This window comes from Coturnix japonica, chromosome 5 (genome assembly GCF_001577835.2).
Source record: "Coturnix japonica isolate 7356 chromosome 5, Coturnix japonica 2.1, whole genome shotgun sequence".
NCBI classification, from domain to species: domain Eukaryota; kingdom Metazoa; phylum Chordata; class Aves; order Galliformes; family Phasianidae; genus Coturnix; species Coturnix japonica.
Window position 1 is genome coordinate 38589843 of NC_029520.1, and position 144179 is coordinate 38734021.

Below are 144179 nucleotides of genomic sequence, written 5' to 3' on the forward strand. Positions count from 1 at the left end.
TTAAACAGCTCCTTTTTTTTAATTATAGTGCAAATGCATTACAAGATTAGATCTGCTGTAACAAGCAGAATATACCCTTGAAGGCATTAGGAGAAGCTGCCCATGAAGGGAGAACAAGATCATAAGATTCTCAAGAATTAAGGTGAAATTATACTTAAGAGGAAAATGATTAAGTTTAGTAGAATGACATTCTATAAAATAGTTATCCTATATGCACCGACCTTCCCCTTTTATTATTCCCTTTACTTCTAGTTCTGAGTACCTTGAACTTGCCTATGAAAAAAGGATTTATGAGGAAAAAATATTTTACTGAACAGTAATTAGTTAACATGTCCATGTTCAGAAGTATTTGTCTTAATTTGTTTTTTTCCTCTGCAGGATAAGCAATAATTGTAAAAAATATTCTAAAAGATAAATCTTATTTATTAAAACAAATCATCCCAAATGATGATGAGACAAGGAGACAAATATTGACAATTCATATATCTTCTCATACGGTAAGAGAAATGAGAAGACAAAAGAAACTGCACTGACTAAGTTGGAAAATGCCACCAAAATGATTAGAAATTGCTAAGTTGTAGAACAATAGACTAGATAACTGTTTGTTTCCAGTTTGCTTCATAATTCATAAAAGGGAAAAGCTATCAGAGAGTCAAAACTGAAACTACATAAAGTAACACAGAGTTAAATTAAAATTTTCGAAGATGTTAAATACTGTAAAAGATCAAAGCTATTCTCACTCAAATAAAAACCTGAAAGAAAATTTCCTGAAATAAAACAATAGAGATACCATTTCTTTCACACCTTATCTGAACTTAAATTTTGGCAATTGTGATACAAACAAACATACAAAACATTTCAATTGTATGAATCATTGAATGAACCTCAGAAGTAAAAGAAGAAACATTTCATCAAGGAGTATATAAATTATGATTCGTATGCATGTTAAATTTAGGACCAGGTTTCTAAAGCAGAGAGGATTTGATACTAAACTCAGTATGATCCTAAATCTCTATTTAGTTAATGAAACTCTTACTTTCAATTCTTGCTAGAATCAAGAGGAAAATGTACAATTAAAATACTCCAGTCACCTTAGAAGCCTTCTGCTTTTGCAGACCAGTGAAACATTTAACAAGATTTGTTAAACTGTTCTCATTATCGAAAGAACTTTAGCACTGTACAATAATCAGTATTCAAAACGTTCATCATTTTAGTACCATTACTAAATTTTACACTGTACTGACAATCATTTGGGGGAAAAAAATACCAGTTAGTGACAGGAATTTGCAGAATGAACTAAAAAGAAATTATAACTTGATAAGATTTCAAATATTCGCCTAACTCAATTTCTGTTATATAGACCCCTGCTTTTCTAGCAACATTTGATCTCCTCATCAATTAGTACTAGAAAAGAACATAAAGAATGCATATTTGTTAAAAGGAGCCAAGAATGGCTATAAAAAGAATACAGTATATTTATTCAGATTTTTTTTCTGAAAAGTGACATGATATAAAATATAATATATATTGATATATATATATAAATACATTTGATTGATTCTAGATAATTGTATCTCAAATGTTCCAAGTTAATTTAACTCATTATCAAGATCAAGCTTGGTTTAACACACCGTGAGATTTCAAATTAAAAGAAAGATTCTGTAAGCTAGCTTACTAGTATTGTCAGTATCATCAGAAACACACATCATACTCTTATGAGGAGTTAGCATCCTTGGGCCCATTTTAGAGGAATGAGCACAAGGCAGGCACCCCAAAAGAGGAAAATTCAGTGACAAAACAATTGCCCAGAAAATTTTTAAAAAAGGCTTAATTCCTATCTCTTTCTGTAGCAATATGAATCTATACATTCCCCCTCTCACTGGCTACTAAATTATAAAATAAATTAAAAAAAAAAAATCTAATATGAAACGTAGGCATTACCCTACCATTGAATCATTTGTGGTAATTTTGTGAAATCTGTTTAAACACAAGTTATGTTAACTTTAAGAATCTTTCCCTTCTATTCTTCATTAGCATGTCTATCATTTGGGATATTGAAAGAGTGGATATGTGTGCTGAGAGTGTCTCTTAGAAAATAAGTATTTGAAGTTTCAAGAAGAATTGAGAAAGCAACTTCTTAAAGAATAAAAACAGGTTCTTAGATATCGTTTACAAGCTTAATGTGGCAGGCTGGCAATGACTTTAGGCATGCTTTTAAAGAACCACCTTTTTCTGAGATCAAAACATTCCCTCCTACAACACTTACATTTTGATTTGCAAGACTAGATTGCTAATGTATAACTTTTAAACCCGATCATTTGATGGACAGAAGTTGCAATAACAGACTGGGAAAAGAAAAGGAACTGCATTTTGGTTGATTTCTTCTTTCCTTTTCCTATTTTCAAGACAGTCAGTAAAAATTAACTTGGATAATTATATTACATTTTATAAACCACAGAAATCATTACTATGTTGATTTTATTTACGCATTTGTTTTTGGGTCTCTATGAATAAAAATTTCAAATCCTCTTGTTTTCTCAAAGGATGCCTTCAGAAAACTGCAGGGAAAAAATTATTTGTCAGTAACTGTCTGTTTTGTTATTTTGTAAATTACTTATTTTTCCTTATGCTAATTGTTCAGCACTATAAAAATTTAGAGTGTCATGGTGGAAAACTACATAACTCTCAACTACAAAACATAGTTTTTCAACATAAAGAGTCCTCACCATAAGCTATGTACTTTTGCCAGCAACTAGCAAGGGCCTGCGTGCTTTACTCAAAAATCTGCACAAGAGACAACCCCCCTCTTGCACAGCTACTATGACAGCATCATTGCTGGATCACAACACTCACAGACTCACTGCGTTAACATTCATTGTTTTATCTCTATAAACTGTCAAAAAGCTTCAGTGAATGTCAGTGGGTGCCATTTTTTCCTGCATGGAGAAATTAAGTTCCATACCTTTGCTCATATGTACTTCCATGTCAGACCACATTTTGTCAGACATTTGATGCTTGGCAACAAAATTTAATGGAACATTGCTGGGAAGGTTCAACCTCTACCATTATACATTCAAAATCTGCCTCTAATATTATAAACCAACAGAACAAAACAAGAGGTATTACTTTTAGAGCAGCCCTCATACATACTATGCAGATATAAAACCGCATATATCCTTGATCAAAAACAAGTGAAGAAATAGAACAGAGAACGGAACAGGCATCATTTATTTCTAAGCCACAAAGAAGAATGATTGCTATCTGCACTAATCTAAGGACAAAGTTTATTTTCCAATACAATATTATGTTTTTAACATGAAATTTCTAGGATTTGTATATTTCTGATCTTTCATATGAGGAAAATTCAATTCATGGAGAAAATACATCTGCTTTGCCAGCTGACATCACCACAGATAGGGAAGAACAGATACGTGGCAGAGCACTAACAGCTTGCTTTTAGACAAGGATTTTATGAAATGAAATATAGCATAAATGAGTTTAAACCAGATTTTTTATGGGTTGTACTGTATGCTCCGTCTAATATAGGCTACTGTAACTTTATTCATATTTAGAATTTCATTTTCAAGTGCAAGATTGTGTTCCAAATACAAGCATATACACAATAAGTGATTACCTCACTTTACAGTGCTTGTCACCTATGTTTGTCAGACTATTCTTTGCATATTTAGCTTTTAAATATTTAAATGCAGAATTCACCTCAAAGTAATGATGATATCCATTTCAGTTTATGTCATATAAAGTAAACCATATATATTCCTTATTCACTGTTTCAGCAGCACCTAAAAAAAGTGGATATCCTGCAATGTAGCATCACTGTTACATATTTATCTATATATATGTTCAAACAGGAGAAAATTAGCATATGATCAATAAGAACGAAGACAATACTGATCTACAATGGCACATCACATCTTAGTCTCTTAACATAATGCTTACAATGTTTGGAAGGCAGACAGTGTACTACTAAGGTCCAGATGGGTTTGTCTAGGCTCTGTGTGCTGGGATTTAGAAGAAGGTGCTATTCTTGATAATGCAAGCAAATCCTGAGGTCTTGCATGTAGCCTAGTAGTAAAAAGCAACTCTACCCAAAAACAGTTTTCAGGCAGATGTAGCATGTCTTACTTGACATCATTAAATCACATGCTGCTTTTTTTGTTAGTTCCAGTCAGCAAGAGCAAGGACATACTTTTGCAGCATAACACACATTTGCTCCATGGTTAATTTGTTCCGAGTTCAGCTATAAGAGCTTTTCTGTCCTCTGGGACCTACAAGAATTGATTATCTGGAATTTCACTGAGAAAGCAAGCTCCCTTAGTAGAGAAAAACACATGTTCTTTGTCAGCTCACAGGGCATTTGTTGGCATTGCATGAGTCTTTTGATGTTAGTAGAAAAGCTAGAAGCCTTCTGTAGTTCTCGGAGGCCTGGGAGGTTTGTCTGAAATAGAGCCAATAAGTTTGAACAACTCTGATTCCTTCCTATCCCTGATAAAGTGATTGCTTCCAGGTTCCAATAACAGCTGTAACAAGCACTTGCAGTTACTTTATACATGAAAGTTGTTTCATTTTGCCCTATATACCTCAGCCTTAGTAAAGATAAGGACCTGCTATATATAACACTGTAATCTCTCAATTAGGCCACTGAGGCAGTGCTTCCTTAGAGTCTCTGTTAGTATTTTTCTAGTTTTGTTTGTTTTTCTGTTCTTATGTTTGTGGGTTTTTTTTCCCCATATTGTTGCTCTCATCGCCATACACTGCAAATCCCAGCCATGCTATAGAGACTTTGTCTACCACTTTCATGAGAATTATCTCTCTTCTCCGTCTGACATTCGCTCCCTATTATAACATGAACCAAATTATATGGTAAGAGTTAGTCAAGATGAGAGATCATCATAAAGTGTTGTGGGTGTGCACTGTGTCTGAGTATATATGCATAAGTGGCCATCACGGTCTACACATTGGTTTTGGAAAGAGCAATTCCCAAATAAGATTAGACATAGTACATAAAAGATTTTCAGGACAAGAAGCTGAGCTTGTTATCCAGTCACTAATTTGTTAGCATCCTGAAATTTTATGAAACATTATATTGTAGCCACAGCACAAAACTCATACAACACTGACTGTAGAAGAATGCACTGGTCAATCTGAAAACTCATGACCAAATTAAATGAGGCTTTTAAAAAACATTTAGTCTTTCTATTTGAGGTCTAAATCTGCTAACACTTTGTTTTAGTGAATACGTAATACTATTTCTTAAAGTAGCTATTTTAAGAAATATTGCAGAGTTAAAGAGTTAAGATGTCTGCACACTGAGCAAGAGAAAACTCAGACTGAGAGCATATCAAATCATTACAGTGTGTGTTAGGTACTCTTCCAGAAATTCTAATGGGCTTTAGAGTGTGAATCAAGTGTTAATAAACCCTATAACAGAAATAGGGGGCTATTTAATTGCATCTGTATTTTTATGAAATATTACTAGCCTATTAATATATTTCATCAGCATCAGAAAAGCTGCCCATGTAAATGTCAAATTGTCATTTAAGCAACATATAATGAAATCCTTTGAGATGGGGCACCATTTGTAAATTTTTTTGTAATTTGGTTTGTTGTTTTTTTCTCCTCTCTAGCATTTTCCATAACACCTAACACAAGGTATTATTCTAAGCATAGTTGAATTATAGTTGATGAGCTTTTTTTTTTTTTTTTGAGACACAGGTTTTTTAAAAGAAGGTACAGTTGTGCTAGCTGATTTTTAAAACAAGAAATATCTCAAATAACAAAATATAATTACTCTGAAGCACTTACAAAAGGCACCATGGTTAATTTACTCAAGTATTTTCTGAATTCAGTTAAGTAGATGTATGTTAGAAGACCCCTCCCTTAAAGATTCACAGTTTTACTTTTTAGCCTATCAAATGCTGGATATAGCATTTCATCTAAATGTGCCCATTTTTTTCCAAGTTTTAGCAACTTCTTAACTTTATTATATTTCAAAAGTAAATTTCACTATTCAGATGCATAATCAGTACTGTATTCATCTTTTTGTTGTTGTTATTGTAATGTTTCAACTGACTTACTTTTTCCAGGTTCTTGAATTGAAAGAAAACCATTAAATAACATACTTACGTACTTTCACAGTTCACTGTATCCTCCAAGCACACCCTTTCATCTCTCACCATTCAGTTATCACACAATTAATGCTATTTACACTCATGGGACTTCTGAGAGAACTTATCAGTGTGTATGAAAAGGAAACATCTGAGGAATTCAAATCACTGGATGCTTCATACTGAAATTCTGAAATCCCATAGTATAGGTAACCCATTGCCACATGTAGCAGTAATATAACAGCTATGAAAATAAGAGTCTCAAAAAATATAATAAATCAACAAATTTGAAAACAGACTATGCAAACTGACCTCTCATCCTCTTCTATAATTCTGATTGTTTTGTAGAGGATTCTGCAATTAATTTTTGACAATCAGTAAAGAACTCTAACCCCACTATTTGAATTTAACAATATTGCTTAAAATTTTAAGCCTCAAATCCATGTAACATTAAATTTAAAACACATACATAGAATCCTATTGGATTAATTCAATAAATGATACGCATTCCTGTTGGGGTTGTATTTCCAAGAAACTAGCCACTTGCAAGATAGAAAACTTTTCTGCTACTCAAAAGTTTATTAGTATCTCACAGGCTCTTGTTCAGCTGTCAACTTAAAGCATAAGCAGTGATTTTTCATAATGTAAGAAAGAGCTGAAGCAACTGAAATTCAAGGTAAGTTCTCTTTATTCATTCTGTGTATTACCAGCTTTCATTGAAAAATCACTTTTTGCATTGGAATATCTTTGAGTTCTCTTCCTTTATTCTGCTAAAACTCTATTTCCTCCATGTAATCTTAGAGACAGGTGCACTCAGCTGTGTCAGGAGTAGATAAGGACTGTAAGTTAAGTTTATCAATTGGCAGAGTGTGAAAACTCAAAAGTAAATTATAAAATACCTAAACGTATATGTATTGGTAATTAATTCTTCACTAGTTGAGTGAAACTTGGAGACATAACACCAATACAAAAAGTTTCAGTTATGTTGAGACTTGCAAAAAATTTTGAAGATATTCGTTTCTCAAAAAACTCCTAATGTTGTCTCCATCTCAGTTTTATGACCACCAGGACTCTCAGGCCCTTTTCTGCAAGGCTACTATTCCAGATCATCAGCTCCCCTGCATCTCATGGGGCAAGGTCTTCATCCTTCCCAGGTGTGAAGCTTCACATTCCCCTTTATTGACCAATTTCTCAAATCTGTCCAGGTGTCTCTTGACAGCACATCTCTCTGGAATGACAGCAGTTCCTCATGGTTTTGTGTCATCAGAAAATCTACCCTCTCTATAAAGCATTTCCAAGAGAGAATTACTTCAGACAGAGATACCAGTATTGGACTGTTATTTGGAAATATCTTACATCTATTGATCATATTGAAAGCCAAATGATCAACTAACAGATGCTGACCAAAAACTCAGAATGATAATACATAAATTGCTTCACAAGTAGTGTCTCTTATTTCCATGGAAAGTACAATAGATGCAAAGAGCACAGGAACATTATCTGATAGAGCAAACTTTCTTCAACAGTCACCACCTTTATTAGCTATATATTTTTTGCCATCAATGAACAAGAACCTGCATAACACACAAAAATCTGCACCAACATGGGCAACTTACTTCTGCCACTACTGTTCCACCCATTGCCTCACTGTGCTTGCCTTCACTGGTCTCCATAAATGTTCAGAATCAATGAATTGATATCCATCAGTGCCATTTCTTCCCCACATGGAAGAACTCAGTTCCACAACTTTGTTTCATATGTACTTTCATTTCAGCTGCCATTTCATCAGACTGCCCTAATGCTGCTGTCTTTAACATTGGTGGGAAGGTTCAGTCTCTACCAACTTCCACCTGTGATATGGTGGCAAAATAATAAGGCAGCACTATTTTCAAAGTAACCCTTAGATGTAAGTTCAGTAATTAACTTTCACTGTGAAGAATTAAATTTTTTTCTTGTCATGAAATGAAACTTAAATATTTTTATGTCTTGTGTTCCTTATTCTATCAGCGTAGACATTTCATTGCTTTGAACCATTTGCTCAGTGCTATTATGACTGTCCCTAGTATTAAACTTTAAGCTGCTAAACTTTCTAAAATATATTTGATTAATATTCATATTTTTACAATATTTCACTTTGCTCCACATTTTCTTACTTTCTCTTTTTTATTATTATTGTTTTCAAGCTTTTAAGCATGTACCAAACCACTTTAAATAAATAAGCAGCTCTGAAGGAAAATTATAAGAGAGCATTATCTGCTGATTTCAGAAAGAGGTTTTAAGCCCTGAAATTTTACCCAGGATATTTGAATTTATGCTACCTGTATTATTATAATTTCTGCACATGGAAAAATGCTATCAGCTTTCTTCAAAAAAACGCTTCATACAAGCACTAACAGAAAGAGCAAGTAAGACCACAAAGGTTTGCTGTCTGGTTAAGTGCTGTGGTTTAACCTGATAGACAACAAAGCAACACATGACTATTTACTTGCTCTCCCCGAGGTGGGATGAGGGAAAGAACTGGAAATAAAACATAAAGTATGATGAAACAAACAAACCAAAAAAAAAATCAATAATATATCATATATTATCACAATTTGCTTACCTGCAACCTGACACCTGGATAACCACACAATTGCCAGCCAACTCACATCCCACTAGCAAAGGGTCCTGAGCATGCTCCCATCTCTCAACAGCAGCTGAAACAGTGTACTATTAACACCATCTCAGCTGCAACCAGCACAATAGACTACTTTTAGTTTCACAAATTTGTGACACAAACTATAAAAATGATTTCTAATTAACCTGTGTACTCTCCAGCTAAAGGTAAATGAAGGTAAATAGAACTGCAATGCCTCCCTTTTTGTTTACGTGATTGTTACTTCTAAGATAAACTTTGCTATACCCTTAAAATATGTTAATTTCTCCTCACAGGATGAGCTAGAGGTTAACAATCATATCAAGAAAAAAAATAAAAATCAACTTACTACTGAACTAGAAAGTATGAAATATCAAGTAATATTTTAGAAGCTGGGGAATTATGAGGAATTAATGGTAATGACTTCAACTTCCTAATAGTTTAATAATAGGCTGTTTTGCACTAATGCTGTTTAATTTAACATTCTCATTTTGATTAAGTCAAGTACTCCCAGGTTATGTACGTTCCAACACACTCCTTACAGTGGTGCTAAATCTTTTTGTACCCAAATATTATGCAAAGCCTGTTAGATGTAAACAGCAGATAAAAGCTACTATGCCCTTAATACCTCTCTACTTTGTGCACTTCTAAGGCTTATATCTGATTTTGCTTACAGTCTATCCCAAAGTTTATTCATCATCAGGTGGAAAAATATTTATAAATGGAATTGAATCAAATATTCTCACAAAACCCATAATCATTACAGCGGGAGGATTTTCTATTCTAGACTCCATTAGGCATCTTTGCAGTTATTTTTTTTACACAGACACAGTTCTCTAATTTATTTCCCCTTTTCCCTTCATCTTCTAACAGTGCAGGGTCATGCTGGGATATTCATTAGTTTTATGCTAGCAGTTCTTACAGGCAGCCTCAGAGGCATCAGCATCACCTCAGAAATCATTAAAGTAACTGGCGCTGCAATCTAAAACTGACAAGCATAGAATAATCATTTAGGAGCTGAAACATGGTCTTCTATAAATGAGTCTTTTGCAGGAAAAAAAAAAGTACACGTTCCAGTCATCCTCTGGAGACAAAATGAGATCTTAATAAATCAAATCCAAAGCCATTTATGTGTATACATCTTTGCCATGTCTGAGAAATAGCATCAAGTTTTTCAGACCTGTGTTTTTTTTTTTTCCTGACTAAGTCCAGAAGCACTGAATCACACATGACAGCAACAACGTTGGATCAGATTCATAATCTAACATTAGATTCACTGAACTAGAGTACTCTATTTGCATACTCATGATAACTTTTATTTAAGATGCCTGCTGCCTCCCTTACCACTATTAATGAGGAAAATTTTATTGAGAACAAGAATTGCCATACTCACGTGTATGAGGATAGTGTCATAAACAGTCATCTGTGGATCTGTGTATCATTTGGGTTAAGCTACTGACAGGCGAGTAAGAGTATCTGGGAACAGAAAGGAAATGTATTTTCAACTTTGTGAGTTGGTTCTTCAGGATCTTTATTCTCTCTCTGACCTACAGAAACATCTACCACTTTCCCTCAACCACTTGCTACAGGCACACATACCCTTTTGTAAGATCTGTTTCTTACTTCTTTTCCTCATAACTCCAACTCCTTAACACTGATTTAGAATCATACCCCATCATTTCAATTTGGCTGAAGGAAGTAAAAATGCAGCTGTCACTCATCCACACTACCTCTTTACTAAAACATGACTATATAACTATCAGCAATGATATAAACAAAAAGAAAGGCTTCTTTGAGACCATGGAAAGGCAACATTTGCTGATTAACTATGTTATGATTCAAAAGGTTAGTGTGGCAGAAAGGTGATACAAGAGGGAAATAGCAAAAGGGACAAACAGGAAAAGAATACTCACCCTTCCCCAATTACCTAAGCTCAAGAGGAAAAGCTCCAACAAGAAAGGGATCTCCAACAACAGAGGTCTAAGAGAGTGGCAGCCAGGCTTTATGTCTTCCTGTTACGCAGCTGAAATGCCTTCACCTGTGCTCCCAGGGCTGAATGGATCCTTTCCCCAGGTTATCAATCAGTGGTTCAGGCCGGGGCTCAACAGCTCCCATCAAACAGCCATGTTTTAAAATGCACTTGTTATACCAATTAGATATCAGTAACTTGATCAGTTAAATGCTTAGGGCTTAACTCAGTTGCGGACAGATTCATATATAGCTCTGCTTAAGAACACCTGAATTATACATGGTGTATTCATTCTTTCTAACCAGCCGAGTTACAGACCTGCAGAAGTGTTGTAACTCTTTAAAGCAGCAAATGAAGGTTAAAGTGGTCATTTCAAATGAGAGGCTCAGCACATCAACTAGTCCCAGAAACTGACAGACTGCAATAGGGAGAACAAACCTGTAGAGTTGAAGTGGGTATAAACCCGTTTAATGCAACCTGATCTCAATAACACAAATAAGATTGATGACAGATTTCAAACAGCTGTGTTGTTTGTCTGAACTCTAAACTTCCTGTCTTAAAAACTGCATGAAATTTTCTCTTTTCAAGTTTCAGATAGTCTCTCTCATTGCTTTTAATGGCACTACTTGCAGAGTAAGAAACTTCAAAGCATTAAATACTGCAGAATGTGGTCTAGTAAGAAAAGAGGCTCATTATGAAAGATGCTCTTTTGCTCAGGGTGGATGTCAAAGATTTATGAAAAGAGTGAGAACTCTACGCAAAAATCCAACTTCCTGGAAAAAAACAATCTCCTACTGTCCAGTTCCTCAGTTTCCTTCATATTGCTGCTGAATCACAAGCACTGTTGAGATAAATTTAAAAAATACATCTTGTATTTTGCAAGGAAAATCTTTTGTAACCCTGTAAAAATACTATCAGATAATTATTCTGTTTGGCTGCAGTTTGAGAAGATGGTCATTTTATCTGTGATACAGAAGAAAGCAGCTGGATAAATTCTATCAAGGCAGATAAAAGGAATGTTCTTAGAGAAAGAGTGAAAAAGATGACTTTCTGAAAAATTGATTTTAAACTCTAATTATGGCTCTTTGGAAATTATATCACTCACAAAGGATTAAAACGTGCTTCAGAATCACAGAATGACCCAGGTTGGAAGGGACCTCAAGGATCATGTAGTTCCAACCCCCCTGCCTAGCAGGGCCACCAAACATACACATTTACTAGATCAGGTTGCCCAGGGCCCCATCCAACCTGGCCTTGAACACCTCCAAGGACAGGGCATCCACAATCTCCCTGGGCAGCCTGTTCCAGGGCCTAACCACTCTCCTAGTGAAGAACTTCCCCCTAACAACCAACCTAAATCTTCCCTCTTTCAACTTAAAACCATTTCCCCTTGTCTTGCTATTGTCAGCCCTTTAGAAGAGTTTACTCCCCTCCTGGGTGTAGATTCCCTTCAGGTATTGAAAGGCTGCAATGAGGTCACCCCGCAACCTTCTCTTCTCCAGGCTGAACAAGCCCAACTCCCTCAACCTGTCCTCATAGGGGAAGTGCTCCAGCCCCCTGATCATCTTCATGGCCCTCCTCTGGACCCTTTCCAAAATCTCTATGTCTTTTTTGTACTGAGGGCTCCACACTTGGACACAGTACTCCAGATGGGGCCTCACAAGAGCCGAGTAGAGAGGGACAATCATCTCCCTATCCCTGCTGACCACCCCTCTCCTGATGGAGCCCAGGATACCATTTGCTTTCCGAGCTGCCAGAGCGCACTGCTGGCTCATGTTAAGTCTCTTGTCCATCAGGACCCCCAGGTCCTTCTCAGCTGAGCTGCTCTCAAGGACCACTCCTCCCAGCCTGTACAGGTGCCTGGGGTTCTTCCTGCCTAAGTACAAAACCTAGCACTTTGCTGTGTTGAACCTCATTAGGTTCACCCGAGCCCAGCTTTCCAGCCTGTCGAGGTCCCTCTGCCTCCTAATGCAGGAAGCTATTTGCCTTCTCATAGTGAAGTACCTCTGCCTCTTTGACAATGCTGGTACACACTAAAATTAACAAACATGATAAAATTTTCTGACCTGTACTGCAGCTTTTTCTTTCAAAATGCAGATGTAGTAATCGTGTATTAACACGCTGCAGTATTCTTTGAGTGATCTTTTGAAGAAAAGCTATATGCTTGCTAGGAAAAATAATAATAATAATAATTTTTAAAAAGTTATTGAATTATTAGCTTACGTTGTTGAAATTCTATGAAATGGAGAATTCCAGATAGTACATTCCTTTAGCACACTGGGAAAAAAAAAAAAAAAGAGCTTTACCTTCTTGTCTCTGAATCATTTTCTTGAGTGGTTTACACCAAACCATCTGCATAGCCTTCAACTCAGACAGAAAACAAGTGGAGGAGGCATTTGGATAATGGTGCCAAAGAGATAGTTCTCATTTACTTTTATATGCCACAGTGGATTTTAGAGTGTACCCACAAACACACCCACATTTTTATTTTCTCTGACAAATTCTTGTATCAGCACTATTAGTGGAAAGATGATTTAGTATATTAAAATGCAAATTGAATAAACTTTGGCAGAGGATTCCTGTGGTACACCTCTCATTACACTAACTATTAGCTTATGAACTTGGAGTTGCGGCTTACTAAAAATAAATAATATTCATATGAGGAACATTAATCTGCAGTGTCACATTCCACTTCAGCTGGAATAATTAAAATGTGACTTTAGTTGAACTTGAATGAAGTATCATGAGAGTCAAGGTGGTGATTTTATTTACAATAGCTGTGTTCTTTATGAAACACCAGTACGATAAAAGTAGAAAAATCTCTATAAAACAGTATATAATAGATAACAACCGTGTGGAAATTAGCAGTAGCCATAAGGAGTGCTAAAGTGCAACAATCTAATCCTAAATGGGATGCAGCATATGTCACTATAATTAATAACTAAAAGAAGTCTAAAATGGTTTAAGTTGTTTCATATGAGATTTTGAATTGTTGCAATATGGGTTTCATTTAGGAAGGAAGAAAACCAAACTTTTAAAGTCTATAAAGGTGGACTGGAAATATTATTAACTTTTCCTTCTACTTCTAGCTGAGTTCAACCACAGATACTGATGTGAAGACATCTGAGACATTGTGACACATTCACTAAGGTTTGCTTCTTATTTTCAGTGGACTAAGGCTTATCTGATGTAAGTTGACAGAAATACTTCTCATCCACAAGTGAGTAGTTCTTGATCAGAAGTGAATTGTCAAGACAAATTTCTGAAAAGCAAAATACTTTTTTCTCTTTGAATGAAAGAAAAGAGAAAATAATTGATTTTATTTTATTAAAAATGCATTTATTCCATGTAGATCTATAATATCTACAATTTCTAATTCCTTAGACATTGGCCAGGTAGATTGGGCAGTTTCTGATACAACAAAAATTATTTTTAACCATCCAATTAAATATCTGTGTAGTAATCTCTTTTTTAAGTACTATAGCTCTCTAGCTATGCTGTTTCTCTGTTGCTTGATCCTGAGTAAGGTGGCTGAAGGCAGACAGTAAAGTCTTCTTATTAATAAATCACATAGAATTGTAAGGGTTGGAAAGGACCTCTGGAGATCATCTGTCCCACCCTCTGCTAAAGCAGGCTCTCTAGAGAAGGTTGCAGAGGAAAGCATCCAGGTGGGTTTTGAACATTTTCAAAAGAGAATCTCGGCAGCTTGTTCCAGTACTCTGTCATCCTCACAGTAATTTTTTTTTTTTTCTCATGTTTGTATGGATTCTTTTATTTTCTAGTTTTTGCCCGTGGCCCCTTTTTCTTTTTCTGCATATCACTGGGGGAAAAAAAAAAAAAACACAAAAAAAACCAAAAAACAAGATATGTTTCTCTCTTGGTTTGCTCATCTCCAAGCTGAACTGTCCCGCATCTCTCAGCCTTTCCTGGCTTACTCCACCACTGGCTGCACTGATGTGAACACTGCCAGTCTTTCATTTTATCACATTGTCCTTTTGCTAAGAAAAAGCAAATGCTAATTTTGGAAATGAAGAAAATCCAAGTTATGATTTTCCCTGTAACATAAGGGCACAATTACTTAATAAGATTTAATTCCTCTCCAATCCCTGACACATGTACATAAGTGAAACTTAACACTTTCCTTCAATTTCAGTAAAGGAATATCTGAAGTTTACGCTAGAAAACATTGATATGTCTATTTGTATATCACTGAGAAGAAGCAAGCACAAATCCTAGACTTCACTGAAGTCTGTCTGAAGTGCACTCCTAGTGTCCAGACAGACTGTGCGGAGCATTTGGGAGTGAGGCCAAATCCCCTGGTTCAAAAATCACCTGCAAGAGCAGCTCTGCCAAGGAATGTCCAGAAACAAGGTTTGGTGATTTTGTTGTCCACGGGCTATAAATATGAGCAGCGTCTCTGGGCCAGATGAGAAGACCAGCAAAGATAAAGAAACAGCAGTTGAAAAAAGGAAATGTGCACACTTTTAAATCCATAGGGAAAGAAGGAGCAGGAAGGGCAGAGGGAAGAGCTTACAAGAAATCAACTTATTTGGCCAGCAACTTAGGGCTGGGTTGCCACACCTCATCATTAGCAGATGCTTTAAGTTTTCATTTTTGAGGAAGGCAAATACAGAAAATGTTTTGTGTGTTACCACTGACTGTACAACGGCATGTGCTTGAGTCAGTAGGATACAGTGCTAATAATTCATTTAAACAGTATAGTTTCTTCTGTGACACAACCCAGGCATTTAGGCCACAGTGCTGACTCCAGTTTTAAGATATTTAAAAGATCTGTGCTTAGTGAAGGAATGATGAACACAAGAAGTATCTGTGTAAAATCTGTATCCACAGCAAAGTACACATATTTGGAAAAGATCTGGTATGACAGAATTAAGTGTGTAAATAAACACAATGTAGGTATCAAAGCCTTCCCCATTACAAATTGCTTTATGCCTTTCTGAGCATGGCATGCAGATTCTGATAACTAATTTTTCCCTTCAATTCCTCCTTTCACATTCCAAACCTCTGAGCAACTTAAAGCTGAGATTTTCACTGAAAAAATTGACTTGACATAGAAATACTTCCCTCTTTTAGGAATCTGGAGAATAATGCAGTTATCTTGGGATTAGAATTTGCAGGGAGAGCTTCCAGATGTCCATGGGATCATTAGCAGAAAATTATAATTCTTTTAAACTGCAACTGATTTCAATTAAACTATCTCAGTATTTTTACAAAGACTTAAATGTAGTGGTTATTTCTTTATTGACACATACACATAATCACATTAACCGAACTGGGTGTCTCTTTTAGTGAGAGTATAGGCTCCAAACAAATGTTATTTCTGACTTAAGATCAGGCCACAAAATGTCCAAAAGCCCCCTTGTGGGCTTATCATGCAGTATTCATGTGCTCGGAAGAAATTCAAGGTGCTCACCCTTTTGCACACCACTTTTAATTTTTCATTTATTTTTGTTTCTCCCCTAGATGTTCTTTGTGAAAGCCCACCTCATAGCAGTGTGAGACCATGGTACGTGATTTAAATGAAGCATTTAAATGAAGAAATACTGGCATGAGAAACCTGTGTTTAGCCAAAGCACCTTGCTCTTAGCGAGGCAAAGATTCGTCTTTCATTACTGAGCTTTGAGTGTCCAGTATACAGTACTGAAGGGCTGATTCTTCCAGAGGAGGTAAAGTAAGATGGGGATAGAAGGAAAGAGGAGAGAAAGGTGTTCAATCATGCTGCCCTGGGGTCCAAACATTTCCAGAATATGACAGAGGGTGGGAGTTCTGGATTATTACCAGGAGGGAATGGAATTTGGTTCAGAAGAGAAAAACAACAAAAAACAACAACAACAAACAAAAACAAAAACAACAAAAAACCATATTTTGCTTCAGTTTGATGTTGTGTACCCCACACACAAAAGCAGCAGAAAGGGGTTTATCTCAGGGCTGAGGATCTGATCCCTAGGATCTGAAAAAAATAACATACTCAGACAAAGAGAAAACAATCCTTTAGCTGTTCTCCTGCAGTCATAAAACCATATTGTTTGTTCACTACTTTCTCAGAAAGGTTTCATCTGTTTTCACTTTAAAAAAAAATGGGACCAATGATGAAAACCAGAATAGTATGAAACATGAAATGCCCTAGTTTTCTGATTTACATGAAAAGTCTAATTTAACAATGATATGATTAATATGTCAACAGGAAGCAGAAAATAAAGAAGAAACTGGAAATATTTTGGAAAGGGTGAATACAAAAAACAAATAACGATAACCGTTGTAAGATATGTCTGATATAGATGTAGATAATTTTTTAATGTCAAGCTAATGGGATTACAATGTGTACTATGAATATATATACCACTGGACATATAACATATCTATGGCACATTGCCATAGATCCCATCTCGTATCAACAGAGGATGAAGGATTTTCACGACTAGAATTGTGTTTGAAATTTCACAGAAAAAATAAAATACATATATATATCTACATATATTAAATAAATGAAAATGAAGGAAAATATCTCTGACTTGGAGTTTTCAAACAGTGGGAAAAAAAAATATTAGAAGCATACTTACCCTACAAGAGGAAACATGAATATAACTCCAAGGTTTGGACTCTTTATTTTTGCCATGAGCTTCCAGTACTTACATTGCCTTTTCATTTCATCTGGTATTTATTTGAAAATCCCATCTGTTCAGATCCCCCCAAAATTGTAACACATATAAAATGTTAAAACTATTTAAATAATATGAACATAATTTTCTGGGGCTACTTTGCTGAAATGATGTTAAAAAATCTTTCCTTAATATTCAATGACTTTTCTTTATAATGCCTGCTAAAGTTAATAATTCTGTTGAGATTAGATGAAAAGCAGAACACTAATCAAAACAGTCAAGAAATAAGAAGGAATAATTCAATCTCTACATTCTCTATATTTATATATTGAAATCCTCTACAGTGTACATCAACAAATCATGAAAATCTTTAGATATCTCCATCATCTGAAGTACCTATCAAGCCCTATTTTGCAAATATACAAAATGTTGATAGAAAGAGGAAACTATTTTATCTGTTAAACAAGAAAATCAATGTCATTTTATTGTTTAGTGTAATTTTAGACATCAATACAAGTGAAAAATACAATGTTTAATTAACTGCAAATCAGTCATGCCATTACTTCCCAGAGAATGAGCATCCTGTAGAAGCTACAGGACCAGAGGTTATATGCAACCTAATTGCTACCACCTTCAAAAAAGCTCTAGTAACTGTACTCCCACAGAGTCCACCAAAATCACACATCCATTCCCAAACACTGTTTAAGAGTTAAAAAAAACATACCCAAAATAGTTGAGTAGAAGAGATGGAAATCTAAAGAAACAATAAACACAAGAAGAGATGGATAACAAATCAACAGAAGCTTAGGGAGTTTGTGTCCACCTTTCTTGTCACAATTTAGCTATACCATCTTGGTGGGACATATATTCAACGGCTTGTAGATTGGATCATCTTGAAACCTCTTGATTAATTAATTTATTAGGTGTCATAATGTGTTCCTGAGCCTGTCATGAAGAATATTTTTAATTTGCTATTTATATTCTGGTATGTAAAATTGCATGTTACTTTTTTAAGGCTCTGATGTGTTGACCAATGTTGTAATGAGTGTTTGAAGAACAAATGAAGTCTTTGATTCTTCTGGGGAGAGGGTTTAGCAGATAATAAATAATTTGACACAGTTTAGGGCATTTAAAATCTTTTCCTATTATCCCTGAATCAGCCATAGAATTATGTTTATTTGGCTCCACACATGGACCCTAGATTTAAAAATAACCATATTCCTTCCTGAGTGAGGCAGTCAGAAAGATAAAAGCCAGATGTACTGGCTGTCTCAGGGACTTAGTGTTCATTTTTTTCTTGACATGTTCGCACCAAGTAATGAAAGTGTGCTGTCTTCCTTGTGAAATCTGTGGTTAGAGCCTGGTTCTGGCCAGGAAGCTGAGAGATTTCTATTTCCGTATCCCACAAATGCGCAACAGCATGTTCTTTCACATACCTGGCAAGGACATGTACTGAACTGATTTTCATCTTGTGTTATCAAAAACTACTAGTCACAGAATCACTTGTACATAGGAACAGCTGCTGGCAAAGAAAGGTAATGATTTTGGGGTCACTGGATTTTGCTTATTCATCAGTTTAAGGGAGGTTCATATAGATAACTCATCTTCAATTAAGTTACTGAAATTTGGCCGATTATTTGCCATCTCACCTACATGGATTTTTGGCAGCTGGTCTAGCGGACTAATATCTCTCTGTAAATGAATCTTCTGAGTAGCTTAGCCCTGGTCTATTCAGTTATGGAGGAAATCCAAAATCTACAGCTTTTCATCCAGATCAATCTGAAACTGAAAGTAAGGATATAAACAAATGTTCCTCATAAATAAATTAATTTTTCTTGTCCCACTTTAAAAGTTTTCAAAAGTTTTGCCATGTTGTGTTCAGATATTGCCTTGTTACGTTCAAACACTATTTAATTCAATACAACATGAGTTCTTTTGGGAAAATCTCTTCTCCCTGAAATGCAAATTAATTATTTTTATAATCATGGTCATTAGTATTATTAGAATTAGCAATACTTACTATCATTTTTACTCCATTTCTACTTTCCTTAAAATCATCACAAATTTGACCTTATTTTGCAACTGCTTTGAGCTGTTCTGTTTGTAAATCTTGTAGGTTTATCTTAAAGAAGTGCATAGACAGCTATGTAAATTACTAAGAGATAAGTCAGCACAGTATTTGTGGGCAGTGACAGTTTCAAAATTGAAATGATCAAATCTTTTTTATCCACTCTTATATTTGGTTTTACAGTCCAAATTCATCATGAATATATGGTGATGTGATGTGATCCACACATTTTAGTGCAAATTTTTATATACATTCTCTTTCTTCATATACATATGCTATACCTCAAATAATTGATACAATACATAAACCATACAAGAGGGAAATAAAACACATAAATAAACACAGTAGCAGGTGTACTTCATAACACTGCAATAACTGCTGTACTGAAGAACACAGCAGTCCGGATTACAATAATATCAAAATGCTTCAATGCAGTGTAAAGTGTCAAGCAACATCTTTTTCCACTTTGCAGTTTCCATGGCTGAAATCTTGATCCCACTGAATTCAAGAGGGTAACTCCATACAGAGCTATGATACTGCCCAGTGATGAAGAATCTAGGTTCTAGTGCTGTGACATTTAGTTCAGCTAGTCATCATCTCAGTCCCATTCATGTGGTTCTTCACATGGTAACTGGAAGAGATTTAAAGAAGAAATCTTTAAACCAAGAGGGCTGAGGAAAATTCTCATTTACATATGCAGCAATAATCCCAGCAATGGTAACAGCAAGTTTATGTATATTATGTGAAATCATAAAACAGACCTGATGCTGTGAATTAGTTTATAGTAGACAAGAAAACAAGTAAGCCTGTAATAGCTTATAAAAATTTTTTTTTCATAGTTTTCCAACTTTGGTTTTTCAGTCACTATGCTTCTATGTTGAGTTCGGAGTAGAATTCATATATCTGATTCCTTTCCCAGCTCCCCTTCCCAAAAGAAACATTAACTGGAATTGAAACTCTTTGATCTGCTCTTAAAAATGGATCTGATTTTAACAGGAAGCAGCTATGCAAAAAGTAAGGGCTTAATCCAAATTTGACACTGCTTTGTGCATATATCATCAGTGCATGAAAAACTGCCAAGAGATTTTGAGATTATCATTTAAGATGCAGAGCACTAAGGTGTGAATTTTACAGATTTCTGCAAAGCTAGAAAGGAAAGGACCTTGTATGTTGTAAATATATAAGAAAGCTTAGAAATCATGTTCGATCTTAGATGGTATTTTGACTAACTTTCACCCAATTTAATCACATACTACACACCCCACATGCATTGCATTTCCAGTCATTTTGGAACATTCATCTTATTTTATTTAACATGTTAGTTGCGTAGTAACCTGAAACTTTGTGGTGCGTTGTTATATTTGAAGTGTACACTGAAATCTGTACAATTGAGAAGTCTAGCTTCTTGCTGCTGCTTGATTCTATGACAGACAAAATAGAAATTGTTTAAGTTATGAAGTAAGAAAACAATTCTCAAAATCTGCTTCTAATTGTTCAGAATTTACTCCTTGCTCCTCAGATATGCATAATCTGAATTATAGATACAATCCTTGCAGACATGTTTTTATTAAGTTTCCCAAGTAATGATCAACATGAATATCTTTTCCAACTACTTTCAATAAGAAATTTATTGTGAATTTTATCACATTGAGATTGTTGTCTCTTCATTGAAAAAACAGTCAAGAAATAATCCAAATGAGATTTGAGGAAATAAAATCTTAGAAAGACCATCAGCTTCACGAATTCTGAGCACACTTTTACATGGTACACTGTTTACCAAGCAGTATAGAAGGAATGTTTTATTTCTTCAGAGCCAACAAATACTTTTAAGTGCCATTTCTATTGCTTTTAAGATAGAGTAGCGAAGTCCGTAACTTTTACTTCTGCTGAACTGTGTAAGCTGTTGGCATTCTCCTGCAGTCAATTGTGGTCTGTTATTGGACACCATTCTGGTAAACCTGAAGACCCAAAGAAACCCCATAGTGATCCTGTGGTTTGGATATAAGAAACAAGTTGTTTCAGACATGCAATTACTTCAAATAGCTGTTGTCTGCACCCAAGAAGCATTCCTTATCTGTTTTAGCATGGCATGATAGATTGCACTATACTACTCAAGGACTGTTTCAACCACTGCAAAGATTCATGCGCTTACTGTTAAAAATCTGCTACTTGATCTCTTTATTAAATCTTGGTTACCAGAAACTGTTTCTTATTATAACTGTCATTTGACACTTTCTGAAGTATTTTTCCAGGCAGATCTTCAAACAATTCAGCTTGGTAGCAACTAAGAATTTATCACTCCAAATTCCCCAAGCAAGTACCCTTGCTCACTGAAGAGCAGACTCTTGATTGTAGGTCTGCAGCAACAGCTGTTATATAATTAATATAAGGTTCAGCTGATTTTATCATTAATAATTAGGGTCTTGTTCAGCAGTTAATTTAACAACCATTTAGCTTTGTACAAGGAATGATTTTTTTTATCACATCTTATTTTTTAATGTTTATTCTGTGAATAAATATAAAATCATTTATTTTCAACTCACCTTTTTGTTTACTTTCAGGGTAGTTTAGGGGTTAGGAATCATCAAATACATAGCTTTTAAAATAACTCATTCTTACATATCAGTTCTCTTCACATCCCTACTAATAAATAAAGGTCAGTTTGCTGTCATTTAAGATTATGAAACAGTTATTATACATGCAAACCTCATAAGCAAATTCAGTTTAATTCCTTTGAAGAGCTATGCTTATTTTGCTAACAATATATATATGATGGCTGATGTTTGTTTTCCCTATTCTTATAATTTTCACAATTATTGTGCCTTGTGTCACAAGGGCACAATTAATTTGCCCTTGTGACAGTTCATAGTGTCTCAATGTGCTTGCTATTGTCAAATGCATTGATACTCTTCATAATCATGAGCTTCCATTAAAGACCAGAAAGACAAGATGAAGATAATCTCTAGTAAAGTTAGTCATTAGAAAAGTGAAGCATTTGTTTAATGTACTTTTTTGTTGTTCCTAAATTAGAAGGTCTATTTTTTTTTTATTTTATTTTATTTATATATTTTTTCTTCAAAGAGAAATAAATAAAGCAGTATAGTCCCTGGAGACTCTCAAGGCAAGGCTGGATCAGGCCCTGAGCAACCTGATCCAACTGTATACGTCCCTGTTCATCATGGGGGTGTTGGAATAGATGACCTTTAAATGACCCTTCCACCTCTAAGAATTCTATGATTCTATGCTTATTAAATAATTAATAGGAAACAAACAGTAACAAGTATAAATTGTCACTGTTAAGAAACCTGATTGAAGTTAGATTTGCCATATAACATGTCTATCTGAAACTAAAGAAGGCTACTTCCTGGAATCTGAGGTCACATTGTTCCGATCTGTAAGAGTAGTCTTTTATCAACTATTTAAAGGCTTTCTTGCATATATTTGCCTAATCAAGAATATCTGCTTGGCCAAATTAACCCACATATCTCATCTCACCTTTAAACAGATGAGGTGGGGTGGGAAATTTGATCTACTTTACCTAAATTCTATGTGATTTGTGAGCTGTTGCTGAGGTGCCAAAATATCCCTCAAATGAGCAAATACTGAAAATCTCATCAAAATCTAAATTTCAAGGGGCTGTTGTATGTTAATAACAAATTTATTTGTGTCATTCAATTCACCCAGCTTCCTGAAATCAATAGAATAATCTCTGCTGGAGAGGTCTGGATAAGGTGCACACTTCCTACTGGTACATAAATGGATATGATATCATTAGTCACTCATACATGATGCTGTTTGTGGAGTCCGTGGTTTTCTTCATTCAGTTAATGGTACAGTCAGTCCCCTAGAGGAACATACTTTTTGTTTTCGTGGATAAAAATGTTCCTTAAAAAGCTTCTACAGAAAACTTTTATGGGGAAAGCTATTTTCTCACCCAATACTGGTGTCAAGAATTATGCTACATGAACTTACTTTTATATAAAGCAGAGCACGTGTAGCAGCAGTAAAAAATACTCACTTCAATGCAAATGACTGGATATTTATGTTATTATACATGTTTACATCAAAAAGCTTTTTAAAAATATATCAAAACATTTTTAAAATAAGACTCCCCAGTGTGCCAAAAAATAAAGATGTCCATCTGTACATTTTCTAGATTTTGTACTAAATCATTCTGTGTTTGCATTGTGAAAGCATTACAAGCCATGGATCCCATGTGATACCTAATTATAGTGTGGATGTGGGCTGAGAAATGTCCTGGCATTATGCAGATAGAATGGCTTTCTTGCAATTCCTTCTGAAATATTTGCTTCTTTTCTCACTCTGATTATTTAACACCATCTGCTTTGAATTCTTTCCTAACTTATTTGATAAAGGATAAGGATACGAGCAGTTTAGAAAGCCGGAAAACTTAAAAAACACAGAAGAGGGAGAGGGAGAGGGAGAGGGAGAGGGAGAGGGGAGAGGAGAGGGAGAGGAGAGGAGCAGGAGAGGGAGAGGGAGAGGGAGAGGGAGAGGGAGAGGGAGAGGGAGAGGGAGAGGAGAGAAACCCCACCTTCTGTTAAAAAAAGAAACAAAACCAGCACACTAAGAAAAGCTGATAACAATCAGGGCAAACAAACAATCACGTTAAGGTGATTAGATAGAGCAGTTTGTTTTTTTTTATTTTTCCTTTTATTTATTTATTCATTTATTTGTTTATTTTTCTTGAGTGGCTTGATAGTTTGTGTGAATAAAAGAATGTTTATAAGCAATGTTGTTTGTTGGGATTTTTTTCCAGAGCATTTGGAAGTTCTATACTGAGAGACTTCTGTTTGTGCCTACAATACATCTTTTTTTTTTTTCCACTATAGTTTTAAACTATACATTTGTATAAATGTTACAGTTTTATATGGAATGCATGCAACATATGTATTATAAGTAAGAAGAAAAGTATCTGTGCTTGAATACTTATACTTGAGTACTTATATCAATATGGCTAAGTGGTGTCAGGTGTAATCATTCAGAACCTTGAAAAAAATCTGGTCTCAATATTGTATATTGCCAAGAATCATAGAAGTTACTGTCTAAAATTTAAATTCCTAGAAAGTCAGTATCTTTGGTTTTGTACATTAACTCTTTATTAAAATCTTTGCATATATCTCAACTAATATCAATAATGCTATTCACATCATGGAAAAATGTTAGCACCTAGAATATAAAAAACAAAAACAAAAAAAACCAACACTGCACCCCCTGGCATTAGATCAAGAAATCTAGAAAAACAACAAGAGCCGTTAAAGATAGCATTAGCCTCAAAATGATTTTTTGTAGCATATACTTGTTCTTTCTGTGATTTCCTGAGAATGGCCATAAAACTTTGAATTTTAATTTTGAAATATAATACGACTACAGTGTTCAAACATGCTCCTGATCCAGTAATGGAATGGGGATAAGTAAAATATAGCTTGAACATGAGTGAAGAAGCATCTCTCCATCAGCCTCTATCAGTTCTACAAAGTTGGTTAAAGCTGGAAGATTCAGAAGTAGTCTCTTTTCAGACTGACGGGTAGAAAAAGTTAAGATTAAACAGTAAATTGGTGCTGATAAGCTAGTATAATGTTTGCTTGTTTGTTTATGTCATAGATGACTCTCTATATAAGCCCTCTCCCTCACTCCCCTATTTTTAAGGTATTTGAAATGGAGAGTCATGTTTAATTCACATATTGCAATCTAGTTATCTCAGATGTTTCATAAAGTAGAAAGAGATTTTTTACCACTCATCAGCTATTCCATTAGACTGCCTGTTCTTAGTGATTGCAACGTATGTCAGTCTGTCTTTTTCTTTTAATATTCTCCATAGATGCAGAACACATTTAATTGCCATGAATAAGGTAAATCCAAAATACATTTTGGACTATAAACATTTAGAAAAAACATTGGTCACCTAAAACTCAGGTTTGTCTTTTACCCAGCTGAATATGTCTGTATTTGTATGTTATACAGCCTCAGATTATTTAAAAGACCATTGTTTCCTGAGATAATACTACTGCTGAATACTGAATGCTGTGAGATACTGCAGCCTTTTCTAAGTAAATGAAAGGTCACAAAAATTTACTGCATTATATAAATGGAATGATCTCTCCATATGCAGCTTCTCTGCAGGAAAATAAAGAATGGTGCTATACAAATTTTCTCCATTTTAATCTTATTTACTCTACACTGAAAATCATTGCCAATGGCAAAAGAATATCTCAGTTTTTATTATATAAAAGAAAGAAAGAAAGAAAGAAAGAAAGAAAGAAAGAAAGAAAGAAAGAAAGAAAGAAAGAAAGAAAGAAAGAAGAAAGTAAAAAGAAAAATCTAAAAGAAAAAGAAAGTAGAACATTAATTTCTTTGTGTTATTGACAAAATGTTTAATGTTGACATTTCAATATCAGTGTCCAGTGTCCTCAGGTATTTTTATTGAGTGCATGGCCTTTGTAAATACCTTCTGTTTTAAAAGCATATTAAAAATAGCAAAAAAAGTAAAGTACCTATTTGTAATTGGACTGTAAAATAGATTTCCTTTGGAATGTAAAGTTAGTAAAAAGTTCTGCATTTTTTAGAAATAATATGTAACGTTATGGAATATGAAATGAGGTATTTGCCATACAGAAAAAGCACTTCAGGAGGAAAAATTAAAAAAAAGTTTTAAAGTTAAGTTGAGCTAATTTTGTTTTTTACTTAATATGTTTTCCTAGTGTGACACATAGCACTGTTGCAAACCATATTATGTGACAGAACACAGTCAGTAAAATTTTGCAGAATAGTTTGTAATATATGTTTGGATTTATGCAAAGCATACAGAACCTTAGCTAGTACAGATAAATCTCTTTGTTGGAAACTGAATTGCTTTCTGTTCTTTTTCTTCCTTAAGTGCCTCAGTTCATGTTTAGGTATGCATAACATTTGTATTGGGTACAGCATCCTCACAGGGGACTGGATTCAATTGTGGATCCCTTGTGGATCCCTTCCAACTCAGGATATTCCATTTCTTTCCATTCCATTTTGTTCTAATTAATATAGATTTTCAAAATTCCTATGTTTCTACTGTCATTTTTACTCATCTCCAAAGGAGTTTAACTTGGTAGAATACAAAGAGAAAGCCCAGCAGATCTCAGCCAGAAACAGTGATGCAGACTCAAATGTCCTTTGCAAGAATGGAGGCTGAACAGACAGGAAATCCTAATACCTGATAATTGCCTGCAGCAATTGTTTTTCAGCATGTTTCCTTCATGCTTCTATCTTTCCCTTTCTCAGTCAGTTTTATTTTTTAATCAAAACAGAAACAACATTTTCTGAGTGCTTGGCAATTAACTTCAGTGCAGACTTTCATTCTGCACAGTTCTGCCATGTTCAGATTAATTCACATTTCCCAGGATATGGCACTGCTGAGCTTGGGCATCTGTAGCAGCCTCCATGGCTTCATGTTTATCACTGCGCAGTGAGAAGGGCACAGGAACACGTAGTAATTCTGCCCTCTCCCACAAACTGGGTGTTATCCTGCTGACAATTTATTTGGAACCAATCCCTGTGTAAGATGACAGCATTCCTGTTGCTTAACCAGGAAGTCCTCAAGGTCAGCATGGGTCAAGGACAGACTGGCCATTTAAAAACAACATGACATAACAAATGGAAGTGTCCCATTTCAGCAAGTCGGCATGAGGTTTATTCCTGTCATTACTGTCACCAAATCAAATCTGCTTGTGAAAGTCAAAGCTATCAAAGTATTCCTTGCTTCCTTGCTGATAATTCAGGAATTATACAGCCATCTACTGGTGCTTTTTCTACCTATAGGTATGATACTAACATATTTGGAAGAAAAAAACTATAAGAGACTTTAACTCAAGTTAAAGTGGTAAATTTTGCCCTTGTGATTGAAATGTTGAAGAGAAAAGCAAGGGTGAGATGTGGCAACCACAGTTCTACTGTTACAATTCGTAAAAATAATGAGCAAACTAATAAAGAGCATGTTAGTGACTGAGAATGATGAAAGCATAGCTTAAATGGAGGCTGACATGAAAAATATATATATCAATTTGTGTGTGTGTATTTGACAACTAATTGCAGTTATTTTTAACAGTGTAAATAGCTGCTACCTTGAAACATAATAGAGATATACTCCCAGGCAACCAAATTGGTTTTTCCTTACCAGGTGAGCAAAAAAAGAAAAAAAGAAAAAGGTTGTATTTGTGGGATTTGTGGGAAATAAACACCTCTTTTAGGCACAAGCAAAGGTAAGGCAACAGTGGATATCTGTATACATAAATTAAAACTCCAGAAGCAACCATCTTCTATCCCATAAATAAGCATCCTTGCAGCCTGATTATTACATTTTCCGTTTCTCTCACAAAGTTGTTCTCTGTTAAGCTTAACAGTAACCATACATTAAAGTGGCAATGCCTGTTCAGGGACAGAACTACTCAAATTTTTCAAGTTTTAACAGTCAGGAGACTAGCTGAAGATACATTGTGTCCTGTCCTGAACACTATGAGCCACACTCAGTAAAGCTGATGCCTCCTCGGCACTTATTCATCTGGAGTATCCCTGGCATATGACTCACCCTAGGTGCACCTGAACACAGCATGTAGCTGGGGAAATCAGATGTGTTTGTAAAGACAGTTCTTGGTTCTCCTTACTATAAACATACATTAATATGTAAAGCAGGCTAAGAACCATTTCTTGTTTAAGACACACACTGGCTCACAGCCACAGGGCTCTTTCTAAACCAGTGTTATGTGGAGCTTGGCCCTGGGCCCTCTCAGAGCCCCAAACAAAACTGCTGAAGCCCAAAGGCATTGTAAAATGTAAATATATAGTAGGTCAGATCAAAATATCTGATGTAATGTATTGTCTGTATTGCAACCTATCTGATCAAGGGTGATATTTTTATAGCAAAATACTTGAGAGTGTGATGGGTACCTAGATCTGTGACATGAGAGAAAGTGGTGGTCTTTGAGAGGGTCAACAATTTATATATATACACCATTGAACAACAGTGAAGGATGAAAGAACCAGACTATCCTGGCATTGTTCTTTCTGCTCATTGAGAATATACTTTACATGTGCTTTGTCCTAAGCAGTGCCTGTGCACCACCAGGAAAAGTATCTCTGGGCATCATCCCAACTGTGCCTGCTTGGTGTTTATTAACCAGAGCTGTAGATCACAGATAAGTTTTATGCCATGCCATGGTCTTTTTGTTTTTTTACTATGAGCAGAGATTTGCTGGAGTAAACGTAGCATGGACATTTAGTAGCAAGCAAAGAAACTGAATACTGTGTAGAGAGTAATTTGGCATAGATTCAGATAAAATTTGCTGTGAAAGCTAAGGGAAATAAATAAATAGCTCTCAAATTCAAGACAGGAAAGGAAAGAATGAGTCAGGGGCTCAAGTGGATAGGAATGAGGAAGCAGACGAATGACATAAAATAAGACAAGAACAGACAGAGGTAACAGAAGACTAAATTAAGGGTTTCACTAAACTCAGCAGACAGAGGTCACCACCAGTCAAGTGTGCAGCCTGCTGGCATTTTCATAATCTACTCTAATTCTTAGTAGAACAGATATTTGTTTCATCTATTAGCAGAACTAAGTAGCCTTCTTCTACCTTTGGGATGCAGACTGAAATATTCTCAGAAGCAAATCACAGCACATTAGCTATGTAGAAAGTAATGGCTTTCTCTTGGCTTTCTGCAAAGTGCTCTTGTAGCAAAGCCCTTCATCATTCTAACCTAGGTAATCTATCTGAATTTGGCAAAATGTTTAAGCAGTCATTTAATATTCGATGCTGACTTAAAACTTCCATGAGTTAACGGATTTCAACCATGCTGATTTAAAGCCTGTACTTACATATTTTCTTTGAACTAAGCCTTTCAGTGTGTATTTTACCAACTATAACTTAGCCCCTGCACCTCTGAATCCACATTACATAACCACATTATATAACCACAAACTGTTTCACGAATCTGTCACAGCAGAACTTTGGCTAATTCTGGAATTTACAGCCTACTTCCAATCAGCTTCCACTAAAATGTGACGGGATTGTGCCATCACCTTTTCAGAAACCATCTGTATTCAGCCAGAGTTCTTAGCAAAATTGTGCTGCAAGAACTTGCAAGCAAGAGCTAAGGAGGAGGTGGGATTGCTCTGGAGATTTAACAGTCTCTTTTGGATAGTTTCTTTCAGCTACACTGCATACTGTAACTTTAGAAGACACATCTACAGAGATATAGAAGTGCTTCCCACTCAGCCTCCATGAGCACATTACCCACTGCCTGACCTTACCTAGGCAAAATATGTAAATAAAGCTTCCAGTTGAGTACAGTTGGTTTCAGAGGGTTCACCAATGATTTTATCTTGCCTATATATTTAGAAATGTACATAAAATAAAATCATTGAAACATATTTGAAATAATAATTGAATAATTGAAAAAAAAAAATGAAAATGATCTTCAGATTTTCACTTCTTATAGCTTACCAAATCTTGTCCATCACTTGGTGAATTTCAGCTGATATATCAATCCATAAAATTCAAGAGCCAGTCTGCCTGAGACCGACAGAGATCTGCTATTATGTGCTAGTTAAAAGAAATGAGACTCTGAGAAGGTTTATCTTCACTTTTTTAAACATGTAAATGTTCTGAGTATGAGCTGTTAAGTGTTATTGGATTTGCTAAATATACCCATACATTGCTATCTGCAGCACAGCTAAAACTTGCTCTTGTACTACATTGTTGCTGTCAGAGTATAATACATAATTAAAAGCTAAATAAAAGCCATAAATGGAATAAGGATTCATCTTAAAGTCCTTTCACAATAAAGCATTTAGGTTTTTGTAGATGCATTTAAATGGGGGATATTTACTTGTCCTGATAATCTAATTCAAGTCTACAAAACAATTGCCATAGGTGTGATTTCAGGAATCTCTTAATACAATAATAGTTCTTATTTAGTTGTGCTACAGTAGTACTGGGAAGTATCAAGTGGGAAAAGCTTTCTGAATGCACATTAAGAGAAAATTCCCCCACTCCAGAGTAAATCAGTAAGGCAGACATGCCACAGACTTAATATTTGTGTAGTGAAATAACCCATAATAATTTCATCCTAAATCAGCTGGGAGTAAATAACTATATATGCGAACAGTGAGGGTACATGGTTGATCTCACCTAGTTGGTGAGATGGAGAAAGCAATGATTGAAACCTCTTTGAAGAGGGAAACAGAGGCCAAAGTAGAGATCACTTTCTTCTCCAACTTCGCTCATTCATGTTTAGTTCCCGATACGAAAGGGAGAGATGAATTCATTTGCTCTTGACATTCATCATTCTGAGGTGGGACCAGGGCACATTGCAGTTTCATAGAGTCATAAAATGGTTTGGGTTGGAAGGGATCTTTATGATCATCCAGTTTCAATGCCCCTGCTAACAGCAGGGACACCTACCACTACTCTGTGTGTGAAAAAGTTATGGCTACATTAGACCTATCAAGAGGAAGATTTTTAGCTATGCAAGCATACTTCAAAAAAAAAAAAAAAAAAAAAAAAAGAAAGAAAGGGAAAGGAAAGGAGAAGGGGAAGGGGAAGGGGAAGGGGAAGGGAAAGGGAAAGGGAAGGGGAAGGGGAAGGGGAAAGGGAAGGGGAAGGGGGAAGGATGCTGACAGTTATTTTTCTTCATCTCTCATTGCACATAACAGTGTCACTCCTTTACTCCATGACAGAATGAAATCTCAAATGATTTTTTTTTAATCTTCTTCAGTGCATATATTGTGAGCAGCAATGCAGAAGAATACATTTTATCAGATCACAGATCCTCTAGAAACTGCTGTCACCACACTGAACTAAGTAACCTGATGTCTGTGTCCCATGTCTACACCCCACATCATCACATTTGTTTAGCAGGTTTCTACAAATCTTCACTGAGTTTCAAAGGTGCATTCCTTAGTGTTATCAGTCAGAGAATCACAGAAACGTAGGGGTTGGAAGGAACCTCCAGAGATCATCGAGTCCAACCCCCTAGCCCCCAGTCAAGCAAGCATTTAGCAAAACTTTGTTTTAATATTATTATCTCATCTCAAATTATGGATAGTTCATTATTCTCTTACCTTTAAAACATACCTCTATTTAATTACATAGACAGACTGGGGTGGACAGAATTTTTTTCTTAACAGCCACTAGAAGAGACTAAAATATATGACATCTGTATCTATTGGTAAACAGGTTAGATAGCTGTATGAAAGCTGAGATTTTAGATCTGATTTAGAATCCTCCTAGGTTTTCCTGCTATGTGCTTGCACTATTCTATTTTATAACATAAAGAATATACTTCTACAGGTTTAGTTAATGAAGTTAATTGTAAATGAAGTTATCTAAAGCTGTGTCATTTACTAATTTCATTTGTTTTGAACTTCCCAGTGTACACAGGAACTCATTCATATTAAAGATGAGTTTAGCCACTGAAACTGTTAATTTAATGTTGAATTTAATCTCTAGCATTTGAGTGCACAAATGCATGTGTGTTCACACGTATAATATTTTTATCAATTTAATTTAATAGGAATTTCCAAAATACCTTATGAAAACGGAAATAAAATGCCTCAGAACTTGGTTATGATTTAGAAATTATTTCTCTGTAATATAAGACTCTGGGAGAAAATAATTGAGAGTCCCTACAGACTACTAACAAAGGCCAGATGTGCTTAGCCACCCATGGAGATGCAAACATCTCCAAACCTCAAAAAAAAAGATGGTCCAGGCATTACATAGTTCCTATTTTGATATTTTCTGCCAAACATCCTACTTGGATCATGAGCTCTGTTCTGTTAGATGTTACTATAAAGAAATCTTTTCCTTATGCTGCGTATTAAAACTGAAGGAGTGAATGTGAGAATGATTACCTTACAATTGTATAATCTTCTCCTTCAAATATCTTGGTCCAAAAAACAAAAAAACAAAAAATAACAACAAAACTTAGCAAATCACACCAATATGCACTTTATATTAAATTAAAATTAAAAAAAAAAAAAAGGAAAAAGGAAGAAAACAAAACAATTATTTTTAAAAAAAAAAAAAAAAAAAAGGAAAAGAAAACACAAAGCAAAGCAGAGAGCTTTTCTCCTAATTTTCTTGGAAAGTAACACTTTTTCAAAAACTACTTTGCTCTTCCAAACAGAGGAAAGCATTGATTTTACAATGGCCTCCACAAGTGGCTAGCTAAATTTCTCAACTTTATCATGTATACTTCTCTAAGATTTTTGGAGCATAAAGTTTTTACAATTTCGTGGAATTCCATATCAATTTGCATCCAATAAGTTTTTTTAAAAAGACCTTTTTTAAGAATTGTTGCTCAATGTTTACTTTAATATTGATTTTTATATTAAATACTACATGTTTATTACTTTTAAATATTACATATTTATGTATTTTAATATGTTTAAAGCACAACTGCTTATAACAATTTGTTTAAAGCATTTTTTGAAGTTATTAGATATAAACAGTATCTGGTGGAATTAAGCATTCACTTGCAAATGAACAGAAGGTTGCAGTTAGTATTTTATACTTCCCTCATATTATAAGAGGCTAGGAACATAAAGACTTGCTTTAGTAAAGTTTTTTTAACCAGTGACAAATCTGCTGCTATAAAATATGGGTGTCTTCCAAAAATTTTAAGAGGAGACAATTTCATAATATATGTCTAGAAAACATGTGAGAGTATAACATATCAATTATTTCCCTAAAGGCTACACATTTGACTTCTTCATGTGTCATAAACTCACATATCCATACATTCCTTGAATTCCAGTGTGATAAAATGAATAACATCTGTCTCTTTATCTGCTGCTGCTGAATGAGCACTCTCATCCCTAACACCTAGCATTTTCTAATAATCTCAAGTTATTGAGCTATCTTCACATACAGCCCAACTACCAAATGTAAGATGGTTTCAGCATCAGAGTAGGTTTCAGGAGTTTGTTCAACTCATAAGCTTGGTGGCGTCCTTCTCTGTTAGGCACTCTGCCATCTACAGAGAAAAAGCCAGTGGATTTTTTTCACACAGTGAGGCAATAAAAACATAGTGGAGGATATACAATTAACAGTTCACAGATTCAACAGCACAAAGTGACCTGAAACATCATCTTAACCCTCTGCAAAATCACTGCACAAATAAATAATAATGAATGCACTTTGTATTCAGAGGAAGTAAATTAAAGATAAGGTCTACTAGTAAATTTCGAAGGAACTGAAAACTAAATCATTTGCCCATATTTTATTTGGAGTTCATATATATTGCTGTACAGCAGAGAGCCCAGTAATCGCTACACTGTTAACTTATAGGCAGTGCCTGCTAATTCTAAAGTACCAGCAATTCATGTGCTTCTGAACTGTGCAATTGCAGGCTAACTTGAAGAATGCCAACAATTCTGAAGGCAAAAAAGATCCCATCATGCTGACGGATATAAGTACATAAGTGATAATGTGAAAGCATTAAAATGGCATCACTTTTTATTTCCTTCTAGAACAGAAGTGCAGATACCATTATTTCAAGTTGAAATGAAACTAAATAATAATACATTACAAGCCTTTTTATTGGATGAAATGAGGCTTTCTTGTAGAGTGAAAGGATGGTCTAAATGTATTCTCTTTTTGTTATCAAACAAATGTTGTCTCATTGTCTCTCTAGATTAAAAATATTTAATCTGAAACATTTATTAACACTGATATTGCTAAATCTAGAAGCTATTATGTTTGACAACTCCTTCTTTGCAGTAACCCAAATCTAAATATGTCTTGTAGCATCTCATCAGGAAAAATTGCCTTCTGGTAATAGCAGTACTTCAAGGTACAGATAGGAGAAAAATGACCAATGTTCAGCACTTTTCAAACCTGATAGTTATAGAACGACCTTCTGAAAGTTAAATAAGCGTTCTTCAGGTTAATCTTCATTTTATCTACATAAAAGTGTAGTAGATGCCTCTGAGATCAGCTGAAGAAACTCATTGCCTAAATGTATTTAAAAATGTTTATTTTTCTAGATGGTTTTCTACTTTACATTGAAAATCCACTCTAAACAGGAGTGATTACAAAAATAAGATGTCATTCTCAGTAATTCCATATTTATCATTTTCACTTTCAGAGCACTGCTGTACTTCAGTAACTCTTTTTCACCGTATTTTCTGACAGCGTCTTTAGCTTACAATCCTGTGCCCTTGTATTAAAAAGAAAAAAGAAATCTTATACTGACTCTAGTTTTACTAATGCATTTGAAGTAAAATAACTTTCCGTCAAATCATGTGACCTTTTTCCTTACTCTTTTTTATTCTCTAAGTAGTTCTTCCAAAAAATATTATTTTTAGACAGACAGATTTTTAGATGAGTACATTCATTTAACACACCAAATAATGAAGAGATTTGCTATAAGCTGAAAGAATATTAAAAGCTTTTAATATATCCTGCAAGAAGCTTTAGACCCATTGGGTATACTATTATGATCACTGTTCACTCAACAGTCACTATGTCTTTAGCTCATGAATAAAATAATGCCTTGAAATATTCTCAAGAGCCTCATTGCATTTCTGGCCATGAATTCTACAGTACTTATCTTGATGCCTCCCATATCTCATCTTTTAAAGATCTTAATAAATGTCTTAGAGAATCAGGATGAGCTGGACTGCTTACTAAGGAAAGAAACATAAAAAGGGACAAAATGTAATAGCTGATATGATAGGTATTCATCTCTTTATATGTTAAATGTGTTTGCATCAATAGTTCAAGGAGCTGAAGGCACAAAGTATGAAAGGCAAGCATGATTGGCTTCAGATATCAAAGACTAGTAAAGAAACAGAAATATTTGTCTGGTTGTGAACTGACTGTCACAATGAATTATTTGACTCAGACTTCACCATAGGTATTTACTGAGAGAACAAAAATAAACAATCAAAAAAACCTCATCAAGAAAACACACACACACAAAAAATCACATCTGCTAGCATAATTAAATGCTTGAAAACTTATAGCAGGATTGAAGTTATTCATCCTCATGATAAAACATTGAACCTAAAGCAAATTTCTAAAAACCAAGGCTAATCTCCTGTAGTAGGAAGTAGTGTGTAATTTCAGAATTCATTATCATCTTCATCTTTACTAATGAAACAAGATTTGCAACTACTAAGGGCAGTTTAGTCCTCCTAGGATCTGAAACACAATATGGAAGTACATATTCGTCAACTAAACACAGAGGATTCATAGATGGACAGGAATGTCAGGTAAATGTTACATACAATATGTCTGGACCTTTAAATTCATATATATACCCGAAGAAATTTATGTCTGGATCTTATGTATAAACCCAAAAGACAGAAAATACCACAGTGTACCTCTTATATCCTTCTGTCCTTCAAGCTGAAAAAAGTAACCTGTGCTTTAGGGAAAGCTATTGCACTGGTACAGTACTTAGCAGCTGATAGAAGCAATGTACACTTTTCATGGATGAAGAGCTAAAAGGCAACCCAGATCTAGTTCCATAGAGGAAGAGGGATCAGCAAATGACATCCAATGATGAAGACTATTTTTCAGCTCACATTTTTCATTCTTTCAGGAGAAATATAAAAAATTTATTTATTAAAAAAAAAAATTACCCTACATATTTTAAAACCATGGAATTATTTAAGTTGGAAAAGACTCATAAGATCACTAAGTCCACAATATCAATTCCTGGGAAGTCCTTTACAATGCCTAGCTACTCTTCACGTAAATAAATTCGTCCTGACACCTACAATGACACCTGACCCAGGTAAAACTTGAGGCTGTTTCCTTACAGCATAGGCTTACTGAAAATCTAAATTCTTTGTCACATGTCACAAGCAGGGGATAGTGAAATCCTACTGTTATTACTCAACAGTCTATCAGTTGTAAGAGATTTTAACAGATATTTTCAAACAAAACTATAATTAATGGTGTAAAAAAAAAAAAAAAGAAACATTAGTATCTCAAGAACTACGGTTTGTTTTTTTTTTTAACTTTTTAAATGTTTATCTATAATTCTTGAGTCATTTTTATTTTCATTTATAGAATCATATCACGGAATAACTTAGGTTGGAAAGGACACCTCCTGCTTGTAAGCTCCCTTCAAGTACCGAAAGACTGTGATGAAGTCCCTCTGGAGCCTTGTGTTCTCCAAGATAAACAAGCCTAGCTCCCTGAACCTTTGTTTATCATCATGGTCTCCCTGTAGACCAACTCCAGCATACCCACATCATGTCTCAGAATCAAAAAAGCTTCCATCAGAGCAATAAATTCAAGAAAACATTTCATTCAGAGATCAAGAAATTATAATAAGAGATTTTTTTGATTAAATTATCTGTCCCAGTTAGCTTAATAGTCATATCATATTTATACTCAACTACAGCAAAAATTGTTCTATCCATACTTCTGCAAATTCATGAACACTTATGCTTCGAGAAATTTTCAGAAAATCAGATCACACTAATAGGGAAGGCACAGTTCCTTGGTTTTGCTGGTTATGGTCTAGTTTCCCTATCAAGTGTTCATAATAACTTAATTCCCCTCAGAAGAAAAAAGCACAGTTGTTTTATCTTCCTTAACGTATGTTTTTCTCTGAAGTATACTATGTTTGTCTTTCACACAAAACACATGCTTCCTAAATTACAGCAATTACTAAAAATATATCTCCCATCTTAAAATAATTGAATGCAGCAAGAGCTAAACTAGTGATATAGTATAAAAATTATAAAGCATTAATATACGCATCACTATTTTCAGCTTCAATCTATATGTAAATAACTCCATTGTTTACAATGGCTACATGAGAATTACAAACTCCTGTAATATATTTTGCTGCTATATTTGAAGCTTTATGAACAACCTTATGATCACTATGAAATTTTCTTTGGTAGATGAAAGTTTGCTTTTAAGTCTTGTTACAAATTAGTTTAAGTATTAGTCACTATATTTTAGGGTTTTTTTTTTTATTAAAGTGATGCTATCTAAATTTAAAAGAATATGTATAAGATTGTTATCTGAATTTCTCCAGAACACTCTAATTTTATAAACAACTCCAAATGAACTGGGATTGATTGAGTTTTCAGGAGAATGAGTTTACTTCAGCTAGTATAACACATGAAATATCATCAGTTAGCATATTTTATCACCTCATGTCTGTTTACACTGCAGCCTTAATAGCACTTTATGCTATTGTTTACAGACTTGTATTTGTCTACTTCTAGGCCACATTACACTATTTTCATGCTTTTCTATCAGTCAAGCCCAAAAGAGGATATACACCAAAACCAGCAGCAACACAGTTGTCAATAGTAGGATATTAGACAAGTGTTTATACACAGAAGAAAAGCAAGGAAAAACAAACAAACAAACAAAAACAACTACAACAAAAAACAGCTGTATTTATTTTGGATTCATCATTTTTTTCAGTAACTGTTGCAAGTGAAATAAAAATTCCAGTGAATCTTTAGACATGAGGCATACATATAATCAATGAGCACTTTTGAAAAGACATTCTGTTCCTATTCAACATAGTTTAAAGTAGTACACATTTTCTTGACTACTTCTGACTTTAATTACTGTTCTGTCAGGTGCTTTGGCACATATTTTTGTGTAGCTGAGCATATCCAAAGAACCTCTCAGTAGGCAATATGAGTCTAAGCAGATGGTAATGATATGTGGAAATGGCCAGTGGTAGTGAATACCTTGAATGTTTTCCATCCTTTCACTTCATCTCATAAAAAAAACGGGGTACTGGATGAAAATAATGGGATGCAAGTTCCAAAGAAAATGGTTCTACATTTAATAGGTTACTGAACTAATTAGCTTCTGGAAAAGGTGGTGGGCGCTAAATATTTATTTTGATATAAGTGAAGTCTAGACAAACTTGAAAATTCTTTTAAAACAGCCTCAAAGCTTGGCAAATTCAACAGGTTCATCATGGGTTTATAGACATAATAGTCATACGAGAGCTTAAAAATGCCCTGAATTGAAAATGGAGAATATTAAATGTACCATGTGGGACTGCTGTGTTTTTATACAGTTTTCCAGACATTTACTATTTTTATTCATGCTCATTGGAAAAATTGATGCTTTGTTTGCTTGTTTGTTTTTGTCTGGTCAAGACTAGACAGATATTGTCATGGTTGTTTTATGTTATCATTTCATTTTTTCCACAGTGTGGGTGAGGGCACTACCCAGTTGTGTTTGGGCCTTTCTCTCCTGTTCAAAGGCATGTAATTTAGTGCTAGTCCCATTCCCAGTTATCCATGACTCAATAACTCAATTTAGAGAGGTCTAAAATAATTTCCAAGGGAAAACAGAACACTGCACCTTCAATCAACACGTCTCTTGAAGAAGCATTCTGGACATCTTACAGAGATTCAGGAGTTAGAATTTCTCTTTTTATTAAAGGTGAAAACAAGTACTTAAGCACTTGTTTACAAGTACAACATTCAAGATATTTGTTTTAATGGTATAATTAATGATTTTGAGTGGATAATTCATATCCACTGTTTAAAAATTAGTCCACTAAAACAGGCCACTGTAGCTATATCAAGCAGTAGAAGGGTATTTCTTTAATGAAGTAAACCTGCAAATTGTTTTCCTCCATAAACTTAACATTTCTTGGCCTTGCTCCTTAGAAGTCAAGGCTCTGACTCAAGGCATACGTAACATAAATAGAAAATGGAGATTATTTCACTTGTTTGTCCAAATATTCATATTATTAAAAGGAGAATAAGCTAAGAAAAGTTTCATTAGAAAATGCATTTAAGGAAAGATCAGTGAGCAGTCTGCTGGTACAGCTGTACTGTACTTGTAAGAAATTCAGATCTTGTTCAGGATGTCTATCCTTCATAGTTCACCAATTATTACATACTGTGTAATGACAGGATTAAGCAGAAAAGATAAGGCAGTGGGCCTGCCTGTAATTCCAGTAGTCTTTGTTACTCATTTCAAGTATCAGAATTATTTAGATAATATTTTAGAAAAAGTTAAATATTTCAGTATTGGCTAGAATAAATTCTCAGTAAGACTAATTTCGATTTAACAACTTGGGGTGATTTGGAATTATTCCTAATTCTATACCCAGATAAATTTTTCCTATAGCATACTTTCAAAAATCTCAGAAAAGTTTTCAGGTGGGAATGCTACTGAAGATAACAAATTAGAATATTGACTATTTAGGACCAAGAAAAGCTGGCTTTATAAACTACTTAAGAGTTCATTGTTAGATAAAATATAGGTGAAATCTAATACGTGCGGTTTATATTTAATTTATGTCTCAAAAATAGTTTATTTTTTTAATAGGCTCAATGGATTATAAAACATATTGCTTTGCTTTTATCAACCTAATCCTGAATCTCTAAGGCAAGGCTTACTTTCAGTGATTTCTCTGGTTCTGTTCACACAATTTACTTCAACCCAGTCCCCAATTTTCTGCATTGCTTCAGATAAGAAGAATGTGCTCATAAAATTCCATTCATGCAACAGAAGTACATAGCTGGCCACGGGACTGAGTTATTTTCCTTTACTCTTTTGCTCTTTACATCATAGCTGTTGCAATTACTTTAACACACACTCTTTAAGAAAAGTGAGCATTTACAATTACACTGTATTCTGTCTTCACATGTTTATATTTCATCAGTGTGGTGTGAAATACAAAAAGAACTATATGTTCAACTGTGGAACCAAACTGAGACCAATACATGGTCAGCTGGTGGGAAATCCCTACTAGACGAGAGGCTGTGGTAGTTTAAAACTGGGCCTGTAATCCCCAAATCCCTTACACAAGCTGATCTTGAACTGCATTTGAAACGTAGCTCCTCACTTTTTCTGGAAGTTCTTTTTGCCCAGCATTTTGGAGAAACAGTTACAGGTAGCATGGAAAATTAGTGCCTTATTTCAGATAGTCATCTTTTTTCATGCTACCATTTTTAAGTTCCCTATGTTTTAATACTTTATCCTTCACCTCATGTAGAAACAATCCAAATCCTGGTGGAAGTCTAAAGAAAAACAATTTTTTGCATGACTAAATAAAGTTCTTATAGTTCTTCTTGACCCAAGATTCCAGCTTATCTCGCTACAGTTGTTCTTTTCTCCCAAATGGCACTGGAAATGGAGCAAAAGCATGACAGTCGAAGAAATAAGGAATCAGCCTTTCTTTTTATCCCCTGTAAATACTAAAAGTATCCTTATCTCTGGCTCTGGAAGTGTGCTTTGCTCTTTGGAGATGATTTACTAAAAAGCTGCCAAATTCACTAATGAAATGAGAAAACGTTGCCAAAGAATCTTTATCAAAACCAAAAGTGTTAGCAAAATATGTTTAAACTTTTAAAATATTTTACCTTATCTTCTACTTCTTATTTTGCTGTGGCAAAACTAGCTTTTCCAAAGCAAGATGACTTGTTTATGTACTATTGTGGATTTCACAGAAATAAGTTACTTTGAAATGTATTGGTGTTTAACTTGTTAAATCATCAACGTCTTTAAAGTACTTCTCCACTTTATTGTTATAAAAATAGACAAACTCTCTACAAAAAGAAAAAAAAATCTTTTTATGCAGATCACAAATAGAACAAATGGTAAATATATATCAAGCAAGACATTCATCTGACAAGACACCACTAACAAGCTATACTGCTATGCATTACCCTGGTCTTTGTCTAATTCTCATGTGTTTGCTTTTTTCCCCAGTAGCTTTTTCAGCTTTTTCTTTTCATATTTCTATTAACATCTAGTAGGAGAGTAGCAAAATGATCACCTGAGTCTATCAGATTTGGCAAGAAGCTGTTGGTTGCCTTGAGGATGACAGGTGTTATTTTTCAGCCTAATTGTAACACAGCAGTGAAAGAAAGCTGTATCTGCTTATGGACTGCTGAAGTCCTCTCTGTATTAGAAGAGGTACGCTAAGGCTTAAGCTGGATGTTGACTCAGTAAACAGCTGCAGAATTTGAAGACATTAAAATCTCCTGGTAATGCTGTTTCTCCTGTCTATTCCCCCTCAGAGATTCTTGTAAGAAAACTTCTGTGAGCTCAATCTGACAGACTTTGTTTAAACCACTGGTGGTCGATTTTAACTCATCATTGGAATTAACTATCTGAATTGGTGCTCACTTGGCACAAAGTGAGCAACTTCTGGAGGCACCTTCACCTGTTGTATCCATATCATCTATGAGCACAGCTCATCTATGTTTGCTGACATAATGCTATAGCTTTAACGAGATCGCTTCTGCTATATCCAGGGATTTCAGAACATCTTTTGGAGAAGATAATGAAAGTCTTTTCCAACCTGAGGAATGCTATGATTCTAAGACAACTGGGAATCTCATATGGTAGTTAAGACATTCTTTTAGAAGCAGGAAAAATAAGCTGAATTTTCTTAGTTTGTGTAGGAAATTGTACTAGATTTTCCATTTCTCTAACAGCTGCCTTGGCTCTCAGACATCAGAGAAGCATCCCTCTGCACCTCAGGTACTTCAGCACAGCAAAGAAAACACATACACCAGACTGGCAGCTAAATTCTGACTCATTAGTATTGCTGTACCTACCTTTTGATTCCTATATATATATATATATATATACTTTTTTTTTTTTTATTCTAGATTTCATGGATATTCTCATAGGATAATGAAATAAAGTATTAGGAAGAAAAGGATGCAATATTGCAGATGCAAACGAATGAAGACATAGCTTACTTAAATGAAGTTGTATCCTACTAGCTATAAAAGGCATTTTCTAGACTTAACTGATTACTCAAAACCATCTCAAACCATGACAGGCATTTATGCCTGTGCCATAAAGAGAGAGGTTGTTTTTAAATACTGAACTACTAAAACTCCCATAAGCTCCACTATCACCTTGACAACGAAGATTTATTCACTGATTTTCTCCAGGGACTCCAGTCACTAACCTCCTAGCCACTATTTGGACAAAGTACAAGTTATCACTGGACTCATTCTCCTGGACAAATCTTAATTCAATTTTTCTTCCATAACAGACATAAAATGAAATTATGTTCAATATCTAAGAAGCATCATCTCTGCAGACCACTATATTTTTTCAGTTTTTCAAAGGAAAAGTTTTTTGCATTGAAGTGTTTGAAAAGTGTCTATGTCCCGTTACTATAGTCCAAATGGCAAAAAAAAATCATAAAAATCTTGAAAATAATGGTACTGGAAAAAGATTTTTAATTTTTTATGGCAAGTTTGAGATATAATGATACATAAAGACAGATGAGAGTAAACAAGAGACCATGAAGGCTTGCTCAATTGTTTCAATATTCAAGAGAAAAAAGGAACAAAAATGCTTATACCTATGTCTGGCTTTACTGGCCATTGCTTAGACCTGGCAGTCTCCCTTTGTTAAAGTACAATATATATAATAGAGACTATAAAATCCCATAGCACATATAAATATGATGGGAATGTAAATTCATATGGATCACTAAGATTCTTAAAATAAAAATTTCAATCTGGTAGTACATATTCACCTACAGAAAACAGAAGGATTTATTTCATCTTGCAAATGTAAAGTCAGATGAGTACCCCAGGATCACAACCACAAAAAGATTTAAGCTTCTGAAAAGGGAATAAAGTTTCCTAAATCCAGAGTCCTGACCCGCACTTCTCACCAAGAAACGATGCATGCTTTGTTCTGTGACAATAAAAGTTCCCAGAAACTTTATGCTTGGTTTCTTGCATGTGTAAGAGATTCCTTAGTTATAATATGAGTGGATAGTTCTTACCTAAGCACTCTTGCCTTGTTCTCTTTTCTCTGGTCTCAGATAACTGCCTACTGAACAGACCTGATCCATCTGAACAAGCAGAATTGTAGATGATTGTGCAAGTCAACAGCATTTACTGACCTTAACACTGTCAAACCTGTTCCTGCCAGCAAACTAAGCATTCAGAGCATAAACCATGAAGAAAAGAGAATATACAAGAATTGAAAGAATCAAAATTTTGAATAACAAATCTTATTTTTCCAGAGTGACACAAACTTAAATTATTTTGAAAATACAAATTAGACTGATTCCGTCTACAACCTTTCCCCTATGTGCAAACATACCCAATTAAAACTGAGTGTTCTTTATTCTCAGTTTTCTGCTAATACATCAACTGAGATGGAAAAGGCAAACATTTTATCTATATGCTGTTCTTGTCTCAGATAACGTTATGGTCTATCAATTATTTTTACCTGATACCAGTATTGGTTGCTGGATAATTTAAAATTCAGGGTAGATATTTCTTCTCTCATATAGGTTTCTTAAAACAATGACAAGAGAATATTAAAACTCTCTTTGGCTCATGTATGTTCACTGATAAACCAGATGTCCTTACAGCCTAATATGCAAATGTTGATGGTGCTGATAATCACTGGACCTTAGTTTCTATAATTGTCTTTACCTTCATTATCTTCTATTATGTCTCCTATGAAATCAGTTTTCCAATATGAAATCTGATGCATGTAATGCTGCACATATCAAGGGTTTAATGGCCTGCCTTTCAATAAATTGAATTTAATCTCTTTTATGATTCTTAGGAAGGACCAGAAGATAATAAGACCATTGCAACAGAACATTCAATGATCATTTTCAGCCACTAAAACTTAATATAGAGGTTTACTGATCCCTTGAAGCATGTCCACTTACTCTATGATGTATGCATAAGGTATCCCATTATAAATATTCTCATAGTGGTCTTGTAGCTGCATGATTAAGAAAAGATTTGCCTTAAATGTTATCACAAAAAGAATAGATAATATTGATAGCAAAGCTCTGTTCAAACCCTGTGGAGTCCATCTGCAAAGCAATGGTATTCAAACACACAGGTTAATTCCCAAATGTGAGATCTGTAATAGGAATAAAGTAAATTATTATCATCTGCAAAGTAAATTTCTAGTGTTATGAGAACATTCTCCCTCCTTTCAAATATTTTTCTTCTCAGTCACTTTCTGATTTTTTCTCAGCTGTTAAAATTATGGCTTTATCCACTGCAAACCCTTTTTTTTTTTTTTTTTTTTTTTCCCTGCATACTGCTCTTAAAAAGATGAAACAATTAGGCACAAGTAATTGAAAAGAATTGTCAGGGGTTCATTCTTGGCCTCATAGTGTAGGTCTGCTGCCATCTATAGATAAATTGCAATGTTCACAAGCATTTGTAATGTATTATTTGAAAAAAAGGAAAAAAATTGCAAGGACAAAAAGTGCCACATACTATAGGAACCTCTTCTGCAGAAAAGTATAGTGGCAACAGAGTACTGTACAAAGCATTATCAGTTCTATAGCTAATAAAATAATCTGCCTACCATCAACAATTTCATATTAATGATAAGTGCTGCTAAGTATTACTAGCGGTGCTATAATAATATACAAAGAGTAAATAAAAACAGAGGATGAAGAGTTAGCCATGTTTTAAGGACATGATTTTTGTTTGTTCTATCAAACACATCAAGTTTGCATCACCTTACATATATTATTAACAAGAAAGATTATAGGAGGACTATGCAGAATAGGAAACATGATCATAAAGGTTGTGTGCCAATCCTTCAACTTCCTCTAGCCAATATTTTATTTACATTACCTTTTATCCTAGGGCCTAAAATGCATCACAGGAGCTCTGTTAATAAAGATTTCTGTAAGTTTTCTTGTTATACATTATACCTACGCTAGATACATTTTGAAAAAGGATGACAATTCTTTAAAAATAAACACAACATACATTGTTTTCAGTATTCCAGTGAGATATTCTCATCCAATTTTTAATCACCTACATCATATTTTATGGCTATTTTAAGATTGGTAAGTCATCAATAATTTAATCAAGGATCACTTGGGAAAAAAATAAAATAAAATAATTGTGTGTGCCCCGGTGGCACAGTGGTAGGAATGCCACCTTGCAACACTGGGGCCCAGAGTTCGAATCCCCCCTGTGGCACAAGTGGTAGAAGTGTCGCTCTGCTACACAGAGGCTCGAATCCCGGGGGTTGGATTCGATGATCTCTAAGGTCCCTTCCAACTCGCATGAGACTATGACACTATGATACTATGATAAAATAAAATAAAATAAAATAAAATAAAATAAAATAAAGGAAAACATCTAGGTTATATTTATTACTATTATTTGGGGGGGAACAACATAAAATCAGACCGTTACCCGAATCATAAATCCCATGCTGAGCTGAATATATGTGGATTCAGTGTGATTGCAGATGGATTAGAACACATCAGGTACTGGGAAAAAGAAAATAGCTCCTAGAGAAAAATTTCCTCTAATAATACATGACAATTTTTAATGAATGTTAGCCGTAAAATCTTTCCCAGACTCCAACTACTGATATTTTAAGAACATTATAAGTAGACTGCTTAGAAATAGTTACTATTGCTTCAAATGAACACCTCTGTGTGAATTCTCTTAAAATGTCCACTGAAGTCCTCATTCTTTTCAGTTAAATGACTAACCTCTCTAGCTAGAGTAAATAGTGGCTGATACAGAAAAATAATAATAGGATATTAACACTGTGAATTCTTGTTATGGACTTTGAGACCTGGTATGTGCTAGAATAAGCTCTATGAATTGGATGAAATTCAATAATTCAGCCTGATAAAACTCGTAAGTCAGATCACAGTTGCCGTGAGTTGTTATATTTAATTCCAAATCTGCTATTGTCAGTTCTCTTTGAAGTCCTATAAAACTGAGAGCTGAAAAAAGCAGAGTGCTAACCCAAAGGTAAATCATTTTAGTGCTAGAGAAGATTCAGCATCTTTAATTCATTTTTATTGCATGCAAATGATTCAAAATTAACACAGTCGCTTGTCCCTTTTTGTGACAACCAATTTTCCTTTTTCAAGTCAATTATTTCCTTTGAATAATAAATATGGACTAGGGGTTAATAGCTATATTGGAATGGAGCACCTGAGACAATTGGTTCCCATGACAACCAATCTCACTTATTAATAATTTTAAGTCATTCTACAAACCCCCCCCCCCCCCCCCCCCCCCCCCCCATTCCAAATGAATTTATTAGATATAAGAGTACCTAAAATACCTGACATGCACTTCTTGCAGCCAAGCCTTTCAGATGGGGCATCACAGACTTCATATATAATCAACAATTACCATAATCTGAAAATTAATTTAGAGAACTGACAAACAAGGCCTAACCACTGTTTATGCAGTCTGTTTAGGGATCTGACTTTGATACCACATTTACTTTGGATTCTGAAAGTGTTCGCAAAAAAGATAAGCCTTGCAAGTCCTTGCATATTCTTCAAAATTATTAAGTTTGTAAGAAGGCAATGTTCTTGTTATTTTGTCTGAGGAGATAATGTGAGAAAGCACACAATGTACATCTGAATGTCATATTTTGAGCAACATCCTTGGAGGCACAAAATACATTGCTGATGTAAGTCACCTTATGGCCTTTTAAAATTCATGCAATTTCTATACTGTGATAATTATTCTAAGTAGTTACCCCAGTAGTGACAGACATCTTAAAATTTTACTGCTCTGTGCTAACATGGCCTGTTTCAGAATTTGTGACTCCAGTACCATGAACTTGACAAGTCTTTGTGTGAAGCTATGCCTTTTACCTTGTTTCTCTGTGTATGCATTTCTTAGTTCTCTTTCATATAAAAAAAAAAAGAGCTCAGCATCCCAAGAGTTTCAGCAATATGCACTCTATGTACAAGTACTACCTCTGTCCTGATGTATGAACTAATACTTTGAATGGCAATGTCTTACATATAAACTAAGTGGTTTATATCTAAGTACACAGAACAGAAAGATCTGAATGACAATTTCTCCTACTGCCTCTTGCAATAAATCCTTGTAAGAAATAAGACCATGCATCCTCCTTTCTTTTAAAACAATAAATTTCCACCTGTGGAAGGTGGAGGTATTTTAATTAAGTAGTAATGCATTTATTCTATCAAGGTCATCCCAAACATCATATCATTAAAAATAAAAACAGCAGAACCATAAAAACCTTGTGGAATTTCATATGGAGTCTTCCTGAGGGTCAGAAAACAGGTGATATATATCAGTGTTTGGTCATTTCTTCACCGAGTTTCAAAGTTGCTAAGTTCTATGTTAATGTTCTTGAAATTCTCTTTTCACACACTTCTTCACGTCCCTCTTACTTTGAGGCTACAACTGGGCACCAGATGTGCAAATATTTGAGATTCCTGAGAGAAATTCTGGAAACAGTGGAGCAGATCAGACATGTACCAGAGCATACCATCAGTTGTTCTGTCTCCCTCTTGTCTCCTCTTTCCCCTGGATGGGCTAACAAGCGTTCAGACTCCAATCTGACTTGGTATTAAGAAGAAATTCTTCTGGTATGGAAATCTCAGATCAGAGTCAGGGACACAACTGCTTGTGCTTTTAGATTCTATAATAATTTCAGATTTTAGGAAGAAATGTTCCCACTTCTACTGTGTGATATTTATACTACCCAACCAGAGAGAACATGTCATAGTTACAGGGGAAGAACATCCTCTTGTAATAATTTATGAAGAAATCAATACAGTAAAAACACTCTGTTCTGCACCTTTTCTTTCTTTTCTCTCGTTGGAAAGCAGAAAAGTCCCATCCCACTCTCCTCAACTTATTTGTCTGACATGCACACATAGACCAGTGTTGGTCCTGGAAAGCAAAGTACTACCTGATCTCCTTGAATTTCCCCCATCTGAATACAGTGCTCTGTGTCAAAGGCATGTACACATCTGCCCCCAACATTGTGATCTGCTGCTAGGGGAAACAGAAATAAGACAGAGTCCACAAATCTCTTCCACACATCTTTTTTGCTACCTCCTAATTCCCTGCAGTTAGAGCTGGAATTTCACTGCTCTGAACACTGAATTAGACTGGATAGCAAGCATTCAAAGCAGTTGCTGCTGTGCTGCATGCACTATATGAAAACACTGCCAAAGTATTGAGAAAGTCACAGTTTCTTGGGCACTTGTCTGAATGGGTTTGATCCATCTCTGACAGTAGTCTTCGCTAAGCTAGTGCAGCTGGCTGTAACTTTTGCCTTTGCAGCTGTATCTACCTCATTCTCCAGTCTGCCAAACACAGTGGGAAGATGGGGAAGAACATGTCTCCATAAAAGCCAGCAGATGGGAACTTGACTTTAATTAGATATGTTTCGGCACTGCAATAAAATGCTATGGTGAGAAGAAATGCATCATTTCTCAAAGAGTGGGGGGTAGGTGTGAGTGAAGCAGCAACAGCTTCACAAGGCTCTTGCGTGGCTGGGTTTCATTATGCATTGTTGCCTTAAGCAGTACAAACATTAATAACACTGAAAAAGAGAAAATGCAGCTGATTTTTGCCTCCAAGGGGCAAGTGAAGAAGAATGACATAATTGTTGAGTGGTGCCATTGGAAGCTGTATCTGATATTGGTCAACCTGCTACGTGAAACACAGACTGTGTCACAGGAGACCTGTAAAGTCATTCCTATTGAGTTATGTCTGCAGTAATTCATTCTGCTGAATGAAAATCACAATAAACACTTGATTTCAGAACTGAATAAATGAGCTAAAGACAACTTAGACAGCCTCCTTTAATGGAGTGCTGTGGCTTTGCCAAACCAGCAACTTCTTAGTATGAAAAAAGCCAGGGAGCAATGACACAGAAGATTAGCAACTGTGCCAAATGCTTCTTAATGAATGACACTATACATCTGACAAGATTTAGTAAAAAAAAGAAACAAAAAAACCTGCATGCATCTAGCCTCAAGAGCATCCTTCCATGAGCCACATAAGATGTGTTCTCTGCTCCTGCATACAAATCATACCCATAAATTCTCCAGTGTTTTCATGAAATGTAACTCAAATACTTTTTTTTTCTCCTTTTTAAATAACAGGCCTAGATGCAACAGTCAAGATGCTGTTGCTGACACACTGATACTGTTAATTGCAGTGAAAAGATTTGCCAGTATTTCCGTATGACAAACTAGCATAATTGATTCTCCTATTTTCTGCCTTCTGCATCCTTGTATTTATACCACCTGTTCTCACCAGCAGCTCATTCTGGCCCCAATTCTGGCAGAAAGGATCCCCAGGCTAACTCACTCACTTAAATAGATGTTTGCATAAATGTAGAAATCTACATATGCTGGGTTTCTTATGGGACTGGAGACATCCTGCAAAATCTGATATTAACATATCTGCTAAATTTCTGTGCAAGCACTCTGAATGTTCCATCTAAGTACACACACCTAATGAACTCTAACATGTTTTGTGACCCTGACCTGCTTATGTTCAGACATCAACTGAAAATCAGTCTATTATAGCTTGTCCTAGATGTCCATCATCACTGCCTGAAAGGTGGCCTTGCAGTGTTAGCTGTAATCTTCTCAGCTAAGAATTTCCTCAAAGACAGCTCCACAAAAATAATTCTGATGTGAACTGCCTTGAGCCATCTTTATAATGCAAATTAAAATGTGTAGGAAATGAATAATATTGAGTGGAAAGCATGCTGTAACTGTTAATAATAAGGGCTTTTGGAGACAAAAACAGTCATATATATTTTAGTCTGAAGAGAGTGCTTTTTAGGATTCAAACTGCAGTGAGTCTAGTCACTTAGTTTCACTGAGTCAGATAAAGTGTTATTGTTGCTGCACACTCACATCTCCATAGAGGGCTGGTTTTCAGACTTTTAGATTTTCTGAATTTTTATCTCTTTCTGTTTGCTACTATCTTAAAACAGTTTAATTCAAGTTTAGAATTTGGCTTCTAGACATGTAGGAAATCTAAAAAAAAAACCAACAAAAACTACCATATAAAAGTAGAATTAATATAAACAAAGGAAGCTCAAACATATGCAAGAGGAATTTTTGCCACACCTGATGATTACCAGCCCTGTAAATTATGCCTTCTGACTTAAATAGGAGTAGGCCTGCATTACAGTTGGACACTATTTATCTAAGTATATATTTAAAAAACAAACAAACAAACAAAAAAACCAAAAAACCAACTATAGAAGAAGAGCAGTTTAAGAATGATCTTGATGACTGACAAGGTCATGATATTTTTCAGTCAGCACTGAGTATCTATCAAACACATGTTGATCTACAGAATGAGCAAAGCTGTTTTTTGGTAGATGAAATAAAGCGCACATTTAGATTTTTAGACTGTGTGAGCTTTTTGATCTTCTAGACATAGTTCAAACTTCTGAAATTATTATTTTTTTCCTCTTTTACATGTTATACTATTTCTCTAAAGCATTTGCTAGTACATTTGAAACTGGAGATATAAGCACAAGTCATCACTATCTCCAGACATCTAGTGTAAATCAAAAACCTTAGGAAAAAAATATATATATAATCATTATAATCTTTATAATTATAATCATTATAATTTTTGCCCATAGCAAAACAAAAATCTTTGTGCTTTTTTTTTCCCTGCAAGCTAAACAGTTTTCGGTAATATTCTTTACTGCTCAATTCTCTATTAGAAAATTAGAAAGACCATGTTTATTTCATCAGAAACGAGGCAATATTCTAATTGCAGAGTTTGATTGTATTGAGTCACTTGGAGAGATGATCATCACAGTCAAACTAGTCCTAGATCCCCTGGAGTATTGTCTATTCCTGTGGGATTCATCGATGCTATCCATTCAGATTCCAGTCAAGACAGTTTTTTTCCCTGACTGCTGCAGTGATCACTAAAAAGTATAGATACCAGTAAAACAGTATGCTCTTCAAATTATTTTGAAAAGCAAACATGGTAAATTTGGCCTCTACATCAACGTGTCATTTTTTCATTGTATTTCCACAATGATAGGAACAGTATTTAAGGACAGAGATTACTTTATAGCAAAACGTTGCTCAGGGAAACTCTACAGAAAACAAAAGCCAACACTGGAATGGGTTGTTTGTCATGCAGATGAATCTTGCATCTAGTAAATGCTAGGGGAGTAAAGGAACAGAAATAATCTTATTGCATATCCTCAGATTTGAAAAAGCATGTGGAAAAAAGGAGCTAAGGAATAAATGGTATTAACAAAACTGGTGAAAAACAAATCTGACTTAAAAATACAGTACCGGTGCCTTCAGAGATGCTAAAGTATTATTTTGTAGAAGAAAAAAAAAAAAAGGAAAACAAAACCACATTAAAAAAAAAAAAAAGCAAAACAAAACAAATTATGTATTATTTATTTACCTAACATAGATCTTAATAGACTAATAGTTTGAATTTTATAAGATTTTCCCCCAGCATGCTTATTTTCCAGTATTATACCAAATAACTTACATGTAAATATAAAGAAAAGGAAGTCGAGTTATTTCCAAATAAATTTTTGTTCCTATCTCCATTGGCTCGTATAATAGGAAGCAGGGAGCAGTATTTTTTCTAACTATCCTTAGTCTCTGAAACAATAACCCATTAGCCATGTAGCTTACCATAAATGGATTGCAAAACTGTCTATTTCACAAATTATAGCAGTCTTCCAAGTAGTCAGAAGTAAAGTTGCAGCAATTTTCCATGTCTTTAATTTTACTGTCAAAAGATATGTAAGGGCGATGTTCTGGAACTGATGGATTTCAAGCAGAAAAACTAAATTTCTTCTATTAAGAGGTAAAAAGGGAGGCTTTGCTACTATAATTTTAAACTAATTATTAGCTCAAGAAAAAGGTTTTGTGAATTCAAATTAATATATACTGCATAATACTGTTAATGGTCTACACACTTTCTGGATTGTAGGATAGGTAGAATCGTATTTCTTTGAGAAAGTAGATTTAAATTTTAAAATAAGAAAATGCAGGGTGAGAGGAGAACAGCTATTTTTAAGCATAGCAACATTTTAGATTCTATGCCAGGGGACAATTTAATTCAGCTTTTTCATCTTTGTTTGCTAGTGTTGTTACGATGAATGAGTGAACTTAATTAGTGCTGCAAGGAAGGGGCTGTGTTCCCAAAGCTCTCTAAATGGGAAAAATATTTAAAGAACATGGAGGAGAAAAGTATTAAAAATGCTTTGGAAATAACAAAAGAACTGCACAACCTTTATACACAGTTGTATATAATATCTGTAAAGAGCAGTTTCAGAAATGTCTTTGATATTTTCCTAAAGCAAATGAGATGGCTCTTTTCTGCATGCACAGTGCTCATAAAACATGTGTTTAAAGAAATTAATATAATGATTGCTCCATTCTTAGTCCAAAAAAAATAAACTTTAAATATGCTGACAAAACCACATGATTTATATTGGACCTTTTTATTCTCTTCACTGAAACTCACGTGTGAGTGGGCATACAATAAGGACTCCTGATTACTCAAGCCAGCTTCTGTAGAAAGCAGGAATAGGGGTCTTTCCTTGAATCTGCTTTCAACATGACTTTGAGTAACATGTTATGAAGATACCACAGAGTTTTTTCCCATTACTTTAACTGAGAGTTACATCAGCCAAGTCAAGTCCCACATCTCCATTTGTAGATTGGAGATATCATTACACATTCCCTCTGAAATAAGTTTAGTTTTTAAACTGCAGCACAGGTATGAATATCATTTCTGTTGAGGAGACCATGGTTCTCAGATGGAGCCTCCTGGACTCTTCCAGGAATACTCCTACCAGTGAAAAGAATCCACCACTTACAGTAAGCAGAAAATATGAAAAAAAACTTGTGGAGATGGATGAATGTTTTAGCATACCATGAGATTGCACTTTAAGGCTAAAAGTGAACAGATGGCCAAACACAAATACACGTGCATTTGTTCATCTGTCATTTGTGCTCATATTGTGATTCTGGGCTACGGAAGTCAAAACCACACAATCCCAGATACATCCTTAAACAGCAAGCCTATCATGCTCTAAGGCATCCTGTTCTATTTGTTTAAAGCCTAAGGACAGTACAAGTAGAATAAATCCAAAATTGACAACAAAAAAGGCTATGAATTCATCACCAACCTTGTAAATGTTTAGGATTCAGCTGGTATATATATATATATATATATATTTAGACAATCTGCTAACTGATACTCTGTGTTAAAATAAATAAAATATTTCCCTGACAGCAGCAACTATAACAAATCCCTCCATGAATTCCTTTGGAATCCTTCCAGAATCTTGTATCAGATATTTTGTTGTGGCTTTGTTTTAATATTCTACTCATGTCACAATATCTCCTGAAGAAAAAAATTTTGGGTTATCTTAGAATAAGTGACTTTCTTTTCATGTTTTTATTTTTGGTTGTTGTTGTTGTTTGTTTGTTTTTGCATAGGATGGAGCTCATTTTCCACACCTTATCATGGGTCTTCCTGACACAACTGATTTGAAGTAATGACACGGCTAGTGATATAAACAGGAAGCAAATTCTCATTATAAAATTCTGCTATGACTAAACAAAAAACAAACAAACAAACAAAAAAGCCTAGGAAAAATGTAATACCCATGAAAACTTTCATATTTTGAGGAGAGAATGTCTTCAGAGCAGCCCAGAGGAGAAGGATTTGAGGCACTCTTGCAGCCCAGAAAGCCAACCATATCCTCAGTTACATCATGTACACAATAGGACGCATCAGCAGAAAAACGAGCCTCTACTCTGCTCTTATGAGAGCTCACCTGGAGTACTGAGGCCAGTTCAGCAGCCTTTCCTATGGCAACAGGCTGAAACAGTTGGCAATTTTCCAACTGGAGAAGAGAAGGCTCTGGGAAGACCTTATAGCAGCCTCCCAGTACTTGAAGGGGGCCGACAGAAAAGCTGGAGAGTGACTTTTGATAAAGGCATAGAGTGTCATGACAAGGGGAAATGGCTTTAAACTTGAAGATGTTAGGTTTTAACTAGAAATTAGGAAGAAATTTTTTTACTGTGAGGGTGATGAGACACTGTAACAGATTGTCCAGCAAGGCTGTCACCCTAGAGGCATTCAAGGCCAGGGTGGACGGGGATCTGAGCAGTCTGCTCTGATGGGAGATGTCCCTGCCAATAGCAGAGGGTATAAACTAAGTAATCTAGGTTTCTTCTAACCCAAACCATTCTATGATTCTATGATTTAAATGGAAGAAGAATGTCACAAATGGACATGTGCACAATTTATGTCTCTACTAAGAGAGGCTGACTGTGAATAAATTATGTGATATTAGTATAATCATGCTGATTGTTATAGTTAAGGAAATTATTAGCAGTAAAGTGAAGTCTGAGAAAACGAATGCAATGTAACTTCCTTGTATGTTCTATAATCTTCTCTAAATAGTATTATAATGCCATGTCCAATTCATATCTCTCTCCTCATGTATTTAAACAAAGCAGACAGTGATACATTGTTCTCCTTTCAAATAAAACAGTTCATGTGACATATCCTAATTTGCATTCAAAAGTAAATGCCTGATTCTTTATGAAAAGGTTATTCACAGTCACCAGTGTATTTTCTTCTTGGGAAAAGGAGCTCAACCAAATTCTTTCTACATGTTCTCTGCTTGTATCTCTTCTGGTATTGAAGCAATTTTCATTATTATAGTACAAGTATATGGTAATTAAAATTAGGTATTCTATATTTGCCAAGCTATTCCATCCCACTTTCTCCACTCTTCGCTTCTTAGTTCAGGCTATTCAATGAGTTACTTCACATTTAGGACCATAATCAACACTTTGCTTTCCTGCACTGAGCTCCCAGAAACCAGAAATTCCCACAAGTACCAAATGCCTTAGCACATCAAAAGAAAGAGTACCTTTCCCATCTGTACCTGGCTGATTCATTGTGCAATCCATGTGAGCCCCTCCATGCTGACTTGTTTCCCCAACTTCCAGTGAAGGCGTTTATGATGCTTTAATGACTTTTTCTGCACCACTAGTGACAATGATGCTTTGTTAGACATCTAGTAAATACAAAACAGTATTACGTAGCTGAACATTTTATAGATTCCTAGCTCTTAAAGTCAGTCATTAAATATTTTTAGCAGTGCTCAGTAATTTTTTTCTTCAAAAACTTCAGAACATTGGATAACTGTGAGTAAAGTCATTAAAATAAAACATTGATTTGAGAGATGAAGTATATTTAGGTGAATAACTAATTAAATGAATTCATAGGTTGCTACCCATTGATCATACAAGGAAGTGCTGAAGTATTAATTTCCTGACTGTCTTGTAATTTGATTTCTCATAAACTTTTATGCCAGTGCCATTAATAGCTACACATACACATAACAGGTGGTCAGGAGAATTTGTGCAGAGATGCTTTAATGGTCATGCATTATTCCCTGAAAGCTGTGAGATTAACACATCTGTTGCAGATGCAGGAACAGCTAGCCACTAATGGACAGTCTGTTTACTTTGCCACTGCTCAATAAATTCTACAGAAGGCAGATTTTTACAGCTTAATCAAATATTCACATTTTAAAACTAAAAATAAAAACGAGTGTAAAAAGCTAATTCCTTCACCTAGCATTTAAGGCTAAATACTTTTCAGCTGTTATAGATGGGAAGTCTAGGAAACAGCGCACTTCCCCCTGAAGCTACGCTGGGCCTATGAAAACGTGGTACCACAGGGATTTCCAGGGATAGCAGTGGCTCCTCTGACTTCCCTTGCACCTGGGGAGAATGTGCCGCTGTCTGTTACAGCAGAGGCACAAAACCAACATCCCCATCATATGCAATGGTGATGGCATTCCCATGTCAGGGATCCCACAACAATGTACTTAACTGTTAGAAAAAATGGCATCACACATTGTTCTATGTCATCTTAGATATATTTAGGAATAAATATGATTCTAAATCAAAATGTTAGGCTTCAGTATGCCAAGCCTTCAATAAAAGCAACTTTGTCAATGCAAATGGAAGTTCTGACAGGAGAAGACACATTTCAGTAGTCAGTGGTTTGCAAGACTCAGCCACATACCTTAGGTACCTCAAGAGGGAGGCTTTTCATTTGAAATATTTAATATGTATTAGAACTTTAAATCAAGATGTATTTCAAAGTCATGTTAAAACTGAAAGTTGTCAGCCACAGTGTTTGTATTTCTAATTTAAAAAATTAGATTCTTACTATATCTTGGAAGGGTCTATTATAGTGTCTTGTACTGTAACAAGTCTGCCAGTATTTTACACTAAGGAGTAAAGTTCACATTTTAAAGGATTGAATTTTCTCTGTAGAATCCATGCAAATAGTACATAATCCCATAATGAAACAGGTCATAACCTATTGCCACTCCTGGTAATAGGAAGGAGAAACTAAAAATAAATCACTGTCAGTTTAAAAGGTTAATTTCCCTTTTACATAGGCAATGAACTCAATTGATGGAGAAAAAAAAAAAAAAAGCCTTTTCAATACAATACAGAGAGAAATTATTTATCTGAACAAAATGTGGGTAAAAAAAGCCTCTTTATTATTGTCACTCAAGGGTTGTATCTGCCTCATTACTTATTCTAGTTTAGACGTGACCTCTTATTAAAACATGTTAAAATAGGGGGAAAGTCTCTGAAACGAGCCCAAAAAAGTCTTTGTTCCACTTCTCAAAGTAATTTAGTAATAACACAGCTTTGAATGCAGAGGTCTTTATTTTGATTAAAATGTAAAAAATATATGGCAAAACGTGCAAGGATGATACTTATTGAGACACAAGCTGTGTGTGTGTGTGTGTGTGTGTATGTGTGTAAGTATATGTCTGCATGCTTCTATATGTCTGCTTACGTTCCTGGTTGACAGAAGCAGTAAACTGCTTGCCAGCAATTGTGTTTTCCATAGAGGCAGCAGTGCTTTTCCTTGTATTTATAAGCTATTCAAAATGCATGAGAAAATGGGAAGTGGGAGGGGGGGAAGAGGGGGGTGGGCCATAGAATGGCAAAGCAATAACTTAAAATGAAAAGAATGGCTACAGCGCTTCGTATTGATTTCTAGCAGTCAGGGACATGTCAGATAGCATTTAAACCATCTTCTGGAAACATTTAGATTATCCCTATCATCACATTATCTCCCAGGCAGCATTTCCTCCAATAAATACAAAAAATTATGTGTTTAAAGATAAAAGTCACACATAACAAATAAGTTATTTACTTATTCCAAGGATCCATTTATGGATACTTGGTTTTGTGGTTCTTCAGTTCTTGTTTATACTTCCCCTTTGTTAATCACATCTGTAATTTCCTTGCTGAAGTTTTTTGTTTGTTTTAAGATGATTATGGTCTCTTACGCTCTCAATAGCTTCCAATTGATTTACTTTTCTCTCACATTTATTCTGTAATAAATGAAACTAACGTACAGAATCTCACTGTTCTCAATCTATAGAATTTTTCTAAAATCTGTATTTGCATAAATCTCTAAGAAAAGACGAAGGGAATCACAGAGGGAAAACAGATAAGTTTCATCTTTGGCCTCCATTCAAGAAGGATGGATGTCCACCTGCATCCTTGTGCTCAAGGCACTAGAGGGCTGAAGCACTTGTGTCAGCAGCAGTGACATAAAACAAAACTCAGTGATCTGGGTACAGGACTTAGAATAGAATAGAATCATAGAATCTCTAGACTAAGCTCTACTATTTAATATTGAAGCACTGCTGACATTTTTTAGTCATTTATAAGGATGCACTTCATGCATCTGCTTTACATACAAGATCTACTGTCATCAGGTAGCCAGGATAAATAATTTTACATTATGTATATTTCTATGGCAATGTAGTAATCAAATAAGAAACCCATGACCAAAGTTAGAGAAACCTAATAAAAATAACTGTGGATCCACAGAGGATTTTAATTGAAGAAGAATTACTTGCCTAAAGAATTGTAAAACTGGACTTTCACCATTATCATTAGGCCTGGCAGATTTTACAAAAAATTCCCCTCCCTCCTCAAAATAGACTTGTTACAAGGTATCTGTGATATGCTACTGTAATATTGTGATAAAGTAGCGTCATAATGTCTGGATCTCACAAGACGGAAAACACACCATATTACTGGTGAAGTGTCTACTACTGAACATTCTGTATCCAGGGAGGTATTTTGTAAAACTAGATCAGGTCACCACTATATTGAGAGACTGATGACGAATAAAATAATGCTACAGAAAATATTGTTCACTAGTGGAGGTAGTTCATAATTTTCTCTTCTGGTATTTTTGAAAAATGAAATTTTCCCCAGCCCTTTATCCAGTGATTCCCTTCTCCCAAGAGGTATGCACACTCCATTTTCAAACTTCACTTCTTCATCAGTTCCACTCACTAAAAATTCTACTGTGGTTTTTCTTCAAAACTTATTTTTAACCCAGTATCCTGGTCAAAGTCAACCTTACATAATTATTGTCCATGTAGAATTTCTTTCTTCCTTAAGTTTGTGTAAATCTGTGCTTACTGTTTATTCAGGAAGCATTTAATTATATATGTCCATAAAGCATATCTGTGCTCCTCTTTAGACATAAATGTTCTCCAGTAGACAGTTTGATTTGTTCTGATACATTCTTCATCTATTTCAGCAAAGGATATGAAAACATCCATTAATGAAAAGCTAGTTAATCCATTTATTAAAATGGGTTACATCAACATGACTGCTGAGAGACCAAAATGATGAGAAGACATCAATAACTGGATGTCTAATTCAGATGAAACTTACTATATTCTGTAGCTTAGGAGGATAAACTTCGTGTATAGAAAGTTGACAATCTAAATATGAAGTGCGACAAAAAAGATTTTTTTATCATATTGCTCTTACTATTACTCTCTTTTTACATCTCTTCAAACAAGCATGTAACAGCCCTCCTCTCTAAATACATAGAAAACATCTACAGTCAGGATCTGAGAAACACATACAACCTAAAATAATCATCTAAATAAACAACCTTAAAATCCATAGGGTGAATCTCTCACGCTGCAAGTGCCTACTGATGTCTAATTTTTAATATAAAGATTTGGAACAACCTGTCAGTCTAACTTTTGATGGCTTATATGGAATCATAGGATAGAATCATAGAATCACCAAGGTTGGAAAAGACCTCTAAGATCATCCAGTCCAATCATCTATGTATCACCTATATTTTCCTAAACTATGTCCCTTAGCACATCTAATCTTTTCTTGAACAGCTCCAGGGAATATGACTCCACCACTTCCTTTGGCAGCCCCTTCCAGCACTTCATCACTCCTTCTGGAAAGAAATTTTTCCTAGCTTCCAACCTGAATCTCCACTGGCACAACTTGAGGCCATTCCCTCCAGTCCCAGTACTAGATATATGGGAGAAGAAGCCAACCCCCACCTCACCACAACCTCCTCTCAGGGAGTTGTGGGGAGTGATAAGGTCTCTCCTGAGCCTTTTCTTCTCCAGACTAAATAATCCCAGTTCCCTCAGCCATGCTTCATAATGCTTGTGCTACAGACTCCTCACCAGTTTAGTTGTCCTTCTCTGGGCACACTTCAGCGCAATGTGTTAAATGAGGTAACACATTATGTGACCTGTTGAAGGTCAAAGAGGAAGACTATAGAGATACACACAAATGCCTGAGAAGTATCTGAATGCTGCAGCTACTGGCCAATTTCTTTATGTGGACCTTAAAAACAAGGGCAAGAAGGACTTCTGTTTATTTCAACGAATGACAGAGAACACGTGTTCCTGGAGGAAGATAAAATGAATGGAATCATAGAATCATAGAATTACCCAGGTTGGAAAAGACCTCAAAGATCATCAAGTCCAGCCACAGCCTAAGCATAGTACCCTAACTCTAACAACCCTCTGCTAAATCATATCTCTGAGCACCACATCCAAATGGCTCTTAAACACATCCAAGCATGGTGACTCAACCATCTGTAGTTGAAGCAGTCACCAGTGTTGATTTTTCACTTGTTCTGTTCATTTGAATAACATATAAAATAAATATATATATCAGCCACTTAAATCTCTGTAATAAATAAGTAAAAAAAAAAAAAAACACCACACATTAGGAACTGCTTGTTCCCTTATACATTTACAATACCTTACACAGTGTGTTCTCAGGCTCCTTACATTTGTCTCCTTTTTCATACATGCTGAATTAATTTTTTAAGATATACATATTTAAATACACACTTTAACATACTCTCATCAGAGCATGACATTCCTGAGTCACTCTATTTTTTTATATGTTAATTCACGCAGAGCTGCCCCTGGCTTTATCCACTTCTTTTAGCAATGTTCCCGTAGTGTGGGATTCTGGTATTATATGATACTTGTTATACATAACTGCTATCTCTGTTATGCCTGCCCGGAGGGAGCTCATCAACTACAATCCATCTGCTTATTCACAGCTCCCTTATTGATTATTCATGAAGCAGCTGCCTTAGAAAGCAGGTATTGGTCATATTAGTGATGATAACCTGCATGCTTCAAAAACTTAAGTGTTATCATCTCTGCTCTTGCCATCTGTGACCTTGAGAGCATCTGGGATCTGTGGAAGAGCTTTGGGTTCAGTATGCATACTTGGGCGCTGCTTTGCTGTAATGCATCAGTAACTTTTTACTCTTCAGTATTAGTTTCTGTACACATGGAATATGTTCTGACTGCTTTCACTCAACAGGAAAAAATATATATACTTCTATTTCTTGGTTAATAAAAAGTTAAAATTCCATAAACATCAAATTTGTTCAAAGAATGATTTAAAGGAAGTACTAGTGGAGAAATATATAAAACAATACAAACAATATCCCTCCAACTTCTAGCTACAGGTATTTGCTCAAAGATATAACTCCAGTGAATTAACTTCTGTATTTATCCTCATGCATTTCCTACATGTATGGCTATCCTCATCCCATTTCCCAGTATATCATTTCTCCCTCAGATACCTCCATCCCATGTACAATTCCATGTTACATGCTCTTCTTGCTACAGAACACATTTGCTTCCCTAGGAAAAAAACAAGTTATCAAACCCATTTGGATTTCCTGTGCAGTAATCACAGCTATTTTATTAGTGGCAAAATAATGCTAAATAGGCCTTTATGCTATATTTTCAATAACAAGATGTTAAATCCCTTTCAAACTATCAGCATGCAAAATAAATGTTTCTGTTACTCATGGGTTTAAACGAAAATGCTTTTCATTAAAGAAAAATGACTTCACTTATATTTCATTTGGCAACCTTTACTTTCATCTTTATGGGGGAAAAGATGCTCCATGAGACTTCGTTTTACATTCTTATCTAGAAATTGATTTTACTAACAATAAAAGGATGAATATTATCCAGGATGGAGAACGCAGTTACCTGTTTTAGCACATATTATTCTTTCACATGTCAACACAGATTACTAGCATTTTCTATTATAGCTGTAATATGTAGCATTTCAGTCATTACGTTTGCGTACTATCACCACGAGAGTAATTTTTTCTCTGAACTCCATATTTTATCACTTAAACTTCCAGCAAAAAAGTTATGAAACCTCACCACTAGGGTGTGAATTCCTCTAAGATGGGAGGGCAAATGTTTCCTCATCTCCTTTATATTTCAGAGAAAGTGTAAGTCGCTCCAAAAGTAGTGACTCTTCTTTATTTCAATTGAAACTGTAACAAGAGCACTGTTTAAAAGAGCACACTTTTAGCTACAAAACACTATTTTTGAACATGCCAATACCATCAGTGAGGCATTTTTCACAAGAAACAAACGAGAGACTGCATGCTGCAGTTGTAAAAATCTGCACGCCTTTCCAGAGTTTGGTTTCTCTTTCACATCTCTGCAGCAGATGCTGAAATGCACCACTACCACCTCACTGTGCTCCCATCCACTGTTTGGCCTCCATGAACATTCAGTTAGCATTGATGAATGTTAACAGGTGCCATTTTTCCTGCATGGAGGAATTCAGTGATGCATCTTTGCTTCATATGAACTTCCATGTCAGAAGCCATTCTGAGAGGCTGCTTTTCTGTCACTACCTGCCACACAGCAACAAAATACAACAGGAAATTGGCAGGAAGGTTCAGCCTCTACTGCTTTGCTACCACCATCTGCCTCTGACATAGTGGGCAGACTTAATAGAACAAGAGGTGTTTCTGAGCGGATGCTGTACATGCAAGATATTTGTTACATTTTAATTTATCTTAGACTACATTTTGAAATATCCACCAATGTATGTCAAAATAGGATATTTAGTGGTTTGAAATACAAAATAAGTCTTACTATGAATTCAAAATTTAAAAATTTAAAAATCAGCCTCTTTTAGTAAGCATGCAGTTCTGTCAGAAAAATCACACTGATTTTAGACCCAAACTGTAGTTATGACTTAGGTAAGATTAGCTCACAATGAAAGTTGGCTCTGCTAAGCTGAACTGGTTCACTCTAATGGTTTGTTAATAAACCAGAGCTTAGCAGGTGTGTAGTGAATTGTTCCTTGATTAAACATGAGCATTTGCAAGCCCAGGTCCTTGTGAAAGTCCAAGAGAGAGAGAGCACTGATGAAGTTTAAAATACCTCCCTGGAGAGGTTTGAAAAAAAGGGTTAAAAAATGTAAAGTCACAAGAGAAACAAACATGACTTTATATCATGAAAAAAATTGTCTTGATCAGCCTGTACTAGCTAGCAGATGCAATACTTCCCAACCTGGGAGAGACACAGAGCATAGACATGAAATTCATTTTTTTTTTCCATAATAAAGTGGGGTTATTATACTGCTGCCTGATGCGCTGTCAGAGACACTATTGTTTAATACAAGATTCTGTAGAGACTGTTATAATGAGACATGGTGAGAATCTTATACATGAGTTGAAGAACTTCTTTTGCTGCATACTACAGGTAGTGGAGTTACCATTCCTGGATAGTAACATACAGAAAATGTTTAGGTGTTGCTCAAAGGGACATGGTTTAGTGGGAAATATTGGTCATATGTGAACAGTTGGACTGGGTGATCTCAGAGATATTTCCAAACACTGGTAATTCTATGATTATGTACTCTCACTATTAGAGAACAATGAATTTTCTCCTTCCTATTCCCATTTTATAAAACTTTCCATTTTTCCTATCACCTCCTCTTTATCCATCTCTTTAAAAAACTGTGTTATTAGAACAACAATAAACAAAATCCTACAGTCTGGAACCAAAATCTATACTTTAAGAAAATAGAAGCTTCTACTCTCATGACATCATCTGCCCCATTACTGACTTTCTGAAACTTTCTAAAAAGGGTTCTATATTAATTTAGGTATAGATTTGTTTTAGTAAATAATCCATTCATAAAGTATGGCAATCACCATTGATGATATCAACATAGAGAAGCTAGAAATATTTCTTTTAATTGGATAGCATATAAAAATGTTAGAAGTTGTAGAAATCATTTTTTGCAAATAAATTAGTAAACTATTGGGATTTTAATGTTACTTGTAATAAGCAGAATAATTCTAACACTCCTGAAAAAAATGACAGAAAAAGACAAAATACAGAAGTTACAACTGTACAGGTTTTCTCATTTTGCCCTCCAAATACAGGTCATTCTTGCTCTGGAGGGACATCATTAGAATTTCTTCTTATTTTTCTTGCCTCTCTAAGTCCTTGAACTCTGTCTTTTCAAACTATCCTGTGTTCTGAAGCACAAAAATACTAGAGGGTGTTCTTGTATTTCTGCTGGCATCTGCACCGAGGCAATCCCACAACCATCAGTGGGTAAGATAGTTTACCTTACCAGAAAAGCTTATATTTGAGCACAGACGGATGAAAGTCAACATTTTATTCTAATATCCTAAACACTGAGAGTATTAGCCTTCATCTCACTGGTCTAGTGAGATAAATTCCATGTTTATTATCTACTCTCCTGACATATAAAATCAAACTTCTTAAAATATTAGAATGTGTTTTTGCTACTTTCTACGTGAACAATTAGAGCCATGTAAATAACATGGGCTGTGCTTGCTTTGAGGTCCTGGTACACAGATGTGCCTCTTGGCCAAATCCTAACAGCAAATTGGGAAGACATATGGATGTTCCCAGTTCCCCCTTTTGCACTCATTTTCATAAAAAGCAACTCCATTGTCAAAGGAGGGAGCTACACTACATTCTAGTAATGGAAGAACAGGAATATGGGATGCTGCCTGGAATGCAGCTGCCTCAGAACATAGTGACAATCATTGAGGATACACTACAGGGACAACAACTGACAGACAATAAATTGTTGAGGAAACACCATCAAGAACACATTTATAAGCTAACAGCCTTTGTGCTTAAAAGAGAAGTGTTTCTTATTATGTGCTTTTATTTGTAATGAATTCTTTTTCTCCCAAAGCCAGCCTCATATACATGTCCTTATGTATTTTTTAGTAAATAATGTCAAGATTTGGCATTGTTTTTGTTTTTCTCCTGAATTACCTTCCTAATATATTCTGTCTGCCTGCTCATCCTGGTTTCTGTTATCACAAGCAGAAATCCAACTTCTTCTAACAATGAATATTTAATTGCAATAAATTTTTTATACCTTTTAAGATTGGATTTTAACTAGGCATTTGTAGATGATGCTGAAATTTACTGACTAAACATCAAGTATCACTGCTATATGACTTTAAAAAAAGTGTGAATCCAAATTCTTGTGCAGAAACACAGTGCAATAAATGAATCCACATACAAGCTGTAACATCTGATTTGATAATCTGGATGTTTTTGTTCGGTTTTGTTAGGAGATGTTTCTTTGTAGTTTAAACTTCAATGTCTAGAGTCCTAATCCTACTTCTACACCACAGAGTAATTCAGGTGAGTCATTTCACTTGTGGTGTTTATCCAAATGAGAACTGCATAGTTTAGACATTGAACTTGATCCAGAAGGGGAGATTACTGTTGAAGAGGAAAGACTGCAGTTGAAGTTCTTTAACTAGTGTAACCTAGAAGAAACTGAGGGAAGCCTTATAGTAGGGTCAGATTAGGGTATTAGGGAAAAGTTCATCTCTGAGAAGGTTGTCAAGGGTAGTGATCACAGCGCCTATCCTGCAAGAGTCCTAGAAACAACTTCAACAGTGCTCTCAGACATAGGGATTGCAATTTGGGATTGTCTTATGGAGTTATGAGCTGGACTCGATGATTCTCGTGAGTCCCATCCAACTCAGGATATCTATGTTTTTTAACCTGTTCAATCTCATCATTAGTATTATGAACACAAAAATGGAGGAATCCCATTAATAGTACCAAGATTACTCACAAAATCACAGAATCATAGGGGTTGGTAGGGATCTCTAGAAATCAAGTCCAATCACCCAATAAAGAAAGCTCCCTGCAGATGGTCACACTCATAAGTGTCCAGATGGTTTCCTCTAAGCATTATACCATTTTACTCTACTTCCTTGAATCTTCTTTTTTATACCAAGGACTCTTGTTTAAAGACAAATTAACTGAAATGGTTTTAAGTAATGATGAGTGATTTTTCATGGACAAATAATACTTCACAACAGGACAATAAAAAGTCTAAATAAGGACACAACACATCTCATGTTAAAAAAAATCTGCACTGCATTTTACCACACATACCTCAGATTTAACCAATGTGATTAAAAAAAATACTCTGTTCTGTTTGGCTTTCTAAAGGTTAGTTGACAACATTAAAAATAACAATATTAATTAAAACGGACTGAAATTAATGAAGTTAATTAATCAATTTTTAGAAAAATAAAAAATAAAAAAGATTGCAATGGTTTTCTTAAGATCTAAATATAGCCCTAATTTTTATGACTATTTATTCACCTGCTTTAAAATATTTTTTTATTTGAAGGATTTAAGTCCTAGAATGTAAGGCCAAAAGATAAAAATACTAGGATCATCCCACAATTACAGTACACAGGTAACTGAGGTTTTCAAAAAAGGGACTAATTTACAAAACTTTCAGTAATATAATCATACTTAACCTTTACAAAACTCTCAAATTAGTTGTGTTTTTAAATCCTGTTACGTCTGAAACATACTTCCTAGTGATTAGACATCTATGCTGTCAAGCATTACAGTTTATGAATGTTTTAAGTTATTACCAGTTCATTACTTTCATTATATGGTTGTGACACAATGGCAAGTACAAGAACAACAACACCTGCCACCACACAGAAAGACCCTAGGATGCAGTAAGTGAGAATTCACTCCAACCAAATAGCAATGAGCACAAATATAAGGGAAACTACTTACCTTCAGAAAACCGCAGCTATACAAAAACTGCCAAGAAGATACATCCTTACCTCCTCTGCTAACCCTTAAATGAGGTCTAGGGAAGGGGTGGATTGCATTGCATGCACCTGAGCTCCCTGGGCTGGCGCTTTTAATTTCTGTTTCAAGTCCTGACATAGCATTACCACTTCAATGGTCTTCCCTCAGTTCACTTGCATACCAGCCACTGTGTAAGTGCAGATAGAATTAGTTAGTTACTGAGGCAGAGCTATGAAACTCTAAGAACTTCAGCAAAAAGCTGCTATCCACGCCTAAGAAAAGTATTAAATAAAATCAATGCACCAAGTCCAAGTGTAACAAAATAACAAGGGGGGTTAGGGAAGCTCTAACCCTGCTTTTTGAAGACATAGCTTCTGATTCTACAGTTTTGAAGAAAAAAAAACAACAACAACAACAACAAAAAATACTTAGTATATTCAGGAAGATAAAAACCTGGGAAACAGAAACAGAGCTCATCTCACATTCTGAAATTGGAGTCCATAGAAAACACAAGAAACCTGTAACTGCTATACCGAATGGAAAATGCACTACCATCCAAACCACTCTTCTCAGAAAGTAACTGTGTGATATGGTTTGTTTTGTACCTTCTCCTTTCTTTTCTCCCTTTCATTTTCTCAGATACTTTAAATCAAAACTTTGTCCCTGGCTTCAAACATTTAAATGAGGAAATGTTGGCAGGTGTCTTGAATCATCCTTAGGCTGCCTTAAAGAATCTGTATCAATACAATCTGAAACACCACTGTTTTCCAGATATAGTTTAAAGAGCTTTTAAGGTTTTCAAATACACAAATTTAGGAATTCCCTAGCATAGACCAATATACTTATGAATTTACTCATATTAACATTTGTATTGTGTATACTAAGATGTTCCAAACAAAACGTATACAGTGAAAATTAATTTATTAATAAAAATCCTTTATCTTTACTAGGATTTAAAAATAAAACAAATTTAACTATTTGTAAACTTAAAAATATCTTCCTATACCTATTACACAAGAATATACCTTTTACTTAATTGTAAAATATTCAAATTATTTGCCAAAAAAAAAAAAGTTCAGCCTTTTCTGTCTGTATAACCCTCATAATCTTCCAGGTAATTAACAACTATTAATCAGTTTCAGGTCTCATAACTCACACGAGGTAACAGAAAGGATATTTTGCTAATTTTCTCAAACAAATCAATGGAGACCATTAAAAACAGATCCAGCAGCTCATTCATACCAAGACAAGTTTCCTACATCCAAACCCACAAAGCGAGATCTAGACTACTGCTAGCCAAAAATGGCAGATATCTCCTTCAGGGTGGGCAGCCACTCACAGCTCAGCCTACCTGGCAGCAGAAAATTTGTCCTGAAGTAGTTCAGCTTACAAGACACTTCTAACTCAGGATTGTATCTACTATTAACCTGCAGCCTCATTTCTGCCAAAGTTTTTCAGACTGTGAGTACCTATGCATGCTTCTTTACACAAACTATAAGCTTAAAACACTAGTTACAACAGTCTAGAACAGTATCCCACAGTGTATGAAACTCCAGAGGTAAAATTCACACCTTGACTTTAAAAAAGACAGATTTAATAAAGTTTAACTTCTTTCTAGTTCCAGTGCCAACCCCCTGGCCCCACTCCAGTTTTTTTCACAGAATGGCATCCTGTGTCACATTATAACAGTATTATTCCAAGCACTGCAGAATTCCTGTGTAGTTTAGAACCTGTCTAGAGACTGTTGGAATAAAGGGCTGTCTAAATCATTACTCAACATCTATAAAAAGTTCTTCCTTTCCTTTCCTTTCCCTTTCCCTTTCCCTTTCCCTTTCCCTTTCCCTTTCCCTTTCCCTTTCCCTTTCCCTTTCCCTTTCCCTTTCCCTCCCTTCCCTTCCTTTCTTTTTATATCCAATTTTTGTGTTGTTATAATGAAGCATTTCAAAGTCAATATACAATTCTGAGACTAAGGATTTATTCTAACCTGTATAATAAGAGTAGACGGGAAAAGGAATACAGTTTGACAAGAATGGCAGCTTTCATAGATTAGGAACAGAATAATCAGAAGCTCAGAATCTTTATATCTACATAGGTCACTCTGATGTACTATTTTTAATACAGAAAAATAAATCTTCCAGTTTTTCTACAAAATCCTACATAGTACAGATCCTATCAGGCTCCAAAACAAAGATTAGGATCATAATTCAGTTTAGAAAGTATAGTATAATTCAGTTTACAAAGAATCTCAGGAAGCCTCTAGTCCAACTTTTTGCTCCAAGAAGGGTCAGCTGTGAGATCAGACCAAGTTGCTCAGGTCTTTACCCATTCTGTAGTTGAAAATTTCTAAGGCTGGAGACTGAACAAATTCCCTGGGCAACATGTTCTATTATTTGACAGTGCTCATGATGAAAAACTTTTCTCATGTATGAAGCTGTCTTGTTTAACTTATGCTTATTGTTTATTTTCCTCCCACCACAAATAACAACCTGCCTTCCTTTTTGTAATAAACCCCTCATAGACAATGAGGATCTGCTATGTCCTGTTAAAGTTATGACTTCTTCGAGCTGAACAAACCACCCTTCCTCATAATCTCTACATAGGGCATGTGCTTCAATCCAGAGCTATCTTTTTGAGCCTCTTGTCAATATGACCTAGTTTATCATGAATGTCTTGTTTGTTTGTTTGTTTGGGAAGCCAAAAATAGTATATATTGTCTACATGAAGTTTTAACGAGTGCTGAGAAGAGAGAATAGTCTCTTTTCTCAGTCTACTCCTATGACCTTGTTCATATATCTCAGGAAGCTGTTGGCCTTCCTTGCTACACACATTCAGGTAACTACAAACCAAGGGCCTTCTCAGGAAAGCTGACTGCAGCCCATGTGGCTGCAAATATTTCTTCCTTGTCATACGCACAACATTGCACTTGCTGAATTTCATAATATTCCTGTTGGCCCCATTCATCCAGTCCGCCTAAGTCTCTCTGAATGACAGCCCTACACCCCAGTTTGTTGTCACTTGCATACTTTCTGAGCATTCTCCATTAATTCCATCACAGCACTGATAAAGTTGTTGAATGAGAACGGCCCCAACACAGTCCCTTCTAACTAGTACTCCATCACTTGTCACATATGTTTACATAGAATACAACCAATTAATTCTATAAGCACAATTATTGGAACACTTTTTTGTTCACTTGTTGTCCAGTCAGCCAAACTATAACATCTTAATTTGAATGCATAAATATTTAGGATGATATCATCTAAACCTTTCAAAAGATAAGGTTAATGACACCTACTACTCTCAGCTCATCCACCCATCTAAACTCTTTGATTATAGAAGGTGATGAAATTTGTTAAACATCCTTTGGCATTTGTAAACACATGCTGTTTTTCATGTGCCCAAAAATGTCATTCCATGAAGACTGTGAGTTTCCCAAAGACTAGAAGGATTTCCGCATGCTTAGATCTCCATGCACGGTGACATATGATATCTCTAAATATCAAAACATTGCTTTCTGACATATTTCTCTATCATACAATGTTAACATTCTTGCTGAAGAAGAAATACCTTTCATAAATAGTTCATAAGGATATTTCATAGACATGTTAAGTTTACTTAAGTCTTGATTGATTCTTCTTTTCCTTTTTATTTCCTTTCATTCCTGTAGCATTTCATTAGCAAATACACAAATATTTTACTGAAGTTAAAGCAAAAATAAAAAGCCAGGTCTATGGATATTCATAATTAATTATGGCTACATGTAATTAAGTATGGCAATCTGGTGATAAAACCTTTAAGTAATGACTCATGAAGAGATAAAAATGGAGCATGTGTTTAATCAGTCTGTAGCCTTCCACAGAAGCTGGCATTACTCAGGTGTTAATGAGACATCTGTTGCTTAGGATACCAGAGAAAGTGCACAATTCGTTTGTGATGTAAAAAAAAATAAAAATAGCAGTGTGTTATGAAAGACAGAAATATTAACTAAGAATTCTAGCCTTATTCTTAAACTTTGATAAGTTTATTTAACAAACCATGTATTTTATCTCTCAACTGTAGTTTGGTTTAGTGACAGGAAAGCCAATGCTAGTTTTACCAATTAACATGAATAACAGTACTAACCTGCTCAACAATACTGACAGCTGAGGGTTCTCTAGCTCTGTTAATGAAGATCTATCTGTCTTTTGAGTACTCTACAAAATAAGTTGGAAAATCTTGAGAAAGATAAGGAGAAACGTGTTCTTATCTCCCAGTTATGAAAATGAGCCCTATTCATGAGGAGTATTTAAGGAAGTTCAGAGAAGTTTGTTTTGGTTTTAAATATCTAACTGCAATATAACAGGCAAAGGACAAGAAAATAAAACAAACTGAAAAGTCAAGATTTTATTTCTGTCTTTGATGTACTACACTGCTCTAAAATATTTCCTCAGGAACCAGGGAATTTCCTCATCTCAATTAAAGGCTTAATGCACTTTTGACAGGTCAAGTTCAATCTAAACTTTCTGATAGAAAAAACTGGAAAAATTCCTATTAAAATGGGAGGAACTATAACTTTCTACAGGGTTTCCAAATAGGCCTGATAATGGATTGATGTACATCTTTCCAAATTTTATGGGGAACAAGAAATTTAGTACAACACTAGATCTCAGATTTGCCTCACTCTCAGTCCTAAGAAGGAAAAGGCAAAGAATATGCTAGCTTTTGAGAGTAATTAAAGACAGATAATAAATAGAATTAAGAAAAGCAACCTTGGACTTCCAAAGAATTACCTGCTTTCTAATAGAACTTTAAAGTGTTCAGTCTTCCCACATGCAACATTCGTATTGTATGATTTATCTTGGCTTAAAACATATAATTCAGTTTTAAATGTAACTAACTTAGACCTTTCTAAAGGAAGAAAGCCTTCATAAAATGAGCCAGAAGTTCTCTTGGATGCAGGACTACCAGTAGGCAGGGATGGTAGGCTTAGGTAAGACTGAATCAATTTCTCCAAATATTCCTTGTTGTGTCTTGTGTACTATGAATCACATAGTATGCAAATGAAGTGAATGGAGTGTTGTTTTTTGTTTTGTTTTGTTTTTTGTGTGTGGCTTCAAGTTGAACTTTTTTTTCTACTTTATGTTTTATTAATGGATTATAAATGGAAAACATTGTTTAGCAATGTTATTCTAATATGATTAAGTTACACTTCTTCCAGAATTCTGCTCTACAACTCTTAAGTACTTAATCAATGAGTGTTTTGACTACTTTACACTGGAACTGTAGGGTGAAAATTTGATTTGTAATTTAAAATGGCATCTGAATGAGTATCCTTTCTCTGAACTGTGAAAGACAATCATCTTTCTTAATGATCATTACATGAAGAAATGGTAACATGTCATCCTTACATATCACCCTAGTGAGTTTTTTAGATTTATTCCTGTCTTCCATTAGCAGTACTAATGTGTTATTTACATATTTATACAAAAGTGTTGGTATACATTTTACTAATTTTAAAGCCTTTTCTTGCATATCTTCCATAATGATATCTATTAAATTTAAGAATGAATTGCTCTGTTTTATTTATAAACTGAAGAGACTGATCGTTCACTACTTCTGTGAAGTTTCAGAGTCTGCTAATGGAAGTCTATTTTGAGGCTTATGTAAAGAGACAGTTCATGTCATAACTTCACATATTATTTATATTTAAGGTGATTAGTTTAGTTTTGAAAGCTGTTGCCACTTTACAACAGCGTGAAAAATTTAGGAGGAACTGTTTAGGATTTATAAAGGCTTGTTTTTATTCTCACTGTTGTCACGCTCCTTCTTGTCCACCAGGGCACTTGGGTCCTTCTCAGCACAAGATGACCTCCAGAGATTCCATCTAACCTCAGACATTCTGGGATTCTGTTCCGTGTGGTGGGAATTTGGTTCTGTTATTCTCATCCTCTTTGGCTTTCATTAAGTTGGAAGAGAGAAATAAGAAACTAATTAGAGTATTCAGAATGTCTCTATTGTTGAAAAAGCATAACACAAAAGTCACAAGTGTGCTTACAAAACAAAACTCTAAAGCTAAGAGATACTGTGCACCAGCTGAGGTTAGTTTTCATCTCACATCTGCTGCTTTTGCAATATGGGAGTTGCTGCAAATGTAATACTTTCTGTTTTGTTATGTTGGCCCACAACATCAGAAACATTATTCCTTTTGATTGCCACTGCCTAGCAGAAACTCAAAGTGAAATTTTCCTTTGTAAAAATAAATATGCGGGGAGTGACTTATTGACACTGATAAATGAATGTCACCACAGCAGAAGGTTTTTAATTTCTTCTGATTGTTAATTCTCTGCATCCATTTCAAGTTATAAGAAAAAGAGTATCACCATAATTTCTGCCATCAGAAAAAAAAACACTGGTTTGCCATTTTACAAGCTAATTTATTCTGATGAATGGAAGCATAGGAAAATTAAACAAACCGAGCACCAGAGAGAATGCACTTTCTCTTTTAGAAAGTGTAGAAATACCAACTGTTCCACAGTGCCAGGATTAATCTGGAAAGGGATTACATTTTCTTAAAACATAGGAGAAATTCTGATCATGATTTGCAAGCAAAATCAGGATCACAGAACATGTTTTGGTAAACATGGAAAACATGCAATCAGGTACCATATGCAAGGCTGACAAAATGGAAGAATGCAGAAGGTATTGCATGGTGAAGATGCTTACGTTTAAGTAGTTGCAAAAGGCTGTTAAATAAAAGGTGCCGTAGGGTTGTTTTTTTCAGCTAGTGAGCAGGAAAGATTCGTTCAGTCTATTCAGCTCTAAGCAGTGTAGATGCAGTTCAGGTGCTCCAGGATTCAAGCTTAGAATCACAGAGTTGGAAGAGACCTTAAAGATCACCCAGTTCCAGCCTCCCATCTAGTATCACCCCCCCAGTGTCTTTCTGTAGATGAGATACACTAGGAGAAAAATAGCTATCCTTAAATTATAAGGATGATAAAAAGATTTTATAAAACTTCAAAAAAATATATTGATATGATTTCTGCAGTCAGACATACCATTTCCATTTAAAAAAAAAAAAATACATTTGGGAAAAAAAAAAAAAAAAGGGACATTTTAGAAATTCCGAATTTTCCTCCTTTTCCTGCATAGTAGCATGTTATTTTTCATCTACAGCCAAATTTAACTGATCACTGATGAACATTCTTGTTTGTGCTTTTTTTTTTTCCTGTCAGGAAATAATACAGTCCAAGGAAACGTTCTCTTCTCCTATGAGTGTTCATGCTACACAGTGCTAGATGATGAAGGAGACTCATAAAACAGCTAGGTTCCAGGATGACACAACTATCTGCAGCTTTCTTTTCCTGAAGTCTAACAGCCTTCAAATTGCTATCTCTGAGTTCTTTAAATATCTGTCCATTGCACTGCTGTCAAGCCTTGAGACTACAAAATTGTGCCTGGAAAGTTGCAAAGCAAGGAAAAGTTATATGCATCTGACAGACAACATATTGTTTTGTAAGATGCCATACATTTGCAAATGAAATTTGTACAGTTCTTATCCTGCAATACATCAAAGCTGCATTCATTGAGATGCATTCAGCATCTCAATTCCTGAACGCTTGCTTCATGGGAGCAATTGGTTATTTGAAAATCAGGCCCATTCACTTTTTTTCCCTTCATAAATAATCTTTCTTAAGGCTAATTATAGCACTGTATACCCTAGCTAATATTATGGTTTTGGGTGAAAGGAGGAGATGGGAAGGGAAAAAAGAAAAGCAGCTTTAGCACAGTCTCTAAAAGAAAGAGATTACATTTGAGACACAACATGGGGAAACTGTGAAGACATTCAGAGGCAGGCACAGATTCCTGGAAAATAGCATGAGCACCATATGCACACATAATCTCAACCAATCACAGACACATCACAAGGAAACCAGAATTGCCTTTCCACTGGCTGCTGCATGTCCAGGTATTGTTTCCTGCTCCCTGCTCTTATCTCTATCAAGCAGTGCAAAGGGAATAAATACAACAGCTGCTTCTTCGCTCCTCCTTGCCCTGTTCCCTATGTGGTGTAAGCTTACACTACCATACCTTTCTTGGTGTGGCAGAAGTTGTTCAGTTTAATTCCATTTATATGAAAAAAAGCGGGGAAGAGGAATAAGATCTTCTTATTGGCTATTACCGAATTATGTCTGAAATAACTGTTAAGAGATCACTCATGGACTAGGAGGCAAAACAGTATATCACTGTTTCTTCCTAGTTATCTCACTAATGACTCATGTACTACAAGGTTAAAGAAAAGAAACTGAGGAATTTCTTCTTAGTACTGAGGAATTTCTTAGTACTGTTAGCTCTGAACCACAAAACCCTCCAAGGTAGGACTTCTGTATTACTCCCTCAGACCTGTCTGATGCTTTCAAACAATCTTCTCTTTGAGCCGCTTTTAAGTGTCTTTAAAAATGGCATCAGTACCATTGATCAAAGCAGACTGACATATGATGAGACTGAAATACACAGGAACTTATCTTAGTGAAAAAGCATTCATTAAACTAATCATCATCTGACCCCTAATATATGCTTTGAGAAATACTTTAATATCTGTGCACTTCCCATCAATAAAACCCAGGATGTTTATGAGTTCTTTCAGTTTCTGTTGCTCTGTTCTGTTTATTTAGATTGCAGACTCCTGAATTCAATTATTACATATTAAACTAAATGCCCATGAAGACAGTGTACTAGTCTTTGTTTTAAATCAGACTATGTTCACACTGAAAACAGAACAGAAGCATTTAGTCTCGAAACTGTATGATTGCAAAATTTCTTGGGATGACTTCTCCAAGGAATGGCCTCAGTTTGCACAAAGGGAGATTCTGGTTGGATGTTAGGAAAAATGAGTGGTCAGGCATTGGAATGGGGTGCCCAGGGAGATGGCGGAGTCACCGTCCTTGGAGGTGCTCAAGAAACATTTAGATGTTGTACTAAGGGACATGGTTTAGCAGGGAAATATTGGTGGTAGGTGGATGGCTGTACAGGAGTTTCTTTCCAGCTTTGGTGATTCTATAATTCTATGATTGCATGAGTAAGTGAATTTTAAAAGAGTATTACGTTACAAACAGATCTAGTTCTTCTCTCAGACATTAAATCAACATAATTTTGTTCTTCAAAACATAATCCTGGGTGTGGATATCCTGCTGCTCAGCATACTCCAAATAAAGCCCTCTTCATCAGTATTGATTTGACTACAGTCTCTATGACAAAAAAGAACTGAAAGTTCCAGATCCAAAAAACTTTCAGGTTCAACCATGACCTCAGAGCTCCATTCATTTAGTCCAAATTTCCACCAAGAAGTAGATGTGAGAGGACACATTCTGCAGTCCTGGGTACTCAGTTAACAAGTTAACTCAGTCTTCCTGATGCTGTGTGCTTTGGATAGAAACCCAGATTCTTTGGCAGAAAGGTACAGTGAAGCAGTACAATGAACTTTGTCATCTCTTCCATTGGAAAACCGGGACTTGAGGCATTACATTTAGCAAGGCAGTTATAGATGAATTTTAGGCTTATGGGCTAATGTAGCACATATAACTTTATACACTAATATGCAGATTCATTCATTTATTAATGCCTCAGGCTGATTAGTATCTTAAATAAATGGCTACTTGCATAATATTCATGATTGAATACTTACTATGAATCCTTAAATATTATTTCTGTTATTTTATTATCATTGAGATTGTTACAGTCAGGCTGTTTAGTATGCACTCATTTTGGAATTGTTTACTGCACATATTTTTGCTAAGAGGCATTAGTCTGTTGTAAACAGTACAGTGTTCAATAATATAAAATGTTCTAATATTGTTGATGGATATTCTTGAAATATCTGTGATTAAAAGTAGAGTCTAAGTTTTCATGATTTGTTTCATTTTGTTTTAAATACCATCCAGTAAATTCCAGAAGAAATATACAATTTTTTTTTTTTAGCAGCTGCCTTCATCTCAAGATATAAATTTTTCTAAGTAATTAACTATCAACTTGAGATCATAAAACATAAACTAAATTATTACTATTTTTAAAGGCATATGAAGTCCAGAAATGCTGTGATATTTGCGCAAAAAAAGAACATCGTGGCACTTTGGGCCAAAGACAAAATAAGTCATTATAACTCGTTGAGAATTTTGCCTTTGATACATCATGTTAATAAACACAGAGACTGCTTATATTGCAAGATGGAGACAGAAGGATCAAAGCTTTTCAAAATCTGATCATTATCTCTGTGTTTTTTTTCCCCGTTCTTGTTCTGTTTTCTTAACTTGTGTGTGATTAGCATTTCCTTTCTTAGTATGTTGTTTTCTTATTCTGGGTCAAAGGCTGTTTGATACTAATTAAAATTTATTTGGATTTGTCATTAGAATGTTTGCTCCCTTTTACTTTCCCTGGGCATATTTCAAGACTGAGACTAAAGATGAACATGGCCGTGCCTAGTGTATAAGACAGACCTAATGTTAAAAAGATAAAGGAAGGATCCAAGAAGATCTGTAGACTTCATAAGCATAATACAACAATAGAAGCAAACTCTCAGAGGGAAAAAAAAAAACAAAAAACCAAACAAACAAATAAATAGAGAACAGAAAAAAGAGTGGAAGAGGCAGTTAAATGTGAAAAGAGGGAAACAGTGAAAAGCAGGAGATTACAAGTGAGGAGATAACACAGGGAAACAGAAACAGAACTGTAAAATTCATGTAGGTTTTCTGCCACATATCATTTTTGTGAGCAGTCCTTGGACTTCTGCAAGTTCTTTTGCCATGTACAATACAACATAAGCACAGCAGAGAGTGCCAATGAAAAGTCATTAATGGAGTTAAGGCATGTACTATGCTCACTTGCATGTTAATAGTTATAACATCTATACCGGAAAAATACACATGTTCTGCAAATGAAATTCATATTCAAAGGTGGGGATAGAAAACATTATTGTTATTATTGTACTGATAGTTACCATTATTAACTGCAGATGCTGTATTGTGCAAATTCTAATCAAACTAACTTCTGTCCACTGTTTAAACCAATTAATAAAATATCATTCACATGGCCTTGAAAAGCAGAGCTAAAAATTTAGCGTATTCACTCATGAAGAGGGGTTACAGAATTCAATGACTGCACTAATGGAAGAAAATTTCCTCACACAGTAATTTACTATATTTTCAGTATCCTGTCATGCTATTGACTGTTGCCTAGATCTATGCCTTGAGAAGATTACAAGCATCCTGTAACCCTCAAGACAGGTTCAAATTTTGTGAAAAATTTGAACAACTTTCAGAACAACTTTCTGAAAAGGGTGGTGTAGTTTAAGAAGCTAACAGAGAGACTGAAATCATCACCTACAATCTAGTACCCTTGTGGTGTTGCTACATATGGATATTACTTGAATAAAAATGCCACTAATAAAAAGTTAGAGCTACTGAAGAATGAAAAATATTTATATTTTTCTTCCACTGCTTTGATTTGAGGCATTAGTTCTCATTTTGGCCAATAGCACTGAGGAAAACATTGCTTTCTCATCCATCATTTGATAATATATTGCCTTTTATGTAATTTTATCCAATTTCTGTAATATTTCACTGAAGAAAAAAAAAAAAAAAAAAAGAAACCCATATGATTTCATCCAGAGACCTTTTTTCATAATAAAAAGATATGTTGTTACAAAGGAATTCTGTGATTGATCTGTCAATGTTCTGATACACAGAATATGTTTTACTGACAAGAGCCATATAAACCTTTGAGTTTTTTTTACTTGTACTGACTGATTTTGCATCTTGTTACCGTATACAGCATGCCCTGGCAAGCTGCACAAACAATATAACTTGCAATCCCAGAGAAATTGCTCGAGCAGGATCACAAACAGCGTCAGACACCAGCTACAAATACCATTATGCAGCATTCTGGCCCCAAATGGCACTCATAGATCTTGGAGTGGCAGGTTTTTGCAGTATAAGTTAAGAATCGCATGACAGGGGAAGGCTAAACATCAGGAGCATAAAACATTAATTGCTGACTTCATGCATTTGTAAATGAGTCACAGCAAGCAATACTTCTGCTAAAAATCCCTATGGCTTGTGCTGACAAGTTCGGCAAATTCTTTTTGCAATTATGTGAGCTAACCTTACATATATTTACTCCATGTTAAAGGTACTTTATTGTAGAAAATAGGTGCTTCCAAATATATTTATTGTTCCTATTATTAATACCTACCACCCCACAGGGAAGATATTTCTTTTTCAAACATTGAGTTGTGTAGAAAGTACTTACCACTTCATCTTTGCCAACAGTTGTTTGGTTGTGGGTTTTTGTTGTTGCTGTTGTTTTGTTTGTTTGTTTTTGTTTATTTTTTTTATTTATGATTTATTTAAACATGCCATCATTTTCTAAGAACTCTAAGGTTTCATTGCTTTTCACAAGTACAATGCCATCCAAGGTGCCAGCTGATGGGAGAATATGTATTCTCAAAAAGGCATCTGAAGCGTTATAATTTTGCTACTGATAAATAAGTGCACCTCCCACATATTCAATAAGAAAAAAACTTTGAGTCTCATTGAAACCTTCATTGACCTTCTCTTTCTTAATATTTTAATCCACTCTCTCATGAATAGTACTGCTTATCTTTCTGAAACATGCCAATTCTTTTATCTAACAGAACTGACCTTCACTACCTTCAAACGACATATATTGTAAAACATGCCAAGTTAACTTTGGATGAAAATGAGCTTTAAGTGAATGAAAATCTGTTTTAATACTTCGTATCTGATGCTAGTAAAAGCACGCAATATCACAAGAGGCTGGGACAACAGCTTTTAGAATCTGAATGTACACTGAATCCTCACATAAGTGCAAGAAACTCATGCAAATTTCAACTCCAGACTTTAAAGTATTGCCTCTGCAATGTTGATCTTTACAGACAAGGAGCTTGCAATGTCATTTTCACAGTGGTTTTACAACAGTCTTCTTCACCAGGAGAGGAAGGGTGAAAAGAGATAAAGTTAGTCTGCCCCTTAAGCTATGTCAGGTACACGTGTCAGCTTACAAGAAGAGTCAGTGGACTAATTCTTGAATGTGGAGGCATAAAGAATGGGATAAAACCTTTCTTCCACAGATGAATACTAAAAATCCTTAGCAAAGTGGTATTGATCTAGGTCTACTCACATTAAGAAACAAGTGTTATTTTACCACAGCATGGGATCAAGACTCTTTTAGATACATGAGGTTAACAATTATTGTAGAAAAGTTACAAAATATGTGTTCACAACTTACATGTCCTTAAAACCCACACAGTTTAGTGACCGTATTAGCACCCTATCAGTTAGAGAACAACTGAGTGTATTGCAGAGTGGAATACTGACCTTGACCCCAGGCATACATGTAGTTTTCCAGTGAAAACAAAATTCATTTACCAAAGTATGGATCTGGAGGGAGGATTTGCATTTCATGTGAACCAATCATCAATCAGTTCACTACTGCAGGATGACAAAGCATTTAAAATGAAGGTCATGTTACTAGGCTGATTATAGTCTCAGTCCAGTTCACCAAATAAACGTGATTGAAATGTTCTTGACATTTATTTTAAGAGTAACTCTTACTGTACTAACAGTGTAACACCCTACAAGCCAATAGCTACTTGCATCAAGTTCCATCAGATATGATTAATAGGACTCTGATCTAGGCTGGATAGGAAACCTGGTCAAGCTATGTTTTGCCCTTCTGGGCACTGTAGAACCCTCTTCTTTACACATACATTATTAATACATAGAACATTTGGGGCAATAAAAATATATCTTGTTTATAACTGCTTTCACAGCATGCATAGATATGACACTAGGGCATTCAACCATAGCAACATTAGACAACCATTTGTTTCAGCCGTAGCTGCTGGAAATAATGCAGGACTCAGCTGATAATGTTTAGGTAGACACAGAAGATTGCATTTAAAATAAGGTGTTGTATGTTCCGATTATTTTTAATGGGTAGGAGGGGAGGCCAGTTCTTGTTTTACTTCAGGTTTTTTGGGGTTTTTTAGTGACTTGATCTTGATTGAAATATGTTCCTAATAAATGTGGAGCTTAGCATTATTTATTACGAAAGCTGCCTGCTACTTCCTCTTTCTAAGCACCAGTTTTTTAGCTACTTTCATTTTTCCAGCCTGTGGCTTTTGCACTAAAACTTTTATGTTGAGAACTTGTCTTAGATTGAAATTAATGTTCTCCTTTTTTTTTTTTTTTGTTTGTTAATGTGCTTTATAATTTCAAGCACTGCGCACTAGGCCATTTTGAAAAAGTCTTAATAAAAAAATACACTAGTTTCACTATATTCCACAGACACAATTACTAATGAGACGTACTCTGAAAGACTTCACTACCTTTGTTTTTAGCAAGACGATTTTAGGATATTTGAACTTGACTTGTGACTACCACACATGCCAAAGATGTACTGCTCTTATTAAAAGTCCATATAACAATCTAAGGTTGGTAAAGCCTCTGAAGGGCATGCACACCAACATTTTCCGCAAAGCAATATGATCTTATAGCAGACTCTCAATGCCTGGTTCAGTTGAGCTTTGAATATTTCCAGAGAACAATTCCATAGCCTCTCTGGGCAGATTTTTCCACTGCTTAATTAGCATTTTCTAAAGCGCTAACGGCCAGACTGGATGGGGCTTTGGGCAATCTGATGTATTTGGGCAACTTATAAGTTATTACTCTACCCAGCATAGAGAGTGAAAGTAGAGGATCTTTAATGTCACTTATAACCCAAATCATTTTATGGTTCTACAGTTTATGGTAAAAATTTTCTCCCAGTATCTAATCAGAAAATTTCCTGCATTTTGTGTTTCTTGCTCTTATCCTTCTCTTCCTTTTGTTGAACAAATTGACAGATCAAATTTCTACCCTTTCCAAATACTTCATATTCTACAGTCCGTGGGCTATCTTGATGTTTTCCACTGGACTCATTTCATTATATCAGTAAATTTTTATATAAGGTTGTTTATATACCTTCTGGCTACACTCTTGTTAGTTTGTAGAGTCTAGTATGTGTTTTTCTTTCATCACTATAAGGGCATGTTTCTAATCTACACTGCATTTCTTGTTCACTGTCTGCCCAGGTCCTTTTCTGCACATCTGCTTCATACCTAGTCAGAGTGCAGTCAGAAGAGTTGTATAGGGTTATCCTTCCTAGGTGTAACATCCCTCATTTGCCTCTGCTTAACTTTATGAGGTTCCCATTGGTAAATTGCCCTGGCTTTTTAAGATCCCTCTGAACAGCAGCCTTATTCTCCACTATATCAAACACTGGTAAACACATAAAACTGTTGCATTCTGTCTCATAATCCGTTAACTGTGATTTAACAATACCAACCCCTGCATCAATGTCAGATGAATACCACAAATCACTGGATGACAGCTGGATTCTGCACTGCTGATCATAACCCCTTGAAAAGAGCAAACCTTTAAGTTTTCCATCCAGCTTAGATTCCACCTATCAAAATTCCCCCACCTGTTAGGATATGAGGGAAACTAAGGTAGACCTTTACCTAAATTCCTTTACTAAAGTAATCAACATCAACAGCTATCACACCATCCACAGATGGGATGTGATGTCTTATCATAAAAACCTATCTGGAGGGTCAGGAACAAACAGAAATCCATTTCTGCAGTTCAAGATGTTGTGAAATGCTCTGAGTTATTATGGAAAGAGCTCTGATTCTCTGAGTTAATTTTCCCCCATACTGGTGATCATTTATTGTCAACAGATGAGCATATTCTTCCTAACTTTTATCAGGCATTGTAAAGATGATCAACAATATGACTAAATGGATACTCTTATCTATCATTCATCTTATACATTTATTCTATGATAAGCAAAAAAAAAGTGAGGAAAAATACGAAAGCAACTGAGATGGAAAGTTTCCCAACCTGTAACAGTTGTTCTGTTGCCATGTTCATAGCCATGTGGGACAGTTACTGTGTATGATAGATTGGAAAGAACACTCAAAACTCAAACACTGAAAAAATCTGCCTAGGGCATGTTTCAGAATATCCATTTGGAAAGGGAGAGAGGATGTTATAAACAGGTTAGACAAATATCTAACAGTAATAGTGATGAATGAAGTTCAATATCCTTTCAAGATATTTCCAACAGCACTGCTTTCTTTAATTTAATCAGCTTGAGACTGTTCTATACTATTTATAATTTGGTAGTACTGAGGCTCATATTTCAAGTATTCTTTCAATGTTGGTTTTTCTGTCCACATGGACATCATTAGGGGATCTCAGAATTGAGGCAAATTATAGGCTGGTCATGTTACATATTTTAAAAAATTCAGGAAGAATAGAGATGCAAGGCAGCTCAAATTACAATTATAATATTAGTTTCAAGTTTTAAGTGAGGAAAATCATTTAACTGGAAAGTGATTATAAGTAGTATAGATGCAGTTAGGAGAAAGAAATCACAGTTCTTAGAGTCATTTGGAAAACTCTTTAAAGATTTGTCTCTCTAGCATTAGATGATGAGAGAGACAATAAGATCTGTAAAATATATCAGCCAAGAGCAGTACCTCAAGACAGAACAGGTAGGCCCTATTTTCATTAGAGTAAGTGGTACTAAAACTGTCCATTTCAATAGCCAAGTTTGTAGCTGGACAAGTAATGACACTAGATAAAATAGCAAGAGAGATTTCCCAGCCAAGAAAAAAAGAGAACTTGTTTGTTCTCTAATATGTTTCCTCTTAAAAACTGCAGTGCCCATTTGCTACATAGTGACCTGCTCGACTGCAGTACTTTTTAATAACTTAGGGAAGGCATATTGATTTTTATGCTTTCTGCTCTAAGGGGAAATGTTGTAAAGCAGTAGATCAGCTGCTCAGCACACTGGAATCATTTACCTGTTCAGGATACATTGCTGGAAGACTGTAAAGAATTGCATGCCTTCTCTCTCTCACTCTTTGTCTTTTTCCTTCTCAGTTTCTCACTGTCTTCCATATTTTTCCCATTTGTTTGAAGCAATTCCTTAAGCAGGGTTCTACATATGTATGTTACTGAAACCCTTCTTACATGAGCAATAATAATCATGATAATACAGAAACTTATGTTCCACTCAGGTGCTAAAATAGGAGGAATATATTGACTTGAGATTGTTTTCTGTGATCTGGCTTTTCCTGTAACCAAGAATTTACATAGCTGGAAAGACCAAAACTGTACTGTGGTGAGTAAGTAGTTGATGGTCTAAAACATTTCCTTCACAGACCACAAATGCATTGTACCACAGAACAAGCAAATCAAAATGGAAGGACTCAAGAGAGAATATGTCATGAAAGGAGGCACAGACGTGAAAAATCACCGTAACATGAAGTCACAACAGTCTGAAGGTCTCTTGTACTAAGTTTTTGTGTGGATAGTAGATCTTAGTGATTGTATTTTGTTTTATACCAGTAGGCAGCTAACCATCACACAACCAAATGCTCACCTTCCACCCTTACTCAATGGAGGGAAGTAAATCAGAAGAGTGAAGGAAAGAAAACTCATGGGTTGAGACAAAGACAGTTTAATAAGAAAGCTTCTTATATACTTTATGTGCTGTGTAAGCACTGCTATTCAGTAACTAAAAGGATAGTGTTTTATACCAGCACTATTTTCACAATAAATCCAAAACATGCATCTTATGAGATACTATGAGGAAAATTATCCCAGCCAAAACAGGACAAGCAATATCCTATCACCATTTTAGTCTGATACAACCAACTCAGAAAGCCCAAAACAACGAATGTAGCATCAAGACCTAAAAAGAATAACAAATTCAACTGAGGGAAATAGGGTGAGGAAGAGATAGAAGCAGAAGATGTAATAACTTTTGAAATAAAATTTTATTTGTTCAGTGTAGAGGTCACTTGTCTGGTCAGTCCTCTGTAATTTCCTTCATTCTTAGATCCTAGCCCTCAAACAGAAGTCAACAACTTGGAACAAACTACCAGTTGTTCTGTACCAGTGCTGTATGCACTTAAAATATTTCTGTGAGACTGACTCTCAACAGAATTTGCTGTTGTCTACTTTAAATGCTACACCAAAATAGGTTTGGTACTTAACGGAGTTAACCACTGCCTCAAATTGCTAGTTCTTAAGATACAGTTTTTCTAGATAGTTGATGCATTGGTGCAGTGCATCGGGCTGATACAAAGTTAATATATTTCATAGCAGATTGTACAGAGCTGTATTTTGGATCTGTTACTAGAAGTCCTGATCAAATATCAGTGTTTTTCTGAATAGAAAAATAGTTTTCTTCCTTCTAAAGAACTGTGCACTATGCTATTTGAAGTTATGGCTAGACAAATAATATAAGCAATCAGTGTAGAACAAACTAAGCTCAAATAGGCTTCTTGCCTCATCAGCTATAAATCTGTGTTTTGTCCTCCATGGCACTGGATATCTTCATGTGGCTCTCAAAGATATTGCTTCCTGCTAAAGCACATTTATCAAATTTCATACTTCCAGAAACATTGAAAATAATATGGTTAAAAGTCTTCTGATTAGTGAGTAAGAGAGTGAGACAATGTGATGCATTTCAGTGCGTAAATCATTCTTCCTATCACAAGCCAGGTCTACATGAAATGATCTATAATATGTCTAAAAACACTGCTATGAAGGCTTTTACCTGAATCTACTTTAGAATATAAGAATGATAATCTGAATGTTGAAGTAAATTAAATACAAACAGCTACAAAATGATGGTAAATAAATGTGAACAGCTCCTACTATTCAAAACTGTAATAGCACATTTATGGGAAACAAGATCGCTTTTTAAGACTGTCAATTTTAGCAGGATGGAAAGTAATGTTTGTTCTAGTTCATTTCAGAGTTTTTCATAACTAATAAATGTCTTGGTCATTAAAACAACTATTGAAACCTAACAGCTAGCAGTCTGGATATTGGACAATAAAGCTACTTAAAAAGTTATTTATCAACACAAATGATTTTGCATAACGGACACATTTTTATGCGGAAAATGATGAAGTAATATGCCACTGCTTTTTATAATGTAATACCCTGTAACTAATGATATTTCTGAAAAATCATTTCACATTTCTAACAATTTTATGAGGGAGCTAATGATTTTATATGACAAATGGTTATGCAAAAAAAAAAAAGATTTTGTGCAGTTAATGGCTTCATACAACTAATGAATGAATACCACTCCTACAATTTTAGTGCACATTACTTTCAGAGTGATCATTCATCCTAAAGATATTTTATGCCTTTTGTAAAATTTATTGTGTTCTAATCCTTTGTAAGACGTATTTCCATATGGTTCCTATGGTTTTCTGCATACTAATGAATTTCCAATATGGTTACCACAGATTAAAAGGTAGTCTATAAAAGGCATTATAAAACCAATTTCTTTTTATGTTGATTTGATATTGATAGCCTTTTTCATTCCCCTTACTGAATTATTTTTATTTAATTTAAGGTTCAGATCAGGAATAGTCCCCTGAATGTAATCTCCTGAATTTGTAATTTCTGGTTCATTTGGAATATAAACTGTAAAATATTCTCTAGCGTCAAAGATTGCTAATAGAATGCTTCATGGCATCCATGTAGGATTCCATGACGCCACTGCTATGAGGACCATCTTCATAGCAATGGTCTGAGCAGACAAGAACTTAAATGACCTCACTGCCAGCTCAGTCTTTGACTAATTTCTCAATTCCATCAAGCAAATAACGCTTGAGATTTTCTCCCTGTCTCCAGCTTTCTGACTGTCTTTGCCTTCCAGTCTTTATCTTTACTTTTCCCTAGACTTTTATGATGGCTGGATAGAATTGATCAGTACTATATCTTTGGCAGCTTTGCACCAAGCATGCCAGAAAAAAAAAAAAAAAAAAGTCAAATGAACACAACAGCTTAATTAATTCTTTGCTGAGCACAAGATCACCACATTTCAGACAAGGAAAACAATGTTCTTTTTACCTGTGATAATGTAGCAGACAGATTAAGAAATATCACTGTGAAAGATAGAATTCGCTTTTGCCATCTTTAGCCTACTCTTTGAACCACTTTTTATATTTGCCATCTTTCTTCAAGGGAACAAAGTCCTGTTAAAGTCATTTAGCTTTAAAACTAAGTCTTTTCCAGATCTCTATGATGAAATTTCCCTTCAAAATGGACATCCTATTTTCATCATAAAAAGTCTTTAAAATGCTGAAATACAAATGAGAAGGTTTCCTGTAAAAACACTGAGAGCTGCAGAGGATGAGTGACACCATTAAAATAAATGTTTTTTTAAGATACAACTCAACTTTCCTGCCTTCTATTTTTTGTATCATCAATAACTAAAATATTTTAATGGATGTAGTTACAGTTGCCCTGACAGCTGAGACCTCTGTGTTCAAATCCGCCATAAGCCTTTCGTGATGACTAGTGACAAATGCATATTAGACATTTTCTACTGAGTCATTTGCTTTTATCACAGGTGTGTTACAATGGTTGCCATGGTGTCTTCATAATATGACACTAGCTAGTATTGATATACCCATACCTTTGATGAAGACAGCTTCCATCTACCCTCAAAATACCCGCAGTACTTTCATATTCTTTTTTTACAGTGTAAATGTATTCCAGCCAAGGTTTTGGAGATGTTTATACATCTGGCATTTTGCACTTTGAATGCAATTTCACCAAACCTTGAGCTAGCTAACAGGCTTCCAACACTAGTTTTATGAGGGACAACCAAATTTAGGCATTATTCAATATGCTGCAGCATTAAGAATAGAGATTACCTTCCTCACAAAGCTCTGATCAATAGTGTAACTATAAACTATAAAGTAGACATTGTTTTTCAGCAAACCCATTTCCTCATATAAAGACTCAGTTCTTATTTTGTAATGAAAACATGAATGTATAAAGTAAAAAACTGAAATATTTCAATGAAACTGTTTATTCAGCTGCTGCATTTCTACTCATCCACTTGAGCCAAGCTGCCCTTGAATCACTGCTACCCAAATATTCACCTGTAAGCATCTTAACTCCTATACTACTCTTAACAATGAAAGATGGCTTAAGGCAAAGGTTAGAACAGCTTCTGCATTTGAACAGCATGTAGCTTCCTCCTAAATGGAAAAACTGAACACTGAATAAACTAAATATCAGAATTCAAAATAAAACAAATCCAGCAACCTCCACCAAGAGAAAAACATTTTATTTGAGCTTTATTACTTGTTATGCCTGAACTTGGGATGGTATGAACTGCATTTTATGAGAAGTTAAATATTCATCCTTAAACCTTTGCAATTGGGAATGTTTTTCTTCTCCAGTGAATAACAGAAGCAGCAGTACCCACAATGCAGTTACCAAAGAATAAGAATATTGTTAAAAGGAATAGTGATTCTTTTAAGGTGATTTGCTTTGCTTTAATTTCTGTTTTTTGTCTGACTGATGTTAGTCAGAAAGAGATTTACCAGAACCAGGCAAGAGTACACAGACATGGGGACCATATTCAGTTAGCTGCACTAACAAATTACAAAACAATACAAGTAACTCAGACTGCTGCTCACAGTGCTTTTGTCTTTGGCAGACCCAAAAGAAATTCTGTGCTAGTGCTCCAGTGAGTGTTAAATATCACTATGATTAATAGCTAAATATTCCTGAAAGCTGTGGAATGAGAGTAAAGACAAGTTTCCAGGTGTAGACTTTGGTACATGTCAATATTTTTGTACCACTAACAAACTGCATTCTATTCAGCAGTGTAGGTGGATGGATTTATCACATGTAAGATTTGCATATACAGCGAGCCCAGAGAAGATGTGCAGGGCACTGTAAAATCAAAAGAGGAGGCTTTATCTTACTCATGTTACATCACTTTGCACATCTATGTACCCTGAACTGAACTAAACCTGCAGATGTACAAATATAAATCAGTGATCTACTCTTCTGAAAATTATCAGCAAAACATTTTAATAATCATTTAATTATGACCAGTACCTGTGGAAAACGGAGGAAAACACTGATGTATCTGGCCAAATTTAGCAATCATATTTTAATTTAAAACACCTTTAGCAGCTTAAGTATGATTTTAATCAATTTCCACATTTTATAACAGAGAGGTCATAGTTTTTGTGAATAAAGGATTAGCCTGTTAGTTTTGAAAAAGTATAGTCACTATCTACCATACTATAGATTATGTTCCTGAATTAACAAGTGGCTGAGAATTGGCCTTACAGTGCTACCTGACTGCTCCAGTTTGATGCTCCTAGCTTTTGTAAACCAAGTCATAGCCTTAAAGATATGTTATTTAATTATGGTCATCAACTAGGTCATTTTTAAATTTTCTCTCAGGATCTAACAAATATGTCAGGCACAAGAAATATGAATAATCTTGGATGTTTAATTCAAGCATGTCTTGTTGGCAACAAGCATGATCTGTTGGTGAAGAACCAACATTATGTTGTTCAGACAGGTTAGAGACGTTCTAATCAATATAACAGAATTTTGCGATTTACTGAAACAGAAGATAAATTTTGATTCATTACAAGAAATTATGGCATTGCCATACTTTTCAGTGCCTGGAAAATCAAAAAGTCATAGATCTACCTATAAATATTAACTGCCATTTAATTTCAGCTGATAACATTATAATGAATCAAGGCCTGGCACGTGTGGAAATTAGGCTAAATGTGGAGGAGAGAAAATCACTAAGTGAGATGAAGTAATATTCAAAGCATCTCTACTTTTGCTGTAACTGTCACCTCAGTTTTGAAAAATGCTGTGAATGGGGTCACAAACGAGCACCTACAGGAAGAAATTGGTCAGAGACATGAAATGGTAAAATCAGAAATTTTTGGTTTTTCACATCAAAGATACCATAAGCATGTTGCAAATCAAATAAAGTTATTCAGCTGTATCTTTCCCACTACTAAAGAAAGGCATACTGTTTGTATCTTTTGTATCCTGATTTGAAGCTAGGGCTTTCAGAGTAGGACAACCATGCTTCCTCATATATGGCCAGAATAAACAGACAGACCCCAGAACAAAAAGACTAAAGATATATATGTCATATCTCTAAACAAAATTTATATCTTCTGCCAGAAAATAAGGATTTTAAAGTAGTACCTCAGAAAACAAAATGTTTCCCCTCTTTCAGAGCTGCTTATACTTTGGTGAAACTATAAATATTCTACAGAGCTGTGCTTTCTTCAACTGGATCAGGCACTGCCATATATATATATGAGACACTGCTCTTTTTTCTTATCTGTTTGGTTTGTTTGTTAAACTCCTGTTTTGTCAAATGTGCTGCTTTTAGCCCAAATTGTCATTTACAAGATAAAAAAGTTATTCAATCATCACTGTTTAATTTGCAAATCTTACTTGCAAGTTTCTACATTCTTGTCTGGGCACCATGTACCATGCTACTAATTTTCACATTTTGATTAGAAATCTTTATGCACTTTAATTCTCAATCATAAATTTTTATGTCATATATTAAATGCTGCTGTTGCCTCACCTTGAATAAAATGCCATAAAGATCCAATATATCTTTGCTTTACAAGAAGATAAATGCCACACAGTACGATACTTCTAATTTGAATCTTGTAATCTGAAGCTCAAAGACATTTGCATATGATGCACATATATTTACCACACATAGATTTATGGGTTGCAATTCTCTTGGCCTTTAAAATGTTGGTAGTCTTATCATTATAGCAGAGTGAAATCAATATAGTTATTAGAAAAATATGCCAGAAACATCAATCTTCTGTGAATAATACTTGAGAGTTATCCTCAAGAATTTATTATCAACAGAGTTATCTGTTGACATCCACAGCCCAGTTTCTGAAAAGGCAAACCTTCAGATGCCATTAGTAAAAAAAAGTAAAAAATCAAGGACAAATCAAGCACAGTGATCCCTGGAAGTGCAGGGACTGAAGATGCTCTTTTGTTGTAGTGTGTGAATTAAGTCCTAGCAAGTAACTTAAACACAGAGGAAGTGTTGCAGTGTACAGAAAAAATGAATGCTGAGTGCTACCATCACAGGACTTATTGGCCTTGAATGCAATTAGAATGAGTACATGCATGTCAAATACCCAACTTGAAAGTGTCTTTAATCCTTTTAAAGCTTGTAAACAGTATACACCAATGCAATTACAATATAGGACATTACCATGCTTAATAATACATTTCTTTGCAATTTTAAAAAATCCCAGTGATACAACAAAGATTACTACAGAACAAAAGAATAGCTGTTTTTGTTTGTTTGTTTGTTTGTTTGTTTTTCTTAGACTTTAACATCATAAATACAGACAAGCCTGACTCAACTTGTCAGGTAAATATAACTCTGAACAGCTGAAACAGCTGTGAAAGTCAGGACTAAGCACTAGCAGTATATCAGTAGCTTTGATTCCTAGGCTGCATTCTTGGCCTGTTTTTCTTAGAACTCACTTTCTAAATTCCAACTTCACAATGTTCATTTTGAGCCAGAAGATCAAATATTCTAAATACCATCATAAAACAGAAAAGAGAAGGCTTCTGATGCACTGAAGGAAAGTATACGTTAGTATTATTGAAGCCCTTTACTATTAATCCCATTACTGTAAATCAACCAGTGACAAACCAGCTTACAGGCAGCTCCTCAGACTGCCACCAAAGAACTGTATTTTACAGAAGTCCAGTTCTGTGCAAATATTGCTGCCAGAGCTGCTGGAGATAAAAGATACTTTTATTTTCATTCCTTCTAGCAGTTTTGATTATCCTATAAATCCTTTATAACTGTCAGAGTAGAAGGCAAAACAGTAATTAAAATGGATAATGTTATACAAAATTGTCAAATGTTCCTTATAACAAACATCGTATGTTTCTTTATGAACAACAGTACACCAAATGTCATTCTTGCTTTCACAAGTGGATCTTCCTTTATAAATTGGGCTAAATTAATTGAAACTCAATATTAAGGTCTATATTTCATCCAGTCTTTTATAATCAATAAGTATGTTACTTTCTGTATGCCCCTTATTCCATGTATTTTTTACACTGTTAGCTGACAGTTTTTGTACATTCTTTATTTTTAATACTCTGATCTCAATTATTTTATTAATTTTTCCCAGTTAGTTTCAAGGTTGCTTTGAATCTTGCCTATTTGGTAAAACATCATTAAGTCTTTTAACATGAATTATGCTTATTTACTCAAAAATCCCATTATTTCTTCTTAATGATAAATTGTGAGTAAATGCAAGTCGGTTTCCCTTGATTATTATACTCTCCTATGACCTTACTTACTGACATACTCTGTCAGTAGACAGACCCTGCTTCATATGTCTATATCATTTTAGTAACTGTAATAAATACCTCCTACGGGCTTCTGACATCCCTGCTCTAAGTTCTGGAGGAGTATTCTTGGTCCACTGCCAGAAGATCAAAGTCCCATATCCATTCTTTCAATAAAATACTAAATACATATTGCACAACTATGATGATTTTCCTTTGAAGTATAATAATCCTGCAGTAGTTTTCTCAAAACATCAAAACTAGCCATTCTCTACTTTTATGCCTGAACAGTTTACAAATCTCTTGAATCTAACTCGATCTCCACAAGTACAGATTTTTTGAAAAGTGGGCATATATTTTTCCACTTGTGGGTTTGTTAGGTTTACAAAGATGCAACTCCTGCTCTGAATGCTACAGATATAAAGGGACTCCAAGCATCAGTGGAACATCACTGCTCAAAAACAGAGGAAGCAGGAAAGTAATTAGGCATCACGCAAAAACATTTTATTCCCTGCACTGCTTTTTATTTCCCGGCTAAGAAAACAACAGTATGTACAGGGGAGATGACTGCTTCCAACATCATTCCAGAGTGCAAATTGAGCTCTCTCCCCACAGCAGCACAGACTGCTAGTCTGTCCACAACTGTATGGAGAGCTGGCCCCACAACCTACTGCCACTCACACCAAGGTCTACTAGCCTTGTGTGCTCATAGGCCACTTACTAGTCAGGATTCAAAAGAGTTCTACCAGATTTTAACACATACTTAATTAAAATGTCAGTGTTCTTATGCCTCCCACCGATTTCATAATGCACTAATGCTATTAAGCTCTTCTATATTTGTGGGCTGCTACTTTTCTAGATTTGTTACTTTGTTTTGACCGTGGTTCATGCTTAAGATTCGATATGCAGTAAAGAGTACACAGCAATATTTCTTCTGAAATCAGGAATGTTTTTGATCTTTTCGGTGTCTAAGAGTATTTTGACATTTCTAATCCTAGCTCACAAAGAATACCTAAACAAAAAAACCACACACACATACACACACACACACACACACACAAAAAAAAAAAAAAAAAAAACACCACCAGGAGATGGACTGGGTTGAAACAGAACAGTAGAGGTAAATAAGTTGTTGCCTTCACAACAGTAAATGATTCCTAAAATCACAGGGGTTGGAAGGGACCACAAGAGTTCATCAAGCTCAACACTGAAGTACAATAGAGGAAGCATATTAAAAACATTCCACTTTTAACCATGAATGTAATTACGATCCATATCCAAATTCTTTTGCCAAAAAAGGTAATACAGTGATTTCTCTAATCGATTATGTGCTGCAAGTTCAAAACCTATTATCAAAAATGACAAAGCAGCAGGTAGAACAAGATATACGGTGACATCAGAAGTTTTAATCAATATATGGCAAACATGAAATACACTGTAGTTTTTGAAACTTCCAAATACTGTTAATAAAATGTACCCAAAATTTGCTAAGCAGGAACATTTCAAATTTGAATACTTACTGGAAAGTTAAGAAGTCATACTTAAAGTTGGATTTTACATGCTGTAGTTGGATTTAGATTGGCTTATGAATGTGGGGGGGGAAAAAAAAAAAAAAAAAAAAAAAGAATACGTATAGTTAGAAAATTCCCTTGCAACAGTAATTGATCATTCTAGATCAAAGGCTGTGAATGTATAAATGAAATGTAAGATATAACACTAATTGTAGTAAATTTCACCAGAGCTGACAGCTGCTTCACATACTGGAGACCTTAAAAATGAATGTCAAATAACATAAAAATAAACTGCATTTTCATACTGATAGCAACCTCATGCTACCTAGGAGCTCCTCTAGCACAATTAATAGGACTATAACACCAGCTCCTCACTTTGTTTTTTACTTTCTCCCTCAGTTTTCTTTCTGTTAATTTATAACAGACATTTTTTAATGGAATCAAAGTACTTCACCCTCCATATTGTAGTTGGAAACAGACAAATGAAAAATATAAGTACTGCTTAAAGAAAATGTGGTTTTCATTGGAAAATACTGTTCAACATTTTACAAGGGTTTCCTGAAGTTCAATTTTAATCAATTACCTTTTGCTATACACTCTCAAGGTGATTATCATGGCTTTACCTGACACCTTCAAAGAAGAAATATTTTCTTTTTCATGTTTATATGACATATTTTTCATTATTATTTTTAGTAAACTTCATAAACTTCTCTCAACAAAAACATCATTCTGTCCATGAGTATTTTTCCATAAATTAATAAATGTCAACATTTAATCATAATTCATCGTAAGAATGCTTTACAAAAATTATTTTCTTTGCCTGAGAATATATATCATTTCTTCCTCAACAGGAAATCACTAAAGAGCATTTTTTTTCAGATTATTCCATTTGCCTGCTCCAAGCACCTCCTACAGGAGCTATGCTTCCAGTAGGTCCCTTTCAGAGAAAGCCTTTAAGATTTCACAACCCAGCTGTCACAGTAGAAAAAGATATGGGTTAAAAAGCATATACTAAAACAAAGAAAGAAAGAATCATTTGCATAGCCCTAATTAGATTCAAATGGATTAAATTTTATTGAACTATTATACATGGAACCAGAACATTTGGCAATGATCCGCATTACATTTCTAAGAGATCGGGGATTTTTCAATTTATGGAACTTAGGTGTTCTGTGTATATTAGGTATAACTTTAATAAACCAGACAACTCCTAATTAAAGATTTATAAATCTCACAGAGTACTCCATCTTACCACCGCAGATTCCTCACAAAAGCATTGATAGGCATACCTCAAACCTGTATTTAATTAACTCCCTTGAGTAAGATCTCTCAATTGCTCAGCCTCAGTACTTCCTGCATTACAAAGTATGAATATACATCCCAAGGTAAATATCAAAATTGTATCAAGAGAAAAGAGCAAATGAAAGAATTCTGAATTCAGCAAGCAGACAGTTGTTTTACTATCTTACAGATAGTAAATTACTCACTTCTGCCTACCTCTTTTATAGCATGATTAATTTGGGAGAAGTAGAGAGAGAGTAAACCATGGTCAGAAAGAAGGGCAACGTGGCATGGAAATAACACAGGGAAGTAAGAGAATAACATGGATGTTGGCATGAACATCACTGAGAAAGAAATATAGAAAAGAGTTGAAGTTGGCAACATGTCTAAATCAACAGTTGCTTATGGAGATTGGCTATAAAGACAGTAATTATACAGCACTGTCAAAATGGTGAAAAATTAGCCCTGAGAGCACCTGGATCAGGCTTGACTCCTCAGACTGTCAGGGTGATGTGGGAATTGAAGTCTAGGAAACCCTGCTAAAGAAAATAAGCACAGCAGGAAAATGAATCATCTTCCAAGTGGCAGAATCCATGATTTTGTATAAAACAGTTCTGCTCTCTGCATATTAACTAAAAGATTTTAAAACCTACTCTTTATCTTGAAGCATTATTTTTCTGATCTAAATTATCCTGAAGACATAGAGTGAATCTAACCAGAAGTTATAGCAAAATACTAGTTTGTTGATGGAAAAACTTTAATATGTCCTGAAGCTTTGGACAAAGAAAATATCTAAGAAAAATTTTGTAACGTTAATAGTTCTAGAGGAGCAGAACAAGAGCAGATGAGCACATTTGAGCTAATTTACACATTGAGCCAGTACAATAAATGTGCTAAAAATCATCCTTTATGATTGGTACATTGACCCAGAAAACTGTGAATATTGTTCCTCTTTAGTTCATGTGCTTCTTTGCCGATCTCTCGGAACTGCTATATGACTCAGTGACTATTATAATTGCTCATATTAATATACTTATAATATTTATGGTATGTACCTATGTAAATATTTATAGTATAGATGTTGTCACTTACATTTTTCTAAAACAACACACAAAAACAGCAAGACTACTCCTTTTAGTACCTTTTCCTTAAAAATATACAAGATGTGTGTGTCTATATACATACAGACATGCAAGAGAGGAAGGACTCTAAATAACTCCATTAATGTCTGCTTTAGGCTGTGGCTCAGCTTCTGTGTTTGGGGGACAAATGCAGGAAGTATTGGGTGAAACTCATAGGCTATGTTATGCAGTAACTTGGATTAACATAGCTGCCCCTCATGGCATTAAGACACATGAATCACAGAATCACCAAGGTTGGAAAAGATCATCCAGTCCAACCATTCACCTATTACCAATAGCTCTCACTAAACCATGTCCCTCAACACAACATCCAAACGTTCCTTGAACACCCCCAGGGTCTGTGACTCCACCACCTCCCTGGGCAGTGCATTCCAGTGACTGACCACCCTTTCTGAGAAGTAATAATTCCTAATGTCCAGCCTGAATCTCCCCTGCTGCAGCTTGAAGCCATTGAATCTTCAGTTCTTTTCAGGACAGCTACTGTTGCTGCAAGAAACACAGAATGCTTTGAACTAAACTCTTACAGTACTTCCACCAGAATTACTTGCGCAGCCATTTTGTGTCCAAAGTGAGGTTAACTGCTATGGGTTGAAAGTAACTGTGAGACTCAGCAACTCCCAGGCTCCATTTTCAGTTCTGAGACTATTTCATGTGGCTTGGCCTAGGGCAAAGATCTTTAAAATCTTCGTTTGAATTTTCTATCTGTGCAAATCTGGATAATAAAACTAGCCTATCTCACAGAATGACATGAGAAATAATTAACTAACATTTGCACAGTCATCTGAAGGCTTTTTTAAGCAGTAAGTACGCTGCTTGACAGCCCATCCAAAGACTGAAAGTATTTTTAGTGTATACCGAAGAAATGGAAACATGCAGAAGTTTACAAAGTCCTTAAAGTCTGTTTGAAGATATCATCTGCAGAAATTCTTAAAAGTATATTTAAACAGCATGAAAAATATTCTGAAGGTAAGGTTACATTACAAGAACACTCAAAATACCAACAGCCAGAGAAACTTCAATGAAGCAAGACATTAAGAACAGAGTTAGATGGATTTTTAATATGAGTGGATAAAAAAAGCTTATTGTTTAATGGAAATAGATCTAACATGTAAAGAACTCAGTAGTTTAACAGTTCTTAAAAGTCCTAATTGTTTAAATAAGCAAACAACAAAAAATATATGTTTCTACCTGACAATTAAATAGTCCAATAAATAACTTTATCAAAACAAAGTCTGGCTAAAACATTAATTATTATAGTTGCATAGAAAATGCTCTATCACATCATAACATTAAGATAAGGCATAATATTTTAGATGGAGCATCAGCATGAATTCCAACAAGGAGGACTAAGTGGTTAGCTGGTGATGGGAACTTTACCTTTAGACAAGGCACTGAATATCTCATAAGCTCAGCTTGCCACCTTGTATGGTGGAAAACAGCTGTACATTCACAGAAGTTTGAAGTATTCAGTTTCATAGTGGCAATTAAAAAAAGACTGTGCAGGATACTCATTCCTTGGCCAAGGAGCATTTAAATTTGTGTATGCTATGTCTTAAGATTTAGCTGGGGTTTAGTAGCGCAGACTGGATATATGAAAAAAGCTGGCTGCCAGTACTACTGCAAGAATTTATCAGCTCTACTCACATAAACAGCGTCTTACTGACAGAGTCTCACATCTCCAAAAACATCATGGAAAAGTAAATCAAAAAATGACTTGAATGAGTTTCCCAGTATAACACAGACAGTAAGAAAGCTTGCATCATTACCTTTGTTTCACAGTCCAATAACAAATATTTTCACATTTCTGCATCTTAGCATTGCAACAAAGCCAATGTGAAACTCTATTCATAAGCTAGAGGCGTACTTATTTTCATACATTTACTTTCTTCCTTCCCCGGGTCAGTGAAGCAGTAAATAGAGAGAGGAAAAAAGGCTCTCTCCAAACAGCATCAGATCACTGGTGCAGGAAATAGCAAGCAACTCCCTGCAGAAGCATATGCATTCTTAGCAAATTCTACCAGCAAATAATAATCATCCAGTTAATTATATTTAATTACTCTTTGCATCAAAACAATAAATAATGAGAGAGTCCAGTGCTGCTTGTTGGAGATTATAACTTGACATGAATATGAGAAGCAAGAAAATATAAATGCATTCTGTTCTTCAAAATGGAGTTAAAAGAATAATAAAGACAGAGTGCAAATTGTAACTTGTATCAATGTTGGCCAATGACTTGCTATGGCACCTGAAATTTCAGAGAAAAATCAACTTTTTTTTAAAATGAAAAACAGTTATCAGTGACTCCATAAAGAAAAGACTGTACCCAGTAACCTAAAGTGGGGGTTTTGGTGACAAAGGCATAAGGAATGAGGAAGGGAGAAAAAATTAAGAAAAAGGAAGAAGATACATTATTGATGGCAGCTCTTAGGCTCCCCAAAGTTCCAGCAGTGACACACTTTGGAAGTATTAGACAAGACCTTTAGAAATAGACTACAGGGGGTAACCTTGAGTTGAGAACTGGCTCACTATGTTTGGTCTTTTCCAGCTTAACAGTTTATGGAAGGCGCAGCTGGAGAACATGGATTACTTCATTCATTACAAAAATCTAACTGACTGCTTTGAATAAAATTCAGAAGTTCATTTATTTTTAGTACTTTTGTTCTAAATTCCATGATGCCAGTACATATTTTGTTTGATAGATCTTGCAGCTGATAATCAGTTCTGCAACTTTAGTACAGCTCATATTTCAAATCAGAGTATTGCTTCCACTTGCAAAAAGTGCACTGTGTTATGCATATGGCTTAGGTATGTATGCATAAGTATATTTTTATACATGCTTTAAAATGGAAGTTTTTTTTTTTTCTATTCAGTAGAAATAAAACACATTTTTGAATAAGAACCACTTCAAGTTAAGCCAAAGTCAAGAGTAATATCTGATCACATCCCAAACATGACCAGTTGATGTGTTGATGTACATTAGCATCAGATTGATGTAATCTGTGAGTAGAAACTCATGAAAGAATTTACTGCTAGTACCACTAAAGATCTTCAGTATTCAGGAGTCTTATGATGGACTAGAAAGAGGAAGAAAAGGTTGTTACAGATTATTTTTACTTTCTAAAAGTTTAATACAAATTTATAGTTCAGGAGGGGAAAAAAAAAAAGAAAAGTGACTTCTCTGTGGGAAGTTCTATCAGAAGAAATCACTAGAAACCCAAAAAGCCATTCCAAGATTAAGGGACAGCAACTTACAGATAAAAGTCCCATACTGGCTTGGAGGAAAAGGGAACTCCATAAAAAACAAAAAAGGAAGGAGGAAGGGGGAGGGGAAGAGAGATGGTATAATACACAATAAAAGTAAGAAGACACGTAATAAGCCAGACATAACTGTACTTGGTAGCATGATGTGGTTAGAAGACTCATATATGGCATGATTTAAAATGAAATTCTTTTTTAAAGTATATTAGGAAAAAAAAAAGAAGAAGAAAGAAGAAAAAAAAGCCAGGTGTGCAGTCTCCTTAGAAGATGGAGAGTATAATAATATGGTAGCAGAGATTTTCACAAGTGGTGTATATTTGGAAAGGTATGTGAGGATATCCTGTTTTCACATGTTTGTCAGAAAAATTTTCAGTATCCAATCAACAAAAGAGAGTATTAAACATCTATAAATCCAGTAGGCCCAATTAACTTGAGCTAATGGACTTTTAGAAGTTGACAAAGGAGATATGAGTCAGTGATGCTAAACATGGCACTCAGCCCTGTGGGTTTTTCTAATGTTCTACCACCAACACGGAAGATTAGTTTGCCAGATAAATCGAAGAGTTTACAACTCTGGTGTATGCAAAGAAGAAAAAAATGTCCTGATATAGAAGAACACTTGAATTATTATTTGGAGGCATATTTATTTCCCTACACATTTACTAGAGAAATACAGCATGAAATCTAAGGTAAATGATGATTTTAAACTGGGTTTGTATTTTTAACAGCAAAGATTAATTATTTTCATAGCAGATTACTAAGAGCAGTTATGGATTCTCCATCTTTTTTCTTAATCAAGATCAGGCACACTTTTGAGAAGAAATACTGAGCTGTGTAAAAGGTAACTAGGGGCAATTCAATATTCCACAACAGAGAGTGCAAACTCCTTAGTCTAATGAAGATTTTTGGTTTTAAAAGATAGGAAAGCCAAAAATTGCTGCAAAACTTAAAGCAAACTCAAAATAATATTTGCTTCAACATAGTTCAAAATTATAAATTGATAGAGTTCTGTATTATTTGTTCAGATGAGAATAATTTAGAAGCATCTCATAATGTTCTTCCCTGTGGAGAGAGTACTTGCAATCATGCAAATTCATGCAATGTTCCCCAAGAAGGAAGAATAATAATCCCTGCTTACAGCTTGGGCCTGTGGTTTAAGCACTGGGCTTCCAGCTGTTGCATTTCAAACAGGAACATGAGGTGAACAGAAAAAAAACACAGTCACTCTTTCACTTAAGGGAAAGCAGCAGACATTACTCTCTGCTCCTGCACATCCTTACTTACACTGAATAAACAGATCATGTGGGACAATTCTAATACTGACTTTGTACATCTTTGTATCAATTGTGTTGTTAGTGTCTAAGAAATAACACTGTTTGTTCTCCATCAACAGTCAGCAACGTTCAGTGAATGTAGGTTATTTTTGTCTGCGGGAGGAATGGAAGAATTCAGTATCACACTTCTGCTAAACACACACTTCCACATCAGTGCCCTTATGCTGACATTTGCCTCAGTTATGTGCAGTATAGTATGGGGACCTCTCAATTTTATCATGCTACAGCAACCACAACTCCATGATCTAATATACCTGGTTATTTGTACATGTGTAGGAAAATCAACAGGGAAGTTGTTTTCTACAGAATGTTTTTAGATTCCCTAAAAATTTTGAACAAAACATGAAAATGCCCAAACATTTACTGAAAAACTATGAAGGCTGCTCAAAAGTAATGTCTCCTATTTTAATATGTTGGCCTAGAAAGCCAGAGGTGGGTGGTGGTGGTATGAAAGTAGGAGCTGAAACTTCCTGTCAATATTCCATTTTTATATTCTTCTTCAGCAAAAATACATAGCTAATGATCATAACTATTGATGAAAAATAGTGTTTTGTGGCCAAGAACCAACTCAATTAGATAGTGTTATTGTGTTCTTTGTATCTGCTATATTTTACATGGAAAAAAAAGAAAAAAATAGGAGGCATTACTTTCAGAGTGACCTATGTATGATTATTTCAACAGAATATTTGTGTGTTTTAGCACAGACGCACCAAGGCAAGAGCTCTGGCAACTTGTTGTGCTCCATTCATATAATTGCTCTTTCTCCACAGAATCACCTCTTTCAGCATACTAACACACTCTTCAAAAAACACCCAGCCCTAAGAGAGCAATGCATCAGAAAATATTTATTGGAACAAGAAACTCAACATCCAGAGCAGACTTACAGTCAGGAGTATCAAGTCAATCCCAATTCCAGAGTGCAATGGCAAGGACATCATCCATGATTTAAGAAAATATCCACAGTGTTTCTAGCTGACCAAACAGTGCTTCAACTACATATTACTACATTACTGTTATTATAGTTCATATTTGCTGGTTTCATAAAACTGTGTAAAGTTATTAGCATCCTACCTCAGCAGCACTTTTATGCATCTATCTGCTCATTAACAAAAGCAGTTAATCAATGAAGTTGCATAACAGATCTTGGTTTGGTGCATGTTATATGCACCTGGTGTTTAAAACCAGTTTACCAAGTCAAGATAATTAATGAATGTCCCAGCACAGTGACCTTTATGAAATCAGCTTAGTGAAAGCTGCACTCTGAAAGCCTTCAATGGTGCAAATTTTAACATATAAAAGATTTAAATCAAGTCCTAATCAAGTCCTATAAAACAAGTGCTCCTGTTAGAATGGATGCTAAGAGACTGGTTTAAGCCCACTCAATAAATGAGATGTGATTCCATAACTGATGGGTAGATGTTCAAGCATGTCACCCGATGCTTTGCCAAAAAAGTGAAATACTGAGATAACAGGCTTTAATACAAACTAAGTAATGGACAACAAAGTCAAAATTCAGGTCAGAAAACAGTCCAAATCCCACAGTTACAGTGTATTAAACTTTCAAGAATCAGAGAAAAATGATTCCTCTATAAGCAGTTAGTTTTAAATAAAGGCATACTGTTGTATAAAAAAAAAAATGCCCTCCTCACAAACCACAAACTCGTATTCTTAAAAGTTTACTTGCCACTTTTTTGTGCAAGTCTACAGTCACTTGCTGTTCTTTTGAATGTGAAGATGTTTATCCACACATAAAACTGAAATCAAAGATTGAGTAATTCTATTCAAATAAACAAATACGTAAGCCAAAGATTTGCAAAGTCAAAAGATTTGTTTAGATAAGCACTGGGGGCTCAAGCCTCAGAAGCACAGCTAATTGTGCATGATGATACTATCTAATTAACATGGCATCATACAGCACTAGAAAAAGTAAGAAATGGAGAATATGGAGAATAAAAATTACCATCCAGGATGGTATATATATACCTACTATACCTATTGTCTAAGGTTATCAATGCGTAGAACAAGGAAACAAGAATAATAATCTGAGAAAGATGGGTTTTATTCTCTAAATTAAATGGAATTTTTATTACTGAGGTAAGAATTGGTCAAAGGCAGACATAAAAATAATCTGCATGCAAATGTGGATGACGTCCCAAGAAAAGATTTATAGTTGTGAGACAAGTGCTCATAACGAGTGAAATATAAAATAGACAAAGAAGGAGAACAACTGAACACACTCATCAAGGGACAGAGATGTCAGCTGCCTAATACCCACTAGTTTTGATGGTATTTAGTGAAGAATTGTGAAAACCTTTGAGTGATTTCTGTACTTTCATTAAAATAGACTGGAATTTACCAAGGTTGTTAAAATATCTTAATGTCTAACAAACACAAAACTGTGCTTCCTCTCTTTGCTGGATTTCACTACTTGAGAAGCTTGCAAACTTACAACTGAAGAAGCTGAATGTCATCAAAGTCAGGAGCAGACCATAAGTAAATCTGGAGAGAGACTTTGGAAATACACCAGCTGAACCTATCTAGCTAGATGCAGCCTGAACTTTCATTGTATGCTGTTAGCTACTCTCTTCATTACCACCATTACTTTTTTTTTTTTTTAAATGGAATGTTCTTTTGCATTCTTCTTTATTTTCACATTGTGTCAACTACCTGTTTTTCACAGCAGTTTACATGATTATATCAAAACTGTGAAAGACAGAATAAATCCTTTGCAGACATTCTCCTTAGGCTTGTATAAATCAGACTCCAATAATCCTACTGATAATCAGGAAGTGGAGCATAACATTGGAAACATCAAAAGGAATTTATTTTATCGGAGGTTTTTCCTCTTCTTTTTAGCCTTTAGGATTTTCAGCCTCTTCATTTTTATTATTCTAGATCACAGGCTTTTAAAATGGCATGAATGTCTTCCCTTTTTATTAGTATAATTTCCACTCTCTGTGGTCAGAATGCTCATTATTAACTCTGCACAGCACCCTTGTCGAGGCTTAGAGGTGTTCTATAGCCTGTTTTTTTCTGATTTCTATACTTCCTGGCAACTTATTGCAGGTTGACTTTGAAAGTGTAGCCAGTCATTAGAAAAGGTAGACTGGAAATTAGAGTTTGCTAAGCCTCCTAGACAACTACCATAGCAGGCAAGTAACTGAACAAAGAGCTTTAGCCTTTGTCTATTAGACTTTCTCATCTGCTCTGTCTTTCCCTCTGCCTGCTCATTTTAGCCTTGCTTTCAGCAGGCAGCAAACCAGCTCTGTGTAACCTCGTTGTCTGGTGACTCATTTGAGCAATGTCACTTTCTGAATGTAGCAGGGAGGCCTTTCTTAATAACAGTTATGATTGCACTATGTTCAAATGTTACTTCCACACTGGAATAGCAGTTGTCAAATTCATAAATCCAGGTGCCTGTGATGCTGTCAAAGACAGCAACCTGCTTCCATGGTAATTTGAGTTATGTCTCTACCTGTGTTACCAGACATCACAAAAACAGCTGTAGCACGGTAAGTTTTTCAGGGTCACTGCACTATCCTAAGTACACACATAACTTCCTTTCATCTCATGTAGGAAGCAGCATAGTTATAGCTGACCTTTTAATCCTGTTACAGCTGCATTATTCCCTAATGCCCAAATTTAACGAGGGGATGAAACAACTAGAGCAATGATACTAATGCAAAGACACATAGATCCCCGGGAAGAAACATTACGCTCAAGAGTGCAAAATACAGTTTTCACCTCAATCAGTTTTGAAGTAAAGAGAATTAGAGTGGAAGTTGCGTATTTGCTAAGGAGCCATAATTTTGCATTTTATTGTATCCCCATCAGTGTATAGTTTAAATTCTACAGTGAAGCAAACTAGATTATAAAATGGATGCTTTCATCACTATGTCTTTAAGACTGATTTAGTAGCTCAAAATTTCCTTGAGATCCCTGCAAATTAAGAACCTCAGCCACTGTAAGGTGGTGTAAGATTTAGCAACATTGTGCCAGCTTTTATAGCTGAATATCAAATTTGCAATATCCGTGATTCCAAGTTACAGTGCTTTTTTGGTTTTTATTTTAAAGCAATAATGGAAGCTTCAGAAACTGATCCAGCCTGCCTCTGTGTTATATGTGGAAGACAGAATCCAGTGTTATTTGAGCAACAGGGAATGTGCAAGAGAAGGTCAGAGTCCCCAGAACATTTGTCAGTATCAAAACTCAACTGTCTGAAGGAAAGAGCAGCTATTGAACTCCACTGTGTCAGGTTTTTCTACTAAATAGCAGGTCCTGTGAGAGAAAGGAACTTGAAACAACTGCACTAGCCAGCAGGGATAGCAAGAGTACTATGAGGTTTTCCTATTTAGAGTGTACAAGGCTGTGAGGAAGATAACAGGTCAAAATATGTTTAAAAAATATTGTGTGTCTTCTCTATGCTTTAGGATACAGGTTTCCATTTACACTAGATTTGACCTTATCAGAATGTTTTCAGTTCCCTGAGAGCAAAAAAAGCCATGTTTACTTGAACAAGCCATGAATAAGATTATGTTGAAAACAAAATTCATCCACTGGCTGGCTCTTTGGTACTAGCAGCTCTGATCTTATTTGCTGCTAGCAGCAAAGACAAAACAATGTAAAATATCACTAATGTGATTTGTCAAAGTATAGTTTCAAAGTTTTCTAAGTTTTCAAGCATACTTTGTGCAAATATGGTCAGATACGATCTGGGAATTGTGATGTGAAAGAAAATATTTTCTATAGGTTTTGTGGATATTAGTTAGGATAGAAAGCTTTGATAAAAACAAATCTAAAAACAAACAAACAAAAAAAAAACAGTTAATCTATTTCCCATCCTTTCTCAAAAACTAAATTCCAGTGTGTTTGCCTGATACAGATAAGCCTATAAGCCAACCAAAGAAAAAAAGAGAAGAAACTTGCCAAATTTCCTTATCAAATTGCACTAAATAGCAGAAAGATACAACTACACAGTTGTCAAACCTTACAGTTTTATCTTTAATCTTGAGACATATTATTGGTGCAGAACATAACTGATCCACTAACTAGGCTGTTTTCAAGAAATGTGATCACTGGACTATCAATAAATTCTGCTATATGAGACAAATCCAAGACTACATCAATCCTTCAAATTTCTTCTTACATGTAGGATCTTTTGGTTTACAGATCATACAACTGATAGGCTAGAATCAAACTTTGCAACATTCCCATATACATGAATAAAATAAATTCTAAAAGTAGCAAAAAAATACATTAACTATCCCGAATTTGACACTCTACTATTTCCTCTTTTCTTTTACAAAGAATCTTGAAAAAAGACGTCATTGCAAAGAGAAATAATTGTTAGTCTTTCCAGCCTCCATTTCACCCGAATCTGTATTCACCTGAGTGCTAGAATAACTTGTTTTTCTCCTCTCCTCACCCTCATTGACTCTCAGCAGTTCCAAAGAAAATACTTTTGATAAACAGAACTGTCAATTACCTAATTTTTTTCCTGCCTTGTTGCTTTAGAAATAAGAACATGATAGAAAACAGCACAAGAATAGGGAAATTAATTGCCATGTATATTTCACTGCAAAACACAGAAATTTTCTACATTCTCTACAATACTTGTATATTAGAATCCCTGAGACATCATTTTTAAGGAATAAAATTGAGTGCATTAAGTATTAAGGGAACATTCTTGAAAAAGTGGTTCATTTGTATTTTAAGAGCTCCAAAAGAACACTTGACCCTCTTCCACAAAAAAAAAAAGAACCAGTACTCCCATTTGAACTCCCATTTAAGCAGGTCTAACAATTTTACTAGTTTATGATTTATTTAATATTTGAGGTTAACAATAGGGAACAGTTTTCCATTTGCAACAGATTAATATATTTCTTAAGATCCCAATTAATGCAGGTATACTATAACCTGAACCTGCTAAGAGGAAATAATGGAAACCTTGCTTTTTTCTGTATAGTGAAAGAAGTATGGAACTGGTAGAGTAAAATAAGGATCCTGAAGATAGCAGTCCATATGCAGAAAATGTTTTCAGTAATGACATAAAGTGTAATAAGTACTCAGGATATTCATCATGATTATAAAGACAATTGTTAATAATTTTGTATTGAAGAAGGTGTGAAAATGTTAATACCCAACATGTACAGACTTACATGCATGTATGTTCTGCATGGATTTTAGCAGGTTATGGAGGAAGGGAGACTTCCCTCCAGTTTGTTTTGCTCCCTCTTCCCATGCAGTGGTGCCAGAAGTCACCTATTTTTCACATAACTGTCTCTTTTCCAATTACTTCCTCTATGGGACAATCAGATAATCAAAATCTGGCTTCCAGGCTGCTGAATGCCCAATAAATTCATTGTCTGCACTTCTGGATCCATTTCTGTTATGTGACTCTTGACTGAAATGTATCCATGACATCTATCAAAACAGGAGGATATGTTTGCCAGTGCATGACCCCACTCAGAGAGGGAAAACTTCCTGATCAGGCCCTAGACTGATGAGAGATCTGCACACATATGGAAAACATCATTACATTCTTTAGAGCAATGTAAGAATAGCATTTGGCACACCATTGCTAAATCTGTTCTGGCAGAAAATGAATTCAAATTGATACTAAAAGATTCTCACAGGAAAATAATAATAATAGTAATAATAATAATAACAATAAATTGGATTATTTTTAATAAGAAAGACAGAGCTAGGTTCCTTGTATTACTTATTACATACAAACATATGATGCTTTTCTAACCAATTTTCAAGTTACTGATGGTGGTAAAATGGAAATTTGGAATTGTGGTGCAGAATGTCACAAAAATTCACATCTCACAAATATTTGAACCCATTCTACAGAGAGAGACAAGATACAAACTGCTCCACTACAGTTTACTATCAGCCCTTCATTTAATTTGGAGCTCTCTTAATTTGCCTTTTGAGTTAATAAGTCTAGATGATGAAAGGGTTCAAGTCCTCCCTCAATAAAGCTAGGGCACTTCTCACTTTATGATCTGCCCTGCAAAAATGTTCCTCTTCTTAAAAAGCATGTTTTTCAATATGAAGCCTAGCATATTATACGTTACTTATGTGGAGATTCACACTTTAGCTTTCCATTTGCCAAATAGCCTAACAATGACTTATAAGGGGCTAAATGATTTTAGCAGCAAATCTTGTGGCTAGGGGAGTATGAGATGTGATCTCAACTAGTCACTGTTTTTATGGCATGATATAAAAACTATTACCAAATTAGTTATATAAGGGTTTTGTCAATATTTTAACTTGTGAGCTCTGGCCCTGTGTCTTCTACTCAATATTTTGTCACACTTTTCTCCTGAAAACACTAGGCTTATCCACTATTTTTACTGTGTGCACCCTTAAGCATCATTTAAATGGAGTCCAGCCTCTAAAATATTTGGATCATCACTAGTTTTAATAATCATAAACTAATTTTCTGTGTTAAAAATCTCTGCTTTTTAAAACCCCAGATTTGAAACTGAGTATACAGCAATCCAACAAGAGCACTGCGTAGACACGTATAGGATCTAATTCAGATTCAGTGCTTTGAGAGTACACATAAATTATCTCAGGACAGCAATTTCAGTAACCAACAGAAAATTACAGAAGGAAACTAAAAAGTATCTCAGACTCCTGGCCTTCTCCCTCATCTTATTTCCTGATCATACTTCTTTGTGATTCCCAGGCTACATCCTGACAATATCTAACTACGCACTCAAAAGTAATTCACAGTTCCTCCGTACAAGTGTGAGTCAAACACCTTCCATCATTATGCCACAAAGATACATTCAAACTCCTGTTCTTTTTTCTTCTTCCTATCATCTTCCTTTTTAATGATTATGTTACTGTAAAGAAGAAACCAGACTACACTAAAAAGCCGCCGTCCTTCCAGGATCAAGTCTCATACCGCCTCTTCTCTGGAGTAGTTAAGTCAAGGAGAATAGCAACATTTTAAGGGCTAATACAAAAGAAATATAATATTACCTCCAGTAGCTCAGAGTTAAGAGCATAAAGAAAACATAGACACTTCTGCCTGCTCATCTTGGTACACAGTGGATGCAGTGGGCAAGTCTTCTTTTCAAGCACTCGTTTTGTGATAATCACAGAATTGTAGGGGCTGGAAGGGACCTCTAGAGATCATCGAGTCCAATCCCCCTGCCAAAGCAGGTTCCCTACACCAAATAGATGTTAGTTGCTTTTACATTCCCTGCTCATGCTGTGTTTTTCACATGTTGTGTTTTAGCCATTGCAGACATCAGAACCCCTATGCTCACCTCCCGCCAAAGGGTGGAGGAAGAGAACTAGAAATGTAAAACTGAGAAAGCTTGAGGACTGGAATAAAGACTGTTTACTAGGCAGAGCAACAGTTGTACAGAAACGCAATGCAAAATGGAAATCATCCAATGCTTCTCACTGGCCAGCCAATGCCTGGTGATTTACAGGAAAGGAGGGCTTCATAGAATCATAGAATTACCCAGGTTGGAAAAGGCCTCAAAGATCATCACGTTCAACCACAGCCTAACCATAGTACACTAACTCTAAAAACCCTCTGCTAAATCATATCTCTGAGCACCACATCCAAACAGCTCTTAAACACATCCAGGGGCAGTGATTCAACCACCTCCCTGCGAAGCCTATTCCAATGTTTACCCTTTCTGTAAAGAAGCGTTTCATCAAATGTAATGGTTACTTGAGAAAATAAATGCTATTACTTTGAACATCTCCCTCTTGTGCCTTCCTTCCTCCAGCGTTATTCTGTACTATCTGACTGCAGATAGTACAGAACATCCCTCTGGCCAGTTTATGTCAGCTGTCCTGGTTCTGTCCCCTCCCAGCTCCTTGTGCACCCCCAGCTTCTTGCTGGCAGGGCAGCATGAGAAGCACGAAAGTCCTTGACTCAGTGAAAGCACTGCAACTAAAATGCTGGTGTGTTAATCAGCACTATTTTCATCATAAATCCAATAAATAAATAAAATAGCATCATATGAACTATTAAGAAAACACTTTATCCCAGGAAAAATAAAATAACAGCACAGCAGGGAACCTTGTATAAAGCAAATGTAGGCCCTAATAACACATGAACCTATAAGCTGCCTACAGGGTAAACAGTTTTTAATTTATATGAACTATAGGCACTGTTTTCATGAAACAACTCCTTCAAAAGAAATCATTCCTCATTGGCATTAGTATTTTGCTACCAGCAAAATGGACTCAATTTATGAAAGCATTTAGGAAATGAATCCATCAGAACTTTCCAATCCTAACTTTCAAAAAGATACACAATTCAATACCAGTAGAAGATCTGTCGACAAAACTCTATGATTTATTTCCTAGTGCCATTGTGTATGGTAGGTCAACAAGCTGACATTCCTTGCCCAACAGCATTCTCAATTGACAAAATAAGTAGATTTCTATGTAAGAAATAAAACTCTGTAAAAGCAAAACTTAGTCAAATGAAAATTCTCTAGAAAACTTCGTGATTTACTAAGTTTCGGTCATGGCTTATACTTTCACAAATCTAATTTTCGATTAATAGTATATGCTATATGCAAAAACATTGTGTCATTTGCTAAGCTCCAACATTTTATAATTTCATTTATTACAGTAGATGTTCTGGGGATCTCCTATACTTAAAAACTAACTGTATATTCTAATATAAGATTTTAGACTTTACATTAAAATTTTCATTTAAAAATTATATTTTTTATAAAACTATTAAATTTATCATTTGTAAATGACAAGCATGAGTCAGTTCTCACAGTAAGACACATTGCAGTGTCACTGCCCCTCTGGAGATGCAACAACATTCTACTTCTCAAAGACAAGTATAGAACACATGCAAAAACAAAATGGAAAAAAAAAAAATCCTACCAATAAAACAATACGACATGTTTTTAAAATGTTGTGATTCCTTTTAAGTATCTTTTTAAAAAATCAACACCCTGTCTTGCAACAGATTAGCAGCTGCAGTATGTTAGTTTTATATTTTCTCTGCAATGTTCCTCTAATTGTCTCCCTGTTGTTCCTCTAATAAAGGGGACATCATTTCACCATTTCTTCTATCTGATTTATTTGGAATACGTAGATCTTATATGCTCAATAAATTTGTGTCAGAGCACTTTTTGAGTACTGATGGATCCATGGAACACATGTCAAGGTCCATTTTTTGTGCTTTCCTTTTTGACTCCATCACTTTTTGTTACACAGGTATAAGGATTTAATTCAGTCTGTCTCAGCTGATAAGGGATGCTCTGTTTTCTCAGCTATCACTGGAACAGTTTCATCTTGTACAGTTTTTTCAAGTAGCAGCTCACAGGCTAGACCCTGTCAAAATGCATTTAATTCTCTTGCAACAGCAAATACTGAACATGTGCAGCGGGCAACAGCTCCCCAGGCTGAAACCATATTTTCTACTGTAAAGAATAGTTCATTTATTCAAGGGGGCTGTGATGAGATACCATTTGCCAGGCACAGTGGTACTTCAGGTTGATTTAGGCCTTTCCTTTGCCCCTGTATTTTACAGTACTTGTATCACACTCTGAATGGACTTCTTACAAGTAGATCATTTTTGTAGTCTCTTGATATTATCTAGCAGTTTGTAGTCCTTGAAAACTGTAGGTGCTGAAAACAAGGAGGCTGGGAGATGGACTGTGTGATCTTAATGCAGGGCTAAAAGGAAGCTTAAGTGAGCTTTCTGTCCACACCACCACTGGCATGAGCTCCATTACAACATGTGATGAGCGTGGCTTAACAAGTCATGTAAAACAGTTAAGTCAATCATTCTGATTAATTCTCTCCTCTCATCCCCTTTTTCTTGCTAGAAATCTTAAAACATTCATTTTCAAGTGAGAGTTCAAGTCTCACTGAACACAGTACATGAAATTGCAACTTTCACCAATTTAGAATACAGTTTATTCAATAAGAAGTATTTCATTGTAGGATGAAAAGGAATAATATGCAGGTGATATTTTGCTGGAAGCACAAACAAACAAACAAGCAAACAAAAAACAAAAAAAAAACCACACAAAAAAAAAAAACCAACATATTTTCAGGCATTGTGAGAAAGTCAGATGGTAGCAAGAGTAGTTGAAAGAGACATGTACTGCCAGAGGTATTTCAAAGAGAAAGGAAGCAAGTCTGTAAGGGCAAAAGAATCTCACACTGCAAGATGATAGTTTCACACCCAATTAAAGGTTGACAGAAAGAAGGATACGTGCCATAACTTCTTTTATTCCTTTTCGAGTGCTTGGAATAATAATAATTTTTTTTTTAAAAAAAAAAGTAGATAATTTCTCTGTCACTGAAAGAGATCACCCTCAGAATCCAAAACTACAGAACACACTTGTGAAAGGTAAGTTTTACTTTATCAGAAAGATAAAGAACCTGGGTCTAACATGACTGTGCAAATTTGTTATCTGTTATGGTGACACTTGAGTTTTTCTCAAATACACAGCTGTTACTGCTCTGGTCATCTTCTCTTGAAGCACTGCCTGCTTCAAATAATATTTCTTTAATTCTTATTCTGCCTTCAGGATTTTCTTGAGTACAAAAAGTTCAAGATTGATTTCCAAAGTAGCATTTTCTAACATCAGTAAATACTTAGGCAAATGTTTACAAGAAAACTTTTGTTTCTTTAACATCAGTTTCTGCTTTTTAAGAAATTTTATTATTTCTTCTTTAAGCAGAGACTAGTCTTAGAAAATGCTACATTCTCACATGAAGTTTTTTTTAAATTCAAAAATGATTAAATTGGAGAAACAAAAACCAAATAAACAAAAAAAAAACCCAACCAAAAACAACTTACTTTTGACTTTAAGGGGTCAGTATCTCATAATTATACAAATCCTGACTCATCTTCCAAGTTAGTGGTTAACATCTTTTGGACATAAAAACAAGAGAGCATTCACCATTGTACACGAATGGCCACTTTCTTTTGAAATGTATAGTTGAACAGAAATAATTTAAACTGTTCTTTTCTCTGGAAGTTAAGAGACCTCTGCTTATTTTCAAAGCAATTGAGGAAACAATCTATCTTACATGTTCCATAAAAAGTCAAATCTAAATTTGAACTATGTTATCTACAGCTAAACTATGATGTGCAATTCAGTAGCTGAGCTCAATACAATGGCTCTTCAGCTTCACCAATCATCTCAACTAGGCTCACAAATCACAACACAGCAGACAATCCTCGCTACTTCCTCTTTTGAAGAATACTAAAATACCCATTATGCTTTTTCCATCATTTCCTTAGTAAACATCAAAACATCACTTTTTTTTTTTTTTTTTTTAATGAATATAATTAACTGTCAGAGATTAGTGCCTGCCTGTTTCTGTCAGTTAGGTGAATCAGTCATGTTTTTCTATGATATCTATAATAAACCATTCATATTTTCTGGTATAAACCATTCACCACAAATCACTCAAAGTCTTCAGATGCTTTAAGAGTAATCAAAGCAAATGTTCTTGAGGTGCATTCTAATTTTCATTTCTCTGGTAAAAAGAAAACACATGGTCATCAACACTGCACATGGCAGAGGCATTGGAACTAAATGAAATTTAAGGTTCCCTCCAACATAAGCCATTCTATAATTCTATGATTTCCATGATAAAGATAACAGAATAAACCAATCCCTCAAGGAAAATGAACTATCCACTTAAAATTCACACCTTTCAAAGTGCATTAGCAACTATAAAAATTTTACCAGGAATTATGTTATTTTAAGGTCTAAAGCAGTCTGCTACCAGTTTGCTTATAATAAGCCATCAGAAAGAACCCCTTAAAATCCTAAGATGAAAACAATGCAAGTAAAGTGAAAATGAGCTATTAGCCTGCTTACAAAGAGGAATGATCCAACTGAAACAGGAACAGAAAAGTATTCAAAAATGTTAGAATACCTCCACACATGGAAACCTAATTAGCTGACTAAACTCATTGACACAAGATATCATGGAGGCCAGAAAGATGAAGTCTCAAAGAAACAGGGCACTTCACTGCATTTCTTAGGACTAAAGAAAATAATCATTAAATGGAAATGATACCAATCTCCTAATCACTTTAAAACAAAATTTCTGTGTTTCATGGATAGGACACTGCAGAAAAAGAATCACTGGTCTTTTACTCAGAGTGTTATTCAGAACCAAGAATAAACAGTCTCCAGCTTCAAATATTTGCAAACCATTATGGGCTCAGATGTTCTCAAAGAGGTAAGTTTGTTCTCCTGCTCTGAACTGTGATTAAGAAACAAATTTCTAAGACACTTCAGACGAGGATAAAATTATCTAGACAAAAAAAATATCTAACAAAAACAAGTGATTTAATAGTAAAAACTATTAGTTTAAAATATTCATTAAAAAAGAAGGGAAGGAAAGAAGGGAAAGGTACAAAAAGTAGTTTTAATCCCAAATTTAAAGCCTGTTGTATGCCATGCTATAAACACAGGGTCCTTTAGAAAATTATGTAAGCATTGGATGGCTTTCCATTTATTGCTTCTAATTACTGTTCACTTCTCTGCATGAAGGTTTTGGTACTGAGCTAAAGGCTTACCTCGTAAGCATAGAAGTGCTGTGCTGAAGATAAAATGCTGACTTATGTACCAACACACCTAACACTATGATCAGGGAAGCAGTGATAACTCAAACAAGGTCCAAAAGAGAAAACATGAGGAGCTGAGAGAAACTCTGAATAATAATGAACACACATCCTCCTGACCATCTCCTAAAATGTGCACTTCTTTCCCTTTAAGATCCAGGGCTTGGACTCTTAATCGAGGAATAAGGTTCTCTGTTTTCTTTCAAAAGGCAGTTTTGTGTAAGTTTGGTCTCTTAACCAGACAGTATCACTAAGCACTACTGAGCTTAGTGTCCCCTTCAGTGTAAGAGGACAGAATTGTTTGGCTGCAGTTTGACTCAAACTATTTAAGGTTGAACAATTAATAATTAGACCATTTGATTTCAATTGGGAAATCACAGATGCTGATCCCATGACACTGCCTGCACTTCAAGCAATATGAATAAATCTAAATTATTTCAATTAGTTACGATAAATTGGATTATACAAGAATAATCATAATTGTTGTGAGACATGGACTGAAACTCAAGGTCTAGCAGATAATCCACTTAAATAGAAGATTAATTCAACTGAAGATACTTTAAAAGATAGCAAAAATTTAGCCTATGGAATGAGAAATTTATTTGGTATCTCCAGTACTCAAAGCAAGGTGCTAATTTAAAGTATACTCAATAATAACTGAATAGATACTAGTACTACATAGAGCTTCAGGCAGAATACTCAGTGGCATCATAATGACTGTAAGACTAATTTAGTACATGAATTGCAAGCTTTGATAGAAAAATAGCTAAGAATATATTCTCACAAATACTACCAAGCCTCTTCAGAGAATGAAGAACAGCCTGAAGAAAACAAATTCAGCATATTTGCTAAAAAACAGAGGATATCTTACTTTTTTTGTCAAAAGAAAGTATTTAATTTCTGAATGAAAGTTTAAGAATCAACTTGGATCCAGCTGAAATCAGGACAGAGAAAGTTATCCTTCTCAATAACTTTGCTGTCAATTTTTGCTGCTGAACTGCACTCAAATATCATACTACTCAGATGTCATACTGCCTACATTTTCTTTGAGCATTCTGTTAAAGTACATGATGCACTCACTGATTTCTTCTTTTCACATAAGAAATCACCAAGCTTCCAGGGCCTTTTCAGTAAATATTTGTCTGATTAGAACCACGAAGGAAGTGAAACTTCACACAAGCTCCCCATTATTCAGAGCATTCCTGGGATACCCAATAAAGCTGCAGTCAAGATGTAATGATAAATAAGTAAATTCTTTATACCATTGCATAAAGACATATTTAATATCTTTTTGCCTTCTTCCTCTACCTCTTCCCTACGGTAAAAAACAAAATGGTAGAGGAGGCTCAAGGTTCATTCTCTACCTGAATGAAGGTTGCTGTGAGCTGGGGTTTGGCCTCTTCTCTCATGTTACTTGTGATAGGAATAGAGGGAATGGCTTCAAGCTGCACCAGGGGAGACTTAGGCTGGATGTTAGGAAATACTAATTCTCTGAAAGAGAGTTCAAGCAGTGGAATGGGCTGCCCAGGTAGGTGGTGGAGTCACTGACCCTGGAAGTTTGGAAGTTGTGTTGAAGGACATGGTTTAGTGAGAACTATTGGTGAAGGGTGGATGGATGGACTGGATGATCTTATAGGTCTTTTCCGACCTTGGTGATTCTGTTAAGTCTAGTTGAACAGTTGGAGAAACCAAGAAATGAAAACTGCCAGTAGCTGTGGAAGACTCACAAAGTTGCAAAATTCATTATCTATCTATCATAACACTGTATATTCAGAAATTAAATAAAATTATATCATTACATTTATTTTTTTTTAATTGCAAGTTCAAAAGTTGCTCTTTGCTCTAATATTTATCTGCTGTTGAGCAAGTTCCTGCCTAGGGCAGGAACATTACACAGAGGAAAAAAAACAAAAAAAAAAAACAAAAAAACAGGCTTAATAATAAACATACTGACCCATTCTTTGCTACTGCACTGTGAATCACACTGCCATGCTTTTTGCAGATATTCAACAACATACTACTCAGCAACAGCTGTTTTATTATTGCCTTTAATGACCATAAAGCAGAAAATACTGCATAATGCAGAGGATACATCCTGATAACTATGTCTGCATGTGAGTATGTCAACTTTATAGCATCGTTTGGCTTCTAAGGAATTTCTTGACTAACAGATGCATCATTATACACATGAACAATTCACTGTCTAACTCAAACAATAATACAATACATATCACAATGTTATAACTGAAAAAAAAAAAAATTGAACTCTAAAGAAGTACAATAGGCTGTCATTTTGCTTGTACAAGCACAGTTTGGATTGACATAGTCTTTGGGTTATAAATATTTTTGTACTTTATTGTAAAGTTCTGTGGGCTGTTTTTCTCTAGTGAATTTCATAGTAAAAAGGAAGAACTGATACTCCTCATTTAAGAAGAAAAAGAAAACAATGCCTGTCAGACATAAATTAAAACAGAAGCCAACTTGGATATATTTTGTATTATCACATGCTTTGCCAAAAAGCATCAGGGAACCTCAATTTTACAAGTATACTTAAATACCTTGCTTTTACAATTCCGTGGCTCACTCTTATGGATAACAAGCTAGTTATACAGCTGATTGGGAAAAATAATCATATAGGCAAATCTGCAAAGAAATGCAAGCAGTCCAGTTTCTCTTCCTGAAAACAAACAAAAACCTCCTAAAATCTTTAGGTTCAAAGCTTTACTCAAACATTCATACCTCAATGAAAAATGTAAATCTTTAACTGGATATTTTAAGACCTTCATTCTAGTTAATTGTCTGCAAGAATGTGTTTACCTTGTTTGATTAATTAAGAATTACTCTGCATAGCAATAAAATGAGTACATTCAAAACCTTCATGAATGTGCAGCAGGTTTTTATTCATACACAAAAAAGGTGATATAAGCATGCAATAAAGAATAAATGTTTCTGTGTGACAGGTCACACTACTACCAAATTTCATGAAAGATTATTCCGCTTGAGAGGGAAGCCTTACAGAAACAAAACTGTGCCTTAGAAAATTAAAAGATGTCCTGATTTTTTTTTCTGTTGAGCAATGCACACAACACTTTGAGATTGTACAGTGTATGGCTTCAGCTACAAACATTCCTCACTGTCCCCTGCCATGATACCATCCTTCACCCTTGTTATCATACAGGCTGCAGAACTAGTTGTCAGAGAACACCTGTGTACCAGAGAGAATATATGTGGATAATCTATTCAATTAAATGGGCAAGGTCATCTCACTAACTCACTGAGGCACCTGATTATGACAGCCATTATGGATACATTCTGCAGTTTGGTACTCACAATCATCTGAGTGATTCTCTTACATTTACTGATGTAATGCTTCTCACTCTGATTAATTATAAAGGAACACATCTGCTGTTCCAACAGGAGAGGATGACAAATGTGAGCAACAGTGTTAGAGCAGGCATCTGCACTCCACTTAGCCTAGTTTACAAATAAACATATAGTTTGTTTTATGAGAGCACAGGCATGCAGTCAAACTGAAAAGCATAGAAATGGACAGCCAGCACACTCAAAAAACTACTCTTTGTTCTCCAGAATTTTTGCAACATCTACTTGTGCACACTGTTTAATCACTTGACCACTGTTCTGATACAGCCTCCAGCCTACAAATGGTCCATAGAGACAGGGTTAATTTCCTTCCTGCAGGTTATCCAGACATGCTAGTAAACTACATATTTCTTCAGGATGCTCCTACCTTCAAAGAAAAGTTTAGTCATTACACTGTGATTAAGGAGAACAAGAGTTTGTCTCCTTAATAACTTCAGGATCAATCACTTTTAAAGACAAAAGTACACATTTGTTATATTAAGAATACAAAGGTTTGTACAAAGGTTACTTATTACTGAAAACTTGTCTATGAATGCCAAATATGTGCAACAATGATGAAGATGGTGAAAAACCTTTTTATCAGTAAATTGTATACGTTGCAACTGGGACTGGTGGTGCTGAACAAAAAGTACACGCTGGTAGACAGCAAAGAAAATGCTGATTAATCCCATAAAATCTATCAACTAGAAAAAGCTTGCTACTTTCTGCTAGGATTCAAAGAGCTATCCTCCTCAATGGATTTGTATTGTGGGGGGATGTAACTTAAATGGGGAGTTCATATTAACCTACAGTAGAAACTGTGCCCTACTGATAATCATGAAACACATGTGCCAGCTTTTCTTTTGTCTAATAGCAAACTTTTATTGAAAGGGTGAGTTAAAAAATTAAGATATTAAAAGCCCTTGGTTTTAAGGTTTTGGTAAGTAGGCAAGACTAACAGATTTGTTCAATATTCATGCTTCCTAGGAGACCATTATCTTGAAATCATTACCCTTATTTATTCTCCAGTCTCAAGGATCCTGTAAACTTTTAATGAAATAATACATAAAAGTGGGTTTCATTCAGCTACAAATGCTCATTAATTGTTTGCTAATATAGCACATTTTTCCTTTCTATTTAGTCTTCTGGCATTATTATAATGAAGAACAATTGCTTTATAAAGAAAGTTGTGCAAATACTGTAAATCAGGATTTCTTCTCCATCCTGCTAATTTGCCCTGCAGTGAACTTTTTTTTGTTAATTAACTTTCTACTGTTTGTCATTCCGATTAAATAGTGTAGGGCAATTACCTACTGTTATATGAAATGCTATAAAAGCTATGAAAAAACAAAAAAACAAAAACAAAAAAAAAATCAACAGTACACAAAAAAGACCTGATACATGAAGGAAAAAAAAAAAAAAAAAAGGATTCTGAACCAAAAAACCTAAAAGATTTTTTGATTTTTAGATACCAAAGAAACTAATCCAAAATAAAGGGGATAAGGTATGGTCAGTGTAGCAGTAAATTAAAACAAACAAATCTGTTTAGTGTTTAGATCAGTGAGAAGGAAGTGAATAATTTTTACAATGCAAGTATATAGTGTTTGCTCACAGGTAGTTACTTATAATCTGAGCACTGGTCAATACAGGCAGTAAAATCTGACATTTGTTGGAAATTTATTGACATTATTATCTCATTGATATCTAGACTGCAATCATTGTGCCCAGCCACAAAACTCATTAGTTTTTGTTTTTGTTTTTGTTTTTTGGCTCATTCCACTTGTTTTTATCACATCTTTTTCAAAAATTACAATTTTTTAATGCAAAATCCATAGAACAGTAGATTGTCTTCAATAAACCCTATAAAAAATAGGTGCACACCTAAATTCAAGGATTTAAAAACATAGCATACATTTAAGATACAGCATTCATTGACTTGTTGTGAAAAGCAGCAGCTACGTTATTCTAGACCCTGAGGTCTATCTAATTGCTAAACATCTTGACATAATATTATGAAAGAAGTACAACTCATTAACTCATAATTCCAAAGAACATGGCTTTACTATGCTAACAAGCCAATAACTAATCTATTTTAAATTATGCAAGAAACTCAGTTTTCATCTACAGAAATAGGACAATATTGCAAATGGCTGAATAAGCTGTGTTTTTGCTCCAGCTAATTTCACTCAGAAGAGGGAAAGTATGCCTCTTTGGAGGTGAATTTCTGAAGAAATTCCATCACAGATAAATTTGTTATTATAGTGCATATAATAAATGTTCACTATTATCAGGTTTATTACACATTTGCCACACTGGCACTAGAGACATATACACAGTAAGGTACTTGAAACACTGTCCTGGATTAGTTAAAAAGAATTTTCAGCTTTTAGAATGGCAAGGACAGCATCTTCATAAAGATTAATTTTGACTACAAAACTGCAAAATGGAAAAGCTTAGCACATTCATAAGAAAACTGAGCATGATCAATTTCAATTTCATCAAATAATGAAAATAATTCTGATCAAAGTTTGGATATTTTTACACAAAAACATTTGTCCTGAAAAATGTAGCTTCCGTGACAATTAGCATGTTTCTTTATTAACAAGTGTTTAATAAACATCACAATACTTTTGTCAATTGAGAAAAATGAGAAGATCCGAAGCTATAAATACTTATTAAAGAGGATTTATTAAGTAAGTGTTACATTTACAGACTCTTATCTATCAAGAAGTATCCAAGAATTGCAACATACCCTTTCTTTTAACATTACAGAAAAATGGCACAAATCATACCATAATGATGAGTGAGAAGGAATAAATAAATAAATAAATAAATTTTTTAAAAAAAGAAAGAAAGAAAGAAAAAAAAGTTAAGTATCATTCTCTAGATGAAAGTACTAAACTTAAGGTATAATTCGTTATCAAAACAGAGATGCTCAAGCTATATTGAACACATTTGAAGGATGGACCAACATATCAACATCACTATACTAAACATCCTGGTTCCCACCGGGGTCTGATTCACTCTTAGTAAGACCAGCAGTTTCCTAAATTTTCAACATCTGCTTGATTTAAAAATTCTCTTAGTATCTGCGGGAGTGCAGTGCTGGCCATTTACCTCCCTCAGAACCAGTTTCACCTGAGACACCTGAAGAGTCTCTCTCCCCTCAAGTCAACACAAATACTTTAGTCTTGCAACGTGATGGGATTTCTGACTACCAGTGACAGTATAAAGAGAACACATACTGATTAGGGCTCAACACAGACTCTTTCTTCCTTGCTAGTCCCAGCTGGGGGGAATAATTCTAAACAGCATTTTCCACAGTGCAAGGCTAGCTAAGGAAGATCCCGCCCCAGTTTAGATGAAGCACATCTAAATTTTAAAATAGCAATGAAAGAGTTTTAACAATTTCTTTTATTATTGTAGAAAAGAATATGCAAAGTTTTATGAATCTATTGAAAGTATGTAAGGTCCTTAACAGAAATTTTGGTCTTTGCCTATAAAGAAATCATAATAGAAGTGAAAACAAAGAGTATGCTACATTAGCACACAAGAACTTAGTGATATTTTAAATAGTAAAATAGCTATCCTATAATTCAGTTTGGAAAGTTTATCTTGAGGTCCCTAATTCAATCTCCTGTTCAGGAAGGGTCAGCCACAACCTTAGAAATGTTTGGTCAAAGCTCAGTGCAGTCTTGAAAACCACCAGGGATGGAGAAATTCTCTCTGGATAACATTTTCCAAAGTTTCACCTTTATAAACAGTCTTTCTTACAGTGCAAGCACTAAAATCCCATTTGCCCACAATCTGCTGTTTCCCTCCGAAATGTTCAGGTTGCTGTTTAGCAAGATTCTCATGTCACTGTTAGCTACTCTTCTGCCAATCAGTCCCCAGCCTGTGTTGTTGCAAGGGATTATGCCTTCCCAGATACATTACTTTACAGTTCTTCTCGATGAATTCCATAAGATTACTGATACCCCTTAACCCCAGACTAACTAGCACGCTCTGTTTGGCAGCCCTGCTGATAATGTTCTGGAAACATATAAAGCATGTTCATTAATGACCCGGAGAATGTTTTCAGTTCCTTATTGAACACATCAAAGACAGCCTGAAACATACTGGAGAAAGGGAAACAAAACAAGCATGCTTTAATTAGTAAAGTTTTCCTCTTTTCCAGTAGCCATTTTCTATTAGGAATCAAGAAAACCTAGCAGTAAAAATATTGTTTCACCTTGAATTTCTTTTTTTTTTTTTTAATTTTTTTTTTTTTTTTTTTTTTTTTTTTTTTTTTTAATTTTTTTTTTTTTTTTTATATTGGAACACTGAAATGGTTCTTTATAAATTAATTGGACTGTTAAAGAAATATGTATAACACATCGTTTCACAAAGTCTGCTGGTTATGAACAAATCTACAATAACATGGCACATGCAATTCTCTGATAGTAGTGGAGCATTAAATAAAAACATGTTGTTTTTTCCTTACGGGTTTTTGTTTTAATATTAATAAGGCCATATTTCAAAAAGAGTAGAGAGAGAGAAAAAAAAAAAAAAGTTCCTAAAAATGATGAAAAGTCAATTATTCATTTCATTCAATTTGATACCAGCTCTAGATAGATGGGAAGGCTCATGACAAAACATTAAAGACACCAGAAATAAAGAGAAATCTAAAGTAGGGGTATAGTGCAGCAGAGCCTGTCTGCTTGGTATGAAAACAGAATATTGATTTGGAAAATAGTACACATTCAAGTATAATCCGAATGAAAGATATTTCAAGTCTCTTTAAAATTTAAGCTTTTATAAATGAACTGAACTAATTTCAGCACATACAATTGCAAAATTTTCACAATTCCAGTAGAGCTTGCATTAGCTGGTGGCTGCCAAAGGATGATCAATAGTCAAAACACAGAGGTGGGTACACCCATATCAATAGGTACTCAATCTTTGCAGAGTAGAACAGGGTCAGAAGTGCATGTAATTAGTCATTCTGCCTGCCACAAGCTCTATTAAGCTCTATTTAATACCAACAGTATTAATAAAGGCAGTGAAATGTAAACAGGCAGTATACAAGAATAGTGGATCTCAGCACAGCTCTCTCGGGGATAAAGGAAAGTCAATCTCATTTATAGTACTCTAAGAACAGATTACTGTATTTCTTAACAGCAGATTCAGGTGAATATGTTTTCTAGTATTCCCTCTCCTTCCTGTAAAGAATATTAACAGATTAGCAAGTGGCAAAAAAAGCAGTCTGTGGAATATATTCATAATTTTTAAATACTTTTTTTTACTTCAAATGTAAAATTATACTGCACTTTTTTGCATATTTTTTGCAAGTTCTAACATCTAATCTTTATAAATTCAGAGAAGAATCAGAGATATCTTTTTTTTATTAATCCTGCACTCAATTGCGGAACATCAGACATTTCTAAATTGTTTTCAATGAAAAGTTGCAAGTAGTAACAGTATGAGTTTTAACAGTTTTCATTATGCTAACCTGATGCTGAGTCTTATGTTAAAATGCTTTGTGTTTTACAAAGCTACTCTGATTTTTATGAATTCTTTTCCCCTTTCCCATACAAAGACATTCAATTAAAACTTTAAATGTCATCATCCAGGAGCAAGACAGCTGGGATGGCAATATTTGCCCACTAACTTCAGAAAAGATTGAACTTTTCTTACCCCTTTTCTGAAGATGCTTTTCAGCATAGTTGCACAAAACCCCTGGCTTCTGCAATACACTTCTCTATGCTAAAGCAAAGTCAGAAAATGAACAAGTGTGAATCAAATGTACTTAAAGGGAGTAATAAAGTTGTCAGTATAGATCCAGTGACGCTGGACATCCTGACAACAGAAGGTGCTGTAAATGCCTCAAGGCCACACTGCAGTGATTCCACTACTGGGTCTTCCTCTAGAAGTTATATAGTGAATTGAAGCATCAAAATTATAAAAATAAAACTGAATGTTTTATCTTTTTTCTAGGGTACTATAAATAAAAGGAAAAACAAGAATAGAAGGTTGAAAAAATCAGGAAAAATCATTTGATCACTGTTTTCCACAGGCTTTCCTAATCTGCCAAATACACATCCATCTATTAAAGTATCAGATTGAAAGTTACTTAAAGCAGCATTCTTCATTCTTCCCAGTTCACAAAGGCCAAAATATATATTATTCAGATACCTATCTTTATTCTGCCATCTGTAATTACACTGATGTTCATGAGTGGAGACAACATCTAAAATCACTCAATAATTATGAACAATTTTAAGGTGTTGTATTATAAGGTATTTTCTGTTTTCACAGAATCACAGAATCTTATTTTGTTTTGTTCCTCCTTTGCTCTTTTTTCTTTTAGCTAGACAAAAAGAGGATAGAGACTGAGCCCTTGAGAAGCCATCTTAGCTTTTTCTCCCACGCAGAAGAAACAGATTTAACTTTAGATGATCTAACTTTTCTAGTGAACATTAGACTTCACAGACATTTTATTCTGAGGGAAGAAGAAAGAAAATGTGAAAAGAATCATTATCACTGATTTCCCATTTCTTCATAAATTTTCAGAATGATATTCTGCAATTTATTTCTTTTACTTTTTTCTCCACTAGATTAAAATATAAGAACATGAGAAAAGTAACACGACATACTACTCATCAGTAGAATTTCAAAGTAATATAGAAAATTCTAAAAGAATTATCAGGCATGATGGAATACTAAATTAATCCAGGCAAATCAAACAAATCACATCTGAGAAACTATTTTGTCGTGGATTTTGACCCTTTCATATATTTTATTTTATAATCCCATTTCACTGTTAAAGTGCACGTTTAAAAGAGCTGGTCATAGTCATACTTCTGCTATTTGATAGCAGCATCAGTAATTTCACAATTCTGACCACAGATTCATCTATTTTAATATTCTAAACTTCATAAAATGAGGTCATATAGGCGGCTTTTATTAATTGTTTTTAGCATTCAACATACAAGATATTGATTTTTATAACCAGGAAGATGGAGTGAGTCTCAGGAAGTAGCATGAAGGACCAACTGACCAATCTCTCAGAAATGCAGACACTCAGTTCCCACACTTAAGATCCTCAGAAAACATGTTAATTCCCATTTAAATTTTTAATCATTTAATGCCAGCCTTCATTATCAATAAATAACTAAATAAATTTAGTGGTAGTATTGGCTTATTATATAACAGCATAAAATTTAGCAGTTATACCTTCTGCATACCTCTGTATTTAAGGGGGTATCATTACTAGAAAAATCATTTTCCCACAGAAAGTCTGGTTCAATGCAGAGTTTTAATAAATCAAACAACAGTCCAAATACTGGTGCCATACAGAAACCAGCAGGAGGCACAAGAAGTGAAACCCTTCCACTAGAAACATCACAACACAGGAAAACAATTTTACAGAGTCAATTTCACATGAAAATTTTGCCTCAAATACTTCAGCCCATACTTGGATGACAATAATTTCATGCTTCCATATACTCATATCAACTTACAGGAAAATTTAAGCTCAAAAGAGTAGCAAGCCTTAAGTTACATATACCAAATCACTGTTATTTACCGATTTACTGCACAGACTTTTTTGTTTTTACTGGCATAGTACTCAAAATAATTAGTATTAAGACCTATCAACTACTCTATTGACCCTTTCTACATAGTACAGCTTACCATAAAGCATACCTGATCTCAGTCAAAAGCCAGTAATGAAAACATATTACTTTTCTGTAAAGCATGGTTGCCAATATAAGTATTTGTATCAATATTAATGAGCATTGGCATGAGAATACATTGTGCTGTACAAGCCAATAAACATCAAGACTTCACAATTCATGAACAAATTCTTGGGAAAGGAAAGCAATCTATCTTTCAAGGTAGCATTATAATTTGCTGAAAGTACATTCAAATCTAAAAGGTTGAGTCATAAGGATTTGTCAAAAGCCAAATGAAAAGTCTCAGCAACAAAGGAGAAATATCTTCTGGCTGGAATTCAGAACTAAGCCTAAAGATTAAATGGTCCCCAAGGTTTTTCCATGCTATGATTCAAGACAATACACCAAATAAAAATCCATCTCCAGTAAATGGATCATAAGTACCTAAAACATGCTTGTCAAAGCAACAGAACAGATAGAGCTTTTAGTTCTGAAACAGGGTATTTCATTTCTGGCACCTACATCTATGTCTTCTGGCATTCATAAATGTTTTCAGTTTGATTTGGAGTGCAGAAGACTGCAGATAAAGAAACTTTTAAGATCAAGATACTGGAAAACCAGAAACACCTAGCATACCAATAAACTTTTGCAATGTTTCCGAGAAATTACAGGATGTACCCTTACGTGGATATATGGTCCTTCACTTCAACAGCATTTAACATTCAGACATGGGGGACATGGGGGGGGGGGAGTGGAGGAGGCGAGGAAGGCTTTTTCTGTTGACCGCTATCAGTCAGACAAGCCCTCCTGCAGCAATCAACTGGTGTATACAACTGAAGGACACTCATAGCCCTTAGACTCTTAAAGGTGGTTAAAGTAATGCTTAGGTCCCTCCCCCCTGAGAAAAGCTTTGGATCCCACTGGGCCCCAAGATACCTACAAGCTACACCCTACAATGTTTATTTCACATCTTCTACTCTTTTCAGCTATTTTGCACTGACTTCACTGAAGCCAAGATTCAAACTAATTCTGCTAACCTCAGAAGACAAGTTTCTTCACTAGTTCTAAAAGCCTTCAAGCTTTGTTTCTGACAGTACAGGATCATAGTAATACGCTGGTCCTGAGAAGGCAGTTTGCATCAATGTCATGCTTTTATGATTTTTGGTTACTGGTATTCCACATCATAACATCATGTAGTGCACTGGGAGTTAAAGTGTTAGTGCTCCAGTTCCGGGTACCTGTCCAGAGGAGAAGAACTACATTCCCCAGTGGGCTTTGTGGTCAGAGAGGAGATATAACTCCTGGCAAGATCACCTGATGGGGCTCTTCTCTCTTCATTCCTCTGCTTTGCCTCTCCTTGCTACTTCCTGTCCCCACTGTGCACATCACTTTAGTATTACTGTAAGGCCTAAAGCTTTCAGATACTCTCTCATTATATTTATTAGCTTCAATCCTAATTGTATTGTAGACTGTCCCTCTTTGTATTGTATTATAGTGTGTTATCTTGCATTCTGATACCATATTTAGTAAATTAGTTTGTTTCTCCTCAGATCATTGCCATTGTTTTTAATTATTTTGGTGCCCACTGTTTCCCTTCTCCAGAGGTGTGGATTTTGCAAAGTCCCTCTGCCCCACTAGTCACAGAACTGGGTCAAACCAGTCTGCAAACCATTGACAATCAATTACACAATCCCAGTATACTTGAGTGAAGCAAAATCTAGGCTTATGTTACCCTAATATTACAAATTCAAGTCTCAGGAAGGGTTTCAGGTATAAATTTCAATAGGGGATGATTATAACACATTGAGAAAGCTCACTGCAATACCAGAGAGCTTTACAGCTCTGCAGATCTATTCCATAAAACATAGTGCATTCATCCAGCTCAATAGAGAGAATGAATTGTTGCATAAAGCTCAAGTGTCAACCTCTTGCTGGTAGCAACACTCATTGAACAAACAGCAAAATAAGAACAAAAGTCCAGCTACCAGAGACGAATTAGTACAGGAAGAGTTTCTTCTACTGGAAGAAACCACAGCACAGTTTAAATGCAGCCTATATTTGTTTATGAATTGGCTTTTTCAGGTCATGGAAATACACATTCTGAATCACAGTGTACTTCAAATGAAGGGATTCAACTCACAGGATGCTGTACAAAGCATTCAGGCAACATCTACCTCTGTTACCGTGAAAACTGTTGATTTCTGTTGTCATTTTTATTTTTATTTTCCTTAAAGTATTTTTCAGAAGTACAGAACAGGCCAAGGAATTCAAAGGCTAAGAAAAGAGCATATGCTTGAGTGACTTGGCCAACATCACACAGAGCTCTCAGCAGTACAGATCTCCCAAGTCCTCTCTCTAGTACTTCAGTAATAAGTACATTCCCAATCCTTCTCTACAGTACAACAAAAATACCACAAAATTTCAGCAGTATGTCTTTAAACAAGATTTCACTAGGTTATCGTACCGTCTTTATATATACTGCATGCATAAGTATACAACAAGACAGGAAAAAGGAAAGAAAAGATGCAGCAAATATAGAAAGATGTATGTAGGACTTTCCCTTCCATCACACAGAGGCAGTCTTTAATTTCCATACTGACCTGATGCCCATCTCTACAGGGCCTTCAGTTCCTACATAGTTTTAAAACTGTTCATTATTCATTTTATTCACCTGACTAACTTCTTTAAAACTATATAGTTAGTGTTCCAGTACTAATTTGATTTCAGAGAATTCCACCTCTGTTTGCTTTCCCCTTGTGTCTACTTTGGCAGATCGTTAATTAACAAATGACTATAGATAACAAGTTTATATTTAAATACTCAATGGTGCAGATGCCTGAATCAATTCACTAAGAAAGCCTACTTTTTCATTCACTGAAAATGCAGAAAATAGATTAGTACTGATTTTATTGCTTTTAATTTATATTCATTTAGTCTGAAGAATTAGGAGGTACCTGGTTAGATAGCAGGTATATGGAATACTGAGAAACAGGGTTCAGAAATATGTATTTTTTAGCTTACTTAACCATATTTCAGGAACTTATATTCTCTTCAAAAAACGTGGACAATTTTTTTTAACATGGGTGTATCTCATAGTCCTCCTACAATGGACAGTGTTTCAGACTTCTCATTTAAATCAAGAGGTCATAGAGACATTCTGTTGAATGGACTGTTTGGTGCAGTATTAAGTAGCTTAGATCTAATTAACTGTTAATACAAATAGATGTTAGTATCATCAGATAGCAAAGTCTGATGCCAGCTTCTGTCTCAGCAGCTTCATTGAGATTCATTTCTGTGAAGACAGGTAAAAGGCAACTGAGGATGTATCACTAGTATCTCCCATATTTTTCTTGAATGCCCATTGTTGCCTACAGTTAGAATCAGAAGCAGGCAAGAAAAGTTTTGCCTCAGAATGTCCATTGTTACAACCCACTGAAATTTCTAGTTTCTCCTTTTTTTTCCTTTCTTGACATTTTACATCAAGATAGATTTGCAAATTAATTGCTACTATTTATTTATGCTTTTCAAAATATAATAATTAGAAACAGGACTGATAAAAAGTATTTGAAAAATCCTTTGTTTTCAATCTAAAACCACAACTCCATTCTGCCTAATGCTGAAATTAATCATCCAACCTCACATACAAGGAAGAAAACAGTTGTCTTAAAAATACATACAAAATACTGGCTTGAGCTATTACCTCTTTTAGGCTGTGATGTTTTCTGATCTAATGGATTCATTCTGCTGCAAGAGCTACATTATATCTTTTGAGTTTGGAATGCACAATTTCACAAGTAGTAAACTTATTTTTAAGTAATACAGAAGATATTTCAGCAAAAGGAAAACTGGCAATGCCCATCACTGAAATGCCATTAATTTTAGCTCTCCTTATGCTCACCTTTACAAGCAGAATCAGGCCTAAATAATCAGGCCTGAGTTCTCAGAAGTAGGCCAGCTATATAAAGTCTTATGCCTGTCTTAGTACTTTTTATTTTAAGAGGTCCCTCACCAGAATTTTCTCTCAAAATATCAGTTATTCAAAACTTCAAAGACAGTGAAAAACTGAACGTTCCAGATTATTGATATTATATTAGAAATGACAGGAGTAGCAAAGCAGAAAAGCAAATTGGAATGCTCAAAGTAAACGATAAAATAAAATTAAAAAAAAGAGGCAAGAAAAAGAAGAAAAACCTCATATCAGTTAGAGGTTACAGACGACACAGAATAGTTATTTAACATTCAGACTGAGCATAGAAAAACAGAACAATTAATACCTCATTTTCTCTTTACTAAATACAGTCATGGCCTGTCAATCTTAATTTCAAGCCCAAAATGATTCTGCAACCATAAAAACAGAGAGCATAATGATTTGTTTGATTTGTTTATACATTAAATGTTAAACGTTCTTCATTATTTTCAACAGATTTTTTTATACTATTTTGCTGGCAAGGTAAAGAAATACTCAAAATAGCAAGCTGTCCTGGCAAAAAAGGGACAATTGCATTTCTCTGTAGTATATGTGAAGAAATGACCGTGTGTTTTGTTTGGTTTTTTTTTGTGGATTTTTTTGAGGGTTTGATTTCTGTTTGACAATGGAACCATTGGATTAGCAATGCATAACATTAAAAATAATCCAAACACAATAAGGTGTAATCTTGAGACTGCAGAAAACATTCTTGGCATTTCACTTCATAATCTAGATTTTGTCCAGATGCCGGATTTCAAGCAGAGCTGCATGGTGAAGAAAAGGTTCCAAAAGTAGCTCTAAATCCTGCGTCATTATGTAACCTACAATACCCTACTGTGCTCCATGGTCCCAGTGCAACTTGAGGTCACCTGACAGAAGGATGCCAGGGCAATGAACAAAGTCCCTGCACTGGCAGTTATGATGGATGAGGAGGGACAGAGAGCAAGTGATGATCAAAGTACAATACACAGAGGCATTCAGAACGGCCACTGTACAAACACAGATTTGATCCCAATCAACATGCTGAAGTATGTGCATCAAGGAAGAAAGCGGTTACAATAATATTAGAGGATGTGGAAGAGCAGAGATATCAACAGAGGACTGTGTTTTTGCACTGACCTCAATTTACTGTGCCGGTTCATAGTAACCACGTTTTCAATACTCCCAAGCTGTACCACTGGAAAGCATTTGGATTTCCTTAGTATATCTCAGTATATCTTGCAGGGTATAGCCTACTTTCAAAAGAATATCTAATGGAGAACGGTGTTAAGATGTTTGTCTACCCCTGAGCATTAAACAGATTTTCCATATGAAAAACTTAAAGAACATTATCTCTTTCTTTCAAAACCACAGTTTTCATTAAGGCCTGTTCAATATTATTTTTCTAACAACTAAACAAGAAGCAAACACACACACACACACACACAAAAAAAAAAAAAAAAAAAAAGCATTACTGTTTGAATGACTTCTTTTCCTCTCCACTTGAACACAAACATTGGTATATATGGGACTTACTACAGTAATTTAAGGAACAGTTAATTCTAACATTGCTTTCATCATTCCTTCCTGAATGCTATACTCTACAGCATGTAAAGAAAAAATACAGAGCCCTAGAAAACATACTTTCTTGTTTTAAGTCAGGTCTTCATCCTGCCTATACTTGTGTGAAACTTCCACTGACATAATCGCTTTTGTTAATCACAGCTATGGAAAAGCCAACAGTGTGTTTCAATATTTTGTGTTGGACAAGTGCATTACTTACAAAGAGTATTCTATAATGCAAGTCAACTTACATAACACTTGAAAAAAAACAAAATATAATAGACAAAATAAGTTGAATTGCACCAAATAGAAGTAAAATTTAAACTAAAAGAGGAGAGATTTAGATTAAGTTTTGGATGACATTCCTTACTTGGAGAGAAGTGAGGTGTTAGCACAGGCTGCCCAGAGAAGCTGTAGATGTTCCATCCCTGAAGGCATTCAGGGCCAGGTTGAACAGAGCCCTGGACAGCCTAACCTGATGGTGGGGCAGCCTGTCCATGGCATGGGATGCGGGCTGGGTGGGATTTTAGATCCCTTTGAATCCAGATCTTTGTATAACCATATAAAATCTAGCAGAATGCTTTAAAGACATCTGTGGCCTAAAGAAAATGTGTTATGAAGGTAAATGCCACAACAGTGCATGCAGGTAAACATTATTACAGAAATAAGAGTTTGTTTTTAAGCATATTATTTTTCTCTCAAACTATATCTATGTATTGCACAACATGTTAAGTCTTGCTATTTTCTTTCTCTTTTATTATCCTCCCTTTCTTTCCTTCCCCACGTCCCTTTTACTCCTTTAATTTTATTTTTTTTTTAAAAAAGGCTTTTGTGTCCATTGCAAATTTCAACAAAATCTGCTGCTAAATATGAGCTTTTAACAAATTTTAATAAGAACTCTTGCAATCAGCGATCAGCAGGATCAAGTTGACATTTCATTTCCTATTCAGTACTTTTTTAAACTCCACTATCCAGATAGTGTCTGATTATCGTTCTGTTTCAGACACTCATAATCATTATCTACAAACCTGAAAGAAGGAAAACTTCACAACTCCAAGAAGGTCTCCATGCCCTAGACACCATTTTTTAATGAGCTATCTTGACACAAATATTCTACTAGAAACATGATAAACATGTTGCTAGTCAGGAAAAAATCTTTATTTCTTTTGATTTTATTTATTTATTTAATAGATGAAAGTGGTCTGACACTGTGTTTATTTTTAAAAATGCTTTCCATTAACAAGACCTGACATGTAAGGAACTGATTTCAAATAAAGAAATTAGGAATACTACTTTATGTGCTACATTCAGGGCCTCATACTTTCAAGATCGAATTTGGTAAAGCATCCAAGCTTTACAAGATACATATTTAAGTACGAGCCCAATCATCATAGTGCAGGTTTAATTCCATTTTGTCTAACTCCATTTTGTCATCTAATTCTAATTCATCTTCAATAAATGTCCAAAGAGTTTATGTACATAATTATGACTTACAAAGATCGAAAGAAATGTAAATATACATCTTTAAACTTGAAGGGGGAAATTTTTGGAACAGATGTAGCTATTTAAGAGCTCAAGCAATTACCACTAAAGCATGTCAGATCACTTAAAAATTAACGTACACTCACTTTTCTTTCTGTCATAGTCCTACCATAACTACATAACTCAAAATAGCAATATAGTTAATGTACATTATAATTATCATTATTAAAATTAGTAAGACACAAAGAGACATGTAGCTTTAATCTTCTGAAATATTTCACATTTACTGCACTCCAAAAAATGCCTAGAAGTACTACTACACATTTTCATCTAATTCCCAAACCAACACTTTTGCTCCTTTTGAAATATATATATATGTGTGTGTGTGTGTGTATATATATTTACTTAATGTCTCGAATAATTAATTTCTCATCTGTGCCTTATCTTAAATCTATGAATTACACAGCTATCCTCACATCAATTGCACTTAAAGAAAGTAAGTGATTATTTTTTTGCTGGAATACAGGTAAATGCTTTATTTAGTAGGAACAGCAGCAAATAACATCAGTTAAGGTCCTAAACATTTCAGAAGCCCTACAATTTCATCATCTTTTCTACACAACACTGAAGTAATCCTTTACAATTAAGACAGGAATGGATTCCAGACAAAAAGCCCATATGGAGATGATTCGACACTCCTTTTCCATATTTTGAGAGTAATCTGCCTACAACTGCTCTATTCATTTCATCTGCACCAAAATGCACTGAAGTTATATAAGAAAACCCATTCCACATTTGAAATCTTACCAATAAAGCTACTTGCCAAGATCTTAGTTACTCTAATATTTCTAACATCTCCCTTTTTTTTTTTTTTTTTTTTAAACTCAGATGCCACCTTATGTTAGAAATTCCTTATTCTCTTGCAGACAGAACAGCTGATTCTGGGATGTGAAGATCTTTACAACTGTACAGTTCTTATCAAAAGCACCATCTATCAAACCAGCGCATAACCTGTACCTGGGCCAATACACCATCTTTCTGAAATTTTCTTGCCAGTTTGTAATTTTATTTCCTTTGAAGGTGGCTTGTTTTGACAGAATAGAATTGACTGAGCAATGAATATTCTGCCTGGACAAAGAAAGAATTTTCTCTAATCATTCAACAGATCAAATGAGATCTCTGTTTTTCTAGTGATTCACACAAAGAAGAGGGAGATAATTACCTGCAGATAGATAAACTCTAACAGAAAATCATAGTCAGATTAAAAACAAAGAATAAAATAAAATAAATCAGGTGCAATTAACAATATAGAAGGGACATGAAAAAATTACATGAGCAGATTTGTCTCTGGGTTAAAAAAAAAAAAAAAAAATCACAACAAATATCATAGAAGCTAAAGCATGCATACAAAAAAACCCAAAAACACATTATAGGGTGTACTAAGAGTATCTTGGAGATTGTAACTGATGTAGTCATTGAAGTTTCATAAAATATTATATTTCCTAGCATGAGGGAACTGCTTTATAGTCAAGAGGAGACTCCTGTCTTCTCCAGTATTTGTCATTTCCTTCACTCCTTCCTGGTAGCTCACTTCTACTCTATCCACTCTCTAATGTGTCTGATGAATCATCACAGTTCTTGTTGCTGTTCGTTATTAACTGTTAGTTAAACATCAATGAGCCCTCACTGATTTATAGATACTTTAAATTATTGAAGCATTCTTTTACTTGCTTCTTAATAAGCCTGTTTCCTCATATTCCCAGACTCTTGTTCACATTTATCTTGCTTAACTGACTCATCTTCTTTCTCATCTCCCTTTGTGTCTAAGTCTGAAATAAAATAAATGCTGAGAATGTCATCAATCTTCATGAGACCTATTATTTAGGTACTTCATTTTGAAGGAATGGATGACCCAGGAGATTTTTAATTGGATAAAACTTTCCTTGCTTGATTGCTAAGTCACGTCCATCATAGGTCAACAGCAATTGAAAGTGAGAGTCAGTGATTTCAAGCATTCAAGATGACAGAAGAATGACTTCTATTATTTCACCAATTCAGACTGTACTCAGCTCGGTGCAGTTCAAATGTCTTCTCCTCAGTCATAATCCTTACCAAAAGCTTCCACACTGAATGCCCTTTTGTACCAAGAGGAACTGAATAAAAACCTGCAGCACAAATGGAGCTAATCTTTTCTTTTACATGGAAGCCTCTTGCTAAATAGAAGAATGTACTCAATAAAAAAATTCTGGTTTGCAATGTTGTTTGAAGTATAAATGTTTCCAGCAAAAACACCATGCAGTGCTAACTGCAACTGTCAAAGATGCCTTTATGCACACAGAAGAATTCTACAAAGAGAATAGCTATCATCTGTCAAGTACTTACAAGAAGACATGTACTGTAGCACAGGACCATGATGAGTAAAGTAGCTTGCAGTAGAAAACTTAGAACTTTGACAGGGCACAAGTCAGAAAGCCTGCTCTCAAATCTATTTATCTACAAACCTATATTTCCATAATAATCTTCCATAAACAGCTGGTTTTTCTCTAGAATATTCAGCTAACTTATACAGAATTATAACACTGAAATCTAAATAAATTACTCAATAATAACTATCCTACATTATGCATCTTCGTATCCTCTACACAGAGCAACGGTAGTCTTACTTTTATACACTGCAGAGAAGACACATCATTATCTCTTCTTCTGATTAAAAATACAGTATCATTGATCAAATTGCTTTCCTAATGACATAGAAATTAGAAGACTATATGAATATTCTGAGATGAATTAATCTTCACACGACCATCAGGACTATCAGCACAGTGGTTTGCTGGTACATAGTTAATTTTACAATATTAATTTTATTTTCTAGTCTCATTAATATATTAAGAATAGATTATGAAGATGAAATCATAGATAATGAAAAATGACAATACAAAATTCACATTTCCCTATCTTTTCCAGTATTTGATAAATTCACAATGAGAAATAGCTCTGTTCTGTTAAAGTATGTACATATGTGCAGAAATGAATATATGTGTCAAAGCATGTGTACATAAAAACTTGGATAAATGTACATTGTTTCACATTTCATAAACAGGCAGGCAGAATTAACAGTAATACACCAATTTGTTCTTTTAAGAAACTTAATGCCTGAGCAATAGTTGAATATAGGTTTGTTTTTTTTACCCCTCCATTTTTGCTTCAAAAACCTACTTATTCAGCTATGTTAAATGAGACTTTTAGCAGAATAAAACGTATCTGACCTTGAAGCAATTAGTAAATTGTAAAAAGTGGTAAAAAGGTAAATATATAATGCTTAAAGTGCATTCTTTAACGGATAAATATACAGTAAGAAACACTTAATACACTGAGAATGTACTGACTTCTGTAAGAGAAAAGCCAAATGGTACTTGGTCAACAGTACAGTATCAGTAGCCAGATTGATAATATTATGAATTAATATTTTATCATTATAATAAGGGTTTCTGAGAAAAGTTTAGGACCTTAAATTATGGAGTGGAGAAAATAAATATTATAATCTATTTTAAATGAGCCTCATCTTTACAGAAGAAACACCATTTCATATAGGTTATTCTTAACACAGTAACACATCACTTCTGCTAATAAAAGATCTAGATTTTAAATATAACAGCTCATTCCTATACAGTGTTTAGTATTAACACTTTCTCAGACTACATTACAGATGTTGTTATCTCCATGGCCATTCTCATGCTAATGAAACAGGACACAGAAAGATGAACTGCTGTAGCCAGTCACCAGAAATAAAAAAAAAAAAAAAAAAAAAAAGCCAAAAACCTGCACTCTTCTCACTGAACAGTTCTCCTTGCATAGAAAACTTGTTGGTTTCATACTCATCCATTTTTAAACTACAAACATAACTGATTATTAAACATGTATCATATAGGAAAGAAAATAACCCATATTTCTTTCAAAACAGGAGTATAAGTATATATAAGGATAGCCTGGAGCAAAGAATCTATAATCCATGAAGTGAAGTAATGTTTTCTCATTAAGAAGACAGAATTTAGCACTTACTGAGATGTGGGTACATTTCTTTCATATAAGTCTACAATATTTTTTGCTTCACAGGTTTTACGTTAACAGCAAGATTATGCTTATTCTTTTGTCTCAGAAAGCAATGAGGAGAGGAATCTTTATAATTACAGTCTTCATAAAATTAGAACATTTCACAGAGTTAAAAAATAATAATAATAATTAAAAAAAAAAAAAAAAAGGAAAAGGTCTGTGGATAGTGCTTATGTGAGATTAGAAGCAGAGAAAAGATGTATAACCAGCTTCGGTAATCACAGATACCATAACAGTTCTTGTCCTATTATCCCACCTTGAGTTCTAATTTAGATAATTATATTCTTTTAGCTAAAATTGTCCCTCCAATTTTGGTTGGTTTGAACATTTTTCCTTCCTTTTTGTACAAACTACATGCTGGATAAGCACCATTAAACAGCTGCTGCGTTTCATTCCAAGCAACTAACTGTTAACAGATCATGTTGTGTATTACAAGGGTTTCTCCAAAAGTTAAGTCTCCTGCTTTATTATGTCGGCTTAAAGGTGTTAAGTGTGGCAGTAAACATTGGAACTCCGAGCCAATTTTCTGTTACATTTTGTTGTCATGGGGCAGGTGGCAGCAGAGGAGCAATGTGACAAAGGGAATCTGACGTTGAAGTGCAGATGAAGCAAAAGGTATGTAACTGAATTCCTCCATGTGGAAAAGATTCCACTTACTGACATTTGCTGATGCTGTTGAATGTTTCTGGAGACCAAACAGTGCATTTCAACAGGCACAGCATGTAGGATCTTGCTTATCACTGGCGAAATTGCATAGTTAATGGTGAAAAATGGCTTTTTGTAGCTGAGAATTCACGCCATCAATAGCATTAATGTGTTCTTTGTAACTCTTGTAGTTTCCATAGAAAGAAAGTAATACTTCCCATTTGTGAGTACATTGAGGGTCATGGAACTAAGCGACCAGGTGCATACTTGGAGTGACTATGTAACCCCAGTGAACTGGCAAGTAAAACTTTTTTTTGGCATTAACTAGGATAGGATTTGAGAATTTTCTACTGATATAGACTTTGAACAAGTCATTGAACATCTCTGTTTCCCTTTCTTGCCTTGTCTACTTAATCTCTCTGTCATAAAATCTTGTGTGGTAGTAATATAATATCCTAACATAGCTGAGTCCTGACATCAAATAATCATCAAGATACTACTGGGTGGAGCTTACTACTCTTAACTACCAAACCAACAATTAACTTTGTAAGAACGTGGACAACATGACCCACTACATTTTGTCAGAGAAGTAATTCCTTAGTGTTCTCAAATCTGCTCTGGATGTACAGAAAGGCAGACAAAGTAAATTTCTATCAGCAGTTCCTTGAAGTTAACTCAAAGGAGACTTGTGCTGCTAGAAGAAATAGAAAGGAGCTCCATCTGCCTGGCTGCAGTTGCCAAATGGAGAATGTACACTTTGTCGGGACTGGGCTCATTGGACAGAGAGGGAGCAGCATACCAAAAGGCAAACAATACAGGATGCAACTGGATAATATATCTGCACAGACAACGAGCTGCTAAGCACGTGGAATTGAAAAGAAAAACACAAAAACTCTGGAGGCCAGCCTTTGTCATTAGGCTACTGAAGAGTGTATGCAACACAAGTAGAGAATAGTCATATTAAGAACCTTGTGTAGCTTTTAAGATAGAGTAACAGTATTTCAGAGAAGTATAATCACCACTGAAGGAAGCTTGTAATCACAGAGGGATGTGGCTAACTTGAGTGGCTGCCAGTCCTCAGAGAAATCTTGGGGCTTTTTTGCCCCCAGTAAAAGTAAAGATCATGAATATAAAGCAGAGTTCTCTGAGCTGACACTAAGTGCCAAAGATCTGTAAAATATACAGGTTTCAATTTAACCATTATACAAATCATAAGGAGTTCTAAATTTACTAAATATTAGGCATAAAAGAAAGAGTAAGTTCCAGACTCTTAAGCACTATTATGCTAATTTTATGCTTTATTTTTTACTCTTTGATTTTCCTCTTCAATTCTTAACCAAAAACCATTATCTTAGACTTAAATGTTTTGAACCTCTCTTAAGGACTACATAAGCATTTCACAGCATCACAATCTGAACTTGTTTCAAAGTAATTTGTGTCAACATGTTTTCATATTTCTGTTTACTTACCTCACTGTTTGTCATCTGGTATGCTTTTGTTCCTCCATTTAAACTTGGTTTGTTGTTTGTAAATAAACTGGCTAAAAAAAAAATTTAAAGAAAAAACATTATTTTTTAAATAAAAGCTTGAAAATGTGCAAGAAATACTATTTCAGCTATACCTAATACATGTAGTGAAAAGCCTGTGGTGTTATAAACCTCATTTGATGTATGAACAGTTGTTGAAGGGACACACTTCCCCTTAGGCTATTATTTGAGGAAAAGCAAGAAAAGATTTTATTGCTTCCTGGCATTTAAATGATCTCAGAACTACCCCAGACATGGTATTTGGTCTTCCTCTGGGACTAAGTTCACAGCATAACTCTTTGAGATGTTAATTACTATGCAGAAAAGCATCAATAATGGCAACCATATGTAATGTGCCATGTGGAATCTCAAACAGCACTCACAAGTTCATTTCATCTCTTGATCAAAGAGGGCTTGGGTTTTTCAACAGAAAATAAAAGTGGAATTTCTCTACATGGAAGTTATCTAGAGTTGTAGAGAAACTGTTTTGTCTCCCACAATACATTATTTTAAAAGATTTTCGGCCTTGAGGGGACTACATACAGGTGGAGAGTTCTAGAAGTGTTACAGGAGGGCACATCCAGGTTTATACAGTTACTTACACAGCATCAAGGTAATTCCAGAAACTTTGGCATTGATCACCTGTAGCTGCACATCATTTTAAAATAGGATGGGTTATTTCTCTGATATTAAGACCACTTTGTTCAGCACCAGCTCAGCCATTCACACAGAAAGTTAAGCTCCTACTGACTCTTAAAGCTTGCAAACCTAAGTTTACAGTGTTCCAAACATTCCTGTTGCTAATATTAGTATTTTCCAAGTTAATTTTAGGTGCAGATTAAAGACTCTGTGATTCCAGAACTGTTGTGAAGATTTGAACTTGATTTTCCTAGTTCAGCTCCACCAGAGTTATGAAAAAAAAACTCAGTATTAAGAATGGGCTTAGCTCATTCAGAAAAATACAGAAGTCCAAACTAAACGTTACAGAATCATAGAATCATAAAATTACCCAGGTTGGAAAAGACCTCAAGGATCATCAAGTCCAACCGCAGCCTAACCATAGTACCCTAACTCTAACAACCCTCTGCTAAATCATATCTCTGAGCACCACATCCAAACGGCTCTTAAACACATCCAGGGACAGCAACCCAGCCACCTCCCCGCAGCACCACCTCCAGTGCTTAAATACCTTTTTAGTAAAGGGGTGTTTCCTAACGTCCAACCTAAACTTACCTTGGCGCAACTTGAGGCCATTTCCCCTTGTCCTGTCACTTGTCACCAGTGAGAAGAGACCAACCCTGCTCTCACTGTAAGCACTTTTCAGATACTGGAAGAGAGCAATAAGGTATTCCCCTCAGCCTCCTTTTCCCCAGACTGAACAGTCCCAGCTCCCTCAGCTTCTCCTCATAGGGTGGATTTTCCAAGCCCTTCACAAGCCTCGTTGCCCTTCTCTGGACCTGCTCCAGTACCTCTGTATCTTTTTTGTACTGAGGTGCACAAGACTGAACGCAGTACTCGAGGTGAGGCCTCACCAATGCCGAGTTCAGGGGCAGGATGACTTCCCTAGTCCTGCTCACCACACCATTCTTGATACTTTGACTGGCTTCCAACCTTTGTATTCCAAGAATTTCTGCTATTTAATTTACACATATACTCTTCCAGAAATCCTAGCCTTCTCTCCCAGGACTTCTAGATGGTTTTAAAATTAGTTTAGCAATATTTTTCTAGTACAACTTCAAACTTCAAGGAAGAAAGAGTAATTACTTTCTTACTCCTAAATATGATTAGCAGAAAACCAAAAGCATTAAACTTGTAAATACACTGTCAAAAATATTAATATGCAACAATGAATAAAATTCACCTTTTACTGTGCTGCAAACTAGTTTGTTTTTTAACCTATTTATGAAATGAAAGATATCACAAAAATAAAACAAGAATTGCTATCCTTTTTTTCCTGCAAACTTGGCATGCAAATAATTCATCTGCTTTCCCAAGTTCTACAGTGGTCTAATATTTGCATAGAGCTAAAGGATTTCCTTTCATGACTCCAAGAATGTGCCAAGAGATAGATAAAAGCACTCATCTCTCCCAAGATCAATATTTTACTACAGTCTATTTAAAAAAAAAAAAAAATTGACCACACTGCTGCCCACAGTAAGCATTGCCATCATACTTAAAACTGCTTTCAGTTTTAACTTCTCAATTGAAGCATTTTGTTGGAATCGTACTTGTAGTACTGTCTCACACAGTCTGTTATATTGATCCCAATATAATAAACCTGAAATCTTCAATGCAGTGAATTTTATTAACCTCAGATTTGATCAGTGTGGGATGTTAAGTTCTGAGAAAGAAATTGCATTATAAAAATTCAGTTGGAAACACAGCAGTGCTAGCTCATACCCTGAAGATAGAAACACAGAAGAGACCTGTCAAGCACCAATTTAAGCTTTTCCTTAGGACATCACTGTGCCTGGATATTAGAAGTCTAAGAGCCACACACAGATCATGGACTGCCTGAAGGTAAAAGGAAGGTACAGGAGTCTAAATGATAGAAGTTTAAATGATATTAGGCCTGATTGAAAACTGTAGATATTAGTTTAGCTACTTACATGAATTTCACTTGCAAAACATCATAGAATTACACTGTGTCAGTGTTTTTATTAACCAACTATGCACTAAGGAACCTGCATGAAAAGTTTCTATAGTTTTTACTATGTGGAGAAGAACTTGACAAAAAGAAGGCCTCGGAGTAACGCAGCTAATAAATGAGCCCACTGTCTTCCACAGATCCCCATGGCTTATACAGATTGTGCAAAGACAAAGAAATGTCCATCTATAGTAGAAAAATCAATCCAAGTGAGGGGAAAGTTTTCTTATTTCCTGTCTCTACTTTCCCTGTTCCTTTAAAGATAACTTTTAAAAGACTGGAAAGAGCAGTCTGACCTGTTCTAATTCAAACACATCTTGCAAAGTGTATGTATGTACTTCTGAAGTACAGTACACTCAGGTATTCATCACACTGAACAAGTACTCAGTCCATGCACTTAAAATACAATCCTCAGGGAGACTTCTTCCAAGATTTAGCAAGTAGTTCCTTTTGAGAAATATTTTATTTTAAATACAGTGAAGATGTTTGTCAAGGAAGGAACACAAGCATCATTATTTTCAATAATATATAATTGCACCTCTAATATTACCAGTCTTTCCATAATAAATAAAAGAAGAATTCAAAACAAGTAGCTACTCAGAAAATCTGAGTAATTCTTAAGACCAGGTGTTTAGTACTAAATCCTGTGTTCTCCTTGGATCCATGGAAATCTTTAAACTACACAGATTTTCTGATTTGATAAGGGTTCTCCATTTATAAATGGCTGGAGATGAGAGGGTCTGGAAATGACCACTGTCTTCTCAGAAGCTGTGACACAGAAAATGTGTCATTTTACAAAACAAAAAAATGTATATTCCATACCACTGCTACTAATCATAATACATATATATATATATATTGTTGTTGTTCTAAAACCCTAAAGTGTAATCTACAAATATGCATGACAGTTAAGTTTTAAGAATGCACTACACTTACTCCATCTACATGATTTATTTTTTGGAAATTTTATTACCTGCCTGCATAGATTCTTGCAAGACTTGTATTGCTTAAAAATTATGCTTAAAGACTACTAATAGACGTGTATTAAAACATAGTAATAATTAAGTCAATTATACAATTCAGTGGAGTCAGAAAGCTCCCTTAAATTGCTTTATAATTTAGAGTAGGAACTTCATTAATCACAGATATATCAATGTAAGACCCATCAAAGAGAACATTATGATGGGAGTAGTAATTTATTGTGACATAACTTTATTCCCTGCTAGATACTTTGCCTAAATAAAACATTGCCATGGTACTTGATCAGCATAAAAAGAAATAATGCAGGAAAACTTGGCAGTAACCAAGTTCGCATAGAAATCCACAAATCTGTTTCCAGATTTTGGAGATCCTTGTACAGGATTCATACCTTCAGCCTCAACTTAAAAGTCTACAGTGATGTTTAACAAGTTACTGCACCACTGGTCATTACTCACAAAGGCTAACTTTTTATCTGACATCAAATACCCAGTATTTTGAGAAAAGAAGGTCTCTAGCTCAGACGTTAACTTTCCTGAAAGAATCACCACAGTTTTTATGGCTTCTTCACCAAGAACGTGCTGAAAGTCTGTCTAGGATGTAAATGCATTGTGATTGTAGATCTTATTCAGTTTTCACTCACATGACTTTCTCAACCTCTGGACCTCAGGTGGTTGGGATGATTGACGGGATACAGCTGATGAAAAATAATATCAACCAGCAACAACAACAACAAAAAACTACCACAAGGCAAGTAATTTCCAGGTCAAATGAGCTAATTAGTGTTCTGTATAACTTAAACAGCTCTGCTCATCAGAAATAATCTGCTAGAAATGAAAGGCCTTCAATTTCCTGATATACTGTAGAAACATGCAGGAAGAAATGGCAGAAGAATTCTAAATATGGCTGAGGTAGCCAAGCCTATATCAGTACCTTCAGACAACTCCTTTTTATCTTCATCAATGCAGCACAAGTTCCTTACTTTCATGCTGCCCACAGGATTTACATTCCATCTTCCCCGCCATAAACACCGTGCAACATTCTCATGACTTGCTCCAGATCCCTAACATAAAGTATAACCGGATCAAAGTGTGAAGTTGAATATTGGCCTCTCAACACTTGCAGAACTCGATGAGAATCACAGAAGTAGGAAGGGATCTCAAGAGATGCTAAAGCAGGTGCCCTATAATAGATCTCACAGGTAGGCATCCAGACAGGTCTTAAATATCTCCATGGAAGGAGAAATTCGAGGTAATTTTTTTTTTTTTTTTTTTTTACCAGGGCGCTGCTGGAGAACCTTATTAAAGGTAGAACAAAACAAAAGTTTGAGTTTAGCAAAGGAATTTGCTTATATTAATCTGATTTACTCCAGTTGTTTGCATTTTTTTTCCTAACAGCACAAGGATAACAACGAACACTAACACAGAACACAACCATCTAAGTCTCATTCCTCATACTTTAAATTTGCAAGTATGTCAACTATCTCAGGGCACTTCAGACAAAAAGTAAAGTACCCGTTTTTGTACTCTCATATATAGCTTGCTCAAGTTTAAGGCATGAAATCTTGAACTAGAATCAGGCTGGGGAAAAGACCTTATCTGAGTTCACATTTTTAAGACACTCAGTATCCATAGGCACATATCAAAAAACCTTGCACTTCCTCTTCTCCCAAAATGAAGAATGTAAGAACATATTTGAACTTCTGACATGATCCTTGGAAACAAAAACATATGAGATATGTCAGGCAGTTTTTATCTCAGAAGCCTGCAGAAAGCATGGGTTGGTTAGGCATGTACAACACAGACTCCAGAACAGCCACTCAGTATTAATTTAGTGTCAACTTAAAGCACATATATGCAGATCACAAACTGTGGAATTTCATACTCAAAATGAACTATGACTCATTTAGCTTATCTTTAATGTTTGTCTTGAAACAGAAAAGCAGCATTACAACATAACATGGAGATCATATGTTTAATTCCTAAGTTTGGAATTACGTAAGACACGATTTCTCCTTTATAATATTAACATTTACTTCTTTCTTTCCCTTGGTTCTCAGTAAAAGGGGATATGCTGTAGGGCATTAATTATCTGATCTAATTGTAATCTGTAATCATAACATGCTCCAAAATTATAATTTCCAAAATATAGAATGGTAATATTATAGCCATATTTACCAAGATTCAAGGCAGAACTTCCTGCTTGGGTAATCTGTTTTTCCAGCAAATCCAACTGTTAAAAATTGTTTCATGTGTTTTTTGAAAAGTCATTTTGTCCAGTATGCAAATGTGTTATATGTACTATTTCTCTAAAATTCTTTCCTGCATTTCACATTCTGAATTTCTTTTTCACTTGCCCATGATGATTTCTGCACT

At 35.0% G+C, this 144179-nt stretch overlaps 1 long non-coding RNA gene across 1 annotated transcript; it reads right to left on the reverse strand.

Moving 5' to 3' along the window:
* Nucleotides 1-6649: 6649 nt before the first annotated feature.
* Nucleotides 6650-10776, reverse strand: LOC107315171. The gene is made up of 4 exons (XR_001555805.2): nt 10674-10776; nt 10154-10236; nt 8728-8821; nt 6650-7353 (listed from the first exon to the last, which is right to left on the reverse strand). It is a non-coding gene; the product is annotated as an uncharacterized LOC107315171 (long non-coding RNA).
* Between the last annotated feature and the right edge of the window lie 133403 nt (nt 10777-144179).